The 128,875-nt window shown below is 45.0% G+C and overlaps 1 protein-coding gene across 1 annotated transcript; it reads left to right on the forward strand.

Moving 5' to 3' along the window:
• Positions 1-20,785: 20,785 nt before the first annotated feature.
• On the forward strand, positions 20,786-87,680 carry LOC144139267 (putative cytochrome P450 6a13). Its single transcript, XM_077671673.1, has 14 exons — positions 20,786-20,941; positions 52,947-53,046; positions 56,348-56,400; positions 72,377-72,473; positions 73,827-73,952; positions 75,195-75,432; positions 76,340-76,470; positions 78,339-78,435; positions 79,948-80,011; positions 80,862-80,970; positions 81,944-82,035; positions 82,526-82,675; positions 84,088-84,244; positions 87,207-87,680. The coding sequence occupies exons 1-14, from the start codon at positions 20,862-20,864 to the stop codon at positions 87,282-87,284; spliced, it is 1,572 nt and encodes a 523-aa protein (XP_077527799.1). The 5' UTR covers positions 20,786-20,861; the 3' UTR covers positions 87,285-87,680.
• The last annotated feature ends 41,195 nt before the right edge of the window (positions 87,681-128,875 follow it).

Consider the following 128,875-nt stretch of genomic DNA (forward strand, 5'->3'; position numbering starts at 1 on the left):
TTTGTGGTCCATTTACATATTTCCTGATTTGTCACTTATGTTATTTGCAAAGTTACAACCAATCTCATCTAGCCACTGCATTTGGATTTATTTGTAGCGTAGGAGTGACATGCAGACACAGGAATGATTCGGCAAAGTTATGTCAGACAAACTGATCTTCAGCTTCTGTCTTGTGGCTCCTGCTAGTGAATATTAGGGAAGACGGATGTTCGGAGGTATGGATGAAAGGGCATGCGGTCCGGTTGGCCAGTTGTCTCACTTATTCCTCCTACACCAGTTTAAATCACATCAGACCACCCACTCTCCAGAAATGACCATTGAAGGAGCCGCCCAGTCTGCATGTCGCGCCTAGTCCCATACTTCCGCAATGGCTGCAGGCGTTGTCGCAGCTGCCTCCCCAGGGACGTACAAATGCTATATCTTACAGCCGTCGTCGCATTCCAACAATCACCAAAGGGAAATGCACGGCAGTAAATCCAGCGGTCGCAAAATCGTGCATACTGGCGTTTTGAAAGACATCCTCATCGCCAAAATCCGTACATCACGGCAAGCTTACGCGCTCAACCTCGCAAACATGCGGCAAGACGTCCAGTCCTCCCGGAGCACGACCCCGCACACGTCATCTTCAACGAGGTGATCAGACGGTATTTACACAAGCGATGGCCTTTTACTGGTCGTAAGGAGGGAGCGCTAGATCACAGCAAGAATCTAATCTTCAAGGGAAATTTTGTGGTCGTAACCAACCAACAAGTAAGCATACCTTTAAAGCCCCTGCATCGTTTGTTTCGGGAAGGCAAATCTAACAGACTTCACGCTGACTCCGCATTTTGAGGTCAGTTCACCTAGTTATTGTGTACTTAGTGTCCCATAGTATGTGGACTACATCTCGGGTTCAGTAAGGCGTCATCCGTGGGTTGACCCTCCAGCAAAAAAGCAAACGCCTTGCAGTATTGCGTCACCCAGAACCCGCTAGTACAAGGCCGCATAATTGACAGCCTCCGTAGTAATGACTTTTGAAGGCCCGAACATGCTTTCCTGAAATAGTTCTCGCACGGGTGCCACACGTATTGACACTCGTAGGTACATGGATAAGAGAAGTGACTTTATCCGATTCAGGACATGACTTTATCGGCCCAATAAAATAAATGTCACTCCACAGGACTCCGTCTGCACCTAAAAGTGCAATCAAGAAGAAGTGCTTACGAAACGGCCTGCAATAACTGCCAATAGTGTGTTTTGAGCCACTACCTTGGAAATAACTGTGAAAGATTGGGTGATAGGTTCAACGTGGGAATGCCTCTCCGAAAGACTGGGCAGTAACGTTACGTTAGTCAATTAGCAACTGTGCACCATCGCCTTCAATTACAAATGCTTTGCACTTTCCGCTTAACATAATGAGAAATTTCGCAAAGTAATTGGAGAATCGCCGCGAGAAATATAAGGTATTCTGCACCTACTAAACAACTGCCTCTTTCTACATCTGTGTGATGTAGGAAGTAAGCCAACTGCATGATTCGAAAAAAAGAATATCGACAGAAAAATACCTATCAGCTTTCCTAACCTTGTTCCCCTCCGATATTCAAAGAATTTCTTCAAACTGCTCCTAATCGACATTCCACAACTGATCGACATTCCACACCATACCACCCACAGATGAACGGACTCACTGAACGCACAAACCGCACGCTAACTGACATGCTGTCTATTTCATCAATTCAGAACAAAACAATTGGGACACTGTTCTTCCATTCATAACCTACGCGTACAATACCGCCAAACACGAGGTCACAGGCTATTCTCCGTTCTTCCTTCTGTACGTCCGCCTTCCTCAAAGCTTCCTAGACACCATCCTTCCATTCTCCTCGCGTAAAGATATGTCGCTGGCTGAGACTTTGTGCCTCGCTGAAGAAGCCCGGCGACTGGCTTGACTGCGTACCTTCAGCTCCCAGGGGCGAACCAAAGCACGCTACGATCAGCGCCACCCACCAGTCTCCTACTTCCCGGGCGAACTCGTTTGGTTGTGGACTCCAGTTCGCCAACGAGGCCGCTACCAAACGTTTTACCTACGTACTCTGGCCCCTTTGTAGTGCTGTCTCAGCTGAGTGCCGTGAACTATGTTATCGCAAAAGTTACTGCTCGGGACCGTCGCTTCCGCAAGACCCAGGTCGTGCATGTAGCTCGGCTGAAGCGTTGTCATAGCCGCCCTCCTTAACTCGCTCGGTGCGCTTCGTCTCCACGGGGGGAAATTGTTACAGTGTTAGGTACAGGACAATCACTAGGTTGTCTGTTACGTTAGTCGGCAGTCAATCGCCTGTATAGGGTATGTCCCAGTGGAGCGGGATCCAGGGGGTATGCTGGCACGTAGAAGAGGAGGGCGAAGAAGAGTTTTTCCCCGGCTCGCTGCTGACCGGCATCTGTGGTACCACGTCTTGCCTGTGGCTCCGCATGACTTGTAAATAAAGCCTTCATGCATTTGTTACGTCCGTAGCAATATATATATATATATATATATATATATATATATATATATATATATATATATATATATATATATATATATATATATATATATATATATATATATATATATATATATATATATATATATATATATATATATATATATATAAATATATATATATATATAAATATATATATATATATATATATATAACACAGAAATAAGGGTTGGCCGTCGAGAAAACCTCGGAAAGCAAAGGGGAGGATGTGGTAGATCATTGAAACAGATTAAGAATTTGGAAAGAAAGAAAGAAAGTGAAGAAAAAATGCCCGCCAGGTGGGATCCGAACCCACGACCTATCGAACGCGCCTTTGCTTTTTGCCTGCTAGAGTACCCATGCTCGCACGTCCGTGGCTTCTTGGTACGAACCCTACGCAGAATATTATTTTCCAACGCCGCCTCGTTTTGTGTGCTGTTCTCGCCGAATGTGTGACTTTTTCGAGCGACAATGTTTTGGCGGACGCGATCGCACCAGACCGGTATTCTGGAGGTCGTGGGTTCGGATCCCACCTGGCGGGCATTTTTTCTTCACTTTCTTTCTTTCTTTCCAAATTCTTAATCTGTTTCAATGATCTACCACATCCTCCCCTTTGCTTTCCGAGGTTTTCTCGACTGCCAACCCTTATTTCTGTGTTATTTTCAACGAGCCCCTCATTTCTATTCTGATTCGCTATATATATATATATATATATATATATATATATATATATATATATATATATATCGCACCAGACCGGTATTCTGGAGGTCGTGGGTTCGGATCCCACCTGGCGGGCATTTTTTCTTCACTTTCTTTCTTTCTTTCCAAATTCTTAATCTGTTTCAATGATCTACCACATCCTCCCCTTTGCTTTCCGAGGTTTTCTCGACTGCCAACCCTTATTTCTATATATATATATATATATATATATATATATATCGCACCAGACCGGTATTCTGGAGGTCGTGGGTTCGGATCCCACCTGGCGGGCATTTTTTCTTCACTTTCTTTCTTTCTTTCCAAATTCTTAATCTGTTTCAATGATCTACCACATCCTCCCCTTTGCTTTCCGAGGTTTTCTCGACTGCCAACCCTTATTTCTGTGTTATTTTCAACGAGCCCCTCATTTCTATTCTGATTCGCTATATATATATATATATATATATATATATATATATATATATATATATATATATATATATATATATATATATATATATATCGCACCAGACCGGTATTCTGGAGGTCGTGGGTTCGGATCCCACCTGGCGGGCATTTTTTCTTCACTTTCTTTCTTTCTTTCCAAATTCTTAATCTGTTTCAATGATCTACCACATCCTCCCCTTTGCTTTCCGAGGTTTTCTCGACTGCCAACCCTTATTTCTATATATATATATATATATATATATATATCGCACCAGACCGGTATTCTGGAGGTCGTGGGTTCGGATCCCACCTGGCGGGCATTTTTTCTTCACTTTCTTTCTTTCTTTCCAAATTCTTAATCTGTTTCAATGATCTACCACATCCTCCCCTTTGCTTTCCGAGGTTTTCTCGACTGCCAACCCTTATTTCTATATATATATATATATATATATATATATATATATATGTGTGTGTGTGTGTGTGTGTGAGAGAGAGAGAGAGAGAGAGAGACCATCTAAGTCTTCGAGAGATGCGAAGGGCACAATAATGCTAAACTGGGTGAGGGATAGTTCATTGATCTATTGGGTGCATGCTGCGAGAACGATTTCATGAGCCATTCGACTGGCATCTCATGCAATTTTGGGGGTTGTAGGTTTTTCACTTTCCTTATGTGACGTCCTGTTCCCTCTGCTTGTCCCCGATGGCACACAGTTCTCACATGTGTTCATAAATTTTGCTGAATCTGACCGCCATCTCACACTCCGAGAAATAGATTGCAAGACTGACATGCGGCTTTATTACCGCAATACCACAAGCCAACCCAGATCCGTCACTGCACACTTAGGCAATAACACCAAGAAAAAATAAATGAGGCACTGTCATAACTGACACATCAATTTCAAGTGGTATCTCTATTTAATGATAGTACGGACGAACTATATAACCAAGGACGATGAGGAAAAGGTTATAAAGAACGAATGTACTTTTTTGCAATGTTACTGTATGTCTGCGTGGACAATGAGAGATTGGAATCGGTTTACCTGTCAAATCACATACACGCTTGTAATTTTTCGGAACCAGCGGGGAGTCTTAAACCCAAGAAGGGACGAACAAAAGCGCTCGTATTTTTCCACTGCTGTGGTCCTAGTCACCTGTTTCTTTTAAAGCAAAGCTTTCTAGCTCTCCCAGCCAACGGTTATTTCGTGGCGTGTGCGACACCCAACGCGGCGGAGGTGGCAGCGGCGGTAAAGGGGGGTGAAGCGGCGGACGGTTTCACCAAGGAGGTTAACTCACGGAGCACACTGTAGATGGTGTGGCGAATTTACCCAGCGTTCCCCGCGCGGCGGTGCCTGGTCACCGGCGGTCGCGTCGGTGGTACGGCTTTGTCGTCTGCTTTAGCGAAGGGCGTATGGGGCCTGTTTTGGCGCAGCTTCGGTTCCATTGCGCGCTGCCTTCGCACGGCTTAATTAACTTGTTCGACAGCACCACGAGGGTAGCCCGCAACCGACGAAATTAGTGGTCGTACGGAAAACATACGTTAAGGATTGGTTTGCAGAGCGGGAAAACAAAATGTACAAACCACAGACAGACATCTGGCCGTTAGAGAAACGCTACCTTTTGGGTACTGCTTGCCACGAATTGGACCCCGTTTTCTAAATTGGTGAATACCAATTCGATTTTGTTTTAAGAGGCATTGCAAAAGGTGAAAGTAGCAACTGGTTCTGATAAATCGCAATTATGAAAGTTCCCTCAACTTTCTCGCAATTTTCAAACTTACTAAACTAACTAGTTTAAATCGGTACAAATGGGAATCACTAAGCTCACAAGCCGAAATCTTTTGGTGTAATCGCTTGTGTCTCGCGGTGGTGTAGCCCCTAGATAGCACATCAGGATGGCTAGGTTCCTCTGTTTTACCGTGTGAGAGACGCTCCTCTCCATTTTCCTCCTGCCGACGCACGGCCGGGCTACAGGGGCGGCGTCCGCCGCTTGAGCCCGGCCTCGGCCGACGCTGCTGCTGAGTTCGGGACACCGCCCCCCGCGAATTTTAGGTAATGGCTGGCAGAGTCTCTGGTTTCACTCTTTGTACAGAGGGCAAAAGCCTTGTCTATAACATTCGAGCGGCGTGCCGCGGGCTGCATCGGCGACGCCTATCGGTGGCGATGATGTGATACCGGGTTCGAGAATAGGGTGCATGTGCGCGTGCGCGGCCACCCTGACATGATCAGCGTGCCTTTGTCGGTGGTTTTGGCCGCCGCTGTTACAGAGGATGCTTTGACCGCCGGGAGCGCTGTTGGCGGCACCGCAGGAACAATGACGCAGCAGCGACGCGCGCCGAGCGGCGCCCGCGCTGCGCGCGCCTGACGAGCGGTGCCGCCAACAGCGCTCCCGCCGGTCAAAGCATCCTCTGTAACAGCGGCGGCCAAAACCGCCGACAAAGGCACGCTGATCATGTCAGGGTGGCCGCGCACGCGCACATGCACCCTATCTCCAACCGGGTATCACCATAGAGTTTCTTAGTAAGTATACTAGAGAGGAAACTGCGCCTCGTAAGCCATGTCGTCGTGGGGGTTCATGGGAGAATATCCTTTTTTGGCATTTAGAAGAACTGCGAGTTGGGCTTGTTGGTATATGTTCATAATGGGAAACAGCGCAAAAACAAAACTTGGACGAGAAAGACAACGGCACGAAGCGCTACTAGCAACTGAAACGTTTAATCGTCAAAACACACAAATATATACTCACAATCTAAGCCACCGCCAACACAAAGGTACAGTACAATCTACAATCTTGTACAGTCTCGGGGAACAACCACCAAAAACACTGCATACAACCAAACCGCACGTGTGCATACTCCGAAAGATGCATGGTACACTTTATCAGCCCTTATCCAAGAAAGCAAACTCGGCATCTGATAGCAAAACAGAAGGTTGGCTGACACATGTTTTTTCCTCTTTTTTGATGTAAAATGCCTCCATTATCTCTCTTGTTGCCCGCTTACGGTGTTTGCCAAGAACGATGGTCAAGAACGGTGCAAAGGTTAGCAGACAAGAAAGAAAAAAGGACGGATGGTTGTGGGATAAGACATGGCATTAAATTTGTTGAGTGCGGTTAGGACGTTGTGTATAGTATCCCTTTCAAGTGTGGACAGAAGTACATCGGTCAGACTGGGCGCTGCCTGAACGTTCGCCTTCGTGAGCATAACAGCTCATTAAAAGGGGCTCCGTATTCGCATTTGGCCATGCATTGCAAGAAGTGCACGGGCCGTCCGGAGTTGCCACTCACGCTCACTGATGGAAACCAAAACCACGAGGAATGCGCGTGCCATCCGGAGCTACCGCACACCACCGTTCTTGACAAACACCCTAAGCGGGCAACAAGAGAGATAATGAAAGCATTTTACATTAAAAAAGAGGAAAAAACATGTGTCAGCCAACCTTCTGTTTTGCTATCAGATGCCGAGTTTGCTTTCTTGGATAAGGGCTGATAAAGTGTACCATGCATCTTTCGGAGTATGCACACGTGCGATTTGGTTGCATGCAACGTTTTTGGTGGTTGTTCCCCGTGACTGTACAAGATTGTAGATTGTACTGTACCTTTGTGTTGGCGGTGGCTTAGATTGTGTGTATATATTTGTGTGTTTTGACGATTAAGCGTTTCAGTTGCTAGTAGCGCTTCGTCCCGTTGTATTTCTCGTCTAAGTTTTGTTTTTGCGCTGTTTCCCATTACATGATCCTTTTTGGCTTGGGCTTGGCATGAGAACTGGATTCTTAAGCGGTTTTTGGGATTTGCTTTCTTCACTATGCCTTCACGCGTTTACGAGCTATTAACGGAAGAACGAACGAAGCGAGACCGAAGCCATGGCTGCCCTTAGCGGGGATGATAACTTTACTCGCACGGTAAATCCACGATGATAATCATGACTGGCGCATAGCCAGCGGTAGATTTAACACGAGCTACAAGGAAGCCGAAATCATCCCGTTTCTGTGGTAGCCGTGCTCAGTGAAACAGCAGGCAATGCGTGATCGTACCTGACGTTGCTCATGCCGCAGTCGAAGGACGTATGACTGAGCGGGTAATATGCCACCGCGAAATTTGTAGCCGACGAAAAGAAGAAACAAAACGTACTTCGCCGAAGTCAAGATACGGCAGATACGGGCGCTTGTATGCGTCCTATCTTGTCATCGTCCACGACTGTTTAACACCACTTTTTCATTTTTGTTGTTATACTAGGTGGCGGTAGCGGTGCACCGGTTCACCACGAAGGCAACGTTTTCATAGGCACGCTCAAAAAACTTTCCAAACTCTTCAAACAACTTATTATTTGAAATAATGGTAAAATTAATAAAATTACATTCTGTAATGATTTCCCCCCAAATAATAACATTGTTCGTAACTACAACCATGGCCTGCGGAATAGCAGGCACAACCGTTCCGGCAAAAATACGCTTTACTTCTTTTTTTTTTTGTTTTAAAACAACCTGTTTTTATTTTCCACTTCCATAATTGAACACTATTCTTCGCGTTTTTGTGGCACTTTGTTTAAATTTGCGGTCACTAAAACGTTTCAATCCAATCCAATGATGAAACTAAGGCGAGCGCGATGTATAATGGCGGCCTATGACGACACACACGACCTTGATGTGAGCCGCATAAACGCTAGCGCCAGATTCCTCTCTAGTGTGTACTGTAAGAAACTCTATGGGTATCACATCGTCGCCACCGATAGGCATCGCCGGTGCAGTCCGCGGCAGGCCGCGGCAGGCTGTTATAGACAAAGCTGTTGCGGTCTGTACAGTCACGTGTGTATATTAAAGTGACGTCGCATGGGCAATTGTCGTGGGTGTCGTTTAAAGCTTTCTTTCCAGGCACCTTCACAGCGAGAATCGTAGCCAATTTTTTTGAAGGAGCCACGTGTTTCCAACTAGCGCAATCTCAGACTCTAACCAGGAGAATCGCACCAACACGCGCACAAAAGCACTATGCGGTGTGTAAGACGCAGTGGAGTGGGCTTGTTCACAGAGGCGTGTTGGCTCCGTTTGATGCTTAGCGACATCGCAATAGTGGTAAGGCCCAAAAGTAACATACGCGCTTATACTCAAGTTTCATCCGGCTTTTCTTAGCTTTATCCAGGATACAGATCGGACACAAAATGTTTTCGAGGGAAATTCTAGTATACATGACACGCCGTTGACAAAAGCGAAACTTGATAACGAGGCGAAATTGCGCAAGTTACCTCGTGGCTGCCTAAAGCTTATCTTACATATTTTCAATGTATAGTCGATTGTCTGACGGAGTTCAGACCAATCTAATGCTTCTTTACAGCTGCTACTATGGACGTTTGATAAATGATTCGTCAGGAAGCGATTTTATGAACCTCCTCCAAGAAGTGTAAATTATGACACACTCCACTTTTGGGGCCACAGAGTACCCACACAATTGGCACGCGCGCAGTTTGCCGTCTCATTTCGCAGTGTAGGACAAGCACCGAGCCTGTTTTAGATGCGACGGCATCTCATTCACTCGCCTTGTCCCTACATAAGGCGTTGTCGTTGCCCGTCCACACCCCTCCGCCGCTCACCCCCTCTCCTCTCCGAAAGCGAACACTCTCTCGCGAGGGGCATTGGATTGGATTCGATTGGATTGGCTTGTCTTGGCTTGGATTTGGATTGGATTGGATTGGATTGGATTTGGATTGGATTGGATTGGATTGGATTTGGATTGGATTGGATTAAAGTGGATTGTGTTGCGTCATAGCCGCGCCATGTTGCGTCATAGCCACGGCAGGGGGTTCACGGCACGTTTTACGCGATGGGAGAATCAACCTAACGGAAACAACAACGGAACCCCCTATGTGTCGCATCTACACAGGGGTTCCCACGAGGGGAGGTGGGAGTAATTTTTTGATGATGGCGGTTTTGCTCGAGCCACCTAAACGCAAGTATTTTGGTCTGTCTGTCTGTCTGTCTGTCTGTCTGTCTGTCTGTCTGTCTGTCTGTCTGTCTGTCTGCAGTCCATCCGGCTTTCGTTCTAACCCTAGTTTCAACCAACCGACCGACATATAATTCAACCGAAGCTAGCGTAGGCAAGACCTATCCAAGCCCAGAAAACTACCGCCATACTGCCACCGCAGGCCATCTATGTCCGCAGAATTCAGCGTAAGGAAACGCCAGTATATTTGAGGCAGAGTGTTATTGTTTAAGAAGGAGCACCATCATTCCTTAAACGTGAAATATACGTTGTATTGCTTTTTACTACCTCAAATAAACACAAGGCACCGGCTTTAAATGGTGTCGACGAGAGGCGAAACAAAACTAAACTCTAAAACAACACATGTCAAGCATGTTGACACGACTTCGGTGAGGCTGAAATAAAAAAGGTCCCTACAGACGGCACGCGCAAAGTTCATATGCGGTAAGATTGAAATAAATTGAGCAAATGTCCATAGAAATAATCGTGCCAGGAAAGAGAACGGAGGGAAAGAATGCGAGTTTGGGAACTGGGAGAGAGGGTACGGTGTTACGTGGCAGGCGTAGTTGAAGACTATGCTGTTTCGACGGCGCTCTCCGTGAAGCAAGCCGAAACGCGGCGTACTTTGGGGTGCTGACACACAGCGGCCCTCAGCTGTTGATGTACACGTGCCATCAAAACTAATTGGATCATGGTCTCCAGACTTCACAGAAATTTGTTCCTCCAGAAACTGCCTGGCTGCATCAGTGTGCGCTTAAATTAGTCCTCCTTAATCAGAAAGCTTTCTGTAAACTGTCAATAGCTGTCATAAAGCCAGTAAGCCAAAATATTGTGATAGTCACAAGACATGGTTCCGTTTACTTGTTATGGAACATGTACACCGGCCTCATCAGTCATGGTTCATGCCCCACTAAAAATATTTATTTTCTCAGCAACAAATCGCGAGTTTTCAACCAACAGATGGGTCTCAGGAGCACTCTGTCCCCATCTCGGCGTTTGTTTATGGTGCACAACCGGTATAATCCCGGGCGATTCCTGATTGTGTAACTAGAACTATAAAACGTACTGAGTAATCCGTAATATTGTATAGATATGGCCGAATCTCCATTGGCCCTTTTAGGCTTTGTACTCTCATGCCCGGAAATTACTTTTGTGGCATTTGTAAGTATCACATAAATGAGTAAAAAGCAATGTGATTCATGAATGGACCAAGAAAAAAACAGGTGCTTTGGCATTTTTCTTCCAAACTGTAGAACTCCACCCGACATTGCTTAACCGTAACTACGCTCCGTACGTATGAAAGCAATCCCGGGATATCCCCGCTAAAGTGAAACCCGGGGAGGGCCTTGGCAGTCAGTGTTTAAGTGTATTCTTGGGGCATTGGAGTTTTTGCTCGCGGAGATGATACTGTTGGGGCGTGGAGGGATACAGCTATGGTGTAAAAGTATCGTGTCCTTGCAGCAGGAATCGTTCTAGAGAGAGGCGTTTGAAAACTAGTGTCGAGTTGTTTTTTTTTAGTACGGTTTTTGCCCACGGAGATGAAATGTTCCTGCGCAAGGCGTTTAAAAACGAGTGTCCCGGTGTTTTATAACAGTGACTACATAAAACGACGGAGACTACAGGAGACGCCGACATTCCGACCACCTATGGGGCTTTGCCCCTAAAAGTAGCCGAATAAAATCTGTGGCAAAGCAACTTTCGCGAATGCTCTGTACGGGCCAGCATAATGTAGGTGTTTCTATAGCGAATCTGCATATGTATAACCCGCCAGTTCTCGTTCCCGTGTAAAAACAAAAACATGGGGAAACGGTTCGCCATCTGGTGGGCCTTGCCATTTACTCTTGCTGGTTACCCACTCTGCTCGTCGGTACGTGGCGGCTTCGTCTCGTGCGCGCATCAACTTTCTCAGTTGCGCGTTTTCAGCGCATCGAATAAAAGGTCTTAGGACCTCCCTATTTTTGTGTAAGATGTGTGACATTGTCGCTGAAGACGTCTTCCTAGCAATGCATTTGTGTTTGGAGGTAAAAATGTCTGCGTATCTGCTCATTTTGTTGCAAATGTCGACGAAAGACGACAGTCGACTGGCAGCCCTGCCAAGAGAATGCCTCCCTTCTCCTTCTCGCTCACCTCTCATGCTGTTACCTTCCTTTCTCGTTCCTCCCAAGACAAGCACGCTAGAGGTTTGCTCAAGTCAATTTAAATTTACCACGTTCCACTGTTCCAAGTCTGGTGCCTAGATGCCAGCGCTGCCGTACGGCAGAGACGCGCGTGAATAGAGGCGCCCTACTACAACCTTTATAGTACCACGTTTCCCTACTCCACGAGCGTTCCAAGAAGGAGCGTGGAACTTATGTAGTGGAACCTACCGTTGCTGTTCCCGCATGATATCTTAAATGTCGCAAGGAACGCGGGCAACAGCAGGCGACTGTTTTCTGCAGGTCATGCAATATTTAATTTGCGGTCCCCTCTATGCAATACCCTCACGAGGGCCTTTAGGGGCATTATGAATACATAAATAAAATAAATCAATCAAAACCAAGCATCCATAAATTTTTTATTAAAGGAACACTGCAAATATAAATGAGGTATTGATTTTCTGCCTTATGTCTGCGTAGAGTCTTGTGTTTGTTCAACAATGTTGACAGGTATGAGCATTGACACCGGACTTAGACGTTTAGATTTGGTTACGGCTATGGAAGACTATTGCACAGCTCCTGTTTCACTTTGGCCGGGTGGCTGAATCAAGTCACATACATACATACATACATACATACATACATACATACATACATACATACATACATACATACATACATACATACATACATACATACATACATACATACATACATACAGACAGACAGACAGACAGACAGACAGACAAACATGAAGACAGTCCAAAATGTCTGCGTTTAAGTAGCCCCTAAAACACTTCAAACCCATCATTGTATGCTTGTTGTTTGTAGGTTGGCTTTCCCACATTATTGTTTACGCGCTGAAGCATTACCAGCTGCTAGGGGAGTATGGTTACAGCCGTCCTGGGTACTCATCTCCCTCAACAGCGGTTCTTTCCGAGTCGTGTGCACTGCTCTCTCTCTCTCTCTCTCTCTCTCTCTCTCTCTCTCTCTCTCTCTCTCCTCCCCTTACATTGCGCAATGGCGCGCGCTCCTGCGCGGCAACCTCTGCTGCGCACAAGAGCCTCTGCTGGAAATGGCGGAGCGGCGGTATAACAAAACATCATTGTCCCTGCTCAACAACCGTGTGTGTCCTGAGTCTGTGACGTAGGGAGCGGGCCGCTGACAATATAATTCAATATAGAAAATCTCCAGTATTGCTAATCTCCCAAAATTTCCGATCCAACCAGGCCGCCAGCTTCGAAGGACTTTCCCCTTCCCAAAATGTAATTGCCGTAATTTTCTTATAAAAAGCATAATGCACTTGGCCTTTAAAGTGACACGAACTTGGGTTTCAATAAAACCGTCGGAAAAAATTTAAAACCTCGTTCTACACCCGGTGTCAGAAATAACCTTCAGTAACAGTTTTATCACAAATACCATGAAACGGCCTTTCCTGATACACATCAGCAGCATCGCTTATTTGTAGTGGAACTGGTGTTTCGAGAACCTTTTAAGCGAAGGTAACAAACACAAGGACAATTGTTTTCATTTCCTCAGGACTGTAATAAAAATGAAGCCTAATTGAGCTCCTACGTCATAATAGGCATGTACTCCCAAAAATTTCACCATTTTCCCGTAGGGGAACCCTGAGTAGTATGCAAAGCAGCCATAGGGTCGACTCAAGTTCCTATTAGTTTTCAGTTTGTTCGCGGCGTTGCGGGAGGAGAATGAGGGGAGCGGAGCGCGCGCGCGCGCGTCATTTCTACCGCGGAGCTACAGTGGCGCCCCCAGCCGAGTATGCAGCGGCTACCGTCGCGTCTCTAACCCTAAGCAGCTTCGCATTATCGCGCGCGGAGTCGCAGGTGTTGCCATTCGTTGCGCAATTCCGGAGAGGAGAGGAGCTTCGGAGAGGAGAGGAGGAATGCCGGAGAGGAGAGGAGCGTCGGAGAGGAGAGGAGGAATGCCTCGCATACTACTCACGGTTCTCCAACGGGAAGATGACGACGGTGGTTGAACGCGAAGCTACCTCGTGATGGATTCTTTGGTTGCCAATCCCTAGGGGCATCCTGCCACAATCATCATCAGCGGTGCCTGGCCAGGCGTGCGCAGTGGGGGTGTGGACGCCGCACAACGGCGCCCACACAACGGCGGAGGGAACAGGCTCGACCATAAGCTGCTTCGCATCTAAAATCTGAAGCCTGTAACTGATATCAGTGCTCATATCAAGTGTTAGCCATTTCATTTCGTGAGGAGTGTAAGTACGAAAATCCCGCTCTTCATTTTAGAAGTTTTTTATGAGAATCATGAAAAAGTAGTGAAGCATTTTTGCTTGTATTATTTGTAAGCAAGGAGGGTCTTAAATATCAATCAGCTAAACACTTATAAAGAAATTCTTGAAAACCCGTAATTTACCCCAATCAAAGCTTTCCTTCTTAGAGGTTTGTTATGAAAAAAAAGAAAGGGCAGATCTAGCCCATATGCTTTGGGCCTGCCCGCAGGCGGCTACACCCGCTCGCCGAATCACTCAGGCGGACCAATGGGAGACCGTGTTGCTCAGCTCCGACCCAGCGGATCAAGACTGGGCAGTCCAGCTGGCCGAGGACGCTGCTAGAGCCCAAGGGCTCTTGTTCGATGGCTTGGATCACCAGCCACTTCCAAATAAGTTATTTCTATCTCTCTCTCTGAGGAGATATTAAACATTCATATGGGGTACCTCTTTTCACAAAAACAAGATCGGTATCTGAACAGGCCTAGAATACTGTAGTGAATGCCTTAAAACTATTTCGAGTATGTACCTCCCTCAAGGGGGCAATTGAAAACCCAGAATTGTTGATCTCCTACAACATGATTAAAGTATCGCCCAGGATTTTCCGCGCCTTCCAATTATTAGGTGTTTCTAAGCTGCTGAGAGTGTAACTTAAAAAAATTATATTTTTTCGCTGTTTGGTGGCTTCACAGGGCTAAATGCTAAAGTTAGTGTTTCTGCATTTACATGCCGACATTTTTCTACTAAACCCAATTCGATGCATCAAAGGGGTGTATATATACTGAGAAATGCGTTACAAAACACGCTGATTACTACCGAATCTTGATTAGACCCATGAGGGTGGGCTAGGTCGAAACCGGAAAACTACGTTTCAGGGGCTTGTACGGGTTACAGATGTAGTAACACTTCCGTTCAAAGGAAGCTTGATGAGGATATTATATCACCGAGTGCGTGTGAGAGATTTTCTCGTTAGCATACACCACAGACCCCAAATCCAGAACGGCCATCCTAGTCCAAGCCTCCCAAACGGCGCAGGCACATACCCTTCCCACCACAATAGACTACACATTCATCGAACTGCTGCCCCGCCGGAAGTCCCATACCCTTTACGTTCTAAATATATACAGCTCACCCACCTCATCCCTCTCTGGAATTGACCGACTACTAAAACACGTACGCCAACGCACCAAAGGACATAAACTCGTTGTCCTCGGAGACTTCAATGCTCCGCACACAGCTTGGGGTTATCTGAGAAATAACCGGAAAGGAACTCGGCTTCAAGAAGCCGCACAACAAAATAATCTCTGCCTCTGCAATACCTACGGCACCCCCACCCGCATCGGCAACAGTGTTTCAAGAGACACCTCCCCTGACCTCACGTTCACCTTTAACATCAACGATGCCATGTGGTCCTGCCTGGACGAAACCTTAGGCAGCGATCACTACATCATCCAACTTCAAATCCCACACCGCAAAAACAATCAGCAGCGAATCGGCACGGCCAGACTGACAGATTGGAAAAAATTTCGTGAAAACTCCCCCACCGATCCCATCGACGATATAGAAGAATGGACCGCACAGCTCCTCACAGAAGCCTCGAAACATACCAAAGAGTTAGCGCTAACTGAAGATAACCCAGCCATTGATGCCCACCTGTTGCACCTCTGGGAAGCCCGAAACGGACTCCTTAAACGATGGAGAAAACGCAAGACAAACCGTAAGCTCCGGATTCGCATCGCCAAACTCACGGTCGAAGCAGAAACTTACGCTCGTAATTTAAGCCAACAAAACTGGTCGGAGTTTTGCAATAAACTTCAAGGAACCCTGGGAACCCGTCGCACCTGGCATCTTCTCCGCTCCCTCATGGGAACAAAAGAATCCAAATCGACGACGGCGCATCAACTACGTAGACTGATACACAACCATCCGGGCACTGAGCAAGACCTCATACAAGAACTAGAGAAACCCCTCAAAGCAGCATCGGCAAACCAAACGCAAGTTATCCCACCATACACCGGTACCCCCAATCTAGACTTAGATGAACCTTTTTCAATAGCCGAAATGGAAGCCGCAGTGCGTAACCTCACAAGAAACACCCCCCCAGGAAAAGACAAAATTCCGAACAAACTACTTCGCAACCTCGACCCAATAGCCCTCGAAAGCCTACTACAGTACATCAACAACCAATGGACATCTGGCTCCCTACCACCACAATGGAAACACGCAGAAATAACCCTCATACCCAAGCCGGGAAAACCTCTGAATACAAAAAATTTGCGGCCCATCTCATTAACATCATGTGTTGGAAAACTCCTAGAACACATGGTCCACAACCGACTTTCACCCCACATAGAAGACAACGGTTACTTCCCGAATACGATGTATGGATTCCGCTCACACCTCTCACCCCAAGATGTTCTACTCCAACTGAAAGAAGATATCATTGACAAACTTACCAATCACCACAAATTATCGATCCTGGCTCTAGACATCAAAGGAGCATTTGACAACATCACTCATCAAGCAATCCTACAAGGTCTTGCCTCTACTAACTGCGGCCAACGTCTCTACGACTACGTTGCCTCATTCTTAACCAATCGCACTGCAACGGTGGGAATCGGGCACCTCCGTTCCGACGTTTTCCAAACTATGCCTAAAGGAACCCCCCAAGGCTCAGTGATATCTCCATTACTGTTCAACATCGGTATGAAAGATCTACCTCCTCTGTTGACAACTATCCCCAACCTGCGACACGCCCTATACGCCGACGATCTGACACTCTGGACTCCTACGGGCTCCATAGGTGACCAACAAGACGCCCTCCAAAGTGCCATCCAAGTAGTACAACAATACCTGCAAGCCCGGGGGTTGGAATGTGCCCCAGAAAAATCCGCCTTACTTACACTGTGTAAACGAACACCTAAACAGCGCGCCAACTCTATACCGGATCCTGAACTCAGCATCAATAATCAACCCGTCCTTAACGTCCCCCACCTCCGAATTTTGGGACTCACTATTCCTAAAGACGGGTCGGGTGCCCAAACAATTTTGCCACTCCAACGTACTCTCTCACAATTAATGCATCTTATCCATCGAGTTTCTCACCGAAGATTTGGCCTCCAAGAATCAGATACTCTGCGCATAATCCAAGCCATCCTTATCAGACGGATTGCATACAGTGCTCCTTACCTAGCCCTGAAACCCTCCGAACAAAACAAACTGAACACCGCGATACGGCAAGCCTACAAAACCGCACTAGGATTGCCCCCTAAAACGGCAACAAGCAAGTTACTACAACTGGGCGTCCACAATACGTGGGAAGAAATCCAAGAAGCGCACCGAATGTCTCAATTCACACGCCTCCAACTCACCACCACGGGAAGAGCGACCCTCCGCCGGCTAGGGTATTCGACCCCACAACAACCAGACGAGAAGACACGCATCCCCGGACCAATTCGACAACACATCAGAGTGGCTCCAATCCCACGTAATATGCATCCGACCTATAACAAGGCACGACGAGCAGCAAGAGCACGAGCAATCCATGTGCAGTATGACCACCTGCGCACGCTGCCAGTGTGACCGACGCCAACGGAAAAGAGTTAACCGCAGTCACGAGCATTACAAAATCTATAGAAACAGCCGAAGAAGTTGCTATCGCCCTAGCTGCCACCACTTGCGAAAACTACACAGTAATACTGACAGACTCCCAAGCTGCATGCCGCAATTTCTTGATCGGACGAATATCCTTACCAGCATTGGCTATACTAAAACAAATTAAGCAACTTCCTGAACTACAGATTGTCTGGACACCTGGCCACGAAGCCCTCAAAGGAAATGAGTCGGCACACGCCGCCGCCCGCGCGCATACACACCGGGCCGTTTCCCGAGAGGGTGACAAACTTCAAGATGGCGACATCCTCAAGCCCACGCCCCTGAGAAAATATGCCGATATACTCGCCCACTACCGGCGCGGGCGCCAACAATACCCAGCACCCCACCCAAACCTATCTAGAACCGAAGGTACCATACTCCGGCGACTACAAACAAACTCTTACCCCCACAATACCCTACTCCATGCAATGTACCCCACCCTCTACCCCGCATCTTGCAAATACTGCCCCCATCCTGGCACCCTATACCATCTGGTATGGGGGTGTCAACAAACCCCGTCCCTTACTCCCAATCTCCAACCTACTTACGAGCAGTGGGTGGCACAACTGACCAGCTCCGACCTCTCCTCCCAGCGTAGCCTGGTAGAGAGGGCCCGGGTGGCCAGTGCAGGCCAGGGTATCCCGGACTAGAGGAAACCCCCCACCAGGCGGGTGCCCAGACAGCAGCACCTAAGGCTCGCATAAATAAAGTTTATTCCTCCTCCTCCTCGGTCTAGCTGATCCCATGCTGATGTATACTCCGTTCACATATTAATGTAAATGTGTCAATGCAGTCGGCTATAATTTCTTAACCTCGAGACTTTCTTTGGTGGCTGGGGCTGGGTGTTTCTGACGCCACGGATCTTCGTAGTCGGCGGGCGACTTGTCTTTGACCAATTCCTGGCACGGGTGTAGAAGCAAATCCAGTTAACATTATGCTACCCACCATCTTCTCACATACTCGCGACACCATTACCTTCTGTGGTACGGACAACGCCAGCATCGACGATTGCACAATGTCAATGAGCGCGTAAGAAACTGCAACAGGTGGGACCTTACATTGATGCTGGCCAACGTGATTTTTTACTAACGCGAACGGCGCGGGCGTGATTCACAACCGATGAGGATGAGCTTTCGAGCATGTTCTTGTGCAAGCAAACGCTAAAACACTTGTTTGGGTAATCGTTCTCTTCTCGTCCAAGCTTATTGCACGCCTGTACACTGCGCGCGCAACTAACGCAACTAGTGCAAACCCAGTCTGCTGTTCTTTCTTTTACTCCTGAGAAAATCAGCAAAAGACCACTTCGACAGTTCCCCGAGCTAGCGCGAAAACAAAAATCAATGAAAACAATTTCTCCGTATTGCTTCCTTGAAGGGCAATGACACAAAAATTTTGCATCTTGTTTTTTGTTTAAGTAGCTAATGACCTATTTATATGTAGAAACCTGATTTGGTTCAGCACGAAACGGTTGTCTAATTAGTGACGTTTTTAATGCGGCCAGTTGCAGTTTCGGTTTCAGCAGCTGCCGCGAAAGGGTAGATTTAGTAAAAAAAAAACTGCCCATGTGGCTGCCGGACGGATATCACGGAGCAGAGCTGCCGTAGCACTGTCGATTCCGCATCGGGGACAGATCCTGCTAATGCCCCTACGTACTGATATCGCAAGCCGCTTAATTAAAAGCGATCGTGGACGTGATGCAGAAGCCACGAGTGCAAATTTCTGCCGCGGTTAAAGAACTAGGCGCGACGCTCGAGATGATGGGGAGGCTCGCGTTTGGAGCAGCCGACCGGTCTGCCAACAGGTCTTCCTAGAGATGTGTTAAGTTTGACACTGCGACGGGTTTTCGATTGCCGCTCTCGTAAGCGGTGCAGATGACGTTTTAAGGCAATTCGCCACCGCATCATTAACTCCTTTCTCGTATGTGCTGCCTTGTTTGGGACTTGAGTCCCATTTTGTGCAGCGGTAACAAGCTATCTCTCGAGCTACATGCGCCGGCCTGCGCCACTTCGCTGCCGTGGCCGGCGCCTGCGCAGCGACCGTGCTGCTCACTCAGTGCGCTTTTCGTGTCCCCGCCGTGTTTTCACGTCCAGTGTAACAAAAACCAATAAAAATAAAGTGCCTGAAATTGCTGTGGAACTTAGGTCGCGGCCAGCTGCCCGATGAGCCAACGAAATTCCGGCGCCTCCGCCGCAACGATGGGATCGATCGTTGCTCGAGAGCGGCGAGCCGCCGACAAACGCCGGCAGTGCGGAAGCGGCCAACACAAACTCGTGACGTGTTTGGATGTTGTTTACATACTCCACATCCAGGGAATATCGATGGGGCGAGGTCCTCCGCTGGCTGCTCGGTTGCGTTTCGCACACTTTAAAATTGATTTTAAATATGATCTATGCAGTATTTGCCGCTGATATTTTGCAGATGTTGTGTGGGTTCATACCAACCCCTCGCCGAAATTATATCGCCTTCAAAATTCTGTGTTAGTACTCCTTTAGGGGTTTAATTATCAGAAATACAGAAATAGTGACCCTTTACCCGTATTCGAAACGTACTGCCGAAATTTCATCTCTTCATGTCTTGGTCCTAGGTTCCTTAGTAGAGTGATAAAATTCCCACCTCCATTAATAAAATAAAAACGGGCTTACTGGTAACGCGTTGGAAGCTTGCACCTTTATGGCGTTTGTCCGGCCAATATACGCCGGCATGAACGTTTATTAATTACTTTAAGCAAGGAAGACTGCCCGCTTCGATTTTTAACGATTGATGAATTACCGGTACGCCCATGCGCACATTTCCTTCCCCTGTAAAGCGGCACACCACCTCAACGTCACGTTTACGTCTCTCCTTTCGCGGCCTTGTTTTTGCACATGTGCCGTCAGTCATTTTCGTTTCCGATGATAACTGAAAAAACAAAAACTGCAACGGCTCATCCCAATCAAAATGCCTTTCCACGAAAATGCGAACGACAAACTGTTCGAACAAACGTAGAGAAGAGAATATCGCAAAAAAATAAAAATACACAGAAGCTAAGCCAGCTGCCTTTCCTGTGCACAGCTATGACCTTTGACTCCGAAACACATGCACAAAATAAACGCGGATGCAACGTCGTGACAGTCACAGTTGTCGCCCAGCTCGCTTCACAGCTCAGTCGGCCACGGACGGAGTCTGGTCCGTTTTACTACGGCAGCTGGAGAGTCCCACGCAACACACGCAATGCTCAATCAATACTTCTGGGCGTGGGTTACCGCTCTCGTAACCTGTGGTTTTTACGGGCTATACCGTTGGGTTCTCAGGTGAGTCCTGTGGATGCATGTTTAGAATGCATGGTAAAGCTGCCCGTCTCGTTCGGAGGCCGTGACTCTAACCTCCGAGATTACGCCAAGAGCGAGGGGGCGACTATGCGGGAAACCCCCTTACGCTGACTGTGGCACTAAGGCTTCCAGAACTGAGGCCCTTGCTCTGCGTGTAGCTAATCGAAATCGGTAAAGAGTGGCTTGTTGAATTGAACATAGAACGAAAATGAGACAATTAGGAACGCCTGAGTGGGCAAATGGGACCGAATTCGTTAATTGTTGATGTGAAAACGGGAATCTTGAAATTTTTCGAACAACGTGATGACAAATGCGCCCCCGTATTGGCAACCGTGCACCCAACGGACGTAAAAAGAAAATATTAGATTCATTCGTTCTGTTTATTTAAGGTCGTATTTTGACTGTAGAGAACCAATGTAACGTTGTCACATCATGTTCACTAAAAATACCTTGGGCTCCCAACAGGGTTTTAGCTGATTAATAGACCTGCGCCGTCAGTACACAGGATTGCCTCCGTGGTGGTAAGACGAAAGAGCTACGCATTTGCGAACCAGAAGGAAGGGCTGAGCACAGAGCTTTTGTGACTGCAGCCTCCGTGTCTTTCAGTGTTGTCTTTTTCTCAAGTATGCTAGCCAATGTGTCGACAAAATTATTGCGAATAGCTACCAAATGATTGCCGAAGGTAGGAACACATTGTTTGTTCAAAAGAAAATAGTATGATAAACACAATCGAAGGCATGTTACTGTCAAATTTCACGGCATCCCGTTAATGAAAAATGGTGTGGCATCCCACATATCTATGCAATGGAAGTTCACCATGGAACGCCGTCTGGAACATTGAGTTATTGGGTACGCAGCTGTAATTCGACAAACGTTATCGTCTCCTCCGCTCGAGGCCCACTTTGAAGGCTTCCATCGGTTCCCTAGTCCGTTTTTGCCCGTCTTCTGTCGATTTGTGGCAATGGGTTAGCATACAAGCTGGACCTTTTCTATCCCGTATGCAGCCTGTTTTGTGTATGCTCGTTTGCAAAATAAAGCCATCGATGAGGAGACTCTGCTATACGTTTTCTTTTATTATATCTTCCCTGATGATTCGTACAAAGGTAACGACCTGGCACGAGTCTCTAGCATTGCAGGTTCGCACCAAAGAAAGTACACATGTGTTTGTGAGTAACCTGAGTTGCACCCTGGCTTCTAACTCACCCAACTTCATTGCCTTCGTTTGCGTATAACGCCACACCACGTTGTGGGCACCGAAATTTCACCCGGCTATTTCACGGGCAGCACGGTCGGTCGAAATGAGGCAAGGTTTGAATAGATAGTCTAAGTTGCGCTCCTGATGGCTGGGTCTTACGCTCAGTATCCGTAGACTACGCGTGCCGTGATCGCAAAGAGACAGTTTTGGGTCCACAAGAATAACGGCGTTCCCGCTCATTGGTACGTGTTTCTCCGTTTAGTTTGGTGGGCATTTTGTGCACTTCTTGGATCAATGTGACTACCAGGGAGCACACAGTCTTTTCTAAGTAGTATAGTTGCCAAGGGTGTAGTTGCCACAACGTGGCAACTATACGTGGCAACGTATAGTAGCATCGTTGCCACAATGTGGGTCTAGGAAAAGGAAAAGGCCATTAATCCGATGGAGGGATGATACAAAGAAATTCGGGGGTAAACTGTAGACTCGAGCAGTGCAGCATAGGAATGGTTGGAGATCACTGGGAGAGGCCTTCGCTCTGCAGTGGACCTGAGTAGTCTGAGGATGATGATAGTTTGAAGGGCGACTCTTCCCGATTGCGACGTTTCGCGGCCCTATAGTAGGTTCGCGATCAAATGTCATGTCGATTTAGTGTTTGTCCACCTCTCTTGCGTCAGTCCACGCACTGCCATCTGCTTCCTGCGTTTTTAAAGCGAAGCTTTTTGTATCTCATTGATGGAGCCAGGCGCCAGAACAAAAATCACTGCAGAAAAACCTACTTTCACAAAAACGGAAACCTAGCAAATAAATTCGGATACGCTCATTTTTGATCTAGGTTCGTGGGAGTAGGCGTTCAGTTGGCAGATGGATTTGGACTTTGGCTGTGGATCGTGGATGGTAGGCTTGGGTTAATTGCTTGGATTTTAAAATTTTGTTTCAAACTTTGAACAATCGCATTTTAAGCTTCGCGTTTTACACACCTTTGCCGTGAGGCGAAAGGGGAGTTGAAATTTTTTTTCGGGCATCCCGCGTCTAGTGGAGTTGACACCATTTTAGTGTAGCGCCGGATGCGTGCAATTACCTGGTTCATACCTTGCAGCTGTGCTTGTACTCGTGTTTTGTATTTTGGCTTCCTGCGTGAAACTTTTCAACTTTTGTAGATCAGGTGGTTGGCTAATCAGGTTGATCAGGTGATTGTAGATCAGGTGGTTGGGCATCTCCTAGAGGAAGGATTGGGGGGTATACGCCAGTGGACAAGATGTTAAGGTAGACTAATATATACTGTAGGTGGTGGACTTTTGCGGGATGATTGGAATTTTGCTAAAACCCTATTTTATCCCCGTAGGGTCGGCAGGTCTACTGGCAGCGCCTCGATTTCTGCTTTTTCTTTTTGTTTTTCGGTATCATCTGTTTCAGTATCAGTGTGTTGTGTGACGGTACAGGCTGTGCGACCTGTTTCAACTCCACGTGTGCTCGTTTTGCCCCACGATTTAGAAAAGCTCTTTCTAGACTAAAAGGTCGAATGATGTCGCTTTCCCTCCACATGTGTTACCCTTTTTTATGCGATCTAGTCGAGCAGCGGAACTTGCGGTATCTCATGCGTTACACGGGTGCTTCTTTCAATTTTGCTCTCACCTATTTGCGCTGCCCATCACAAATAATTGTTATCTGTGACTTCCGCGAACCAATATACACTGAAAATGTGTTGTATAATCACATGTCGCTGGCGTGAGCCTTTATCGCGAGAATTCTGTATTTTTATATTTGCGCTGACCGGAAATGGCTTTCAAACAAGCAGAAGGCGACACATTTTATTCAAACTAGATTAGAGCATGTAGGTACCTAGGTTTGAGTCGCACATGGCGCCCATTTGGGAAGGAAAAGACAACAAGGAGTAGCAAAAATTAGCAGCATCTGTGGAGGTCGAGGACCAGCGAAGCTGTATAACATATGCATCACACGCATGGTCAGGGGATATACATGCCTTTACTATTCTCCCCATTTAGCAATAGCAGTGCGTATGGTTTCGTGATCACTTCATAAAATCTGGGAAGGCTTTAGTTTCATCCCAAAAGACAAACAAGGGCCTGTCCGTTTCCTCCCGGTAGAAGCCCGCGTATTGGCCGTGGAGAGCAATATTGTATAGTTATTGTATTGTATATTGTATTGTATATAAGTAGAGTATGTAATGTACCTGGGAGCAGTCATAGAGTCATCGTAGAAGCCAAATGTCTTATAAATGCATTTTGGGAAAGTTCCCATAACACAACAGTTACAGAAGTTTTCTACTGAGCATTCCCGAAAAATTTGGCTTTGCCGCAAGGTGTTTCTGCCACACCATATTTTTTTTAAATTCCCGAAGAAGCTCCTAAACCCCTGCTAAAACCATTTGGCTGTGAGAGACAGCCTTCGTTAAAGCGCCCAGAGTTCCCTAGTAATGTAGTGACCTCAACTTACGTCATCGTGGCCAATTCCAAAGGGCCCGCCACATGAGGCGAGCTATTTGTTTCCCGTTCTCTTTACTGGACACATATCAATTCCTTTGAGGAATCGAACACCCATGAATTTACGATAGGCGGCCCAGTGAGCTTTCGGGCTTTGCGCATACTCTTGCGGGTGGCGCTCCACTACCTTTCGGCAGCTGCTTGCGTAGATTCTCGACTCTCAAAGACGGTAGTCCGTATTGGGCTATTTAAATCTGTCTGTCTGTCTGTCTGTCTGTCTGTCTGTCTGTCTGTCTGTCTGTCTGTCTGTCTGTCTGTCTGTCTGTCTGTCTGTCTGTCTGTCTGGCTTTCTGGCTGCCCCTCAATTCAGCCACCTGGCCAAAAAATGAAAGAATACTGAAACAAGAACTTTGCACACGCAAAACTTTCCGAAACCACTAAATCGGGTATTCTACTTCAAAATCGCCAACACTGTTGAGCAAAAAAAAAAAAGTTACGCATATGTGAGCCGAAACACAATCCATTAACGATGCTCGGCAGTGTTATTTTAATTGAAAATCGATATGCGCTTGATATCTGCGATATCAAATAAGAACACACGTTGAAAAAACACTTGGACCCAAAAATAGAAAAAAGCTCGTGCCCGAGCGTACACTTCGTGGCATCTTCCGATTCGATCAGCAATGAAAGGCTTCATTGGATTGCCCGGTAGCGGTGGAACGCGGGAAAACTGAATTGAATTGAGCAAACCTGCAGTGTGCTTTTCGTTGGAGGAACAAGGTGGCCGGCAAAGCGTGGAAGAAAGGCTGGAGAGAGAAGACAGGCATTTACGTGGCAGGGCCGGCAGAGGACTATCGTCTTTCGTCGAAATTTGCAGCGAGGTGAGCTTACACGCGGACAATGTTTTAAAGACCAATCTTGTGTCCAACAAGACAAAAGAGACCTAAGTGCCATTTGTATTGCGAACCCCCGGTACCCTGCGGTCGCATGAAGTTCAATCCTTGCGTTCTCTTGCCACTTCCTCGAACACGTGTTCACGCGGCGCCTTTCGACTTGGAGCCCTCACGTTTGGTGTTACGGTGATAGGCAGGCACTTGCAAAGACAAGGTACCCGCCACGGTGGCTCAGTGGCTATGGCGTTGCGCTGCTGAGCACGAGGTCGCGGGTTCGATTCCCGGCCGCGGCGGCCGCTTTTCTGATGGAGGCAAAAAGCAAAAACGGCCGTGTGTACGAGATTTCGGCGCACGTTAAAGATCACCTGGTGGTCAAAATTAATCCGGGGCCCTCCACTACGGCGCGCCTCATCGCCTGTGTTGTGTCGGAGCGTTAAACCCCACAATCAATCAATCAGCAAAGACAAGGTTCTTGTGGAAGTGTTTTTGTTTCACGTAATAATATTGATCCTGCACGAATTCAGTGGAAAACTTTTCTGAGCATTCTGCGCTCTGAATTAACGGTGAAGGTGTACTTGCTCGAGGCTTTCACGGGGCAAGGCATGGCAACGCGGGGGCAGCGACGTGGAGATGGCTTAGCCCAGCGATAGAGAGGAAGCGCCAAGCGCAAGTGGAGCGAGTTAAATGGATGCTAAAACGGGACGCTTGCACAGGCGAAGTATTGCTAAACTACAAATGGCGGCAGTGCCTATACTTGCCGGCATTGTTGAGGAAATAAAACAGACTTATTTGGGAATGACACCCAGACATAAGTGAAATTTGCATTGTTATTTTATTTTAGGATTCATGGATGCTTGGTCTTTAAGATAGCAAACACAAAATACGTATTTAAAACCATTTTGCCCTTAAAATACAAAAAGTGCTCACGCCTCCAACTCGTGGCAGGGTTCCAAGTCGAAAAGTAACAAATGGTTCCAGTGGATGGCGAGTGCCGTGGAGCACAGCGAAACTGAACTGTCACGAACGGGAATCGACATTATGGCTTTGAAAAGTTTCATGAGGCTAAGTGCTGCGATTAGGGAACATCATGCAGCTTCAATGTTAATATCAGCGTTCATGACCTTAAGCCAGTGAAGTTGGGCTATTTTTAAAGTTTCAGTAGCGACGTTTTGCACAAGATACCGTTTAAAACAGTTTACGAGCTATAGTAGTCACAAGTTAGAGATTAAGGGAGTGTGAAATCAGGGTTTACTGTCTTGTTTTTAGGACTACCGATATAACTGCAGCTATTGCTTTGGGGTAGCATCACCACAAAGGGCAGTACATGGCTCATCATTGCGAAGAAGACAATGTGCTGCACTCGTCTCTGCTTCTAGAAAGCTCGTGTGTTAGCTATTCAAAAACAAGATGTAACCTAAAGAGACACCTGGAACTACTTGCGTGTTTTACCGTCGAAAACCTTACACATTTTACCAAGCTTGTAACCTTTAACTTCCACCTTTGTTGTTTTAACTCTGCATCTTGTTCATGCTTGAACGTTAGGTTTCAGCCACGTGTGTCTTGAACTCTTCGTCCGTCGGTCATTGTGCTTGTCCTTAACCCACGCGGATTTCTACTGGCGTCATGCTTGTGGTGCTATTTCTGGATTCATGTGTGATGAGCTCCCGCCTGTTTGCTCGTCCCGCGGAAGTCTTCTGCTTCCTTACTTCTTCCGACGCACACTTCCGTGGGCGCCAACACTTCTCAGGGGCCCCAATGGTGGACGTTAGAGCGCACCATACGTAAATAGAATGTATGGCGGAAGAGGATGCGCTACTTTGAGGTTTCAGCCCAGGGCGTAGCCACGGGCGGTGTTTCGCTGTCACAACACCGAACGGAATTTTCTGAACACCGCATCCTACCTTACCCCTCCATTTCGCCCTTTTTTGGCTGAGGCTATTCGCCCACTGAATCGATATGCTATCACGTAATAATAAAAATCAGAAGGTTGTCGGTTTAATAGACTAAAAAATGACAAATTTTTGGTGGTGCAAGATCTCTTCCTTTTACTTTTCTTTACTGGCGGTATATAACATCCTCCGAAAAATATATCGGACTCCTTCACTGCCTCAGCCAAATGAAAATTCATGAGTACATCGTGATCTTGTGACGGGAGGTGTCATCTTCACTGCCGCATCCTCTTTACGTGGTACGGGAGAACTGTAAGCAATACGATGGGGCTCGCTTCCAGCGTAGGCCTTCTGCACATCGGATCTTGACAAAACAGGCAATAAAGGTTTCGCCGTTGAATGGGAAGCCACGTCTAAGTTTTATTCCTTACCCACCCCCCCCCCAAACTAGTTCGGGCTGTAGCAATGAGTGAATCGGAGGCTGCATTGTGGTTTTTAATTAAGAGGCGAAGGGTTTCGTCGCCTTTTTTATGCCTACCTTTCTTTGTCGAGCAACTCCAAAGCCGGGACCATATAACGCCCTGTATTCGCACAAAAATGGATTTCGTTTCATTTTTCCTTTTTTGTTTTTTGGCGCTCTTTGCCCTAGGGCCCACTAGCATCCAACCCTCATCATCATCATCGAAATAAAAATATGCTCCTCATACATCTCCAAAGAAAAAGCAAAGACTAAACGCAAAAAGCCGCAAACGAAAGCGAAATGAGAAAACCGTGTGACGCCCACGTCTGTGCAAAAATAAAAATGGCCAAGGAAAGGCAATTAATTTCTATAACGGTATAAATTTGCATCATTGGAGAAAAACACAAAACAGCACCTAGAAACAATAAAATAACCCAACGTATTTGGCTGTTATAGTAACGTCAGGCTGTAAAAAACTAACAATCTAGACCTGCAGCAGAAGATTTCTACCCATTAGGAGACGATTATGTGAATTTCGGCAGATATTTTTGTTGGTGAGGGAACCGATTGTTGCAGCCTTCGTTTTTGAGGGTCACGGTCTAACCTGCATGCACCCCAGCAATGCGAGATAGCTTTGTGTTTAGCGAGTTGGCGCATAATCGTAAAATATTTGGAAAAAATAAGCACAGTACACCGTGAAAAGTGTTCGGTCCTTAGATCCTGTAGAGATGGCAGTCCGGCGAAGGGGGAAAAAGTGTCACCAGGGTGTTAAAGTGTTTTTAAACTGTGTTCGTAGACTGTGGTAGGAAATTATGCGCCACTTTACGCGCTCTTTTACACCAAACATTGAAAAAACGGAGCCGTTTGGATCTTGTTTGTGTCAATGTTCATTAAATGCTGCCATTCCGGCTTCAAAACCGACGAATAATGGAATCTCGGCTCCAAGTTGACGCTGGCGCTGGCGTCACGGCGGCGCCGAGCGGACCCCCTGCGTGGTTAGCGGCGTCGTTCGCGTACGCAACCTTCCCATTTCCCTTGCTTCATCACACATGGCGCGAGTGTACTCACCGCAGGCTGCGTCACATCACACGTACACTGCGAAAGAACGGAACAGACCGTTTTATTTCTCTCACTCCTTCACTCCTGGCGCGTGCGAATTCTACGCCGACGCTGCAAGAGTGTACCTGCGTCACCCACAACTGTTAGGCAAGTTCAGACTACCGACGTAACAGTCATTACGTGAGCTATGAACGTAAACAAACGGTGCGTAACGCAGTTCGGTTGGCTGATACGTGAAATGACGTCATTCTTTAACGATATTACGACAGTTGTGGCCACAGTCTGAACCCGGCCTTACTCGGATGTGAAAGGCCCACACATTCCTTCTCCTACTACTCTTAAGGGAATCTTGCAACACTTTTCTCAACTTTTCTCTAAATGTTAGAAGCGCTCAGACTGTAGTCACCAAACACATCCACTACTTAGAATAGGGGGTCATGAAGTACCTCAGCCCATCAGATACAAAAAAAATTTCTCTTTTCCTGCATTGGCGTTCTTAGAGCGCTTGAATTACGTCATTAGAGGTATTTACCGGCTATTGCCCGGTTTTTTTAGTTTCAGGAATAAACGCAATCGGTACCCACTTCAAAAAAATCGCCGCAAAAGGAAAGCAAAAACGGGAGACGTATCGGATGCGACGAGCAAATCAAGCAGTGCCGCTTTGTGCTGGCGATCACTAAAGCTTTCACAGTGCTTCCAGACCCGAAGGAAAGGGTGAAACGGTCTATCGGATGTGTTGCAGAGTCTTGTAGGCTCGGCGTACCTTAAAGGGACACTGAAGTGATTTGTAAACATTGCGGGATTACTAGCGCAAATTGTAGTTCGGAGTCCGTAGGCATTGTTTCGACCACTCTGGCCGCGTTTACGCGAATTTATTTAGTAGAAAAATCAATTCGAAAATGCTCTCCTCCTCTCTTTACGCTCGCCCATTATCTGTGGCGTTTTCGTGTGACGTCAGCAGGAGATGAGCTGGCAAATGGCTGCGCTACTGCACAGTTCGCCGACCAGCCGACCTACCGATCGAGTCAGTCGGCCCAGCGTTTCGTCCGCCGGCCGCCGACGGGTCGTGGCTATTCGCTCGCTCAATTGAAACTAAGCCACAACACCTTTGTGAATGAAAGAATGTGCCTTTCCTTACTTTGTTAGTTTGTACACTGTGTCAAACTCAGAGTCCGGGTCGCTCCACACAAGCGCTGCACAAGTGCACATGCGACGCTTCGCTGACTTTACGCTAGTAGGAAAATCTAAGGCCAATTGAAGGCGGGAGAAAAGTCAGCGAAGTCAATATAGGTACTAAGAAAATAAAATCACCTGAAACGTTTACCGTACAGCGCAAAACTAGGGCGCAGGAAGCACTTTTTGCGCTGGGTAAACAAGCACAGCGGTCAGCAGCACGACCGCACATCTGCGAACGCTTTTCCGTCAAAGAAATGCAATTGCTAGGCGTGAGATATTGTGGAAGTTGGGGGGACACTTACTGCAGGAGTGATATACAACAAATAGTCACATAAAGTACTTAAAATGCTTAAAATAAATAAAAGTGTAAACTGGTCATACATTATAAACATTATATACCCAAACTCGGCCAGCGCCGGCTCGTGGCCTAGCGGTCTGAGGCGCTGGAATTTGTTTTGAAAGTCGCAAGTTCGAATCCACGAGGGTACATGTATTTTTGTTTTTGCAAGTTGATTTTTTCGTATGCGGCCGATGTTTTCTGAACTGAGTTCACCATTTTTGGGCACTGCTCCACGAGTGAGATCGCAGAACGCGCGCATACTGACAATGACGCGCTAGCGAGTTCTCGTTGGCGTGCTGTTGCCACAAGCACCGACTGATTTGATTGATTGTAGGGTGTAACGCGCCGACGCAACGCAGGCGATGAGGCGCGCCGTAGTGGAGGGCTACGGATTAATTTTGACCACCTGGGGATCTTTATCGTGCGCCGAAATCTCGTACACACGGGCGTTTTTGCTTTTCGCCTCCATCAGAAAGGCGGCCGCCGCGGCCGGGAATCGAACCCGCGACCTCGTGCTCAGCAGCGCAACGCCTTAGCCACTGAGCCACCGCGGCGGGTCCAAGCACCGACTGCTTGCGGGCAGTGGGCCCAGGCCTGAATCAGCACACCCTTGGACTGGTGCGAACTAGCTTTTTACGAACCGACATGAGTGAGGCAAGCTTCGAATATGCGGGAAAAGCGCATGACGTTTGAGAGTCTGCGGTGACGCGGAGGGCGTTCATCCACTGCGTAGGCCTCGTCTAGTGATTTCTAAGATTCCAAGCCGTCCTGGGAGGTTTATCTTAGACATTTGACAGCCGACAACATGACAGAAGCGCGGTACGGCGATAATTGAGAAATCGAGAATGCCCATCCAACAACGCCATCAGATGTCAAGCATGTTGTTTTACAGAACCGAAACCGAAACCGAAACTTTTGATTGCTAACCTTGGGCATCGTCCAATCACGGTGCCCCCCCCCCCCCTCCTGACGTCACAGCCTTTAGTTGGTGCGGCCGCCGCAAACCGCGCATAGTAGTTTTTCTTCTTTCGCGCTTTGTAAAATAATTACCGATTTGTCAACCGGATAAACGATGAATAGTGTGTTAATTTGAGTCAGTCTACACAGTGCAAGCAAAAACGGGAGCTTGACAAAGTCACTTCAGTGTCCCTTTAAGACCACACAATGTCCATCCGTGTCCGTGCGCATAGCGTTTACAATCGCAAAAAATCACACGGGCACCAGCAGGATTCTAGCCTGTGTATGGTATACCAGACAGAGTTAGTGTCAGTCCTCTTACCCATTGGGCTACGACCGTGAGTTAGTAGTACCCGAGAGTCAAACGGCTTAGTTCCTCGCCTGTAACGGTGACGAGTACCTTAGGACCTCCCAATGTCCATCCGCATCCATCCGTGCGCGCCCCACCATCAAGCAAAAATCAAGCGAAATTCGATTTCAGCCGAGAGTTGCAGTTCCAGTTAGGCAATAATCGAGGTGCAACTGACGGCTCAAATCGAATGACGGTAGGGGTTCAAATTAAATGTCACTCGGGGCGCAAATTGGGAGTCATTTTGAGTCCTCGTACTCACCATCATCGTACTCGCCACCCTCGCCATCATCCACGGAGTGGAGATGTTGCCATTTTGTAACTCCTGTGCAACTGGTTCTTTTGCTTTCTGCGCATACGCACTGGTTCCTTCGCAGGGCCTTTGTGGATACGGATAAAGAGAGAGAAACAATCTTTAAAGAAAGGAAAGACCCAGAGGTCTTCCTGAGAAACTCCTCTGGCCAGCTACTCTGCGTTGGGAGGGAAGGAGGGTAAGCACGGGCGGAGAGATGTGAGATGACTAAGGCGGAGAGCGGCATGAATGTCACGAGTTTCCACAGTTCCGCTCCATTTCCAAGCGCTCACGTCTGGCGAAGGTGAGACGATTTGCACGACGCAAAGCTCAGAGCACAACTGAAGTCGTATGGGTAGGTCGAGCGTTGCATTGCAACAGTGTAAATCGTCACCTATGATCCGCTATGGACCATTAGGTACGTTCAAACGTTGGAGAATTATTGCAAGAAGAGGCTCTACAGCGTCCAATACTTATGACACAATCTTCGCAGTATTTGTTTGCACACCAGGAAGCAATGAACCCATTGTAATAATAAAAAAATAGAATTTTCAGAGACACCACAGTTTCAAGATTTGCTTGGTCGACCAGTTGCAGATTCCTGTCTACAGAATCGTTTTTATGAGTCGCCCTTGGGGGATGTTTCGGCTAGGTATATACAGCGCCGCTGCCAAACACACAGGAATAACGCTCCTTATCTTTTATCTCTTATCTCTTATCCTTATACAGGTATCTCTCGTGTCTGTTTCTTCGCGCTGAATTTCCACAGCAGCATGCGATAGTCACGAGATGATCAAGGCCACGAAATGATAACACAAAAACAGTTTGCAAATTAACACTAAAGCAGACAGCTCACGAATGATGCTCCAAGAGATCAAATAGAAATAAACTGATACAAAAATACTTCGTGATGTTCAGTACAACAAGCACTTCTGGATTAGACTTGGCTCATCGGTACTCCATTCCTTTGTGGTAATAAAGCTTATTTCCCGGATGAACATCTGTTTATAGCACTGGTGCTAACATCCGCCCATTTGTTTGAACTACTCAGCAGATACTTTTGTATCTTTTATGCGTATAGTTTCCGATAGCTTGGCGATTTTTGTAAACTAAGTGGAAAATTACGCCTGGCTTCCTCAGACCTTACTTACATACTTCGCCGAGCTCTTGCGAGGGATTGTGGGGTTTAACGCGCCGAACATACACCTCGACTATGAGGCGCACTGTACTGGAGGGCTACGGAATAATTTTGACCACATAGAGATCTTTGACGGGCGAAGAATATCTCGACACATGGGCATTACCTCTTTTCGCCTCCATCTGAAAAGCAGTAACTACTTCCGGGTTTGAATCCGCGTCTTTAGGCTTAGATACACAACTCCTTAGCCACCGAGCCACCACTCCGGGTGCCAACTCCTTCCGTACAACAACATGAAGTACAGTAGAATCTCGATAAACAGAAATCGCTTAAACGGAATTGCCGCTTAAACGGAACAGTTGCCTGGAATTTGGTTGGTTTTGTATTCAGATAACGTAAAAAAACTCTCGGTAATCGGAACTAAAATTTCCGCATCACCGTGTAAACGGAAGCAGAAATGAAACTTCCTGTGAAATCCACTGGCATTAGAATCAGCTTTTTACGGTTCCGGCTGTTTCGTTCTTGCTTTTATTTTCTTCCTCCATGCATTTTTAGTCTTGCTTTCCTCGTAATCCTCGTCTCGTAAGTGGTTAGCCGTGTTAGCGCAACGAATGCACATCGCAGTTCTTGTTCCAGTCGTTCGGTCTCGATTCTAGACGCCGAGGCTACAGGGCTCACCTCCTGTCTCCTCGTTCGTGCCATCGCTGTGCTATTCGTCCTTCATTACCACGTTGCCGTCTTTTAAATTCTGTGGCTCGTAAGCACTCGCGAAGTTGAGGCCTCTAGCCTCCGTGAAGATGCAGTTGCAAGGACTCAAACAAAAAAAATTGACGCATTTTGTAGTGCACAGCGACTCATTGTTGCCAAATCAACTTTGTGAATGCTGTGCCTACGCTTCTTGTAGTTTTCTTGCTTTCTGAAACCTATCAGGTGCAGTCACATTCTGGTGGTTAGAGTTCCATTAAATGCCCTTAGAAGTGTGTACGCACATAAATTTGCACCTTAGAACATCTCTCTCAGTAAAGGGAACTCCTGTTAAACGGAACTAATTTTTCCGGCCCCTTGAAGTTCCGTTTATCGAGAGTCTACTGAATTCGCAAAAGCTTCCCAAAGACGAATAGCTATGGCATCAGTCCCCTCAGATTTAGCGGAGGTCGTCGTCACGCCAACTCCATCTAGCGCACCTGATTGAAAGACCCCGCACGCGCACAGGCGTCCGGCTTGGATTTTGTACGCGTGTTTTTAATGCTTTGGTAGACGCAGCTGTTGTTTACTAAGTCGCCTCAACGTCACGCACCCGTCGCACGCAGTGAGAATTTTGGAAACTCTGGAAAACATGCGCTCATTTGAGCTGGCTTCCAAAGTCTGAGGTGACCTTTAGAAGAGTAAAATTAGATACAATAAAAGACGGAGAAGACCTGATTATTTTGTGTCAACTTTTGTCAGGGACCCCAGTGCTCGGTGGCACCTGCTGATGGTGTTTGTCAGCTCTCTGCGGCGACCTTATTTTTTGCGCCGTGGCTCGTACTTATTACTTGATTTAGAGCCCACGCTTTCGCTTGAAATGGTGTGACGCGAGCCTAATTGCCGTTTTTGCGGCGGTAAGATTGGAAAAAAATCGACAGGCTCAACAAAAAAATTTCTCCCCATCCCACCCTGCAAAAGACGATGTCCAGCAAAGCTGTTGTAAACAACTACAAATGGTGAAGGGCGCGGGAATGAAATGTTTTTTGTCGTCTGGGCGGGCTTCTCACTTACGCTACCGGGGCGAGGCAAACGATAAGCTCGACAGAGACATCGATGTCTGGGATGTCACAGCGGCGGTGCACGAACTCAACTGTCGCTCGGCCGCCGGCCCCGAAAGGGTTACCAACAAAGTCCTGAAGAATCTCAGCGAGACGGCAATAGAGAGCCTGACGGCGCTGTTCAACAAATACTGCAAGTCGGGCTGCATACCCAAGAAATGGAGGACGGCGAAGACGATCCTTATACCCAAACCCGAAAAGCCACCGAGCATTGAGAACCTCCGGCCGATTTCCCTGAATTCGTGCGTCGGGAAGGCAATGGAGCACATTCTGATGAACCGCTGGCAGCGTTACTTGGAGAAAGAGGACCTGTTCCCGGAGTCGATGCTCGGCTTCAGGGATCCCGGCACGGCCGAGATCCCGGACCAGGTACGAAGGAGAATGAGAGTCTATCCCATTCCAAAGAACATTAGCCCCGAACACAACCGGGAACGGAGAGCGGCGAGAGCCAAGGCAATGATGAAATTGCACGCGGAGCTGCCAGGGACGAAGTACGCTACTCTCTCTCTCTCTCTCTCTCTTTTGCGCTCGGCTACTGTCACTAGATAAGGGTACAGAGTATCGGCACTATTTTCTCCAACCGTTTAGTTCCGCCGCCATGATCATTGCACAGTTCACATTACGTGACATTGCTTACACTGCGAGGGTTCATGGGCACCACCATTTTGTTGTTTACGCGTTTTAGTCGGTCAGTTCTGCTAGGCTTAGCTTGCCCTCCCTGCTCTGCGGCAGTGCGCGGCTGACGTCGTTCTGAATGTGCATCAAGGATAGCGCGTGTAACAGCATTGAGCAGCAAAAATTTGTCCAAAGATGCGATTTTGCTGCATCTTCGGGTGTGTTGTTAACAAACGACGCGAACTCAATGTCAACGGCGAGGCCGTAGACATTGAGTTGGCGATATTTTTAGAAATCTGGTACATATATGGACATCTCGTACTTTAATGCTGAGACGACCTTAAAGGCTTCATTTTTTGGCGTGGATTCTCATGTGCCACACCCCGCGCACGCGGAGAGTGGCGTCCTGATTTTGCTTTTGTTGGATCTAGTTCGTAATTCGGGGAGGAGCAGCATTGGAAATTTTATCACGCCGTCAATTTACCACACGGCTGTCAACAAAGTAACAAATTATAAGGTCTAAAATATGCCCAAGGAAATGAAGAGCGGAAAAGCCTCCGCTCAAGACGGAATTAAACGCGGATCCGCCTTAGTATGGTGATGTCTTACATGTAAAGCTAATAATATTATACTGAGAATTCCTGCGGGCACTGAACGCACTATTGACCTGACAAAATGCAAACATAATTATTTTTTACAAAAAGCTGATTCGGAGGCGATCACGAAAACAGACATTCCGATTTTCTGTTGTATACAAGTTATTGCAGAATATATTATATAACCACATCAGTAGCACCCCACATTTAGAAGAACCGAAGAAAACCAGGTTTGGGGAAAACGAATTCAACAATGAATCCCATTGGCGTTACCAATCTCGGGATGAGCAAATTTGCGGACAACACTAACCCTGCGTGCATAGCTTTCACAGATTTCGAAAAAGCGGTCACTGCTCTGTGGAAACCGCAGCTGTAATGGAAGAGTTACTGGGAGTATATAAGACGCATTTGTATCTCTGAGGAGCATATGAAAGGAATATACGGTCCTGATAATTTGTCAAAAAAAAGAGTGCAAAAAATAATTTAACAACTTATGGCTACGAGCTTGTTGGTACTCCATTATAACTCCGGTAAGCGTAGTAAAGAAATCACAAAACGAGTGAGACAAGAACCAGCGCTACTTTTTAACTGAAGTTTAATAACAACGGGACATTTAAATAGAAAAAAAAGAAGAACACGGTAAAATGACTACGACGCTGTTGTTATTGAAATTCAGTTGTAAGAAGCGCTTGTCCTTTCCTCACTCGTCCTGTGTTTACTGCGCTTAACGGAGTTATAAAACAGTGCGAGGTTCTGCATTAAAACGGACATGTAACTGAGGACACAATCGCACCGAAATTATTCACAGCGCGCTAGAGGGGTTATTATGAAAGTTTGATTGGCTGAGATTGGGATACGACTCGACGAAGAATATTTGAGCGACTTAAGTTTGCCGGAATAAAACAAATATGAATAAATCTAAAGTAAGGATGAATAAACACGCCAAAAGCACGCTCTTCAGCACATGTAACAAAACGCTGCAATAAATTGCAGAATATAACTACCTCGGAATGCAGTCAATGTTGGCCCCAAGCACGAGAGAGAAATTCTGAGCAGAATAGGAATGGGAATGGGCGTACTTGGCAAGCACCCCTAAATAATTAAAAGTAAGCTACTTATATCCCTCAAAAGAAAAATCTAACACTAGTGCATACTGCCGATGATGACATACGGAGCTGGAACTTGGCGCCTTACTCAATAACTGGAAAGAAAATCAAGGTCGGCTCAACCGGCCACGGAACGAATAAAATTAGGAGTAGCACTCAGGGACGGGAAACGAATTTCGTGCTTCACGGAATAAACTAGACTAGATAAAATGGCCGCGTTTCTGCTCCTTTCGTTGCAAAGGTCGCCGAAAGACGATTGTCGACTGGTGCCCCTGAAAATTGAAGGCCTCCCTTTTCTTTTCCGCTCACCTCTCATGCTGTTCGTTTCCCGTCCCGTTCCTCCCAAGCTAAGTCACTAGAGGCTTGCTCAATTCAATTTAAATTTACCTCGTTATACTGCTCCAAGACTGGTGTCTCTATGCCAGCGCTGCCGTTCGGCGGAGACGCGCGTCAATTGAGGCACCCTATTACAACAGTTATAGCACGACGCTGCACTACTGCACGAGCGTTCCAAGCGTAACGTGGATCACATCTAGTGGAACATTCAGTTGCTACTGCCGTTTGATTTCTTAAATGCCGCCAGGAGGTAGCGCTGTCAACAGCAGGCGACGGTTTTCTGCCGTTGATGCAGTATGTCATTTGATATCGCTAAAACCAATCATACATGAATTTTAAAATAAAGAAACACTGCAAAAAATATGTAATAATATTCTGCCTTATATTTGGCGCCTTGTTATTGCTCCCCAATGTTGGCAAGTATGAACACTGACACCGGATTTAGACGTATAGATTTCGCTGTCAGTATATAAGACTATTGCGCAGATTTTATTTCACTTTGGCCTGGTGGCTGAATCGAGTCAGACAGACAGACAGACGAAAATTTCTGAGTTTTAGTAGCCCAAAAACCGACTATCGTCTTTAATGTCAGAGTTGAAATGAAGAAAAAAATTCCCTCACACTTCCCCGAGGGGGAGAGTGTGTAAGTGCGAATGCACGGTTGTTGATTGCGCGATTACGGTGGATATCGTGATCTTAATGAGTAGTCGAGAGATCACACACACGCACACAACTACAAAGAAAGATATTTCACTCGTTATTGCTGGTACCGTTGCCCGGTCCGCCATCATCGTTATCGAGATGCAGGACCAGCGACCGCTCTCGACGACGGCGCGCGCTCGACTAATACCCTCCTTTAAGCGGGTGCATTAGCCCTTCTCACGCCCGATTCCTGGCCAATCCCCCACGTGGGTATGTGCCATGTCAGCGGCCAGGCAGCGCGCGCCCATCTCCCCCCGTTGCCAAGGAAGACGAGGAGCGCGCGCACCCGCAGCTGTTGCTATGCGGACGGCGCGGAATGCGGACGGCGGCGGACGCTTCAGGATCGCTTAAGAAGCGCATTCGCACTTAAAATTGGTTTGGGCTTCCCATGAATTCATGACAAATGACAACTGGTTGACCACCCGGGAACAGAGTGGGTAGCGAGAGACAGGTGTAGAAGAAGAAGGCCAATAACACGATGGAGGGATGGAATAAGGAAGTTAGGGGCACAGAATCGACTCGAGCGGCGCAGGACAGTAACGTTTCTATATCAATGGGAGGAGCCTTAGTCCCGCAATGGACCTGAGTAGGCGGTTGAGGATGATCATGATGATGGTGATGCGGTTTGCGGATGAGGTGGTCTGGTTGAGTGATATTTGAGACCTAAAATGCTTCCGTATTTGTATTGAGAAGGCCTTGCGGTAGGATTAAAGATAAGTATGAGTATGACAAAGGTATTCGGTTAGATTGACACGCGAAAGGCGCCCCTTTATGTTTCGGCAACCTAATAGGAGGCGGGTGAATATTATTATCTCGTGCAAGTTCGGAGTGCAAATCTAAAACTCAAAGGGGGGAGGTGAGGCATAGAATATCTTTGGGCTGGATAGGATTTGGTTGACAATCTACACTACTGAACGGTAGGCAACCTCTGTCGCTAGATGGAAATGTTACAACCAGTTGATACTCCAGGTATTAAGCTATATAATGCAGAAACTTATGAACACCAGATTAAGGATACGGGGCTTAATGCGCCGAAGCAACAAATGGGCTCACGGGAGGCCCACACTCGTCGCATGCTCTTTGGCTCCCAGGTGCATCACATCCCACCCATAATCCCTTTGAGCCACTCTCATCATCATCTTCATGTTTTAGTGGACGGGCCCTCTACACCCATATATACAGTATTTTAGGATATATCATACTCATTTCACACATATTTTAAGCACAAACATGACTATTGAAAGACCACGTAACATAGATTTGGCGCTCTTTGGTCTTGCGCCAATAAATCACAAGCATACATACATACAACACATGGGCTGAGAGGCTCGCTATAGTGGAAGGCTCCGGATCAATTTGAACCACCTGGCGATCTTTAACGTGCACGGAAGTGACTAAGCAAGGGCGTTTTCCCTTTTATTCTGCATCTGGAAAAATGGCGTTTTATCTGCTCACTCCGCGGCAATACTCGTCGACACACTACAATATTCTGCCGTCCCTGCCCCGTACATTACTCCCTTCTCTCCACGGGAACCTCTGACGTTCTTCCCCTCCCTCTGTATCCTCCCATGATAAATACGGAGCAGGTTTTTTTAAAGTCAACTCATTTTTCCCGCCTTCCACGTCATCAAATGGAACCTTTTGTTTCTGATACACGTGTTAAACTGCTACAAGGTACAGACTCCCGCAAGCTCTTTTTGTATTTTACGGTCAAAATGTCTTTCCTACGCGTATCTTTTATTTTACATTGCAAATATTACGCGCACATTTATCTTCAATTAAACCAACACTGTGAGTACCAGTGGTAGATTCATGTTTTGCGTCAAAGATGCCTAATGTTTTCATTTTGATCAACCCTATGGACAAGACAGAAGGATATTTCATGATTAAATAGCTCACAATGGTTTTGTCTATAGAAACTCCTGGTTTGAGGACACTTTTAATGTTCTCTGGATGGCTCAATTGACACAGACAGACAGACAGATAGACAGACAGACAGACAGACAGACAGACAGACAGACAGACAGACAGACAGACAGACAGAAATTTTCAGGCGTAAGTAGCCCAAGGCAGACTACCGTCTCTAAATGCAGCCGCGTGGTTGGGATAGAAAATGCGGTTTCGGGCTAGCAGCACAACGCCTTCGCCACTGAGCCACCATGACGGGTCTTAGGGATGTACGTAGAGCCTTGAAAGAAAATGTAGTTTAGCTCAGTGACTGATGGAGTTAGGATGGCAGAAACGCTTAAAGAGAGGAAACGATCATCTAGAATTATTACGGAAGCTCCTTTGGAAGATATCTCAAAGCAAAAGAAAAATTCGGCCGCGTATTGTCTCACTTGGTTGGAAATATCATCGAAAGACAATAGTTTTGGGCCACCACTGCCATGTAATTACCCCTTTTCCCTCCCTCGCCAGCCTGTAACACTGGTACCCTCTAGTCTACCTTCTAGCACGATAAACGTGGTGGAGGTTTGCTCAAGTCAACGCAATTATCCCGTGTTCCACTGGTCGCGCGCCGTTTACTGAAATCGTTTCTTACTGTGGGACTTGGAATGCCTCCAAAAAGGCGCGAGTGCTTTTTCCTTGTATCTGGGTCAAAAAATTGTCTTCAACACGTACGTTTTTTACTTTTCATTGGAAATGAGCCTCCCCCCCTATGTGTGTGTAAGAGGTGTATATATATATATATATATATATATATATATATATATATATATATATATATATATATAGACAGAATAAGGTTTGGCAGTCAGGAAAACCTCGGAAAGCAAATGGGGGAATGCGGTAGGTCATAAAAACAGATGAAGAATGTTTTGAGTCAGAAAGAAAGTGGTGAAAAAATTGCCCCCACCTCCCCGAAGGGAATCGTGAGGAAGTGCGAATGCATTTCTTGCGCCGAGAGTACACGGCGTAGTAATTCTGCCATCGCCTTGAGAGGCGCAGTACCGGCGAGGGGGAGCTGTCAGGCGAGGGGAGAGGCCCGCGCCGAGGGTGAGTGCAAACCTAACGGGGGGAGAGGCGCGCCAGCTGCAGAGCATGTGACGTCCGGCGCGAGGAGAGGGGGAGCAGACGCAAAGGCGCCAGTGCGCGGTCACGTGGGAGTGTGACGTCACGGAGCGAGGAGCGGTGCGGGAGCCGGCGCGGGCGCGCGCAGCCACGGCGCGGGAGGCGGAGCGCGCGCGGGTCACGTGGGGTGTGACGTCGCTGCGCCGTTGCTACAGACGCTCCTCTCCGCTCCTCGCGCCGTTGCTAGGGGAGAGGAGGAGGAGCAATGCGGACGGCGGATTCAGGGTCGCTTATAAAGTGCATCGCACTTAAAAATGCCCGCCGGGTGGTATCCGAACACTACGCTACCGGCGGGGCTGTTTCCCCAACACTTTCTCGGGTATTTATGTTAAGGTATTTTTTTTTGTCCTGCACTTGGGGGTGGTATATATATATATATATATATATATATATATATACAGTATAGCCCATTTATAGCGAACCCGGTTTTAACGAAATAGCGGCTATAACGAACAAATCTTCGTTTCCCGTCACCAAGTATACATAGATTTTGTGTCCAGATATAACGAAAAGCGGATATAACGAACTGATTTCGGTTTCCCGGTGTATTCGTTATAAGCGGGCTCGACTGTATATATATATATATATATATATATATATATATATATATATATATATATATATATATATATATATATATATATATATATATACATATATATAAATATATATATATATATATATATATATATATATATATATATATATATATATATATATATATATATATATATATATTCATGAAATGTTGTCCTTAGTTGCTGCAGGAATATGCACAAAGTAAAAGTACGCTATTTGGAGACTTTATTTCAACGTTGCGACCTGAGTCAGGGCTTCTTTGAAGAAGATCTGCATTCGGTCGAAACGTGGAAATAAAGTCGAATAGCATACTTTTACTTTGTGCGTCCTCCTGCAAAAACTGAAGACTTCACTGTACGACTATATATATATATATATATATATATATATATATATATATATATATATATATATATATATATATATATATATATATATATATGACTGTTTAAAGCACACTGCAAATACCACTCCCGTGGTGTTATTGCTTTGCCTCAAGTATGGCAAGGCTTGCTTTTCTCAGTACAATGTTGATAAGTGCGAAGTGTTTTCCCAGTATTACAGGCTTATAAATGTTTTCCTATAGATCATGTCGTTCAAAAAATTTTAACATTTGTCCAGAAGGCTGATTCGAGGGGTAGGCAGATGAACATTAGCGGATTTATGTAGCCGAATAAAGACTAAGGTTTTTAAAAATGGAGCTGGGCGGCGCATAAAAAGCGAAGAACGGGAAAGAGGTGCACAACCACAGAAATTCAGCGGCTATCCGGAGACCGCACTTGAAGTAGGTACTTGGTGGCGACGAACAGGTTCAGATAGCGCCGTATAAAGACAACTGGAATTGTACGGAGAGATCTTCACCTCGTACTGTGCATAAAAATAGGCTGATGACGACGATATTAGAGCATCTGACTGTCCGTACCAGCATACATGCCTAGTTCGCTCGATAGAAACGCGGACAGCAAAAATGCGTTCGTTTAGAAGCCACGTTGGAAGCTCGATAACGCAGACGGGATCAAATGCTGATGTGCACGGGCATTACTCCCCCGATGAAATAAACGTGTAGTTAGATGACACCGAACGCTGAACTCATGACGTGCTTGGAAACTTTTGTCGGTCATTGTTGTGTCATCTACCCCGAATACATTCTCACGTAAATGGACACCGGAGACATACAAGATGCGTGGGGCGCCAACGGAGGGAGTTGGAACATATGCCGGTGCATTAACAACTGGCGGTTTGACGCACTGCCGTGCATTTTGTCGCTGTTATGTATTTCCTGTGCGGCGACAAAATGACGCGTTTACGTCACTGTAAGTGATTCATGGCCGGTACAGCTAATAAATGTCAATACTATGTATGTATGTATGTATGTATGTATGTATGTATGTATGTATGTATGTATGTATGTATGTATGTATGTATGTATGTATGTATGTATGTATGTATGTATGTATGTATGTATGTATGTATGTATGTATGTATGTATGTATGTATGTATGTATGTATGTATGTATGTATGTATGTAAGTGCGACGGTAAAAACAAACATTGCACAAAGTAGCGGCCTCAGGCCAGTGTGAACTTTTGGACAAGGATACGTTTTTTCTATGGAGACACGTTGACGTGAAAAATACAAGCCTACTTCTCGAAACATTTGGACTGGTTTGAGGCCGGTACTTTCTCCAAAATTTTGTTTCTATCTGCACGCCATATATTCAAATGTTCGTCGTTCTCTGTATGTGTGTAATAGCGGTAGAACTCGGCGATACCCGCGTGGACCAGTATACTAACGACACTAATAGGTATAACACGTCTTGAGTTTTTTCTTGTCATAATTGAATAGTTCACCATGCAGTTGTAGACAATTCCAAACTCCCGCCCGCTGTGAACATCGCGGCTTCTACTGGAGGCGGAAGGTTACCGGAAACGTCCCCGGTACAAGCCCAAACTCTTGGATGAACTCCGTTTATCCCAAAGATGTTGCAGCGTAGCGGGACCACCTATATAAAAAACGGTTATATGGAAAGCAGATACATGCGACCGCACACATGCGTGGTTATTTTACTTTCCCTTGCTTTCAATTTCACCTTTGTTAGTGGGCCGAATGTTTTAAACGCTTATTTTTAAGAAGTCATCAATTGTTTGGAGGCGTGCTTTGTTTTTCTTAGCTTTTAATTTTGTCGACATAAATATTTCGTACACAGCTTCTGCCGCAGTTATTTTTTGCTATTTTCTGCAAAATTGTTTTTTTTTTAATTCCTCTTTCCCGTGCTGGTTCTGTGCACTTTTGTTGATGCACGTGCTCCGCACATGAATGCCTTGTCTCTTGTTAAAAAAACTTTTATTCATGCTCAAAAGTATCGCCTTCTTTCCTCTCCTCAGTTTCCTTTAATTTAGAGATGGACTACTTAAGAGGGACCGATAGTTGAGGTATTGTACATCGACAAAGAGCTGCTAGTATTGCCACCCAAAATGTTGTAGGTTTGTCATCAGCTACTGCACCAAAAATTCGGTCTTGCATAACGTGCAAAATTGGGTTATTTTTTTAAATAAAAACAAAGGAAATGTTTATCTCAATGCCCAATTACCTGTTTTGTGAAGCCCCTGGTGTTTTGTGTGTTAAGATATCTCGACGGACTTAGCTGAAGAAAAAAAAACCTGCCAGCGCAGTTTCTGTCTTTCTCTCTGTTTGTCTTAACGTTAGCACTATTTTTTATGAAGCATCATGCAGAAAGTAGCCCGATTTAGTCCACTTGACCAGTACGTAACCCTTAAGTCTGGGACACATCTTGCTTGATCATGTATATAACTTTGTAATTCCGTACTGAAACTGACTGGTGCTTTTCCAAAAGGTTAGAGGAAAGATTAGACGTGGCTAGGCATAGTTTTTAAGTCACAAACAAACATCAATGCAATACGTCGGCCTTTTGCACTCGGCGTGCTTTGGCGTCACACTATACAGAATGTTGTAATCTTTCTCAGCTTGAAATTGACAGTTTTGTCATCCCGGTCAGCACGTTTCACTCTACATATCGTTTTTTGTAATTGTCGGAGAGAGCTTACGGCACCTGTTACAACAATAGGCTATGGCTGATTGACGTTGCTACATGCATGAAAGCAGCTTATTTTAATGAGAAGTGTTTGGGTGCTTTGCCAGAAATATGATAGCTTTTTCGTTGTGTTTAGCCATATAAAGATAGCAAAGTTGCAGCCACTCTCCTCTGCCGCCTGGGCTAGTTGGAATCAGAAAACTACAAGGTGTGCACTTATGTGTAGAAAAACGATTAGAAACATGTGAACAACGGTTGATGAAGCATATGTATGAAAAGGCGAATGGCAGTCAGTCGTAAAAGCAGTAATGATACGTCGCAAAGTGTACTAAATAACGTATTTCTAAGCTTTGGTTCGCGGAGAGTGAAACTACCACGTTCGTAGTGTAAAGAGGTCGGGAGTAAAATTTCTATTTTTTCCCAGGTACTATTTTTACCCACTTAACGTAGTATGGGAAAGAAAAAGTTGCACCTTAAGAATATTGATTGATTGATTGATTGATTGATTGATTGATTGATTGATTGATTGATTGATTGATTGTGCATAGCTACATCTGGGCTATGCAGAGCTCCATAGTGGAGCGCTCCAGATTAATTTCGACCCCGTGGGTATATTTAACAAGCGCCAAAATCTGCACGGAAGGACGTTTTTGCTTTTTACCTACACTACGATAAAAGCCACTTCAATTAAGAATAGAACCCGCGTCTTTGGGCTCAGCAGCACAACGCTTTAGCCTTGGAGTCACCGCCTCGGAACGTGGCACCTTAGGAGGGATATACCTGAATTAACATAAAGTTGTCCATATCTCATCCAATACCATGCTGCAAATTGTTTGCAAGACTGGGGGTTAAGTAAGAAATCTTGAGCCGGAAGCTCTAAAAGAGTTCCGTGTGCGTTTGTGAGAAAAGAAACAAAGAATACACGACCACTTTATATACCTTTCAACTTTCTTTTTGAGAACTGCCATGAGCCAATATTCTAGCCTTGCTCTGCAGAATGTCCTAATTATAATAAAAGAGAGATGATTGATAATAGACGTAATAAACACATAACGTTTCTTAGACAAGCTCTCAAGACTGTCTTTGCTTTTTGTCCTAATTTCAGTCCTCGGTTTGCTTTTTTCTCCTCGTTTACTCATTCAAGCAAGTCCTACCAAACTACAGTAGACTTCGGTTAAGACAAACTTGCTTAAGACGAAATATATGGCTAAGACGAACGACACTTTTGCTTTCTGGTAACATGCACAATGCTAAAACCTCTTCTTAATGTGGACTCACCTGCTCACATTCGTTTGGGACGTACAATTCATGACCCGCGGGCTTAAAAAAACATCGTGTACAAATATAAATTTTGTTCCGATACATAAAAATGTCCCTAACGGCCGGAATTGCTTCTTTTTTAAATGTATAATTTCTTTACTGCAATAAAGGGGAAGAACAAACACAGTTGATTTGTCCCTTTTTCACTAGAGGGCGGCAGCTGTCTGGCCAGCGAGAGTTTTATTTTTATTGCAGTACGAGAGTAACATATTTCCAAATTAAGCAAACTACGCCGCATGCAGCATTTTCATGGCTTTGCAAAACTCTTCACATTGACGCACGATGGTTTTAGATGCGACGGCATCTCATTCACTCGCCTTGTCCCTCCATACGGCGTTGTCGTTGTCCGTCCACACCCCTCCCCCATTCTCCTCGCCGCGCGAGCTGCGCTCTCCGCCACTCACCCCCTCTCCTCTCCGATAGCGAACACTGTTTCGCGAGGGGTATTGGGTTGGATTCGATTGGCTTGCCTTGGCTTGGCTTGGCTTGGCTTGGCTTGGATTCGATTTGGACTGGATTGGATTAAAGTGGATTGCGTTGGATTGTGTTGCGCCATAGCCGCGCCACGTTGCGTCATAGCCGCGGCAGGGGGTTCACGGCACGTTTCAAGCGATGGGAGAATCAACATAACGGAAACAACAACGGAACCCCCTATGCGTCGCATCTACACAGGGGTTCCCGCGAGGGCAAGTGGGAGTAATTTTTAAGCTCGTCGGTCATGAAATACCACGTCCCATAGAAATTTTAACACATGAGTCTTCGTTCGGACGTATTTATGATAATGCGAACAGGTTTTCATGGTCCCTTCGTGTTCGTCTTAACGGTTGTCTACTGTATTCATACTGCGTATTTGTTTGTCCAGCGCAAAGAAACCAAGCATCTTGTTTTTAATTTATCACTGCATACAGGCATACGCAAAATTATGTTTACCTCTCAGGCACCAAACTAGCAAAATAGTTTCAGCGCGGCAGCGGTTCCCTAAAGTTTACAGCTAAATAAAACTTGCCGTGGTTGAACGTGGCTAAACTAAGTTTGCAGAGCGATTTATCGAATCTTTTGCCATGGACGCCAAAGAAGGAGAACACAGTTGCACCGTAACAACAAACACCGACGCTGCCCATCGGAGAAACCGGTCTGTGCACAAACGCGCAATGAACTTTGATGCGGCCAACACCTCCCTATATCATTTTTGATGGCTGGCACCCTTACTTTTAAAAAGGATAATATTTCTTGGGCCACCTAAACAAGAAAATATTGGATTGTCTGTATATGTCTGTCTGTCTGTCTCTCCATGACTCGATTCATCCACCGGCCAAAGTGAAACAGAACCTGCGCAAGTCTAATATACCCACAGCCAAATCTAAACGTCTAAGACCGATTGCAATGCTCATACTTGTCCGCGTCTGTTGAACAAGAACAAGACATTATGCAAATATAAGGCAGAAAAGCAATACATAAGTGATATTGGCAGTGTTCCTTTATTAAAAAAGTTATGGATAGTTGGTTTTTGCAACAGCAAATGAAATACTACATCAACTGCTGCAAACCGTCGCCCTCTGTTGCCAGCGCTCCTATAGCTCATGGCGGTATTTAAGAAATCAAACGGAAACAGCAACGAAACGTTCCACAAGATCGGTTCCCCGCTCCACTTGAAACGCTCGTAGAGTAAGGCAACGTGGAAACAGGAATAAACGTTGTAGTAGGGCGCCTCGATTCACGTGTGCCTCCGCCGTACGGCAGCGGTGGCATCGAAACACCCGTCTTGGAGCAGTGGAACGCGGTAACTTTAAATTGACTTGAGCAAACCTCTAGCGTGTTATCTTGGGAAAAAGGAGACGGGAGGGAAACAGCATGATAGGTGAGCGGAAAGAAAAGGGATGGCTTTTCTTGGCATGGGCGCCAGTCGACTATCGCCTTTTGTCGACATTTGCAACGAAAGGAGCAGATACGGGGCCATTTTGTTTCCACCTGTCCCCCTCTCCGCACACGTCCACTTGGAACGAACGAGTCGTCAGACACTTTTACTAGCACGAGTTTCCGAAGAGCCTACTGCGTTACGGTCGCGATACAGCAGAATTTTGCAACCTGTGGAACTAGAGTTAGCATAGTGCGTTCGTAGGTCGCATCATATCGCACGACAGGAGAACGTGAGGCACATGAGCGGAAGAGATGCACGCCAGCCACGGGGAGCTCTGTTTCTGGGGAAATTTTTGCGTGAAGTGTTGCTGCAGTCTGCCTGTAAAAGTTATTCTCACCAAAAGAAGAAACAATAGCGAAGAAAAAAATGGCCGCATAGCTACTCCTTCCGTTGCAAATGTCGACGAAAGACGATAGTCGACTGGCGCCCCTGGCAAGCAAATGCCTCCATTCTCTTTCCCGCTCACCTCTCATGCTGTTCTTCTCCCGTCTCGTTCCTCCCAAGATAACACGCTTAAGGCTTGCTTAAGTCAATTCACAATTACCGCGTTTCACTGCTCCAAGTCGGGTGCCTCGATGCCAGCGCTGCCGTACGACGGAGACGCGCGTGAATCGAGGCACCCTACAACAACGTTTATAGAACCACGTTGCCCTACTCCACGAGCGAACCAATCTAGTGGACCCTTTCGTTGCTGTCGACGTTTGATTTTTTTAAATGCCGCCAGTTAGCCCTAGCAACAGCCGGCGACGGTTTTCTGCAGTTGATATAGTATTTTATTTGCTATCGCAAAAACCAAGCATACATAAATGGTTTAATAAACAAACACTGAAATATCATTCATGTATTGATTTACTGCCTTATATTTGCGTAATATCTTGTTCTTGTTCAGCAATGTTCACAAGTACAAATATTAACCCCGGACTTAGATGTTTAGATTTGGCAGTGAGTGTATTTCGCAGTTTCTGTTTCACTTTGACCGCGTGGCTGAATCGAGTCACAGACATACAGACAGACAGACAGACAGACAGACAGACAGACAGACAGACAGACAGACAGACAGACAGACTGACAGACAGACAGACAGACAGACAGACAGATAGACCAAAATTTCTGCGTTTAGGTAGCCCAAGAAAAAAAATCGTCTTTCATAACGCAAACACGATATGGAAGTACGAAATCTTTGGTACGTTTCGCTTGGGGAAGCCGTGATACTTTCGTCTCCCCCGAATTTAAGCTGGCTTGAGTGCCCAATGAATTTCTCAAGGTGCCCACTTAACGAGGGCTCTGTTTAGTGTATCCTTGTGCAAATTAGCGTCAAAAGGTTTCCGCCCAGTCGTTTACTTTTTACAGGCTGCACATCCCCAGGTAACAGCCATGGGTTTCAATATAAGGTTTCCCTTCCCCCCTAATTGTGAAGCCACATTCTCCACCAACGTCCGACGTATGCAGGTCAGGTTTATTTATGAAACGAGCTACTTACGCCAAGCATTTCTTTATTCCACACTACTGGATTCCATTTAACGCGAAGCTTATATGGCTAGGGTGGAAAACATTCACGTGTCTTTGAAGCCAAGGCATTCGTAGGGCAAGGCTTTGAAAAGCGAATAAGCACAAGGTCACCATCAAAGTTGAACGCCTTTTAACACATTAATCTGAATATAAAGCCAATGCATGGGTTCCTTGCAAATGCCTTTTAAGCAGATTTGTTAAAGCAGGTATGAAGACAAAAGAAAAGTTTGTTACATTAGAAAGACTGGTTTGAACCGATAACTCCGATACCAGTTTTATAGCAAGCTTCAGAAATACCGTGGTGATATTAAAAAAACGTGAAACAAGGCCTAGCCGTTTTCCGGCGACTTTCCTAGGACCTCACCGAATCTCGTTTCTGCGATTGGCGGCTGCCCGCCTAACCCATCGCTAAGACACATGATTGGTCGATTGTAGTATGGCCAAAATACATTTGATCGAACCTTTTGAACGATAACGTACAGTTACACACCGATAATGATGCTTTACTACTGGCCCATATGACGTCACTCCGGGCCATAACACTTTAGTGCGATATTTGGAAGCCTTTCAATACATCTGGCCTTTTTAGGTTAAAAAATGTCGTCAGTGGCTGCCGTATACAGCTGATTGGAATACTGAATCCTAGTTCTCTCAAATTACACAGTTGTATTTTGTATTTGAGTCCCCTTTGATAATAGGCATAATTTTCAACATTAAAAATTTATTTTTACTTCAAGCTTGTACATCTCATCAGTGAAATAAGCATGTTTAGTGACTTCGTTATTAATAGAGACAATTTTGAAGAACAGTGGAATCTATGTAGGTAACCGAGGTTGTTAAAGGTTCGCCGGTGTGTCACCAGTATTTATTGTGTCTACGTTCGCACCGCCTCTTCGTCGGCGTTTGAAGGGCTTTCGAGTCTTGCTTGCCCTGATTCTTGGGGCTGCGGTATCGTCGTCAAGACAAGCTACCATTCTCCCTTTTGTATTTCGCGCCTCTTCTCTGGCCGTAATTGGGAGGCCGCTTGTAGTCTGGTCCCATTATTGGCTGGTCCTCCGCCTACACACAGTGGAATGGTTCATGACTGTTTATTCATACAATAGTGTGCTATAATTAATTATATTGGGCCTATACATCACTAGCAAGTTTCTGGAAATAACCATTTTAGCGCTCTCTTTATTAGGGACAGGGAAAGAAGACAAAGAGTACTTGATTTAAGCTGAAGAACAAAATGACTGTAGCCCTCTAGTATCATGTCATGCAATTCTGGGCATATTGGTTTCACTTGCATCCTATTGCGTTCCAGATCCTCTTGTTCGTGATAGCAGATTGAGTTCACAGGTGTCTCAATTAAATTCTCGCGGACGGGCCGCCATGGTACAGAGCGTGATAGATAACGCCGGGAATGAAGCCAGACTATCGTGCAGGTCAGCAACGAGCTTGCATTACGAGGTTACGATTTCCCGTCGGAAATAGATGAAACGCAGATCATAATTTAAAAAAAAATCAATCCCAAGTCGGGTTTCGAGTAATCCATAATAAAAACTGACAGCGTGACAGCTTGCGTCGAAGAAACTAACATGGAAAAAAAGTTCCGGCACAACGTCACGTAACTCTATCCCTTCCCACCCGCTCTCTCTCAAGCCCTTCTCATCCACGCTTGCTTCTTCAATGAAGATACATTGGAAGTATTTGCGTTAAGGTGGGAGTCCTTCTCGCGCAGTTGGATGAACACTGACCACGTATTTGCCCTGAAAGTTTAAATGGCATTTTAAAAGGGATAACGGCCGCCTTTAACACCGCGGTTACTGTGTTTTGGTGAAAGTGGTTGCTAGGATTAGAGGAGTGATGATTGTTTTGGCGTAGATTATCTGGCTTAGAAGTTAGGGCAACAAATGTGTTCAACCTAGCTTAGACGAGCGGATTTTTGTTGTACGATTTTCCCCGAAAAATCCCTAGTGTTAATGTTTACGAGACCAACTCCATTCAAACTGTCCATATATAGGGAATCCTCGGAATGCCTAATTCAAACGGAGTATTCAACTTTGGTGTTAATGCAGATAACTTTTAGCAAAGCAAAAGAATAGAGCGATTTGTCAGAATTGAAACGTTTGACACAGTTTTTGTGTGGCTGCCTAATAAAAAAAAGGCCAAATACGGCATCATATGTTTTCCCTAGGTTTTCCGCATACTCTGTGTGGAAGAACCCGGCTTCGGCGTCTATGGGCGCCCAAGAAAAGAGGCGCAAAACTTGGCATCTATTTCAGCAAGCGTCGTGCTCTTTTCAGTAGACAGAGCAAAAGGGCGCAGCACGTGCTCCGTGCTGCACGTCCATTTCTTCCTCATCGTCCTCCTCGTTGCGAAGTTCAACTACAATTTACAGCACTCCGCATATCAAAAATACACACGGACCATGATGCGGCGTTTGCGGCAGTCGTGTAGTGGTAGAACTGGTGTAAAATTATTTTATAGCAATAACATACCCTATTAACATGTGTTAAGAACACATACCTCTGTTTTTATTCCGGAGCTTTTTCAGCGAAAGTCCCCATGTTGCATTTCCATAATACCGTGCATACGAAACGTTTCACGATGGAATCTTCATGGAAATGGTTTTGTTTCTTTAACACATGCACCCTGCTTAAGACGGTACGAATGTATACGTATGGGGTTGTCAAAGGGAGGAAACACAATTTTTACATTAAGGTAAAGCTAAATGACTGATGTAAAAATGAGTATAAATGCCTTGACATGGTCGGAAGGGATAAATTGGTGCTATTTTTCCTGAAATTGCGATATAGTTTTTCGAAGTGTTAGCGCTACAACGATGTGGCAAAGCGAGGAAGTGAAGGCGTATTTCGGGTCAGGATCTAACGCCGCCCCACCTCCCTCGATGGACGGCGGACGTCAAGTGGTTGAATTGAGTGGCAGACAGATGGGCTATTAGGTCAGTAGACCACTTCCTTGTGTAATTTGCACCAAAGCCACGACGAGGTAAGCACACAGTGGCCAGAACAACACGAACAAAAAGAAGCACGGAGTAGCATAAGCGCCGAAACTGTGTACTAGTAGAAAACAACATAGCTCCGCCAACTATGAATGTCGTCACTCGTAACTGGCGTCAGGACAATGGTCTTTAAAACTGTCCTTGATCTATGCCATTTGTTATTTATTTTTTTACAATGCAGAGAGCGCCGGAAGTGGTTCGACGCCTTCAAGGACACTGGGATACCGGGACCACCAATTGACAGTCTTATCAATGGAAATTCCGACGCCTTTTTTAAGCCGGTACGTTCAAAGGAAATCTTCTCACCTCTCACCCGGTTTGTATGTCTACCCAGCCCGGTGGCTTAGTGGCTAAGTCGTGGTACTGAGCCAAAATAAGCGGGTTTGATCCAGTCCGGGGTGTGTTGAGATTTCGGCGCATGTTAAAGATACCCAGGGGGTCAAAGCTTATCCCAACTCCTCGAATACAGCCCTCCTCATAGACCAGATGTACCGTCGGAGTGTTAAACACCGATTATGGTGTTTAACGCTCCTACGCTACACCGACGCTATCTACTGTCAGTTTGTATGCGTGAGTATTCTTATCCAGTACCCTACCAAAAAACGGTGTGACGTTTAGCCGAACACTTTATATTTACGAACTAAATGACTAATTGTTCGAGCTAGCACGTGTAACAGTTACAATAGTGCAGATGTAAATGACTGGTGCCTTAGAATTGATTTAGAAACTGACCTGATAGAGAAGTGAAAGGATTCCGTGCCTAGCGCTCCATTGGTGTACATAAGGCACTCAGTCAAAATTTTCGTGTTTTATGCACCGAAGGTACACCTGGGGTATGAGGCACGCAGTAGTACGGGTCTCCGGATTAATTACAACCACCTGGGCGTATTTGACGTGGGGCGAGATCCCGAAACAGGTGTGTTTGTGTTTCGTCTCAACCACAACAACAAAAAAAAAGGGAACCGCGGCCAGTTACGTTCAGGCGTCTTCGGAAAGCCTTAGACAATAAGCCATGGCGCGGGTCGTGTGACCTTCGAAGTTCTTTAAAACCCTGCTTACATCGCCATGTTAAAACGTCGTTCCAGTAAGTGCGTTTGTGTGTAGCTGTGAAGCCCACTTAAATGTGGCTCAGCGTAGAGCGCAGCGGCTCCATAAGATGCTTGACATTTGGAGACAATCCTCACAGGTCCCTTACCATTCCTTTACTTGGTGTTTGCGAGAAAAGATTTATAAAATAATTGTGTGTTAGCTGAAGAGTGGGCAACATGCAAAAGCAGGCGAAGCGAAAAATGCAACTCTCGGCGCTAGCAAAATACCGGATCGACCATAACAGCGATAGGTTCAGTGGAAGACCGTTTATGATAAAGTAGGTGTAGCACCCGGTGATGTCAGGGTTTTCGAAATTGATAATGGGTGTAACAGTGACTGAGTTGTTTCTTATTGGTCACGATTTGTTTCTCGTTGAAATTGTTCCCAATTAAGAATTCCGATTCTCTGCGAATACATGGGCACTTGGGGGTGGGCGCATGTTTACAGAAAACCGGTGTTTTATTGAAACTATCTTGAAACAAATTGAGGGAGGCTGGTCTCTTGAAACGCCTGCATACTCACGAAAAGTTTGTCATCAGCCGGTATCAATGATAAATATCACTCAGAATTGCATAACATATACATAACCTAACATAACAAATCATAAAATAGCATAACATAACATAACATACCATAACATAATATAATATAATATAACATAACATAACATAACATAACATAACATAACATAACATAACATGAAGCAGAGGTGCTTGATGGTAAATGTCTGAGAAAAGTTTCCATTCGGAACAGTTTATCCTGCAGTTTTTGAGCTTAGAGTAAAGCTATACATAATTACCACCCCTTTCTAAAGAAAGCTGAGAGAAGCGCCAAAGCTCTGTGACATCAAAACTGCGTCAAAAAATTTCGCTTACAGATCAAACCAGCGGGAAAAGTGCATCCAATCAATCGCGAAACCTTCAAAGACCCCAATCGCACACTAAGAGCGAACCCATGAGGCGATTTTTCGCCCACAAAATAAACGCATCTGCGACCGATATGAATGTATGCCTTTACGTGGTTTACGAAATAACGTTATATAGTATCGTACTCCTTCATAATCGATGTGTAATATGTCTTACCTAGAACCGTTTTTTTTTGAGATTTTCAAGTAACCGTTTTGACACAATTTTCATGTAACTGTTTTGACATTTCTCAGCTTCACACACGCGCCATGTATCCGGAGATTTTATCAATGCTTTTCCATCTACCTATGTGTCTATCGGAAGTGCTTTAGTATTCTTACAGGATTCCATGGGTTACACTAAGAAAGCCTTCGCTTTAAAAAATTACCTCGATCTCTCCGTCAGTGTGCAATGTTTCTGAAAGCCATTTGCTCTCGTTATGCGTTACTGAAAATGCCGTTTCTCCACACTCATCATGTACATCGCGCTGTCATGTAAGCCGTGACCCAAATACGTCCTTCTCTCGACGTCAGTGCTGGCGATAACGTGTTTCACAGCCTCGAAAAACTACATCACAAATGAAACAATCCATTTTAGATTTGGCACGTAGAGCCAGATATTTCCAGGAGTTCGCCTTTTCTCGCTTGTTTTATTTTTAATTAGTTTTTGGAATATAACATTCGCTTCCCTAGGTTTATTTTTCTTTTGTGTGGCACAGTGCAGTGATGTATGTATGCCTCAATAAAACTAGCGGCTTCGTGGGATGATATTTTTTAAAGACGATGGTCTTTCTTGGGATACTTAAACCCAGAAATTTGGGTCTGTCTGTCTGTCTGTCTGTGTGTCTGGGACTCGATTCAGCCACCCGGCCAAAGTATATTAGATATTGCGCAATAGTCTTATATACTCACAGCGAAATGTAAACGTGTACGCCCGGTTTATATGTTCATACTTGTCAACTTTGTTGAACAAGACCAAGATATTACGCAAGTATAAGACAGAAAATTAGTACACAAGAGATATTTACAGTGTTCTCTTATTAAAAATTTCATGGATGCTTGTTTTTCGGTAGCAAATGATATTCTACATCTACTGCAGAAAACCGCCGCCTGCTGTTGCCCGCGCCACCTCCTGGCGGCATATGAAAAATCATGCGGCAACAGCAACGAAAGCTTCCACTAGCTAGGTTCCACGTTCTGCTTGAACGCACGTGGAGCACGGTCACGCGGTTCTATAAACCCTGAAGTCGGCCGCCTCGGTTCACGCGCGTCTCCGCCGTACTGCAGCGCTGGCATCCAGGATCCCGGCCTGTAGCAGTGGAACGCGGTAAATTCAAATCGCCTTGAGCAAACCTTTAGTGTGTTCACCTTGGGATGAGCGCGACTGTACAGGAACAGCATGAGAGGTGAGCGGGAAAGCAAAGGGGCGCATTTCCTTGGTAAACGTCTACAAAGACTATCGTCTTTTGACGACATTCACAACGAAATGAGCAGATACGCGGCCAATTTTTTTCTTGCTAGTTCTGTCGTTCAGCCCCGCTCAAGCTTTTGCAGCTGCGTTGGCTAATTGAAATTCTTTCGCATTTCAGACGCAGATTGAAAGCATAAACAGGTGGCTCAAACAGTACGGGGATGTTTTCGGGTGAGTTCAAATATTGCTAAGATCTATTTCCACATATTATGGGCTGAACTTGGCGGGGGAGAGGGGTTTGGAAGGAACGACGGCTAGAGGGTCGAGACGTCCCTACTTCCGAGGAAGGAAAAAAAAACCCGCCATGGTGGCTCAGTGGCTAAGACACTGCGCTGCTGAGCACGAGGTCGCGGGTTCGATTCCCGGTCGCGGCTGCTGCTTTTCTGATGGAGGCGAAAAGCAAATACGCCCGTGTGTTAGACATTTAGGGGCACATTAAAGTTCCCCAGGTGGTCAAAATTAATCCGGAGCCCTCCACTACGGCGCGCCTCATCGCCTGCGTTGCGTCGGCGCGCTAAACCCTGCAATCAATCCATCAATCAATCAGGAAGGCAAAGAATGCGCGAAGTGTTTTTGCTTCCTCGCGTCGTGAACAACTGGAGGCGTTCAATTTTTCCGGCGGCAATAACTGAAATAAGTGCCTGAACGTGGCTCCGATTAACACTCCTATTTGCACGCTTCTTGAGCACATTTATTTTCCGTACGCAAGGCATTGAGTTTACTTTGTTAACTTTCTATGAATACATTATCAATGGTCGTCAATAAATTATCAAATATCAATAAATTATCAATGGCGGTGGTCGTAGTCCTTGCCTTTCTGGGGCTTTGCAGAATAGCTCAGCGCTACCACTGTACACGACCTTGAAATCACATTAGGTTTACGGGCGCCAATAGGGCCAAAGCGCATTGATTTCAGTTACTCAGAAGTTAGGCTAAGACGTTGGAGAATTCATACATGTGCTTTTTCAACAATTGCCACCATGATTCTGAGACGGCACCCCCAACTTCTATATAGACTCATGGAACACGATAATTTTGCGGGCTGCATACCCGCCCGCCAGGTGGCGGTCACCGAGCAGCCAGTTCTCTAAATAAGTGTTGTCGGTGCCATCTCACGACCGCTGGCTTTCAGAACGAGGTGGTTTAACTACAAAAAGACAAACGAACTATTTGCACCAACCTCTAAGTTTTGTGTAACAAGAGCAGGCATTTCTGATTCATACAGCGTCGTCTATCGCGCCATGTCGCAATAGCCCTACTACATCTGTGCGTGGACTACAATGCTGTACAGTGGCACTCAGTACTAATGAAACTGGCACGGCATTGCTATAGTATCACCCCCTTAGTGCATAAGTTCTATGTATCTGAGCGACTAATTGATTTCTTGTGCCATCCATCACCGTTCTCAACGGGTGGCAGTTTCTGTGGCAGCGAGATGCGACCGCATGCTATCTTGCTTCTAATGCGTTGTTTGAAGCGCCACCGCGGTTACGTGCTCTTATCTGGGTACTTACACACCTTTGCTGCAGTAACAAGAACAGTAGGGTATCCGACAAAGGACAGGCCAAACGTTGCGCTCTAAAGACTTACGACATACACCGGCTCTCGCATCCGCGCGGCAATAGATACAATGAGCACTTTTTCCAATGGGTACCGATTGATGATTTAGGGACCAAAACCTGGCGTTAGGACTAGAATCTTTTTTTGAAGCTTAACCTGAGGGGACCGAGCTCCGACTTAAGGCTTGACAAACATTGTCATACTCAACATTCTTGAGCTTCGATTTCCGTTTGACGAAGTCAGAACTCTAAACTTGACGTCATTCGTAACGTTGGACTGTCCCATGCCGACGTTCTCCCCTCCTTTTCACGCGTCCGGAATCCGCGTCCGAAAACACCACCTGCCCCGTGTGCTTTTAATACACCGATTACCGGGGACAACATAGTGTCTGATTCGCCAGACCACAAAGTGTCCGGCGACCAAGAAATGTCCATTGTTACGTTTAGCAGAAGCCAGACGCTCGCGCGACGACCAACGCGAGAGAACTTCGCCGTGCCGTGCTCTCCGACCTCGCCTGCGAGGGAGACAGAGAGAACAGACATTGTGTCATCCCTTTTAAGACGAATGCACCGTGTAGAACAGTTCGGTATCTTCGTCCCATCAGACGGCGGTCAGGAACCCGTGGTTCCTGGCGGCCTCCTCTGCCAGTTGGATGACAGGAGCTTGTATCTAGGGAAAATTGCTGAGCAATGCGGCCTCCCACTGCTCACTACTTCTTATATGTATTGCTTGCCTGCGAGGCGCTCCATGACATGACGCGTCCTCTTTCTTCACCGCTGCTTTTTTTTTATCTCCACAACTCCGAGCTGAAGATCTCACACTATTGGCAATACATTGTATTGCAATATATATATTGCAATATATATTTACCCCATGTACTGTATTATAAGTATTAGAAATCGGCCGCAAAGAGTGACACAGTGTTTAGGATTTGAGCCTGTAATACTTACGCAGAATTAATTACTTATTTACTTATTTCAAAATACCTTATAGCCACTAGAGAATTGAGTAAGAGGGGGGGGGGGTAAATACAAAACTATTGACGAAAGCATCAGAGCAATATCAGTTACATGACAATGTTGTAACCAAAGGCAAGAGTGCATGGGCATTATTACAGACGATGCGAGCACTTCAACATGCGATAACCATGCGAGCACTTCAACATGCGATAACACACACGAAAACAAAACGAAGATTTTTGATATTTTAATGCAAAAATGGCACACATAACAGATAGTGTATTTTCTTCGGTGCAAGTGAGAAACAAACACAATCAAAAACAATACAAGACCCACAATGTGACAGGCTTGCAGACATTTTCGGCGTCAATATTATAAAAAAATATGAGCACATGTTCCCTAAATATTTTACTGCTACCTATGAAAGCAATGGTACCCGGAGGATCACTCCATCTTGAAATGGCCTGAGGCAGTGCTGAGAAATTAGAGGGACCCTGCAACACTTTCTTCAACTTTTTTTGAAATCTTAAGTGCTTGCAGAACGTAGTCACCCGACACATCCAGTACTTAAATTAGGCGATCGCAAAGTGCCTCAGCCAAGAATTACTGCTCTATGCCAATCAGATAACTTGCAAACTAGCTCAAAAAATTTTTCTTTTTCCCCCGATCTCCACGTTCTTCGACGGCTCGAATTATGTCACTAAGGCCATGTAGTGACTGTTGGCCGGTTTTCCTTCAATTGCAGCAATGAACGCTCTTCGATAGCAACCTAAGAAAAACCCCAAAAAACAAAGCAGAAATGAAAGGCTTATCTGGTGCGACGAGCAAATCATATAGTGCCGCTCCGTGCCGGCGATAACTCCAGCTTTCGTAGGGGTTCGAGGCGCGGAGGGAAGAGTGAAAGCGCTTATCAAAAGCGTTGCAGGGTCCCTTTAAATGCATGTGTGTTGCCATAAATGCGGGCAACAATTAAATGATTACTAAGACGTCTTGATATGCGCACTGGTCTTGCTATTGGTAACTGTTACACCCAACTATTATGAACACATTTATGAGAAAAGCAAAGGTTAGCAACGAACCGGCGTTTTTGTGAGAGGCAAAATTGAATTATCTACTTTTATTTTTGTAACGCTTGAATAACGCTCAAAAGTGCCTGAAATAAAATGAGCGGCTCTAGTTTGTACAGGCTGTAATATCGTGGTTAGGTGTTTGTCGAAATAACACAATTGGTGAGTCAAACACAAGCTGTGTGCGCACAAAAAGAAAGTAGGCTAATTTTCGGGTGTGAGAGAGAGGCTTTTGCAAATGTTATGCAATATCATGATATTTTAGATGATTTCGCCCTGGTGGCTGTGATATTGAAGACCAGGATAGATTGGGTGTGGAATGTGAGCCAAGATATTTTTACGATGATTGTCGCGAAATCTGCTGATTGTATAGGGCATAGGTAAAGTTAGATATTGTTTTCTTAGGAGTAAAAGGCGTTATTTCGCACTTATATCTTTTAAGGGACATTTCCCACCTTTCACACAAATTCTAAACGAGGTTAAGAATAGGTTGTCAGGCGAGGTGATTATTAGCGCTGTTAATGGTGTGGTAAAGGATGCAGTCATCGACATATAGACCGGTGGAAGATAATATTGCCGCATGACTGGGATATTCTCCCTGTTTGAGTATGTGCCTTTTCGGTACGTTGGGCGTGAGAAGAAGAAGAGGCTAAGGAACTACCACGGCAGCTCTGGTTGTGCGTCAGCTTCGCTGCCGTCTGTAGGTCTCATAAACCCAGTAAATACTGCTTTTCTACCTTCATTCGTGACATTTGTGGTGGAGGTGCTGGGTAATATCATGCACTTCGAACAAGGCGAGCTTACCGACCCACGCGAGTGTCATCTGGAGGCAACACCAGTGCACAAGTCAAGCCGCCGCATTCGAGGTCTACAACCAAAATTTGGCCCGCTGATGACGCCTTCACGTGTCATAACAACCACTACGGCTTGCCAAACAAATCAGAGCAGCGGAGCGTTCTCGCCGCTGGTGGTGCATTTGCCGTACTCACCAGGGCCGTTCCACGGCGACACCTTCGAAGATGTCGAGGACTAGCTCGAACATCTTGATCGGGTCGCTGCGTTCAACGAGTGGGACGACGCACGTAAGCTGAGAAGCGTCTACTGATCACTCAGAGAGTCAGCAAAGACGTGGTACGAAAACCACGAGCCTAAATTTACAAGCTGGTTGGAGTTTCGGCGGCAATTGCTCGAAGACTTCAAAAATAGCGAGCCGAAGCAAAAGGCCGAAATCGCTCTACAGTCCAGGGCGCAAAAATCAAACGAGAGCGTCTGTATGTCCGTCGAGGACATGACGCGCTTGTTTCGGCGAGCTGACCCTGGTATGAGTGAAGCAAAGAAGGTGCGGCACCTGATGCGCGGTGTAAAGGAGCAGCTATTCGCTGGCCTTGTACGCAGCCCGCCAACCATGATTGCTGACTTCGTTCGGGAAGCGACCTCAATGAAACGGGCCGTGCAGTAGCGCACCATGCAGTACGGGCGTCAAGCCACTGTGGCCGCCTGCGGATTCTTCAGCGGGTTGGCTGGCGACCAACATTCGCTGCCTTTACCGACGTCGTCCGAGACGAAGTTCGGCGAGTAATGGCAGCCGAGGCACCTGCAGCCGATGTTGCAAGCCCGGTTCGAACGCACACGGATGTGTATCCTGTGCCGGCTCCAACAGTGGAACTTCGCCACTTACACGGATGTGCTGCGCACGCCGACCTCGGCACCGCCCCATGTTTTGCCAACTGTGACGCAGCCGTTCCGATGCATGTTGAAACCGGCCGCACGATATCAACCAAGACGTTTGAACGGAAAGCGACCGTGTGGCGCACATCGGACAATCGGCCCGTGTGCTACCATTGTGGTGAAGAAGGCCACGTGTTCCGTCACTACCCTTACCGCCGCCTGGTACTTCGCGGGTTCTCGCCGAACGCACCTTGACCATGCTACGGAGCACAACCCCGAGAAATCGAAGAGTGCCTTTCCGCCCACGAGATGACGTCAACTTCGCCCACTACTCATCAGCCCAGAAAGCCTGCCCCTCGCAGGCACTCATCACGGAGCCGTCCCGACTCTCCTCTATCTGGCGGGAACAAGCTCCGAGCCCACACCGGGGAAACTAAACCCAGCGACCTCCGGGGGTGAGACCACTGCGCAAAAAGCTCAAGAACCTTCACCGACGCAACGACATCGGCATGACGACAACCGAAATCGAACGTTTTTTGAAGCGAACGAACTTCTTTCTGCCGACATCGCGGTCCTCGTTGACAACCACCCGGTAACTGCACCCGTCGATACCGGCGCTTACTATTCTGTTATTAGCTGGTCACTCGCGTTCAAGTTGCGGAAAGTAACGACGCCATGGTGTGGACCGCCAATCCGCACAGCTGGTGACCGCCTTGTTGTGCGAACTGGTGTGTGCACCGGCCAAATTCAAATTCAACTTTCCCCGGCTGTTTTGCCGTGCTGCGGGATTGCTCGAAACAACTAATACTTGGTTTGGACTTTCTCCGCGAATACAGGGGCATGATCGACTTGCGGGATCTTTTGGTTACATTTTCGAACCCTCTGTCAGTCGACGACGAGAGGGACCTCTTCAGGCCTGCGCTGCGCATTTGCGACGAGATTGTTACTTTCCCTCCTCGAAGCAGTATGTTCGTTACTGTTGAGCACGAGCAATCACCTGTCAGTTGATGTATCTCCGAACAAAACGTTTCCCTGCTGCTCGACCGACAGGTCTGCGCAGCCCGTGGCCTCGTCGACATCAGCAACCGACGACCAGAAATATTGCTTACGAACTTCAGCCCGGAACACCAGCATTTATCTCACAGAACAGCAGTTGCGTATCTGGACGCAGTAAGCGACGAAGAAAGGCGTCTTGTTCTGGGAGTCTTGTCCACGCAGACGTAATTGGAGAAGGTTGCCAAAATTTACGTAAACCCTGAACTGCCGATGTTGCAACAGCAACAGCTTCGCGATGTTCTCGACGCGTTTGGCGACCGTTTTGCTGTAACGTCTAAAGTACGACAAACAACCATCGCGAAGCATCGGATCATCACCGACAAAGACGAGCGACCCATTCACCAACACCCTTACCTAGTTTCAAAGAAAGAACGCGAGGCTATTCTTCGCCAAGTGAAAGAAATTCTCCGAGACGACGTCATCCAGCCGTCGACGAGTCCTTCTCATCTATTGATTTGCGCAGCGGTGTTTGACAAATTGAAGTAGATGAACGAGACCACGAACAAAACAGCTTTCGTTACTCCGTACAGCCTGTACGAATTTAGGGTCCTGCCGTTTGGTTTGTGCTCCACCCCCACCACTTTCCAGGGGATGATGGAGACTGCTCTATCTGGACTAAAGTGGCAGACGTGCCTTGTATATTTGGATGACGTGGTAGTGTTTTCTAGAATGTTCGAAAGCACCTAATGCGTCTGAGGGCAGTTCTTAAGGCCATACGATCCGCTCGACTGTCGTTGAAACCAGAGAAGTACCACTTTCGGTGCGAAAACATGAAGTTTTTGGGCCACCTGGTCAGCTTCCAAGGCATCCGCCCTGACCCCGACAAGATGACTGCTGTCGCCGCTTTCCCAACAACAAACGTCAAAAACGCCTTAAGCCGTTTTCTTTGCCTCTGCGCGTACTATCACCGCTTTGTGGAGAACTTTTCCGACATAGCGGAGCCGTTTACTCGCCTAACAAAAAATGACGTGCAGTTCAGTTGGGGCCCAAAAGGGTGTGCCGCGTTCGACGAACTAAAAGTCGGCTGCAAAGTCCACCTGTGCTCGGCCACTTTGACGAGGACGCTGACACTGAACTGCATACTGATGCAAGCAACATCGGGTTAGGCGCAGAACTTGTACAGTGGCAAGATGGTGTAGAGCGGGTTATCGCTTATGCGAGCCATACTCTGTCGTGCGCCGAAGCCAACTACTCTACAACCGAGAAGGAATGCTTGGCTGTTGTGTGGGATGTCACCAAATATCGGCCATATCTATATGGACGACATTTCAAGGTGGCTACTGACCATCACTCTCTGTTCTGGTTCGCCAACCAGAAAGACCCTTCTGGACGCCTCGCTCGCTGGAGTCTCAGGCTACAGGAGTTCGACGTCAGTGTCGTCTACAAGTCCGACCGTAAACACAGCGACGCAGACTGCCTCTCCAGCGCCCCAATCGATAAAATCTCTACCGAGGAAGACGATGATGGTGGCTTTCTTGGAGCCGTCAGTCCTTCTGACCTTGCTCAAGACCAACAATATGACCCGGAGCTTCGCCCTGTGATCGATTACCTCGAAGGATATGCCTCCCAGCTACCCAGGTCTTTCACACGCGGCCGTACATCATTTTGCCTGCGTAACAACATCCTGTCGTCGTCATCATCATCATTATCACCACCAGCCTATCTACGCCCCCTGCAGTGCAAAGGCCTCTCCCATTCATCTCCAATTACCCCTGTCCTGTGCTAACTGCGACCAATTTATCCCCGCAAACTTCTTGATCTCATCCGCCCATCTAACTTTCTGCCGACCCCTGCAGAACATCCTGTATAAAAGAAACTTCGATGCCACGGAAACAACATACTTTCTATATGGTAGTGGGCAAACCATTAATGTAAACAAGAAACAATATGGGACCAAAAACACTACCCTGCGGGACACGAAAGTTACGTAGCAGCAGAAAGGTGAATCATTATTGACGACTGCAAACTGTTTGCGGAGCGTTAGAAAGTTATGCAGTCACGATAATGTTAGTGAATCCGCGTGTAGTAATATTTCAGAAAATTTCCAGATTAAACGGCTATGGGCTATACGGTCAAATGCTTTCAAAAATCAACGAAACTTCAGTCAATTTGATATTATTCATGCTGGATTGCAGACTAGCTGTAAATTCAAACAGCTGTTTGTCCCATAATACATCTGTGAAGCTATGTTGATTAGCGATGAAGTGATTTAACTCCAGGTGGTGGAAAACATGCGACACAGTAGTGCGTTCAAGAAGTTTGCCGCATATGCATGTCAGTAATATCGGTCGGTAGTTGTCTAAGGAATTTCCCTTAGCGGTCTTAAATATGGAAACTATCTTTCCCATCTTCCAATCATTGGCAAGGTGACCTTGCGACAATCATTGAGGAAATATGTTTAAAAAGGCTTGATACACGTGCAGTGTTCTTAAGCATTTTGGAAACAATGTTGTCAACTTCGGCTGCTGTAGATGTCGTTAGGTTTACCATCAGATGGGAAATGCATTCGACAGTGATATCAATGGGTGCCATGTAGGTGCAACCGAAGTCAGGTACCAATGCAACTGCTGAATGATCTCCCAACATGAATACAGATGACAAAAATTTGGTAAATTCTAATGAACATTCATGCTCAGAGAGAGGTACCATATTTGCGTTGTTCAGGGAAATATTGAAAGAGTTTCGTTAGTTACGTCAGCCTGAAGGATGATTGGTTCGCATTGCATTCACCACTGCTTTTGAAGTGACTTGTCAAACCATCAATTTGTCGTGTCGTTAGATGGGGTAATCAAACGAACGGATTTGTCAAGCAGCCCTAGCATCTCATCTGTGAAGAGGAGCCAGATTTCGTTTACCCATCCGGATAAGAACGAAGAGATGAATGGTAGATTTAAAAAATCTTCAAAATCAACGTTCATAACATCTTAATTTCTGTTATTATAATATCGCATTTTTTAGATTTAGAGGCAGCGCTTGCTACAGGAATGTCAATGAGTAATGGCAGTATGTTATGATTATTGCATTTAATGTATAAAATGCTATTGACAGCGCTAGGAGTGGAGGCAAGAATTAAATCTAGTACATTTGCACTACGCGTGGGTTGATTTACAACCTAAAATAAATAAAAGTCTAATAAAAAATGAGGTGTTCGTCTGACTCTCAATATGGAGATGATAGATGTGCCCAATCGATATGTCGCTAATTAAAATAAACGAAAATGTAAATGCCGTCGCAAGGGTAATTGTGCGTGGCGTTAGATAAACGTCTGCGGAGTTTATCAACAAATGATTTATGGTTGTCTGGTGGGCGGTAGCACACTTCGATTAAAGCCTTAGTTGACAGCACGTCACAAGCAACCCATACTATTTCAAGCAGACTGTTGGTATCAATAGCAAATGATGAAAGTGCTTGTTTGATTCCAAGAAGTACACCGCCATCCCTTCTTTCCATCCTTTCCTTCTGAAAGATGTAAGTATTGTTGCCAAAAAGTAGTTCGTTATCTGTAATGACAGCGGTAAGTCAAGTTTTAGTTACTGCCATGATACTCGGAGCTAATGTCATTTAGAAACGAAGCAACCTCCTCGGGCTTGACATCTAGCTGCGAATATTTGTGAAAGAGACATGCGATGCTTATGGTTGACGGGCTTGTTTGGTATTGTTAGAGCATGGGTTATAGACAATGTGCTGCTGAGTTTTGTGATATAGCTATGTGGGTGCTTTCGCCCCACTGTGAGTTGCTCCGTCATACGCCTAAGTAATCTCATCAATACGCAACCTGTCAACGTTAAGTTTATACACAACATTCTTCTCCTCTACAAATCACGTAGCTTATTTCTTTCGGTACGTGTTTGCTTTAAAAAATCTTCTCGACCGCCAAATCAGTATCTCTGAACAGTTTGCCCGTTTAAATTTTCCGCTGCTTTTCTTGAAAATTGCAAAAGTAACAATAACGGGCGTGCATTTGTCAGCGTGATATTTGCTTAGGCGGTGCAATCTGGGACGGTGCATCCGACAATTTGAGATGTTTTGGACACAGATCTATAACCTTTATTCCTGAGTCTGCCTTTGAATGTAATCCAATGTCAGGAACACCAAAGGGAAGCAGGTTGGAACGCCGCATTCTGTTTTCAGTATCTTGAAACCGCAAATCAGTTTTTCTTTAGGTGAAGACTGATACTTCCCGGGGCCGATAAGGATGTTTTTTTATTTATTTATTTTACAACACCTTACAATTTTCTATAATTTAAAAGGGGGTGTAATTATGGGCCGTGCTGTTTAACTCTTCGAAAGAGTTAAAAAAGTACCCCGCATACACACATCCGTGAGTTCTGCCGGCCCCAATTTCGGGCCATTAATATTCAACAGGCCTCGTCTTCTACACACCAGAATACTGTACTTGCACGATTCTAACGCACACCGTATTGCTAAAAGTAGCATTCAAATTTGTGTGCACTTTAGAATTGGGGTCAAAACCAAATCGGCTTGAAAGCGGCCAGCAGCAATGTCACAGACACGAAGTATTTCCGAAATCCAACTCAATGTAATCCAAAACAATGCTCCAGAAACCTGTAAGCAAGTTTTGGGTTAACCCATTCCTTAATGAGCATTGTGGCCAGGTGTTTCACATTATTCTTCTGCTGCATTTAGCACATCGTATTAGTCGTTATGGCATAGAAGAGGTACCACTATGAAGCGTCCATTAAGCCCGAAGTAATTCTACTTGGCGACAGTGAGGGGATCCGGGCAGAATCAGGCACACTGGGTGCCCCAGAGACACGTGTGCTTGACTGACGTAAACAAAGCAGAGGCATATCGTCAAGCATGGCTTCACCGGCAATCAGCGCGGGCGTTTTTAAAACTTCTAAGCATCCAGTTCCAGTCAGAAAATAGTAGCCAATGAACCAATAGCCCGTAACGTCCAAAACTACAAAGGTCAAGACACTTGAAATTGAAAGCACTTTTTCGGTTTTAGTGGCAGCAGGACCTGGATATGATGGTGTATGAAACCCAAAAGATTTTGATGCCACAGTTCCATGCGCCAAATAAACTGTCTTCGGTCTGCTACAATGCTTCATGTCCTCTACATCTCCGTGGTAGAATCGGCGTCAAATAATTTTTGGCACTTTTCTGGAGTAAAGTTGCCTGCGCGTTACAGTCGGGGACGCGTTACAATTGAGAGAGAGAGAGAGAGAGAGAGAGAGAGAGAGAGAGAGAGAGAGAGAGAGAGAGAGAAAAAGAGAGTGCTCCTGGATAGTTGTGCTGCTCATGCGTCAGGATTGCATTAGATTTTGATTGGATTGATTGAAATGGATTGGATTAGATTGTATAAAACTGAGTTCTATTTGATTGTATTGGATTGGATTTGAAATCGTTTTAGCGGCAGTAAGCACTCTTACAGATGATTTACGGTCAGAACGATCCCCGGCGCTACCCCACTCGTCATGATTCACTTAGTGGAGATGGCTGAATTTTTTGTGAGGAAATCACAACAGTAGTACGCATCAGAGTAAAGCGGAAATTAGATGCAAACTGTGATGGTAGGCCTGAACTCATCCAAGCAGCCCAGTCAGAGGCACCTTTTCTTTTGTAAAGGCTTTGAATCAGCCGCCATATACGGGATTTTTTTATGGGTCGCTTTTATTTATCCTTTTCGATATCTCAGAGGAGCTGAAGTGCAGGCCCGTGTTTTTGGCGGTATTAATCCTACTGCAAGATCAGCTTCAAAATGCCCATCATCATGCTAAGAACCATTGTGGGCAGGCTACTTAAACAGACCACCTCCTGGTTTAATGCTTCAAGCCCGCCCCCGGAACACGATAATTGGTGAGATGAGGTGAGGTGAAAAAAAAGCCGCGGGAACACTTTTCGGGACGACCTTTGGCGGTTGGGCTTTGAAAACAGCGCAGTGGTTTGATATCCGCGCGAAACGGCTGAGTAGCAGGATACATGTATATCGCTCAAAATTAGGAGGAGAAAAACACAAAAATTAAAACGTGCAGGACCGATGATATGCGCTTTGATTTACGAGGAACAAACAAACAAAAATAAAACCTTCAGGCGGGAAACAAAGCGGGAAGCCCGCATCACCCGTACTGTTTGTTTTTGTTTTGTTGCGCGTCTGTTCATCCTAAATTTGAGCGTTGTGCGCTTTGGAAAGTCCCCATAACAACTAGAGCAGCGTTATGCTCTGCTACGGTCCTAGAGTCCTGCTACGGTCCTATGTCCTACGGTCTCAATGGAATGAAGGCCAAAATTTACGATTTTCATTACGTAGGTACCGGTTGCTAGGTAAACCATGTATTGAGTTCGAAAGAAAAGTGTGAGAAATCTCTCCTTTTATCTTAAAATTTTGCGTGTTTTGTCTTCTGCGTTCACCCTCTATGACCACCTCACGCTTTTCCTTTTACTTACGCTCTTCCCATGCCGAGTGCTGTGAAAGTTTGCTCAAATCAATATTTTTATACTTCCGGGTTTGCAGTGCTCGGGGAGACCTATTTAGAAAGTATTCGGCATTTTCGGGGGTTCTACAATTGATCAACACAAACCAATATATTTTAATTAGGTATTCTCGCTGTTGTTTCCCGTCAGCGTTTTTAAACAGATGGTTTTCTGGCTACCTCAACGTAAAAACAAATTAGTATGTCTGTCAGTCTCCTCCTCAATCTATCCGCACTGCCATGTAAGTTCCTGAACGAGAAGGTTTTTCAGGCAAAACTTTTTCAATCTACTAAATATTGAAACGTGCTTCGTCAACATTATTAAGCCCAAAGAAAACATTACGCACATTTGAGGCAACACTTCAAGACATAAGTGTAGTTCCAATGTTCTTTCAAATAAAAATATATGGTTGCTTTATTCTCTCAATAGCAAACAAACAAATACGCGTTGAAAAGAATGTTTTGGCGAAACAAATGCAAAAAGCGCTCGCACCGGACTATAGACCCTCAGGCGATATTATAAGTAGTCCAACCGTAAAAAAAAGTTTATATAGATGGCGCGCCAGCACTAGAACGCGGTAAAACTGAATTGAGTAGAGCAAAGCTCCACCGTGTTTATCCTGGGAGGCGCGATACGGGAGTGGAAGAGAGTTAGAGGTGGACGCGAAAGAGAAGGGAGGTATTTGTCGAAAGTTGAGAGACTACATGAAATGTCTCGGGACTACAAAAAATTCAAAGCAAAAGGATAACATTTTTTGTGACCAAAGACTCTCGTGAGAGTGACAAATAAAGGTGATTTCTACACCTTTGTGGCGTAAAATGTTTGAGCCATGGTCGAGAGCTTCTCTTGTTCTTTGAAGTTTTGGCGTCCTGTGCGCTTTCGGCATGACCTAGGAAATATTGACAAAGACATTATGTGGAGGGGGGCAGCAGAGTACCGCCGTCTTGCGACACGACATTTACAGCGATGTTAGCAGGTGCGTGTAACATTTTTAAGGGTGCTTTTTTCTTACATGAAAAACCAATCGACCGTGTATTTTAATAGAGAATTCCTGGTTGTGCCGGTCATGCACTTACTTTGTGCCTAACATATACCTCAGCTTTCCATTGCGTGGAGTAGCGTGGATTGTAACAGCCCCGCGAGCAGTTATAGTAAAGTACAACCCCCATTATACGACTATTTCGGACCGTGCAAAAGTGTCGTAAAATGCGGGCATCGTAAAACGCGAACACCACCTATAAATATCGTTTTGCGGGACGGATTTTTGAGAAGCTTCAATGAGAGCTGCCAAATAAAGTTTTTCAGGGATCGGAAACCCAAAACACTGACAGAGGTAAATAGAAAAAGAATAATGTAGTGGAGGTACCAATCAAACTGTATTGAAACAAACAATGTGCCTCAGTGCACTCCACGATTCCCGCCAACCAGTTAGAATCATGGTGCATACGTGTGAAAGCCTAAGCCTGCCAGCGTAACCTCGTTGGCAAGTACCTGCTGAGCGGGTGAAATGAGCACGTGCACACTCCCACGCGCCAACTGCGCGACAAAACGAGACGCCGGGGACGGGAAGGGAACGTGATTGCGCAAGAAGAGCGGGCGGCTGCTTGAGAGAAAGAGACCAAAGACGAGACGTAGAAGAAAGCTATACCTTAGGGAAGCAACTGAGCGGGCTCAAAATCCGCGGAACAGGCGCGCAACCTTTTCATTTTCGGTGGGGTGTTCGCGTGAGTCGACGGATAACGGGTTTCAGGCATAAAATTATGTCATTCGAGGTTTAAAATCCATTATTTCTACGGGTACATCGCCGGGAATCCAGTAGTCCGTTGTAAAACAAGGGTTGTCATGAAGCCCGGGGACGCATAACCGGAGTGCCAATGTAGTTTGGAGCGGCCGTGACCATATACACTTCGTGTTTAAGCATTCTTCCACTTCGGCCCGTAGGCTTAGCAAAGTGAAAGACTGATCCACGAACACACACACAGACCAACAGACCAATATTTTCGCGCTTATAAGTGGGTTACCTATAGGTAACCCGCTTGGGTTACCTATAGGTAACCAAAGAGAACCTGCCGTATTAAAACATTTTATGGTGGGAGTTCTCTTCCGTTACGAGGAGCATGTGACGCCGCTACTGGTCCGCCGGCCGAATCAGGCTGCGCTGCTTTTGCAGATGCGAACCGGTCCACGCGCATTCCCAGTGTTCGAGGTTAGGAAAGGAGAGGAACGCAATGTTGGCTGCTCTACCAAGACGAAGTGGAAACCAGTAGCAGGTGCTTGACTGCATTACAAACAGTGGCCCGGGCACCCCACGGAGGATATATAAAACGATGGTAGAGGTTTAGCATACGAAAAGAAGGCGGACAAATAGAGGAGAGGCAGGAGGCCGTCGTATTGAGATGATGCTACCTTTTCTTTTTCTACCACATCTTCTTTTTCAACCATATGCGTCTGGTTATATTTGGTGTGACATTCAATATTCGTCCTCAAGGAGGTTCGGGCAAGACGGGACGTACTCTTGGCGGGCGTGGCGGACAGCGGGATCAAATGAAGGTGGAGGAGGGTGGCGGAGGATAGAGAACGCCTGGCATAGATGATGTTTATATTGCACTATACTTTTTTAAGAGCTTTTTCATGACTGCTTGAGCAGAAAGCATGAATGAAATTATACAAGAGAAAAAAATTGATCCTTCGAGTAATAAAGAGGCATAAAATTTGCTCAGTAGTTTTCATTAAACTTGAACTCAAGCGAAACATTCAAATGCATGAAGTAGGTATCCGGAAATAGAATCCCTACGTTCAGGGAATGTATTTCATCTGTTCACCCTTACACGTATAAACATGAGCACAAGTTACTGGAAGCAGAAACAATCACAAAGAGATACGATGCGCCGCGGTGATTACAACAGAAGGACAAAAATGTTCGCGATGATTCCTATTAAGGAAACCAATAACGAATCAGTTCAACCAAACCTGCCTAAAACACTTTAAAGACGCATCTGCTAGGTAAAAAGAAAAGACCAAAGTTTAAAAATGTGGTGTCTTCAAAACGTAACTGTTATGAAGTTACAATTGTGTTTAATAGTTCCTAAAAAGGTCGATGAAGTTTTATGACACTCAGTGGAAGCGCAATAAAAGATCTAATTGACTATGGGGGTGATCTAGGCCCTGATGCGCACTCTGTCCATTCAAACACGACACGTTGAAGGTCCACTCATGTTTTTTATCTATCTGCAGTAAGGGACCGAAAGAGACCGTGTAGATACAGCCGTTTAGATTGTGGGGCGTTTCAGTGCTAAATAATTTTTTCACATGTGCGTTTAGCCAATTGGCAGCTTCGTCCCTTAGCGAAAACAAAACAGTGAATCACTTATTTTAATTTTTCTCTTGTGGTTTCTCTAGATTCTTTCTAGGTGCCGTTCCTATCGTTGTAATCAAGAACCTGGACATGATTAAGGACATTATGAACAAGGACTTCAGCAACTTCGTCGCGCGAGGGGTGCGTGTGCTTTACAATATCTGAATCCCTCGCTGACTTCCATCATTTATATATTTTTACGTACATATCGCTCATTGAACATCCCAGGATAACGAATTTAGTTAGTCCGCATTGGCTAGATTCTCGTGAGAGCTGAAATATAGGTTAATAACCAGCAAGAAGGGCCCCGAAATAGCTCCACAAACTTAAGAGACCTCATGTAACATGCGCGATGTAGCAGTGCGAATGAACTACCGGCTTAAACAGCTGCTTGAAAGCATCTGACGTTGCCTAGCAAAACACCTGCTAAGCGATCTGTGTGAAGTGATTGAGTTTTACACAAGGTGATAAGGATACCTAACCAAATAAGGGAAAAGTTGCATTACGGTGAATAGAGAAACTTGTGCTAATATAGTTTAGGGGCCAAGAATTTTACCTCTCCTGCCTTGAGCTACTGGGTAATACGATCTAAAGTAGAAAAGTAGAAAACAGTACTAAATATCCTCATTTGGAGAAATTGCTCACCAATGTACAGAGTACCCCGCATGCATGTTTCAACTTGCAATCATGCGATGATTCAGGGGTAACATAAAAAAACAAAACACGTGGACAATGTTAGTGGTAAAGATTGCCTTTTTCATATTCGCCAGCTGATGCTTCGCTGTGCTAGATTTTTTGGAGTGAAGGATATGTGGCCAAATGTCAAGAAAGGAAGATTTTATGAACTGATTTATGTTTACAGTGCTTATAGTCGCATTTTGAACACAGTGGTTTAACTGATGCTTTGCGCCGATTTTCTCCTAGTGAAGTCGTGCGGAGAAGTAACGCCCGGAATACTACCGAATAACGGCTTTTACGACACAAACTGGCCTATTTCTGAAAAGGGATCCCTTTTCAGAACTAAGCCAGTTAACTATTTGCAACGAAACTACTCCTCAGGGAATTGAATAAAAATATGCTACGCAACATTTTGAGGCAGTACAGCCACCCGCCGCGGTGGCTCAGTGGCTAAGGCGTTGCGCTGCTGAGCACGAGGCCGCGGGTTCGATTCGCGGCCGCGGCGGCCGCTTTTCTTATGGAAGCGAAAAGCAAAAACGCGCGTGTGTACGAGATTTCAGCGCACGTTAAAGATCACCAGGTGGTCTAAATTAATCCGGAGCCCTCCACTGCGGCGTGCATCATCGCCTGCGCTGCGTCGGCGCGTTAAAACCCCACAATCTATCAACCAGGCAGTACAGCCGATACAAAAATCGTGACCAGCAATCACGCTCCTATGCAGATGGATAAGCCGCGACTGTAAATGCAGAAGCGCTGAATTTCACAGGTTTGCAATGACTAATATTACGTTTCGCCTTTTCTCTGTGGTTGGCCCAGCACATGAAACACCTTTGCGAGCTGCAGCCCCTCATGGAGGACAGCATCGGATTCGGCCGTGGACGTGCGTGGAGAGAAGCCAGGGCGTGTATGCAGCAGTTCTTTACCCAATCGAAAATGAAGGCGGTACGCTATCCCAAACTTTCCCTCGTTTATGTCAGCCGTATTCCCATAAAATTCTGGCTGTCCTCAAGATAGTGATATCAGCAATCAATAGATAAATGTGCAAACCAGTACACAAGGAATTCTTTGAGCCCATTTTAATGCACAAATGGTTCCTTGGCATCGCAGAGTAGCGACACACTCAACTGCCCATCATGACCGCCGATTCGCCGCTGACGTCACAATATCCCAGAGTGCACGAGCGGTCGCTTCGATCTTTCCGATGCACAGATCCGGTCAGTTTGAACCTGTTGTGCTCGCTCCTAATACGTTGCTGTCGCTACTGAACAAGGACAACTGTACCGGGCAGTTGTGCTTTGTCAGGAGGCTAGGCCCAATATTGCAAACGCGTATTCCTTTTCCAGGTAATGGATGTACACGTTTGCCGTGCTATGCTTCTTTCTCAGTTCCACATAACAGCCATTTCTAAACCCACAAACGGGTCATTGTTCAAGTACTTTTTGTTCCCGTAATAGGCACTGCGCCATTTTGAGCCTGCAGGGCACTTGTAATCCCTTTATTGTTGCAGGCTTCGGCATTTTCAATTGCTCAAGGAATCTGTCCCGTTAGGACGGTTCAACAATATTATCTGGCTTCAACTGTTCTACATACAACTGTATTGTATTTTTTATTTGTTTTGGCTTAGAGAATTTGCTTATTATAGTTTTGCTTCAACCGCAATTTTCTAGTTCGATTAGTAGGTTGTCTTACGATTTTTATTCTACGCTCTCATCACAAAGGATTCTTTGTCGCAACTTTTCTTTTATAGACACTTATGATTGCGCTGCATTTACATGTTCCTCTGAATTTAGATTTCTTAAATTGTTACCTAGGCCGAAATTACGATGTGTGCCGTGTTGCACATTTGAAGGGTTAGAAATTTTTTTGTTTGCCTTTATTGGCTCCTGTTCTGGTACAAATATATATATTTTTTCCAGTATACATGCAGGATATATGCAGGAGAAAAATATGAAACACGCCCAGGGAACCGCTGGTGTAAGCGTGTCCGTGAGCGTGTGTCATGTTTTTCTCCTGCTACATACACTTTGTAGAGGTTGCCAAGACCAACACAAAATTTCGACTCTGCTACCGAAAGGGGTGAACCGTACGGATCTCAGCCTAGATCGCAAGTAACTGAAGCAGTATTTTTATTTGTGACCTTATAAACTTGCATATGAATCGTAACCAAATGAATCTTTTCAACAGGTCATGCCATCTTTACTTCACGGTCAGCGCCAGTTCATAAAAGTCCTTGGCGCGACTGCCGACAGGGGTGCTGAAGTAGACATCACCAAGCTGTGCGAGCGGTTCACTTTTGACGTCATTTCAAAGACAGCGTTCGGCATCGACACGGAAGTACAAAAAAACCAGGACAATCCGCTCTTCCAAGCAGCCATAGTTGTCTTTCCGAACTCCATGAACGGATTCGCCTACCACATGTGTCGTAAGTCTTAACTCGATCTCCAAGACCTAGCTCGATGACCTGCAGTAGCGGTGCTTACTGAAGGGAAAATTCGTCTACCATTGTGAAGAAAGCATTAGATGCTTGCTGTTACTGACACGTTTCTAGCAATACATCGACCTATCCTGTTTTTTGTACATATTTTAAGGCTGGAAACGGAAATAGCCTTGATTATAGCGGGCCTTCTCAGCTGTGCACGTACTTACATAGGCAACAAGTCAACATTCGTCAATGTTTTGGCAGACATAACACGAAACGAACGATAGATTTGTGGCGGCAATACCCTTTGGAACTCACAATAGGAACATTGCTGACTGTGGATGGAAGTTTGTGGATACCTTTAGCTTTACCGGATATCTCGCACTAACTAGCGTGGGTTATTTTATTTTTCTGCTATGGCTGTACGAGAAAAACAGCCTCTCTGAATGAATAATAAATGGGGGACTTGCTGTTTGCAATATAATCTGTTATCTACTGAGCCTACGCAGTGTTTCACTTCGCAAAAATTTTATATTGCTGATTTCTTTTACAAAAACAGCTACCGAAAATAAGTTAATAAATATTTGTTTTATTGCCAACTACCATGGCAGAAATTTTCTTACGCCGTAACTGCAAATTGGCTGCCTATCTGCTTGCTCTGCTGCAAAGGCCGTCGAAAGACGACCGTATACTCTGCCACCCCTGCAACGTAACATGCTTTCCTCTTTGCTCCTCCAATCCCTCATGCTCTTTCCCTCGCCTTTTGCTCCTGCCATGGTGACGGAATGGTGATTTTCAAGGTCCGGTATGGTAGCCTTTGACTAACAGCTTTTGGTTCGCCAAAAACATGCCTGACGAGGGGGCTTCTTCTGAAATGGAAGGATTACAACAGATTGCCGGGTCATTTCAGAGAACCTGTTCGACTGGCCGAGGTTACTTCGGCTTCTCGTGAAGGTACTCAGCATGATCTTCTCGGATCCTGCTGCTGAAATGAGGAGCCAAGCCAAAGCCGTCATCGAGTTCCGGCGCCAGAATCCACAGGTAATCTACTGCAAAGAACGAATTGCGCAGTAGCTCAAAACTTTATTTTCATTTATTCATGAAGAGAGACAGGCCGTATAAAGGATTTTTTCAAAAGATAATCATTGTTTGCACATGTATGCTCAGGCGCAACGGTGTGTCAGGTTGTTGCGTATAAGACACCTGGGTATGACCACATGGCTTACATAGCAGTGAGATGGTCAGCTGCTCACGCACTCCTCCAAAATTATCCGACGGTGGTTCTCTAAGGACGATAATTCCAACGGTATGTCCCAAGTCCATCGATTTAGGTCAGATCACCTTGGGGAAGTTTGTGACCATCATTGAGAAATAAGGCGAACCGGAATATAGCTGCCTGCATTTGAACTAGGTTTAATTTCTGCGATTCTGAGAACAGTCGTATGAGCGACAGCTGTTCAAAACCCGTATCTGCTACGTAGTTTTGACAAAAAACACGAAGGCCTTCATGAAGACCAGATGAAGGCTGGTATTTCTACTGAGGATTCAAAGCCGACGTCCTTCGCAAATTTTGCTTCAGGATTCCGGTCGCAAAGGTCTGCTACCTGTAAGCCGTAATTTCGCAGACGTGAGCGCAGGTCGAGTGATCGAGGCACATGAACCAATTCACGTGTCCTAGAAACGGTTACGTTAATGTTTTCCACGCGCGCAGCAGCTAAACAAGCGATCATTCCAGGATAAGCTCAGTGCTGCTAAAAGGGGACGCAAGTGACAGGGCCACTATAACCCTGCCGGAGGGAAATGCGGTGCTCGGTTGTAATGAGCACACGTAGAAATCATACACCATGGCCGTGAAGCTCTTACGCACCCATCCTCCTTAGTTATGACCTCATTAAACACAAAACCATTTCGAATTCTTAATGGCTGTATAATTATTATTCCATAATGTATAAATATTATAGATAATTTTTCCCTCCTTCTCTTCCATGTAGCTATCACCGCCATCATCATGATTATTCGTCTCCATCGCCTTGCATTAGGGCTAACTGCTGGAGAGATGACCTCCTCAATGTATTTCGTAGGTTAACATAATGTGGCAGCCAGATGAAGTTTCCCTATATTTTTCTATTTGGCATCTTGAGGTGCAATGCGCGCTACCTTGTTTTTTGCCTTTCTTAGGCCGCAGTTGCGTCACCCGTGTCTGTAGCATGTGTTCTGTTTTTGAAATTCGCCATCCTACCATAACGTAGAACATCCAAGTTGGCTTTTATCCACGAACACGCAATAGGAACGTATTTCAATGATTTTAACTTGCCTCGTAATTGGTTTCTCCTTTTTTGCTGTTTCGTGAGGTCCCACGATTATACCAGAATTTCGAAAGTGTGCATATATTCCGTAAAATATATTGTAACAAAAGAAATATCTAACGTTTGTTCCTGTTATGAGGACGTTATTAATACACCTTTAGGCAAGATCTTCGCCTGTTTCCTTCTTTGTTGGTAGATGGTCAATTGCGCAATCGTTGACGGTCATTAGGCTCGTTCAGCACTTTTGGCACGTTGCCTTCTTTCTTCGCCTATCTCTTTCTGATCACGCATGATTTCTTTGAAGTAAAGTTAGATCTTTTTTAAAGTTCTGCTGCAAGATCCATGTCGCTTTTTAAGTCGTTTGCTGATTCGCCTAATGATATGATGTCGACGCGACACCTTAAGCTGCATAGATGCATTTGAATGACCTTCACTCCAAGCTTTAGGGTAGGTGCGCCGCATATTTATTTCAAGCTTAGTCACAAAATCATCTGCTACATTTATTTTTATTTTAAGCTGGGCAATAATTAAGACATTACTCGTGTTCTGAATATTTTTGCTTTAGCAACTCCAATACTGTACGGTGCACTTTTATCTTGTCAGGTAAACCTGCCCGATATGGCCCAAATTCTGATAGACGACGCCCTCTGCAAAAGAAACGCCGGCAGAAAGATGGCTCACTTAACGACAGAAAGCCGAGGTACTGTGCCAAATTTTCATATACTTTGTCGGGGCATGTTTTACGACACGGACAAGTTATGAGACAGAGTGGTGGCTGACGTAAACACTGGTTTTCTGAATTCTTGTTAACTCAGTTATGTCGTAGTAGCCATAACCTTTTCATTTCTAAAGAAAAAGAGGGCAATGAGCTTCCCTAGCTGTAGTAAAAATGATAGAATTATATTTAGTTAACATCGTGCCCACATTTCTCACATTCCTCATGTTTGATACGCGCAACCTTGAGTCAGTGCACTGTTCTGAGTTTTTTCCACCTCCCAGTATTCTGCGGCCCACAAAGAGGGGTTTCCAAATATCCAAGAAAGCAAAGTCAGGAAATAACCACCAATGATAAAGAGACGAAAAAAGACTGCAGTTTCTTGCTTTCTTATTGTAAAACACGACATAAGGGATGCGCATAAGACTATCTTAAGGTTATACCTAGCCATTGAGAGTGAGTGGACCTGATGCATTATGTATATTTAGCCGAACAACTCTATTGGGAGCTCATTGTTCCTGCTAAAGTCACTGGCGTGTTGAACACTTTCTAATGCACAGTATGCAAGAGACAATGGTCCCCCGTAAATATGACAAATGTTAGCGTGCAGGGTTTGTTTGCTTGCTTCACTCTATCCGAAACTTTTTTGAGCGGTGGGAAGCTAGCAACCCGCAGTTCCAAAACCATTAACACTTCTTTACAATGCATGTTTTTGTTCATCGTAACATGATATTTACGTCATCGTGTTTGCAACAAGCAAAGAAGAATGGTTACCAACATTGCAGGATGAAATTTAAGGCCCTCAAGCCGTTGGCAACTACCTAACGCTGCAGGAATAGCCACACTTGACGGCTGTGGTAGCAGTCTACTTGCACTCCTGGGCACCTCGTACGTTCATTATTGTGTCCGATCGCTTTCTCAAAACAGTGTATGTGGCCTGATTACATAGCCATACATGCCACCACATATTCCAGCCTATTATTGGCATATATTCAAAGCACCCAGCTAAATGGAAGCGAGTGTGTCCCTACATGATAGTTGTGTTTGAGCGATTGCTAATATTTACACAAGTAACGCTTCATTAAACGTGGTGATGGCCCTGCAGTGCTCCTTCATGAACATGCGGTTCCGAAGACAATTTATATACGCCGAACACATATACAAAGAAAATGCATTTTAGAACTGAAGCCTCTGGCACGGTCTGCAGGCAGTACCAGCAAACAACTCATATAAGTGGCTTCACACCATCATTTTGAAAAAAAATACATCGACGGGTTCTGAATATTTTTCTGTGAGTAAATTTATTTCCATCGAACATAGAGCCAGCCGTGAAGTCTCAAGAATAGCCACTTTGTTCACGTTCACTGTGTTTCACTAAATAAGAAGCAAAGAAAACGTAACTTTGCTAAAATGTCAACTGTAAAAGTTTTCTCGCTGCACTTGTTGATAAGATTGCAAGTTGTACAAATGGCTGACTTTGTTTCTTTTCTGTTGTAGCACCTTTATCACCAACAGAACTGGACAAGCTGGCCGGAAATGGCATGTGCATTTTTATGGCAGGGTAGGTTTGTTAGTACTTTTAACGCAGGATGCGAAGCACGCGGAAAAAAATTACGGCGATTTCACTCACCTTCTAGAAGAGTGCCCGGGAAGGCGTTCGTGTTAATTATGATGCGATAATGTATATGAATTTCCGTCTGAAGCGCTGAAAAATGGTCGGCCCTCAAGCCCACTGCCACTGAGGAAGCGGGATGTTGGGTAGTAGGGGCATGCCCAAACCAGATAATGAGCCGTTATTTAAGTACGGCAGGTTGTGAGGTTGTAAGGGTGTGTAGTGGTAGATTTGCAATGAACCATAGGGGTGCTAGCTTTGGTATGTAGTCTGCACTATCACCCTACCTCGCAGGTGATGATGGCTGGGTGAAAGGGGAGGGGGTGTTACGGCGGCAAAATTACAGGTGGCTCAACAAAGTCGCTTGACCAATCGTTTGAGCTTTTTACATCCGTTAAATATGCCGAGGTGGGCTTATAGCTCTTTCACAGCAAAATGCCTTTTTCTAACCTGTGACATGCTCATGAATGGTAGCAGATATGCTGGCAGGGCTTGTATGAACAGCAAACCGATAATATTAGCACACCGAAAAGTTGTAGATTTCCAAAAATTGTTTCACCTAAGTTTTTGTAGTATTTTTTACAAATGTCATATGAAACAGTGTTTATAGTGAAACTAAAACACGCCTCATTCTGACCGTCACTATCAGAGTATTCGTTGTTCATTCCTCTTAGAATGACATCATAAAGCGACGTAACAAACCTGTTAGTATCTGTAAGACCAGCAGCTGCAGAAACTAATATATTACATGTTCTGAGGCAGAACATTTTATAAGTGCGCATAATTTTTTTTTGTGCAGGTATGACACCACAAGGTTAACCCTGACTTACTGGTTCTATCTTATGGCCAAACACCCCGATATTCAAGAGAAAATGCGAAAGGAAGCCTTGGAAGCTTATAAAGCACAGGTGGGATACAAAACAAGTTCTTAATACACCCGTGAATGGAAAATATTTTAGCGCTGATATTCGCATTCCATATTAGCATACTAGCGACAACTAATGGGAGCGTTAGGCCAATGGTAAATTTTCCTTGGAATGCCCGGTTCCGCCCTACCAAAATTTAAGATTACTGTTTATTTTGGATGGTGATGGAAAGCTTATAAATTTAATGGTGGAATGTAAATTTGTACTAATGACTCTGCTAGACCAATTAGCAACGATTTATTGTTTTAATATTATTGTACAGTTCAGGATGTCTATAAAAAACAAAAAAGTGTGTTGGATGATCTGATGTAAAAAGTTGTGCACAAGCTCATTTCACTTCATTGTTTTCAAATCCCACACGAATTCAAATGTTTTTTTTCCTGCGTACAGGGAGCCGTTTTAGTACTATTTGTGTTTGCGGGCGACAACGATGGTTGCTGCTCGTGTTTGATGAGACATCTAAGGTTATCATCTTGAAAATATTTTATCGCTTACCGGTGAACGAAACCTTGCCCTGAGCATTGCTAATTCATCCCGGAATAAAGCGCCAAAAAGAATGAGCTCGCCAGCACGTAACCATTCTTGCAATGCACTGTTCAATGATATCGTGATAATGCCTGCTTTGTTCGGAGCTACGGATGGCCCAGTGGAGCCTTCTGGCCCGTCCAAGTCAATTGCTCCTCCTAAGATTGCTTCCGTGAACCTTAATTTCTATAACTGCTTGAATACGGTTCTGGTATAGGTAAGTGTACGTGGGGAATTATCGAGCAGAATCTCACCGAACCCGTCAATCCCAAGGATTTCTTTGCTAGATTTAACTGCTCATTCCGAACTACAATTTCTTCTTAGTTGAAATTTTATCGGCACAGGTTTGCGCTTGATTTCACAGTGTGGTATGATTTTCTTCTGGCCGTTTAAGGTTAACCTTTTCTTGAATATTACCTTTTGGTTTCAGGGAGACCACCTACCTGTGGAGACGCTCACCAATCTTTCTTATACACATCAAGTGATTTCGGAAACACTCAGAATGTATCCGCCTGTCGTTACGTAAGTAATTTATTTCATGTGTTTTTGTCTTTGCATAATATTATGATGTAGTAATAAACTGCGTAGAAATATAATTAGTAAAATACAAGTTCGAGTTCTCTAGGGGGAACTGAATGACTACACTAAGGTAACATGAAGAGAACTGTTATTGCCTAGGATTTATTTTCAAGACTCAGCTTAGTGCTCTTCACATACTCTCATAAGATGACTGCTGGACAAATCACGTTGATTGAAACTTACACTTTGCGCTGAGTAGCACGCAAAAGGTTTATAATCTGGCACTTGTTCACTCACCCCACCCCTCATTTTTATTAGAAATGATAGTGCACCTACGTCATTGCTCAATGAAAGATTTAATATCAGTCATTTCACTGCTTGTTAAAATATCTAGTTTCAAGTGAAGCTGTATACGGTTACAAAATTTTCATTCGGTAAATTATAAGTTTACTTGCTTCAACAAAAACTAAGCATCTTATTTTTATGTTCGCAGGTTTACGACGCGATGTGCTGAAGAAGACTACCGGTGCCGTAGCTACCTTATTAAGAAAGGCACATCAGTATTGATTCCAGTGTACCAGCTTCACCACGATCCGCTTTTGTGGACGGATCCGGAAAAGTTTGACCCCGACAGGCAAGTGGAGTTGGTGCTTACTTATATAATAGCAGTGGCCAGGCCTCATTTCATATCCCGATAGCTCAGTGCCGCAGGCATTGTGGCGCTGAGCACAAAGTGAATGGTTGGGACTCTTTCCACCGAGAGTGCTTTCTACAGATCTCTTTAAAGCGTGTGTTTCGCCAACTTCCTTCCGGCATGTGTAAACTTTATGACCCAGAATTTGATGGCAAAAGTTTGATTCTAAGCGAAACCTTATCTGTCTAATCATCTGCATATGAGTATTGCGCGATCAGTAGCAGCAATTCTAAAGATAAATTTACTTTCATAAATAAACAAACGATTCTCAAATGTTTTACCGCTGTGCGACACTCGTCTGCTATGTCTACGTTGGCACCGCACTCCCTTAATCGGCCTTCTAGGAGTTTGCGTCTCTGGTTTCCTCCATCTCCTGTCTCAAGTTACCACGTAAAAAATGTAGTAAGCTTGGATTAATGAGGACCAAACTCTTCCACATTGGATGAAAAGAACGAGGTTGTAAATGGTGCGAGCAGACCACCACTAGATATGACTATTGGTGGATGAATGTATACCATGACAGGTGAAGCGGTGGGGAAGACGATGATGAGCTGATCCCAAAGTAACACGTCAAACAGGAAATTCTAACTAGTCTGAAATATGTCATAACGCGTTACGTGTTACTGGGTGAATACACTATGGCCGTATGGGGCGGAGCTTGGGTATTTCCAAGATATTGTTCAGATGAAGTTTAGGAGCGATCTAGCCCGCTGCCATATATTCAATTGTGTGAGTATTGGGGTGCGTCAGGGAACGAAACAACGTGTGAAATTTCAGTTGTCGAGAAAACGGGAAACCACCGTTTCTGAAACTGAGTAAGCATGATAGCACAAGTCCAGTCTTCTCATAATGCCCTCTTGAAAAATTATGATAGAACATAGAACAACGCGATTTCATTCGGACTGTACGCTCTTGCACGTACCTGCTATGCTGAGTGGGAGATGATCATGGTGTCAAGGGTGCAGCTGGCAGGTTGCATGATGGTAAATGACAATTCGTTGGTGTGTGGACGCTTGATAGACGGCGTGATGGAAACCAGAGGCGGATATCTACCATTCATAAATACAAGATCAATTTTCGTACACTAAATACTTGTCGCAAAGCTTAAGTGTTCGATGGTTTCGCAGTACACTACTAAAACGCACAATAGCTGATCCAAAAAAACAATTCGTAAGCAACAGTCATATCCATGTAATTAAACCGTCAACAAAACAAAAGCAGCTTCTCTATTGTGCCCCCGTTTACAGAACAAAGCTTTGCATTGTCTTGATGATAGCTCAAAACAATGAATTTAAATGCTTCGTGATGCATATTGCAAAGCACTAAGTTCAGTTCAATTTTTGTGGCATGTGCAGGTTCAGTCCAGAGAACAAGCACCTCGTAAATCCCATCGCTTACCAGCCTTTCGGCCTCGGTCCTCGCATGTGCATTGGCTCCCGCCTCGGCCTCTTGGAGCTTGCGTCAGTCACCACGCAAGTGCTACGACATTTCCGGATCAGCCTAGGCCCTAGCCAAAAGGTGTCACCTATGTTGCACGAATTATGTGTTACAAATACACCATAGACAAGACTTTATCTGCTTTTTGTTGCCATAGACTACGGTGCTGTCAATACCAAAATGAATGAATTTTCATTTTATCAACCGTCTAGTATGTTACCAGACGCGTTGAATGAAAAATTATTCCGCCATTCTTACCGATGACCAATAGAAACCCAAAATGCTGGCAGTAACCTTTGTGCAGCTGCAACCCCTCAAATCTAATTATACCGCCAGTAGAGGATTCGAGGCACAAAAAAGTACTCAGCCGATTTCCAATTATAAAAAAATAATCAGCCATGCGTGTCGAAAATTATTCAGCGTAATTTCCGAAATATTAGAGTAATAAATCCGTACCCAATTGCACATAAAGAAAGTACCAAAGGATCACCTGAAGGTTCATTCCCCTCAGATTTCTCCTTGGAGAAGCGATAGAAGCCATGAACAGCTAAGAATAAATGCCTAAATAATGCAGAAGAAATCTCTTTAAAGTGTCCGTCATAGTGCTAAAAAAAGAGTTCCTCATAGCGGGAACACTTACATATGGTCTCAAAACAAGCAGCGAGGTAATGAATAAAGATATCACTGAATTAGAAGATTGGGCGAACGTTCGTGGCTGGTCCTGTCTTGCCAATATAGTCATTGTGTTGGCATGTTGAAGTTACATATACACGAAAACGCTGATGTGAAATTTTTGGTATATGGTGAACTAAAGCTACCAGTTTACCTTACACATACAATAAACAAATTTCATTGCGGGTACTGTTGCCACTATCACAGTGAAATTCTCGTCATTTTCTGCACTGCACTCAGGTAGCACAACTAGAAAAGCTCTGAGTACACTCCGAAGGTTTGGCAAGCACATCAGTTAAGTACGGGAGGTTATTTCTGCCACCGAGGTGAAGTAATATGTCCACTCTCCTTGACGGTATTCAGAACATACTGAGGAGAATTGGAACAAAACGTTCAAACGTTTTGCTCCTTTATGCATATCCCAAATATTATCCCTATATTGAAAAATGTACTGAGCGAGAAGCATCACTCATCTTTCTTTCCAGTGCGTGAAAAAGGCTTTCCAGCAGCCATTTAAAGCACACGATGCATTTATGTTACTGTTTTTAAACTCCACAGGCTGTTAGACAAAATTTAAAACTTTTACTAGTCCATGGTGCTCATTTTTCTTCATGGCTACTGCGAACAAATATCGCACTTCCCATCATACGAGCTTCTCTTAACACTTCTAGCCATGCGTGTATTTTTTGCGCCATTATGTGGTCGTATTCAAATATACCTTCAGGGTCACAGGTTCTGCATTTCGAACGTCGTAGATTTCGTTTCAGGGCCACATGACTTGCTACTTAGCTACACCCCAACAGAAAAGTGAAATACCGTTTGGAAGCCATTTTAACTCCATGCGTTCCGGTTGTCATTACCTGTGGTTCCTGAGTAGGAGCTAAAAGTGCCCAGCACGAAATAAAGGACTGCTATTTTTGCATCGTAATAAGCGAAAGACACAATCCGCAATTTTCACGTGGTGACAGCTGCGGGCTAGCTTCGTGTAAATAAAGATCAAGTCATCAAAAAATGTGCGTGCAGACAAAGAAGACGAAAGCGCAGCTAGTTCCCAAATCTAGTCGGTGAAGGTATACGCCATGGACATATATGTGATGCCGGAGTGGCACGTTGAGGTGGCCACTTAACAGGTGCCCAGGTTGCAAACATTAGACAACTCCGCACAAAAGGATAAAATGATTTGTAACACGCGTCGTACACATTGTCAAAAGCTTATCCTAAATAAAAACAAATCAAACATCGGATATTTTAAACAATGTAAACCACATGTACAAGGAATCTACGTAGGGGTACATAGGGGGGACAATAATCATAGTAAAAGGCACGACGTCGTCGTCATGCGTAAAAGTGAAAGCCTATGGTTCAGGAAAGTTCATGGCAAAATATTCGCGTCTAGGCTTGTGATGCAATGAACCCAAGATATCCTGAACTAAGGACCACCGAAACAATTACGTATCGATAAAAAGAGTAACAATACGAGCAACTATAAGTTCTAGAGAAGGGACACAAAGTGAACTAATTTTAATGTGCGAAACGAAATGTCGATGGAGCAGAACAGCTTTCCCTGCGATCTCGGAAGCAGCAGTTGCGTTGGAATGACATTTATGATGTGATGAAGAATGTTTGATATAGATCGAGGCACTGAAATTATTTCGTTCGGTGTAGTATGCCCCGCATTTACTTTTATGTTCGCCGGATGCGTCAGTCACATCGATAAACACTTAAATGTGGCTAAAAAAGCTTTCGAACTGTGCGCTTTTGTGCAGTTCACTTTATGACTGCTTATTTTACTGCTGAGATGTTTAGGCAATAAGAGGCCAATTAAAAATTGGCCATCTTCACATTGTCTGTTCACGACGCTGTTTTGTAGAGTAAAGACATTTCTAAGGAGAAAATTAGCAGCTTGAAGGTAAATTAAACAAAAATTTAACCAGGTCAATGGATTCTGCCTACATGCAGGTCACAGACAATTGCCGCTATCCGTGCTGCCAATAGTTGGCGTACGCTATATGAAGATGCCGCTTTGTTAATTAGCTGATTCATGTTTTTTAGATTTGTGTGATTTGAGATGTCATATCTTTCTAAACATAGTGCAACGATAATAAATAAAGCGCTGTACGACCTGTTCTGCGTATTTACCCAGTAAGACTACGACAAAACACGGCTAAAACTTGCTACCAGAAGGGTTTCGGCGTGCGGCGAATAAGGCTACGAGTGCTTTTCATATTTTGTAGCTGTGCGTCCCCTTAAATATGTCGCTCATCAGTAAACCCTGAAGTCGATATAAAGTATTTTCCCCGTGTGCTGTTACCCTGTAGGTTTGAAGGTTTGAAGGTTTAGCTCATTTTCGATGTACTTCGTTTTCTTACAGCCGGATCTGGAGCTTGAAACATACGCACTCTTCGCGGGACCGAAAGACGGCGTTTGGATCAAACTTCAGAAGCTTTAAAAATATATTTAAGTGCTGGAACGGCGCCGTCACAAAACATCAGGTCAAAAGCCGCACGCGGGAAAACAGCACTTGCAAAAAAGCCTGGCGTCAAAAAACGCACTGTTCAATCAACATGCTTAGAAAGAATTGATCGATAATTAAGGACACTGCGACCGAGCAGCAGAGGGACCAAGTATTAAGACGTCAAAGAAGGCCCTGGATAGCAGAGCAATGACGCAAAGTAGCGCGGCCACAAAGAAGCACGTCGGCGTCAGAAGACCAGAAATATCGCAAAGTGCAACGGTGATTTTATCTACATTTCGCACGATATTAATACCACACGTTACATAACTGGACATGACTCCATTTTCTACATGTAGCACCATTACGTTTCATTTGTATCACGGTAGAATAGTCCGAACAAAATAAAATGTTTTGCCCCCTCCTCACTTATTCATGTTTTTTTTCTCGCTTGGCACGTAAAACCAACCTTTTACAATTTGTATGCAACACGAACTTCTCTGAATTAACCTTAACTAGAGACATAACCCGAGAAACAAATTTATATACAACATTACAACTGGGGGTTTCCGAAAGGAGTTGCGGGGAGGCATTTCCACGTTTTCGAATAGTTTGTTCATTGTCTGATTCGCCCCTTTAAGGAAGCCTGAAAAATCTCTCTAGCACCTTTACCCCTACGTCGGCAAAACTGGGCGCCACTGACTTGCACTCACTCAGAAATACTTATTTTTCCTGGTGCACTAACTCACACTCACGCTCACCAGTCACCCTCACCCCGCTCACTGACTCATACTCATGCTCACTACGCGCTCTCCACCCCTCGCGCTCAAACTCACCACTCGCCCTCAGTTGCATTCACGCTCAACGCTCCCCGTCACCACTCGCACTAACTCGCGCTCGCGCTCACCGCTCGTCGTCTCACTTCGCGCGCGAATGTGCGCATCAGACTGTCCATGAGTCATGAAACCGAAGAAGTGCATTACGGCGTCGGAAGGCCATCGAAATCACATTCCTCAATCAACACGCCACCAGAGAATTAATTCCAGCGTGCCCCATGACAGCAGCTCAGTGTCGACATCTTTCCGAAGATAAAACCAATACCTCCAATAACAACCATCGCAACGAGTGGCTCCTGCAACGAATAGCAAACAGCCACTACAAGTGCAGTGGTGGCGCTCTAGGTGGTAAGCCCCGTAAATGACACGAGTAGCGCTAGTGCACTCGCGAGTGGTGAGCGGGGCTCAGTGCACGAGGGGCTCGCACTCCCTCGCACTCACACACGCCAGTCCAAAACGATGGTGAGGCTCACTCACCACTCACTCATGAGTGGTGAGGGGGTGGGGGGCATGTGAGTGCTCTCGTGAGTGAGCCAGCCGGCCTATGCCTGCACCCCATGTACCCACTCACTGCCACTGAGAGGGTACTTAGGACCAAATGTACGATGCTTTCGTTTCGCATTTGGGTCCCCTGTGCTTTCGACGGTTAGCTGCACAGACTGAAGAGCCCTAAGAATGCCGCGAAGCTGTCTTCGTCCAGCAAGAACAGGAAAGCTTCGTCGGTTTACGGGCAGTCCTCATTAGAACCGGTCATTGCAGAGGGTATTCTGGAAAGAAACGCCTTTAGGTCATTCGGTGTAAAAGAAATCAGTGCACGAGGCGATCAGAATAGGCGAGAAGTAACAACCCTGCTTCAGTTTTCGCTCACAACAAACGGCGCGCTGACTCTGCGTTCTCATGCGCTTCGACGCCAGTATACACGAGCTGATGCCTGGCCACAAGATCCGCCGGGTATTCGTAGTATCAAAGTGCACAAAGCATGTACTGCTGTACTTGAAAACACTTTTACCTGACGGTGAGACAGACATCACCCGTGTGGCATACGCTAACAAAATTGAGAGCCATTTCCACCTGTGAAGGGGGATGACGGAAGAAGCTATATATAATTCACTGCACACAGATAGCCAGAGCACGTACACTTTTTTTCTTCTAATAGTTTGGTAATAGCAATGAATGTGGCTATGTTATTAAGTGATGAAACATGAAGTTACTAGATACTTGTTTTAGGAGACAAACAGGTACATGTCAATTTCCCTCCCATAGAAACCCATGTATAGACAGCAGGCGATCGAATTTCAAAACTTTGAAACTTCAAGGTAAAATACCTAATTACGACGAGTAAAATAGCCTTGGCGTTGCAATATGGTCGCCCTATTATTTATTTTGAAAAATATTGGGGTAAGATAGCTTCGGTGAATCAACGGTTGCAGCACATTTCTGTAACCAAACTCCTTATATACTCATCTATTCACAAAACACATGAATTCTGTAACTTTAAAAGTGCACTGTGAAACATTTATGACATTTAGGTTCGAAGACTGTAGCGGTTACAACTTCACCGCAAACTAGTAATGATTACAACTAAATAAAATTTAGAGTAATGCGGGAGTTGTGGGAGCGGGTAATAATCGTATCAATCTATTTTGGGAAACAAATATAAAACAAGAGTTTGAGGGCTTTTGTGCTAGACCAGCGGGACAATGTTGGCCTTCACGCAATTCGTTTTTGGTCACGCACAGGTAAAAAGCACTGCAGCATACTCGTGTTCATCCCTGATCTAATAGATCCGTGTCAGTGCTAGCGAGGATACAAAGTAAGTCCATTTTTTCCGGGGTATATGCTGTCAACTTCACATGAAAAGGCATCACTTAAAGCCCCTTGAACCGAAATGTTTTCCTGATGAGGCCCTTGAACTTTTGAAGGCGGAATTTCTAAATCTACCATCCTCAATTATTTTGTCAAAAGTAATTTTGGCCATTATATGAGTGGGCCAGGCAGTAGAATACTTTGAACTGTGCGGAAGATAAAACGAGTTATATAAAACTTGTCCTCAGCAAAACATTAGGTAAAATGGTGCTGTCCAATTTCTTAATGTAGGTTTGGAAACATCCATGGCGGAGCTTTTTTATATGTACTGTACTGTCACGTTTACATGGTACGCCGCGCCACCTGTCAGACTTCAGAAAGTGTTTGCCAAATTGAAGTTGTTTCCGACAATTTAGTTCGAAATTCCTCGTGGTTACCCCAATATGTAAAACACTGCATTTCGTGGCCGTTAGATGATATTCACTACACAAAAATTGGTTGTCTGTCGCTTTAGGAGAATTAGTGTATTGTCTTCGCTCTGTTTACTCCTGGTCTTCATTTGCCTGTTGGCGATTCGCGGGTTGCTGATATAAATAAACACATCATAAGAAATTTTGGAGAAGAAACACCGAAATCTGATCTCTGAAAAGGGATTCACATTGGTTGTCCGGGTGAACAGGCGTCCGAAAACGGCGGCATAGCTATCTTGAGCAAGGAAATCCCGGGAGTCACGGGACGTGATATGCTCAGTCCTTGCTGTGTAGTATTTTATTTTGGAATACAGACCCGCATTGTAGAAAAAAATAGGCTGAGGCTGAATGTTCAAGCAAAAGTTAGGTGCATGCTTTTATAAAAGTGACTTGTGAAGGACAGGCAGGAGGCAGGAGCCATCGGGTGATTTTGTGCTTTCTACGAAACAAAAGGGGCTCAACTAAAGCCCCAAACGAGATCGTACCGAGAAAGGCACTGCCGTCGCTAATTAGTAATATTAAGTGCCCGGCTTAGAGGAGAAATTTGTGTTTCCGGTCCGCACTGGTATTGACATAAGCAATGCGAACTAAAATCCTGGCGCTCCTTTAAAACTGACTGGAACTGAGTTTGTGTTTTGGACTTCTTTTATGAGGCGCCACCACCGGAATTGCGCTTTTTGTGCCGCCTTCTACGGGTACCCTCGTAGTTTGCAAACACACGCGCACAGGGTAACTATAAGTATTCAGATGCGACACTAAAGACTGCTTGCGTGCAGGAACGCGAAAGACGACCAGCAGTGCCAAACCACCACTGGGATCCTCCACTAAGCGGAAGTCCCGTGAGTTTTGGAACCGTACGTGTTGCCGCCAACAGACAGTTACAGTTCTTTTTCATGGCCGCTTTTCGTGTTTTATGAAGGCATTCGCCTAATAGAGTTCTCAGTGAGTTAGATCAGTATTAAGATACTATATCTCTGATAACTATAAGTGGGACTTCTTGGTTATTCAGCCTGATCCAGGCATCTTGTCTACAGACTGCCCAAAATTACTTGTACTAAGCATTCACCTTAGAAACACTTGAGTTTAGGAACGAAGCTGTGATATTACTGCAATTGCATCAGCCTGGTCCCAAAATGCAAGTGGACAGTTCAAATTTGCATGAATTATAATAATGAATTTAATGCAGACATAATGAAGTATTCCTTTTTGAAAGACTTTCCCAGAAGCAACGTCGCACTGGCAAGTCGGTTTTGTAACATATTGAAAAAAATGTCCGCGTATCTGCCCCTTTCGTTGCAAATATCGACGAAAGACGATAGAAGACTGGCGCCCCTGCCAAGTAAATGTCTCCCTTCTGATTCCCGCTCACCTCTCATGCTGTTCCTATCCCGTCTTGTTCCTCCAGAGATTACAGGCTAGAGATTTGCTCAAGTCAACCGCGTTGCACTGCTCCACGTCGGGTGCCCCTCTGCCAGCGCTGCCGTGTTGGGGAGACGTGCCTGAATCGAGTCACCCTACTGCAACGCTTATAGATCCACGTTGCCCTACTCCACGAGCGTTCCCAAAGGAACATGGAACCTATTTTGTGGAACCTTTCGTTACTGTTGCCGTTTGATTTCTTGACTGCCTCCAGAAGCTATAGTAGTGCGGGCAACGGCAGGTAACGGTTTTCTGCATTTGATGGGGTATTTCATTTGGTGTCGTAAAAACCAAGCATCAATGAATTTGTCTAATAAACGAACATTGCAATTATCACTTGTCTATTAATTTCATGCTTTATATTGCGTAATGTCTTGTTCTTGTTCAACAATGCTGACAAGCATAAACACCGCCACCGGACTTACGTGTTTAGATTTGGCGATGGGTATATAAGACAATTTCGCAGCTCCTGTCCACTTTGGCTGGGTGGCCTAATCGAGTCACAAACAGGCAAACAGACATATGGACAGACCAAAATTTCTGCGTTAAGTAGCCCAGAAAAGGCTATCGTCTTCAAAAAGGGTGTAAGTACAGAGTACAAAGAAACCTCCACAGAACGAGCTAATATTTGTGCCTTCCAAACCTTTTCGTTTTTCTTTTTGTTGTGTTTTTGTAGGGGGGAGTTGCCAGAAGTGTGGGAAATATTCTTTTTCAGGTGCGATCGTTACAACAAAATTCTTTTGATAGTAAGTTTTTGCCCCGTGAAGTTTCTTCCCCTTTCCCTTGTAATTTATCGCTTTTTTTCTCAACACTTCATTGGCTTTGTTCTCCTGATTTACGCAGGCATGAACCCTTAATTATCAGTTGATGTGGGAAAAATTCTGAGCGTGTAGTTTTCTCTCTCGAGTCCAGATACGCAGGATGCCTGAATACACTATTTTTTATAAATCGGTCGACAGCCCTAAGAGAATAAGAGTAGTGTGTGCTGATGCCTATCCACGGCCCCTTTACGCAGACGTGTTGCCCCCCATTTCAGAATCCTAACAAAAAAGAAAAAAAGGACACCCTCGCTCCGATCATATTAATTTGCATAAAAATACCATAAAGAAACAAGAGCCATGAAGTAGGCGTATTGAAGTGAAAAGAATAATAACCCGAAAAAAATACAGCTTTTCTACTCACCGCGAAAGCTGAAGCAAGTGAAGACCAGTGATTCGCCATAATGGGTTGTGGCGCCCTTATGCGCCCACTGCCACCACCCTCTACGCTCTTCACCTCCCTGTCTCATTCCTCTCTTGAATTGAACGGAGTTTTGTCCAATGCAATTCAAATTTCTCGCCTTCGCAGTGCTTGCGCGCTGACTGCCTGGAACAGCGCCAGCGGGAGTTGTATTCTTTTTTTCCCTTATTTGGTGTCGCACGTGCAGGCGCCATACTGCGCAGTTTGAAACGCGTAGTTTCTGTCGGTGACTGTTTTAGCTTACTATCGTGAAGCCCAAGCCAACGGGCATCCTAACAGATTAGACGTGGGTGCTGCCGATTGTATACAAAGATTTTGCCTCAAATATACCTGCAGTTTTCATTGCGCTAAGCAACGTGGAGATGTATGGCAAGCGCCAGCGGTTGAGCAGCTTCGAACGGTTATGACTATATAAACCGCTAGTTTTTCGAATCCTCTGTCACGGCCTCTATTGGGACCGTTATCTCGCTGCGCCGCCCGAGTCCGGCAGTCCCTTGGCATTGTGACCACGAACGAGCTACGACGACAACGCGAGCACCAAAAGTGCAGTTCGCTTAAGAGCCCCAGAGAAAAACCAGCTGCTTTTGCTATACGGGATCAAGGCCGTTCACGCTGACCCTCGTTTACGACGCCCTGCTGTGCTGATACGGCTCTCGCAATTATTGGCCGGCTTCACCGTCCACCGGAGACGGCGACGTAGAAAAGCTGGTTCTTCCTACCAAGGCAAATGGGCAATACCACGCAGCGCCGGCAATGCTAGATGCCTATAACTGGGCCTGGGTAACCTCCCTGGTGGCCTGCGGGGTCTGCGGGCTCTACGGTTGGCTTCTCACGTGAGACCCGTAAACGTGTGTTTAGGGCGAAGGGTGTCAAGTTGTCGGTGTCGTTTAAGATCATACGCAAAATATTCTACTGAGCGAACCGAATTCAACAGCGCTTTATGTGGAAAATCTAACTTCGAGAATTCCTCCACAGGTTTCGTCTGTGTAGCTGTAGCGCTACCAGCTCGGCACTACGCATACTCCCGTAACGATTTTAAAAAGTCAGTTGGTTCTCTTAAATAGTGCATGTGTCTTGGGGAACAAAAGAAGTCGTCTGCAAATTATGGAAGTAGAGAATTATGGTAAACGAGGTTTAGGAATCGGTATTACATCTGCAAAAAAAAACTCTGGGGGCCAAAAACATTACCGTTGAAGCACAGACGTTACACGAAAACATGCAATCAGATCTCTGCAATTTAACCTTAGCGTGCGGCTCACGCCTTGGTTGTTTAGCTATTGTGAAGGGAACAAAACAGCGTGAATACCAACTTTTTTTCATTTATATAATTGGTCATTTGGTACCTTGTTTTTTGTTTTTCTGTAATCCAAAAATATAGCTTCAATTTGCCTATTATATCCGACCCACGCCGCAAATGAGTGAATTCTTGTCACCAATGACGTCACCGTTCAGTACCCTTTTGACATTAAAATTTTCTAAAAATTGAATTCTAAAAATCTTCGAATTTGGTCGAGAATATAAAGTTACGAAAACTTTCAACTCTTTATAGCGTTAGGTATACTGGTGGGTATTTTTTTTTTAATTAAAGTTGTCCCCTTCTATAAAAATGCCTAAAACGAGCGCCCTCCTTTGTCAACTAGTAGGTCACCATTCGAGAACTGCAAGATATTCTAACCAGATATTTAGCAAGTATAGTTTGGCATATCTGCAAAAAACTGCATTTGAAATGAAGCCAAAGCCAGATAGGTTTGTTTTCTACATCCGAAGCATTGATGCCAAGCTTGAGTAAACTAGACTAGCAGATGTAGAAGGTGAGTGTGCTATGTTTAGTAAATATGTCTAAGAAGAAAGAAACATAAAAATCTTAATTAACTGTCCAGCTGTTCTGGCGGACTGAGAAATCGCTTTACAAATGATTTACGCTTCTCTAACAGGTTGTTTTTATCCCCTCAGCTTCCCAAGACCTTTGTACATAAAGTTACGCGGGCGCATATTCATTTAATTAAAATTCAAGCAGGCCACTGCACATTCCAACATGTTATTTCAGTTCTTTGATGACGTCAGACCGCTTATTCTCTTTTTATTATTTTGGCACGAGCTTGACATGAATGATTGCACATATTATCTACGACGTTTGGTTGCTTTACGTTCCTTTCTTCGTTGTGAAGGGGTCAAAGTAGAAAATACGCGTTTTCTTAAAACAATTACGCCCTCCGCGAACGTCTCATTCATGAAAACTACTAATGTAAATTTATAGACGTTCAAGCCCAAATTTGTCATTCAATCTTGTGTGTTCATTGAAAAGCCGTGTGATAAGCTCATCTTGATGATGTGATCAGGAAGCTTAGAGTAACAGCTATGCAGTACTGATAGAAAATTCTTTGGTCTGACACAGAAGATGATCAGTCATAATCTGAGGGAGTGAAGTGACTATCAGAATGAAAATCACAAGGTCCTTCTACGCGAGCTGATTGATTCCCAATTAGTGCTACGTTGCGGGAAACCAATATGCCAGAATTCATATTTCAAGTTCGGAGCAATTTAGGGCCCCGGCTTGTCCTCGTAGCTCGTTCATGGTCACGGTATCTGGCCACGCTAGTAACTCGTAACGCATAGCGCGGGGAAACTTATCCAAACAGACGCATCGAAAAGTTCACCGCTTCCATTCGTCGGGATCAAACCTGGGTTGCTCGCGTTATGAAGCCTATGTATTCACCATTCAGCCACAAAGGCACACGTTCTCAAATAACAAAGTGTTGGAGGTAATCTTTGCCCTGCGCTATTGCCACGGAGGCTGACGTTGCTATGCCGCTATTAAGTACATAATAATATCAGGAAAAATCACAAATTGACGCACTTATTACCCGAAATTAACGATAACGCAATTTAAATAGGCTTTTTTAGGGGCTAAGGCACCATCTCGTGACTAATTGCGGCATCGGCGCAAGGACAGTACTGAGACTGCTCAAGAGAGAGCATCAAGAATGTGCATGTGGGTGTGGCAATGCCATCTAACAAAACAGCATGTACGCTAGCCTCTTGAAGAATGGCTACGGCTCATCGCCTAGAAGGGAAGTGCTTTTGGGTTGCCCCATAAAAAAACTTGAAATAGGCAGCATCATTTATCTCGCTTTGAAGCGAAGTTTCCGAGGCTAAGGTGCTGTACGCATTACATATAATTAAACTGATTTCAGCGGCGTCTGTTTTATTTTTAGGCTACAAGGATTTACGTTTACCAGGCGCAGCTGCTTTACACTGATTGTGGGTCAACGACTCCGCGAGGTGCATCCAAATTACCGGAAACGGGATACTCGTTTTAATGAGCTGTCGAGATTCGGGAATTTCTGACCCGTGTTATGCTCCGTGACATCTTGAAGGTAGCGCACTAAAACACGGACACTAGGGAAAGAAACGACAAACCACAGCGCTTTCCCTAGTGTCCGTGTTTAAGTGCGCTACATTCAAGATGTCCCATATGCATTACCAACTAGCCCAGTTGTCACTTCTTATACTCCGTTACACCCGCAAAGAGCGGCGCGGCGGTTCTGATAACTCCAATAGAGGGTGCTTTTTAATCCTCCTAAGTTTACTTCAAAACTTTTGATGTCATTTCATATAAAGTCCAATGAATGGTTTCGTAAAATTTTGCTTTGGAAGAAATGTGTATACACATTAATAATCTATAAACGCAACAAGGTGGACCGAGACCAACCCCCTGGGTGCTGCGCGTAATATTAGTGAAGATCTCCATGAATATATTTAGCAGAAGCCACGGGTAATTGTTATGCCTACACCAAATATGGTGTCAATTTCACTTAAAAAGTGGGCTGCTTTCACAAAAACTTCTTTTGTAATAAAATTTTGGTACCAGCTTCCGCGTGGACGTTGCTATACGTACCAACGTTCTGTCCGTTTTTTGGCACCACCTCCTAAGCTTCATCGTTGTCTCTCTTTTTGTCTCTCTTTTTAAGCAATGCTTTCCCTGTCACTACTCTGACACCACCAACGTTGGTAATAATTTCAGGATTCTTGTCTACTTTTCTTCACTGTTGGCCTGTTACTGAAGCAAGGACACCGAACGTTCCGCGATTTTCCCACCTGGGGCGCTATTCAAGAAGGATCGAGTTTTGCCTTCTTTCGAGTATCCAGCTGCTTGGGTTATAAAAGCAGTGATAGTGGAGCATGCGATACACCTCGAGCGAAACTGGCGTAATGGCACACAGCACACCTGGCATTATTCAGCTCGCCGCATTGGGGCCGTTTACGGTGATAAAGTACGGCTTGTGATATGGCCCGCACGCATCGCCATCAGAAATCTCTCTGCAATACTCATTCCCTAGCATTAAACTAGATAACCCCACTACTACTTTGTAATCCCCAGCCTGGGTGTTGGCAACGCCCGGGACAGAGAAATCCGTTTCTTTCGGTGTTCTGTTCTTCCACTGAAATATGTTTGATACGTCGCTTGAGGGTAGACCCAGTGCACGTCTCCGGAAGCACAAACCAAGTAAGCAAATAGGTTCTCTGAAGTGAACGGAACGCGCCGTGCTCGTGACCATTAAATACAACTTTTGTTTGCGACTTGGTTGAGTGTGCATGGCGGAAGCCTATCACACATCGTCCCAATTGAGCCTGTCAAGATCATCCTTCAGCATTAGCGAGTGTGTTTTAGGCGTTGAAGTCGTGTTATTTGTCAGAGCCTCAGTTTTCACCCTGTATGAAGAAGGCTCCGTGGGAAACTGGTGTCGTCTTGGTCGTTCCTATCAGCTCGGAAGCTTATGGTCGCGCCTGTTCTCTCCGCCATTGTGCGTCCGCCTTTGTGCGTCCCGTTGTGCGGCGTCCACACCCCCACTGCGCATGCGCATCCTCCTCCGTCTCCTCTCCTCTCCTTGTCTCATCTCCTCTTCTCTCCGGCATTCCTCCTCTCCTCTCCGACGCTCCTCTCCACTCCGGCTTTCCTCCTCCCCTCTCAGAAGTTCATCTCCTCTCCGGGATTGCGCAACAAATGGCAACACCTCCGGCTCCACGCGCGATAATGCGAAGCAGCTTAGAGTTAGAGGCGCGACGGTAGCCGCTGCATACTCCGCTGGGGGCGCCACTGTAGCTCCGCAGTGTAAATGACGTGTGCGACGCTCAACTCCCCTCATTGTCCTCCCGCAACGCCGCGATCTAACTCTAAACTAACAGGGAACTTGAGTCGACCCCATGGCTGCTTCGCATGCTACTCAGGGTTCCCCTACGGGAAGATGGTGAAATTTTTTTAAAAAGTACTGCGCATTGGCTGTGCTGTCGCCCGGCGACCGACCCCCATTTGCGACGACTTGGAGGCGGCTTTTTCTCGATGACCGTCGAGGAGCAAGTGTTGTGTGCGCTGCTGTTTTAAGTGACGGGCAGCATTGACGGAAGCGTTGGCAGCGACGTACCGCACCATCTACCGCCACCAGTCGACAGTCAGCGGGTGTGTGCGGATTTTGATCACTGGAGGCATTTTTCCCAGAAATAGCCTCTCTTTTCGGTGGTTCACCGGACATAGATTCTGCAGGGCGTTACCGCGCGTCTATCCGTCTGCAGCCGGAGTATGCACTTTAGTTATCGTCTGCCCACAAAGCAATTTCAGATCAGGCGTTGCATGATCGTGCGTATCATTTATCATCAACGCGGTAGAGGCGTTGCGCGACGCACATTTTTGTGAAAACGTAACTGGCAGGCTAACTTATATGTACATACATATACAATCAACGGCGCCTATCTACTATCAGAGGCGATCTCTAGAAATTTCAACGAAATTTCTTCAGCCTCACCGTCGTATGGCAGTAAGCAGAACATGTAAAGCGAGTAAAGGGGAGAGTTGAGAATTAAAGCAACCACGTGACGCCAGAGGGGGGTAAGCGGGAGTAGGAAGGCAGCAAAAGGAGAGAGTGGAGTGCGGGGATTGGACTCAACGAAAAGAAATCCTCGGCAGAGGGCTTCGTCGGAGAAGAGGGGTGCAGAGCAAAAGGAAAGAAATAGATAAATTTGAAAAGTTGTTGCTATTCCTTACAAATATAGCTCGTGCCCAATTGGGGGACTGGCCCGTAATTGGGAGCTTTAAGGAGCTAATGTGCCCAGATCGCAAATTTCATCACACTGTGAATTTGAAAAGTAAAGGTTGCAGAAAAGTGCGTGCCGCGTGGCACCTGAACGTGATGGCACGGGAGTAGAGTAGGACTGGTGTACACCAGCCTCGCAGACCCCCGATTCTAGGTAGGCTGTGGAGTGTGACAGTGTGCTTGCTGACCTAGTTAATTAAGAAATAAAAGAGAAGAAACTGACACAAACCCGCTATACCAAAATAGAAGCCAGTTGAAGTTATTCGTGCCAAAATACAAAGAAATAAAAGCGAGAAACAATAAGCAAATACAATGTATCGGTATAGAAGTTGTTAATAAGTATAGCCAAGCTTCCGTCTTTAAAGCACGCAAGAAGACTCAAGCGCCCCAAGGAAATTTTGTATCGAAAACCAGAAGAACCGTCTCGATAACGTAACACAAAGCAGCAATTATTTTTAATGTAGCGCGCTTCCATCAACCGCTTTCTTTTTTTTTTGCCAGTCGACTTTAGAGACGTAACAATATTGTCTGCCACCGAATGCAGAAAATGGGCAAGAACTGCTTCTTAGGAAGAAAAAATTTAAACACAAAGCTTATATGAACTCCTTAGAGAAAGAAATAAATGAAAGATAAATAAAATGAAATAAATAAAAGAAATAAATGAGTATAATAAGGTAAAGGCGCGATAAAGTGAAGTAGTTGGATCTTCTTCCCCAGTAGCCACCAGTGCAAAAGAGGAAGGAGAGAACGAACTGAGAAACCCTCAACTCTTTTGCCGCACCTCTTCGGAGCGCGCTGACCTGGTCAGGTTGCGTAATTTCAACAATCAGCAAATAGTATGAATCGCATTTTTATAGTGCTTGAACTTGGCCTCGAAATATAATCACAATCTTACGTAGGAGTCGCTGGAACTCGTTTATCCCGAGTTCCGCTCAATCTCTGGCCTTCTTGAATAGCACACATGTCCAGCAGTACTCAAAGACCCAATTACTTGGTATAATAAAAGACACTGCAGGTATTACAAATTATAAATAGCGCTTTCAAGAATTGTGATTCTAACTAATATGCAGTGAAATTGTGAATGTTACATTTATACAATTTTGTTAGGCAATACTTGAGGCGAGACCAAAAACACGAGATGAATTCGGACTGTCGTGATAATATACTCTTTATTTCTTTTCAATTAGGAACTGCACAATCATCAAATTTTATTACTTCCTCTCAATGGATCCGGATTTCCCTCGCTGCATCTGGAGTAGTGAACTTTGGAATAAAACACTGCGCTCCACCGGCGCCTCTTTATTGATTTTTTTTTTACGCAGCAGGGAGCGGCAGAAGTGCTTCGAAGTTTTCAAGGACACCGGAATACCAGGACCACCGATTGACAGCCTTATAAATGAAAATACCGATGCCTTCTGGAGGCCCGTAGGGTGAAGGAGGAGCCTCTCGGCATGTAATAAAGGTATCTACATAATGTATATATCATTTTCTTTCAAATTTTGTGCTCTTTTAACTGTACTAGAATTTTGAACATCCTTAAAAATTTCAGTTTTTTATAATTTTTTGTCTGTTAGTACCTAAATTTTGGCATTATCTTAGCATTAAAAATTGTGTAACAAAAAAACTGTTTTTTGCATACTTTCAATTCTAGTACAGCAGGTGTGAAACGTTATGTAGATGACAGGGGGAAAAAATCAGCTCGTTATCGTGAACGATATAGGAAATAATGGTACCTATGTAAGAAAAAACATTGTTTTGAGATAATTGAGTTTAAAGTAAAAAAAGAGGTTAAAAACAATACTTTTTTGCCAAAGACACCACTGGAGCCATTTATTTAAAGAGCACCAGCTTCATAATCACTGCCAAAGTCATTTTTTTGCTTTTCACCAAATCGTCTGTCCTTCCTTGACTATTTTGTGCACCATCGTACAGATCTGCTCACAAAGTATTTTGCTTGTGGTCAACCTCTTTAAGCCACTTAATGGTTGTGTTGCTTCCAGGTTTTGGTCTGAATGATTTCAAAATGCTGGCTCATGCGTTGCTTCATCATTTAATAAAAGAACAGCATCCAATGTTACAATCCTTAGAGTGTGCAGCCCAAAAAAGATGTTTTTTAGTTCGCAGCTTCGAAGGGCAAATGTGGAAAAAACGCGCAACAGGGTCTTGGGATTGCCCTCACTGAAAAATCAGCTCTGCAATGGTTGCTATGCAATTTCTTAATACAGCTGGTTCCAGAAAAGCATTTTGATCTGAAACTGGGAGTTTTTTTATGAAAAAAATGACAATAAACCCTGAGAACATTCTTAAGAGGATGTGGGCGCTTACTACTTGCTTACGGGAAAACTGCTTTTTAGCGAGAAATAAGACTTTTTAAGGCAAGTGTGAATATGGAAAATGTGCACAAGGAATTGAACTTCCCTAATTGCGAAGAAAAACAAAAAGTCATTTTTTCAAAATTTCGCCTTACCCTGTGCCCTTGCTTAACATAATGTCAGTCTTGCGTCACTTAATTAAAAGGTTTATTTGAAGATATACACACCTTTGTTTAATTTGGAAGAATAATACATGGGTGTCATTGTCAAATAACATTCCAGTCACCATATTTGGCCGAAAAATAACTTTATTGAAGAATATTTTTACGTTAAGAACAGGTGCTTCCTTTATTTAAATATCAAAGAATGTTGCTCATACTAATGACGGTTGTCACCTATTCTAGGCCCGCTATGCAGCTATTTAACGTCGAATCTATATTCAGAATCTTTCCGGTGTTAGTTCTGACGATAGCAAGCGTCGCAGCCTCGACAAGCCGTACAAATTGTGAAATAATGAGCTCATTTGATTCCAGCTGTCAAACTTGTGCTTACTGACCGCAGTGGAACGTTTTGCGCTTGTTTTAATCAGTAAATTTGTGTTAGTCTAAACTAGTATAACAAGGCTTACGTACCGTCCTACCAACTATAAAGAACGAAATTAGAAAAATTGATTCGCCATGGAAAATTTTAATGGGGCTTATAATCTGTCTAATGAAACTATATTGTTATATTACTGGCTATTGCGCTGTCGCGGCTCTTCCGCAGTAATAACGCCGCGTCACATCAAGGAGCATCTTTGCGCCGATCCTCTCTTTCATAAGGAATCACGCTAACGACAACTAAAATTTGTGGTCGGATTTCTCGGAGCACAGACGTGCTAGAAGAATTGTCCTTGTGGGAATCTAAGCCCAAAGGGACAAAGACCTACGTGAAAACAAGAGCGACCTTGTAGATCGCAATGGCTTTAATGAAGATTATGAGAAAGATGAAGCATCTCAAGAGAGCCAGCCGCGTGATGAGCGTCAACAATGATAATGATGTCATCAGTGCAGCAGCGATGATGATACGAAAGTTTCTAAACACCCAACTGATCTTGTGTAGAAACACGACGGCCCCTAACTTTTCAATACAGACATACCGTACCCTTACTGCAGTCCAGAAAAAGTTTTTTATTCAATTTTAGTTAATTCGACTCCTGACGGTGATGATTATCATCTCACTTTGTGCTCCCTGGCCACATAACGTATTTGCACACGTGGTCTTTGTGTGCCTCACAGTGCATAATTTTAAGAAAACCATAAAACATAATTTCGAACACCGGGTGCATACTACTTAGGCATGTACTTTTATATGAACATCAGGTGTAACAAATCCTCAGTGCGCGTGTTATAGTGAGGTTTGATTGTACACCGTCTCTGCATGTGTTTTTTATGCAAAAATAAGCGATATCTCGATAAGACAAGTGGATGCTCTCCCGAGTGGGCTTTTCTATTATCCACTAATGCGTGCAGTCTCTGTCTAGCAACTTGGTTTTTCTGTTGTTCCGATCAGTAATTGGGCTTTCTTCGCATTTCAGACGCACCTCGAGCGCGTAGGTCGATGGCTCAAACAGTACGGCGATGTTTTTGGGTGAGTTAAATAGATGGTTTATTAAAACGTTTCTTTCGACAGCGCTCACGGCTTATGACGAACGGTAGACAGGGTTATATTTATAGAAGGCAGGAGGATCGTGCTCCTTTCGTATAGAAGGAAAGCATGCGAGCAGTAACTACTTTTACTTGTGTCGGGTGAGTGCAGTGGGGTTAATTCTTTTAAGACGAATAAGCGAAAATTGCGCCACGAACCGCCACTAATATAATCATTCTTCTTAAACACAGTGGTTTCGACTGTGTACGGGAGCACGGTTTTTTACCACCTTTTCATAAAAAACAATAAATGTTATTAAATGCTTTGAACCGCTTGTCATACCTCCTGCATTTATGTGTTTAAATGGATTTATTGGTGCCTATGCTTGTACTGGAAGTATAATAGCCCTACAATAAAAGGTAGGGCTTTCGTGCCTCACATTGCTTTGCAGGTTAGGAAAAAAAGGAGTGAACCTATAAATTAAACTAACATGCTGCAATCCCTCCAAAGCATATATGACATTAACGAAGAGAAACAATTCAATAATAGCCCTACAATAAAAGGTAGGGCTTTCGTGCCTCACATTGCTTTGCAGGTTTGGAAAAAAAGGAGTGAACCTATAAATTAAACTAACATGCTGCAATCCCTCCACATTTGCACTTAACGAAGATAAACAATTCAATTTCTAGCCGCTCTCAAAATTCAATTTCTACTTCTGTCAAAAAGTACCTCAGCGTTTGGAAGGCACTCCTTGTTATAAAGGATATGAAAAAGGTCAACGGACTTTAACCATGGCTACTAAGTGCCTGTCTGGATGATTTCGTGTGACGAAAGACGCTTTGGTGCCTAGATACTACTATCGGGAATAAATGAGAATCCCGTGTTTATTCAGACAAGTTTTTGTTCCATCGACAACAAACTGGATAACTGAATACATACGCAGGCTTATTTCGCTCTGTGGCGCTTTAGCGCCACAATTTTCCAAATCCATGGCTCATCTAGGCTCATCTAGGTGCGAAACACATCTATAAATTTCCACGCCGATCTCTTTTCTTCTTGTGTGAGTTCCCTAGATTCTTTCTTGGCACCGTACCTATCGTTGTCATCAAAGACCTGGACATGATCAAGGACATTTTGAACAAAAACTTCAGTAACTTCATTGCCCGAGGAATGAGTGGGCTTTGCAACCTGTGGAATCATTCTCTGAATTCATTCCCTACTTTTCCCGTGATTTCTTACCCACAACCACTCGTTACCGTATGACGCGCTCACTGACCCTACAAAGCCAACGGCTTTATTTCACTGTCGAACTGAATAGACTTTCCTAACAGCATCGGTACAAACCATGAGCCATCGAGATAAGTGAAGGGGTATCTGTAAAACTAAAAACCTCGGACACCATCGATGAATTGATGGCATTACAATGCTTAAAATGGCGCTTTCTTTAAAGCTCGGTTGTCTAGCGTTGATTGCCGAAATTTCTTCTAAGCGCGGTCTTTCAGAATGCAAACCCGTGTAGCCGGGATGAGGATATCTGCAAAACGAATAAAAATCTGTACAGCCATAACAACAAAACTTTGTTCGTGCAATTATTTTTAGCCACAAATAATTATTTCTTTTACAGCTTTGCAGTACTGGCGGGTTCATTGCTAAGCAAAAAACTATGAAAGGTACAGGAGGCCATCACTACTATAAATATATTTACTAGAGATTGCGGTCTCTGGCATGATTGTTTTTAAGTTTAAATGCAGAGTAACAATATCTTGATAAAAATAGTAAACTTCGGAAGTTTCGGATTCTGAAACATATGTTACAGTTGCTGCTATGTTTGATATTATGTACCGAAAGCACAAGCAAGGCAGCTTTTACTTTGCCTACAACTTCAAAATGCTTGCTGTCGCAGTGTGAACAGGATGATTTATTTCATGGTGAACTCCAAAGTTCCCCGGAGAACTCCGTATAAAAACGGATCCTCAGTATGGTCACTGAATAAACATTTGCTCTCCAAACTTGCTCTTTGAAAGCAGATAAATTATTATCCGGAACAAAAGTACGAATGAAGATCTCACCATTTAAATAATTTAAAAATTCGTCAGAGTACTCTTCCAAGAAGTGGGTCGACATGCATGCTTAGAATCTATTTAGCAACCCCCTTGCTGATACGTATACCCATCAACGTCTACAATCCCTTTTACAAGCGAACTTGCAAGCTATCGCTGTAAATTTAGCGATAATAAAGTTTAAACGGTGGCTGTAAATTTAACGATGATGAATGTTTTTAGGTTCACAATAAACAGCGATGTTTTCTACTTGGTCTTCTTGTTTCAATGGTTGTGCCAGCACATGCAGCACCTATACGAGCTCATTCCTCTTTGGAGCAACAACATCGCGTTCGCCAGTGGACGTACCTTGAAAGAGGCCAAAGCTTGCATGCAGCAGTTCTTCAGCCCATCACAAATGAAGGTTGTATGTGACCCGGCACTATGAAGCTTTAATGCACACCCTGTGCGTCTCAAAATATGGTTCGGTGGTAGATGCAGCTGTCAACGAAAAACAGGTAAATGTGCCAGTTACCATACAATGGTTTTCGCCAGCAAAATGTATAACGGGTATTGGTTTACCCATGGCAGTGAGGGGAGAAGCACTTGGCTGGAGCAGAAATACACGTTAGACCAGCACATGCAGTGCATCGTAATGTATAAAAATAACAACCATCACACGAACGTACTACGGCGTTAAGTATCAGCCAAATGCTCTGCGACGCAGTGTTTCGGTAATGGTTCTTCTGTTTGAAGCCGTAACAGTAGCCATCTTTAAATGTTGTGTTACCTTCCCATGATCATACACAGGGATGCCCCAACTCGAAGTTTGCGCAATCGAAACTCAGATCGCAATATTGCGCTCTATGACAAGCAGCCTTTCACTATCACATGTCCTTCTCGTCAAAGTTCTCAATTTGCACACCGTCGGCAGGACGGACGAATATAATCCTGCACTGCACTATAAACGTATGATCGCCCTCTGTAAAACCTTCCCCGTTCCCCCTTCCCCACACTGATAGAGGACTGACAAGCTGGCCTATTCACCGGTAAACTATGCAGAAGCGTGGCGAGTATTCTGTCAGTTTTAGCCTACAATCGGTGCAATGCACGTCGTTAAAGCAGTAGTTTGCGGAGCGCGCTTTGTCGCTCCTATGGGAGTGGTGTTAGTAGGGAGAGCAAATTTACTGAAAGCCTCTTTTAGCAGCTGCAATCCTAAAAATATACGCCGCACTACCATCTTAATCGGAGTCGATAAGCAAGCGCACAATCAGTTTTCTGAATATTTCTTTGTGGGCCAGAAGCTTTATATGCACTGATAGATCCGGAGGTGCATAGGGCGGTTACAATAGTAGTTTGGTCGATCGAAAAGCCAGTCACTCAGTCAGCCGGTTCGCCTTTCGGTGGGTTTTTTGGCCCGGTGCTTCCACGCTGGTTTCGAAGGAACTTTCCGTGTTCATACGGCAGACAACTTGCCTAACTTCTATTATGCTGGCGTCGAAATTTCCAACGTCTCACTCGATCTATTCTCTTCATGCATTTGCATAGTACAATCTCGATCCAGTTCCCCTTGCTAAACCTGTGTGATGCCAGATGCGTAGTGCAGGCAGGTTGTTTCCGCGCGCATTAGCTGGCGCAACTTCGGCATTAACCTTTTTGATTCCAAGATTGACCCGCATTCCTCTATCACGCACTGATGCAGCAAGGTCGCTGCGTCCATTGCCCGGGAAGTCACTCTCGCCAAGTGGAATACACCCGAGTTCTCCAACGCTCGTCTTTACTCGCTCGACCCAGATATGCAGCGCCACCTACCTAATAATGTGCCACGCTCGGACGTCACCTTACTTTGTCGCCTGTGGCTAGGTGTTGCCTTCACCGGTGCTTACTCCTACACCATTGGAATGGCCAACAGCCCTGCTTGTGATGCGTGCGCCACCGACGAGACGATTGAAGACCTTCTGTGCCATTGTGACCGCTTTACAACGCCGAAGCAACAGCTCTCCACCACACTTCGCCGACTCGACGACCTCCCCTTTACAGCGCAGACAATTTTGTGCCATAGGCGTTGTCCGACACAGGCCGAAAAGGCTATAAAAGCCCTACTGCTCTTTTTGAAGGACACGGGCCTGTCTCAACGATTGTAAGGACATTACTATAGTGCAGTGCCCTTAGTTCACCCATTTTATCAGTGGACCGTATTAGTTTTGTGCATTTTCTGGTTGTGTGCGTTGTTTGCACCGCCTTTATAGTTGCCTGGTCACGCCTTGTGTTTTTTCTACTTTTCTTTCTCTCATTTGCTCCTTTAATATGTACCGCTGTCCTTTCTTTCCCTTTCATTTCCCATATTCCCTCCCCCCTGAGTAAGGTAGCCAACCGGACAGTATTCTGGTTAACCTCCGTGCCTTTCCTATACTATTCCTTCCATCTTTGCCTTGGTTTTGTGATCCTCTTATCTTTGAAGACTCATTGCTAAACCAAGAAAGAAAACCCTTTTTTGGAGCCCAGGAGGTCTTTAAGCCAGTTGATTGGAGCCAGAGTTACTCAATATAGACAGTTGCGAAACTCCGCTTCAGAATCCGGGCGGCGCTAGCCCCCCCACTCCGTGGAAGCTGAGGGGCAAGTCGACGCGTGCGGCACCTAGGAGATAAAAACGGAACTTTGCTAAACTATTAATAATCAAAATTCTTCTGTAAAATAAAGATTGCTTTCTAAATTAAAACACAATAATTACGTAAAATTTACTTGTGTTTTTGCGGCTTTTTCTTTTATGACTTACGGCAGCAGCCGCAAGCACTTCAGTACTGCTTCAACGTCCTGCCGACAGACGACAGGCTAGTCAACTTGCCCCGTGCTTGCCCCGCCGCAGGGGGGCAACCGAAGACCGGCTTTCGATACATGGGGCCTATGGGGAGTTTCGCAACTGTCTATATCCAGCAACTCTGGATTGGAGCGGGGTAATGAATTGGGAAAGCAGAAGTGGCCTTAATAGTATGCGGGGTCTGCGTCATGTTGTAGGTCTTATGCGAGAAGCGGAACTCTTCTAGGTGTTGTTTTCGGAAGAGAGGAGCCCACCCGACTCAAATAGTTGTTACGAGTGTGTGCACAGATTAATTTATTTTAATCACCGGCAAAGTTTTGGGCCGGAGAATAAAGTTTTGTGCACATCCCGTTAGTGTAATGGAGATTACAGCCGTAAGATACTCTTTACTATATCGCCAGCAGGGGTCAGTGATAGTGAGTAAGAGCCAGGTAAAACACAGATATTGAGTCTAGTTTTACTTGCTTCCTCCAACAAACATGGAGCCCGGTACATGCAAAACCAATCTTTCCTGCAGGTCATTGCGTCCCTACTGGACAGCCAGCGCCAGTTCATAGAGGTCCTAGGTGCCAGTGCTGACAACTGTGATGAAGTCAATATCTTGAAGCCAAAATACAAATTTTATTAGCACTCAAAGTCTACACGCTCTATCGTTCAGCTCTGTGAACATCAGAATTTGCACTTATTTCTTTCTTCACGCAATAAATAATGACATCAAATAGAGACACAAGCAGTCAATTGACTTTTTCAAAAGAAAGAACTGTAAAAAAACTCCCACCTCCCCTCGCGGGAACCCCTGTGTAGATGCGACGCATAGGGGGCTCACGTTGCAGCGTTGGACAGCGGAGGAACGGCGCTGGAACGATGGAGCGGAGCGGCGCAGGCACCGCGTTTTATAGCGCGCATAACGGTGAGGGGACGCGCCGGCACCAGCGCGTCTGCCGCGGCTATGACGCAACACAATCTAACACAATCCACTTTAATACAATCCAATCCAATCCAAATAAACTCCAATCCAATCCAAGCCAAGCCAAGCCAAGCCAAGCCAATCCAATCGAATCCAATCCAATGCCCCTCGCGAGAGAGTGTTCGCTATCGGAGAGGAGAGGGGGTGAGCGGTAGAGAGCGCAGCTGGCACGGCGAGGAGAATGGGGGAGGGGTGGACGCCGACAACGCCGGATGGATGCAGGGACAAGGCGAGTGAATGAGATGCGTTCGCATCTAAAACTGATTTCTCACTTTCATTCTGTGCTGAAGTGCAATGCGTAATAACCCCGAATGCTGCACCCCAAATATTTTCCGAAATACAGGTATGACACCACGAGGTTGGCCATAACGTACTAGTTCTACATTATGGACAAACACCCCGACGTTCAAGAAAAATTGAGGAAAGAAGCCTTGGAAGCTTTTAAATTGGAAGTGAGTTATCAAACATGTACCCACCGTTCACTTCAGGACAAGTGTAATTTTTGTGCGGTTTTCAAGGACTCTTGGTACATTAAACTAGGCACAAAGTAGAGAACTCTTTCGAAAACGGAAAACCTTTCTCCTGAACATCCCTTCGGGCCCCGGCCAACGCCGCCATAACACTTTGTTCTATAATGGCAGTTAGAAGGTCAGAACATATTCGAAAGAGAGTCTAAGCTTGTTCTATTGCTCTCTGAGTGTAATTAATGGACGTAATTGTAAACGTGCGATGGCCCAACTGGTTGTCTTCCGCAAAAATATAAAATTAATTTACGCTCTAACACGTATCCGTTGTGCTAATGCAGGCTACATTTGGTTGATTTCAGTTACTACCTAGGGCCCAAAAAATGCATGTTACTGGTCTGCTTTGACAGTGTGTGCATCATGCTGAATTTTCTGTTCAAAAGTGGCAATTTCTTCCTATCGCTCCTGTGCCTCTTTGTGGTGTCGCTCCGCTGCTGATCGCCGCTTCCCCGCACATGCCTAAATACAAACCCATAGGCCCCGAGCAACGCTCAAGGCATCGGCAGTACTCACCAATTTCAAAGACGTGCCCTGACATAACATGTCCTCTTTTTTTTCACTGTTTAATTGTACCTTGCACTCCCCTTGGCGCTCACAACCTACAGCCGTTCGCTTTCTCCTGTTCGGTGATACTTGCTTGAAAATGCACTCAGAGGTTCCCGGGGCTTCGAATAAAGGCACTGATATCTTGTGGTCTACTCAGCTAGGTATGGCGCACTACGTTCACTGCCTTTACATTGCAATTAGGAACCTTAAGCCTGCATTATAGTTTGGCCTTAGCTCAAAAACTAACTTGTATGCTTACCTTAGCCGCCATTGTTAGCCTCACCAGTCGCAATTTTATACTTTGTATCTCTCGCTAACTACACTAAACGGGTGGAACCAGAATATAGTAACATTGATGTTACTGTTTTCAATCTAGCGAAGCACCCACTGCAGAAAGATACCTCACTATGGTTTCAAACGAGCGAAGACACCGGGCAGGGTTGACTCTTGCCGTGCATAGGCCAAGCCCTCCAAGTGGGAGCGAACACAGCGGTTGATTGCGTAAACTACGATGCAAAAACAACGCTGCAATGTAGCCACCCCCGCTGCCAAAAAACTGTCAACTTCTACCATTCCCGAATTAGGGTGGCGGTTACCGCCCGCCTGCATAGGCCAGCGCGACTCGAGATTTGGTGAGAGGGCGCTTACAGCGACAGCTACGAAGCAAATCAATTGGCTTAAACGGGGCGGCATCGGCACTCGTCGGCTCGTCTTTTCCTGCGCCACTCGTGAAAGCGTGGTCGCGGGTCAAACCGACAATGCCGAACGAGCCCAGGTCTGACCGAACCTTTAAGACAACGAACCACCTGCACAAGCAGGGAGTATCGCAACCGTAACATTAAAAAATCATGAAGGTGCTTGCCGTGCCTCCATGAATGCGGGTGTCAATTTTGGGGGGTAAGTTACGGGAAATAACTTACGGGGGATAATTTTCAGAGCGGTTCACTCCACTCTTTACGCAAGAGAAGTAAACTGGCCCCATACACCGTAAAAATGAGCTCGGTACCACCACACCAACTCCTCACTAACACGCGTGCAATGGCGCCACGGTGGCTCGTGGACGACGTACCATAGTTTCCGAGAAACACTTTTCGCGATATTGGTATAAATTGTGGGGGTTTTCTTATACACGTATGGACGGTGTGAAAGAAGCCGGTAGCATGTTCTCCCAGAAGTGCGTAAGATATGTGCGGTCCGTTCTCAACCACTAGGGACGAACCAGCAATATTTATTTCCGCATACGTTTTGTCACCAGCCATTCCAACTGTGGTGGTTTATCTAAGTGCGTTATCATTATTGGGTCGTGCACTTGTTCCCAAACAGCGGTAATAAAACGTGAGCCAGGAGGTGGCAAGCCAAGTGCAATTTATTGCTAAGTTTGCACAACCCACTTGCATGGTGGGCTGTTTCTGGAAGCCAGCATCCTAGACGGTGTTCTTTAGCGTGGTTTGCTCCACGCACTGCACAGCCCTCCTTCGTCAGTAGACACTAGAAATATTTTTACGTAGCAGTATTACCTGCGGCTTCTGGTTTTCATAAGCCACTGCAGAAGATGAAGCTGCGGTATTTAACTGAGGTTCACTGAGACTTTCTACGTACAAAAGCTTGAGTTGTGCATTCCGCAAAAGCTATAACAAAGTGCTCTCAATGTTTGGTCTCAATTGCAAGTTCAGTCCAAAGAACAAGCCCCTCATCAACCCAATCGCCTACTAGCCTTTCGGCCGCGGACGTCAGACCGCGTATGTGTGGGGTATTTAACTGAGGTTCACTGAGACCTTGTACGTACAAAAGCTTGTGTTGTGCATTACGCAAAAGCTATAACAAAGTGCACTTCAATGTTTTGTATCAATAGCAGGTTCAGTCCAAAGAACAAGTACCTCATCAACCCAGTTGCCTACCAGTCTTTCGGCCTCGGACGTCGGACCTCGTATCTGCATTGTCTATCGCTTAGGCCTGCTAGAACTCGCTTCAGTGATGACGCAAGTGCTACGACATTTCAGAATCACGCTGGGCAATAGTCAAAAGGTACCACTTATTTTGCACTAAATATGCGTATATACAAACGGAAATCGGTATAGTTAGGAATATTTTGTTGTTTTTTATGTTCTAGTACCATTCAATTTGATTGTCAGTATTTTTGGTTTCATCGAATACAGTCGAGCATGAGAAGATTTTTGAACACCTAAGTTGGAGGTAGGAACCATGCTGTCATTCACTACTCACGTGGTAGCTTAAATTTAAAGGACAATTGCCACGAAATTTTCTTGTACCATCTTTTTCGCTCCTATGGGTGCCTACCAGACCACTAATCATAGAATGGCACATTAGACAGTCGATATCGCAGCGTAAACAATCATTTACGGCGTCGTTTATTCGTGTCAGCTTCAGTTTCTACAAATCGAACGCCGAACGGCCACCATTACAGGAGGGCGCCTGTGACGTCACCATTCATTTCGCATCACTGCTGGTCTGGACCCGAGCGCAAGCGAGCGAAAGGCGTTGGACTGGGTCAGTTGGAATTTGTTTGAATAGATTAAAAACCAGCGGTGAACACAGAACACAGTAGAAGAAAACGACGGGACAAGCTGGCCAGCTTGCCTCTTCGTTCTCTCCTACTGTGTCCTGTGTTTACAGCTGCTTCTTAATCCATTCAAAGCGAGTGTCCGCGCGCGCCCAGACCGGCCGAGATCTTCATCATCCCAACGCGCCCGGGCAGCATGACGTAAGTCGGATAACCATGACGTGATACACACGGCGTAGCAGCGCGCCAACCACAGCCGTAGCATCGGCTACGTCACGGGATCCCCTGACGTCGGCAGTTTGGGCAAGGAGCAGATTATGTCATGCTGGCCCGCCCTAGGATTTCTCGTGCGGGCTGGGAATAAAATGAATTTAGGATATGTTACTCTGAACGGTTACTGTTGAAACTTGCTGGGAGATATCTCCTGACACAAAGGAAGCATTTTACACAGTTATCTAAGCTTTTGAAAGTTCTTGTTACTACTCCTTTAAAGCAGCGCAAATTACAAGGACGAAAGAAAAGGAAAGGGCACCGCTGCGCTGGTTTCACAGAAACGTTTATTGTGTGTAGCTCCGTATGCAACATCTAAAAAGGGAGATAAATAAAGGGAACAATAACAATACAAACGGAAACACTGTGTGCTCCCTTGTGAAGATTTGCGGAGTCTTCGACGTCCTATAGCCCGCTTGACCTTTAGCCAAGAAAATCCTATTGGTAGCAGTAACGCTGACGAAGCAGCCTCTCGCCAACCGTAAATATAACTGCAATACTACCCTGAATGCCATACCAGCGAATCAGCAAGTGTGCATCTAATCAATGATAATCAGCGACGCCAATGAAAAATCAACTCATCTTAAGGTGTGAGACCAAGTCAAAATCACCAATTCTTTTCAAAATGCCAATTTTTCGTTTTTGGCTTTGCTAGATGTGGAATTTATTGGACGTCATTTTGCTGAAAAATAGTTTTTTTCCTACACGGTTTTTTTTAAAAGGTACATGAAAAATGTAAACCCACCCGGCGTCTACGAAAGACAAATTAAACTCCCAGTTTGGCTTGAAACATAAAAATGCCCTGGTGTGGAGTTGTTAGCATGTAATTTACAATTGTATCCCGTACAAAAATTTAATAATGCCCTATTAGCGTTTTCAACACTTGATTTATCAATTAAAATCATAAGCTTCTCACCAGACGGACGTGCGATATTTTGCACGTGTTGTTTATGTTCTGGAGCGTTCGCACGTGCGCCAAAGGAGCAGCGGATTGCTTGGTGAATGTATTTACTCTTTGTCGCTCATTTTTTCTTACTAGAAACCACAGTATAAGAAAGTTTGCTGTGCAAAAACGCACAAAACAAAAAACAAATTATCAGCAGTGCGTCGCAAAGGAGTCCTGTCAGAGCCCTGATACTGCATACCAAGCTAGAAAAAAAGGCGAGGTGCCACAGGAGGAAAATGAGACACGAGCAAGACCCAAGAAAGAGTTAGCTACAAATGTGGGGTATTTTAGCTCTTCTGATCATCTTATGTAAGCGTTGCATTTGTTTGAAATTTTTTCGTTGAATTTCTCAGAACCTCTTTTTTTTTGCTAATTCATCGCACGGAAACTTTCATATCTTTTTTCCTGATAAAGATTTTCTAGTGAAACGTGGCACAATTCTTTGTCACAATATTGAGTGTGCAATGAACCCCAGGAAATAAAATCGTGCAAATTGTTTTGCTATGGCTGCCATTTACAGCAAGGCACATCTATTAGAAACGCACAATTTTTCGTTATTTCATCATTAAGCTTCGAGGATCCACTTGATTTCATTAATTTTGGTTCATTGGATAGGCCAAAGCTCCCCCTATACCACTGTCAGATGTGTTTTTTCATCGAGTTACATTCGAGTAATGAGCGTTGGCCTGAAGCGCACATTTAATAAAATTTTTAAACGAGAAATATAAACAAAACTAAGACATCATTTATAAGGCTCCTTGGGGCTAAAAAAGTGTGCTTTATGACGTAAACAAAGATCTGCATTGTTTAACAATTTTTAATTTTTTTTGCAGCACTTGGCCTCATACCCTAGTGTCTGCCATAAATTATGACATCGATTATGTAAGAACCCGTTGTGACGAAGCATGGAGTTTGCGTGCACGTTTTGGAGGAAAAATGATAAAAACATGCGTATTGAATAAACTCGAGGAATTATTATTCGCTACGCAATTTATATTTATAGTAATAACTAGCTAAATCCTGCGGAATATGCCCAGTTTTTCACAGCAGAATTGTTTGAGATTGTCCCGAAAAGATAGCGTGGTGATAGAGTACTCCGGCTTTCTCCTGGGTTCTTATTTGGTTAATTTTTGCGGCGCCGTATTCCCGGTGTTCGCACAATTACACGATAAATTCCTTATTTGCACGCAGAACCCCTTATCTGCCAAAGAAGCATTTCATTACGGCTACTAATAGCAATACGACGGAGCAATACTCGTCAGTTCCTCGACTGTCGTAAGGTAGCGCAGCCCACACTTCGTTACCAAAACTGGCATGACCACTCAAGCGCGGTTATAAGAAGGAAGTATGCCCGTCAAATGGCTGAAGTTTTCTTTTGGCTAGAAGTGGCTGAGCTTGTTGAGAACATAAGCGAGAATATCTGTAACACGTACCGAAACAACTGCGAAACCCTCAGGGGAAAAATCAGATGTTTTGCTTTGCGTTTTGTTCCTACTCTTGAGTTTTTCTTCTTTGTGTACATCTCATTCATTCGCCCAATGGTAAAAAAATATGTGAACCTATTGAGTCGTATACTTCCCCTCTTCTTTTGGATATGGAGAGATTTCTAAGCAGGCAGGTAAAGCCCATGAGCCAAACAAGACGATTCTTTTAGGCTTCACTGATAGTTCGGGAAATTCCGATCGTTTTACTCACGGATCATATTTATTCTTAAACTCTTTTTCATGAACGTAAAAGTATACGGCATCGCTTGCATTCGTCCCATTTCTTGTCGCCCTTCGTAGAAGTTCTGGTTTATGGCATGGTAAAATGATAAATTTTATCAGCGATTCTGTAGACCGGCAGCTTGCTTATTTGTCCAAAGTGACCTGACTTGGTGTCATTTATCAATTCTGAACAGGACAGTCAGCAAGGTATCAGCTTGGGCTTGTTGGGACTTCCCTGAAACAGCGCAAAAGATCGCGGACGAGATGAAAACTGAACACAGCGCAGTGTCCCGAATTCGTCTTGCCCGCGTCTGTTTTGCGCTGTTCCAAGGATGCCCTTCAGATTCCGCCAAAGCCGTCTGGATGGCCTTGATATTTCTGGGAACTACAATTGTTCCTTAAGTTGGGCCGATACTGAAGAGATTTGGGGCAGTTTCACGCGGTGGATGTAAAGCACGCGTGGTGTGACAGAGGGTCCCATTTTCCGCCAGCAGTTATTCTATTGGAATCACCGCAAGAAGCGGTAGTGGCCTTTTGAGGCCTTTACGGTGGCACGTGTGATAGTTACGCGATCTGAAATACACATAGTGCACAATAAATTCCAATGCGAGCAGGGAAGCAGCTGTTAGGGCTAGTTTTGAAGCCGGTTGTAATGCAATGGATAACAGCCTGTTTAACATAAAATGAGGCACTCAACTATGTAGCCTAAATAGCGATACATTAATTGTTACATAAGCCAGATGCCCCATTGACATCGGCAATATCAATAACCCTCAAAAGTGTCTTCATTACAGTGACTGGGATGCCAGTCTGACTGTTTTATGTGTATTTGAGTGCTTGACTGATTGATAGGTAACACAGAGCCACGAGTTCAACGCGCTCGGTACTTCCGTTGAATCAGAGAAAAGAAACTAACTTTCGAGATATGACAAACAACTCCTAAATAAAATGGGAAGCCGTGATAGTTGAAATGTTGGGCTTTCCATTGTCTGGCCCGAAGAGTTAAGCACAAAAAGTACAAAAAATGTTGCTGTGCTTAATAGAATCAGTTCATTCTTTTGATATATGGAAATATGTCTTCTCTGACATTATCATAGAGTGAGAACATAATGTACAGAGCTCTCTAGTTTACGCTGCTTTATGTTTCCGTCTTTGCCAAGTGCGTGGCCCTGGGGTCGCCGCCGAAGTTTAAATTTGAGAAAAAAATTCCCCGCATTTCCCCGAGGGGAAGAATGTGAAAGTGCGAATGCAGGAGTTGAATTTGCGCGGTTCGGTAATGTTCGCGAAAGAGAGATCACACACACACACACACACAACTACAAAGAAAGAAATATGCATTTATTCACAGACACCTATTTGTGTTGTCGTTGTACTTGATTGCTAGAGCGGATCTCAGCTTTGAAATTTCGTGTCAGTACTCCTTTAAGCGGGTGCATTAGCCCTTCTCATGCCCGATTCTTGGCCAATCGCCCTAAGTGGGTATGTGCTAAAGAAATTAGGAACTCTTCTTGGCCAATCGCCCTAAGTGGGTATGTGGTGCGGACGGACGGACGGCGGTGGACGGGTGATTCAGATTACTTGGCCAATCGCCCTAAGTGGGTATGTGCTAAAGAAATTAGGAACTCTTCTTGGCCAATCGCCCTAAGTGGGTATGTGGTGCGGACGGACGGACGGCGGTGGACGCGTGATTCAGGGTCGCTTAAGAAGTGCATTCGCACTTAAAACTACTATGTCCTCGCATTGCTAACAGCGGATGCAGGAACAGCTAAACTTGTGTGCTTATGTCCAATCAAATCTTCTTTCTTCTTCTTACAGCCTGACCTGGAGCTTCGTACGTACGCTCTTGTGGCAGTTCCAAAAGCAGACGTTCTCATCCCACTTCAAAAGCTTAGCAAAAAAAAAATCTATTTTTTCCCAGAATTGCTTCATGACTTGATAGATCCACATCAAACCATGATAGAAACGTGTAACGAGTGCTGTGGCACCAGGGAAAAAGAGCGGCCTCACCACGTCAGTAGTGTACGCAGCGTTACATTCATGGTGACCGCTACAGCCAGTTCTCGCGTGATTGACTAATGTGTGCGCTCAACCTGCTAAAGAACCATGGGGTTTTCGCAATAAAGCCTACATACGTCTGAAAATGCTTTCTAACATTTCACTACGCTCGTGAAGGTGCAGTTATCAGGGTATTGTACACTGGGACTTGCGGATCCCTCTCGCGAGAACGGGCTGCTGATGATGATTTCAGCTTTAATGGTGAAAGGCCGGCAAAGGCAAGGAGCACCACGACAATCGTGAATGAGATGAGAAAGATTTATAATAAAGGCAGTAGATTAACAATATCCTAAGAGAGTTGGTTTATAATGCTATATTAAACATAATGAGTATACTAAGAGAAAGGGTGCCTATATAGGGTCATATTAAAACATAGTTACCGCAGGCACCTAAGGTGTAAGGCCTCTGGTTCCGCCATTGTTTTGCAACACGTCATGAGCACAGGGTCAGGTTACGGACAGTAATATATGTGTTTTAAAAAATCTACGTCTGCAAGGTCGCTAAAAACTTTTTTGTGAGAGAACATGGGATGGTCTGCAAGAAATATTGAAGGATGCAAGGAAATAATATATTTGTAAACTTCATTAGAGTGACGTTTCCTTTCAATGTTGCACATCTTGCATTCAATAAGCACATGAAGGGCAGATAGCTGCCACCACATCGATGACACCGTGGCTTGTTTTGTCAGTCAACAGGTATGAGTGCGTGATGTGTGTGTGGCCGATTCTAAGTCTGCATAAGGCCACTTCTATTGATCTAGCATGTTCCTCAGAAGGATGTTTTTGTATTTTCGGCTTATTGACATGTAATTTATTGCTTATTTCTTTATCCCACTGTTGTTGCCAGTGCTCTCGCAGCTTCCTCCTCTCATAAGGTTTGAGGTCTTGATATAGAACCAGCTTAACATCCATGGTGTCACGAAGGGCAGCAGCTGCAGCACTTTGGTCAGCGGCTTCATTTCCAGCAATGCCACAGTGTCCCGGAACCCAGCACACAGTGACAGCAAGCTTAAGACTATAAGCCCAGTACAGAGCTCTTGGAACAGCATTAAAAGTTGGGTTTTTACTAGCCTTCTGAGATGAAAATTTTGTAACAACACTCAGCGAGTCTGGGTATATATCTAAGCTCTTAATTTTGGTTTGAAGAATGTGGTTCAAAGCTAGCAGGATACCATATGCCTCTGCAGTAAATATACTAGTGTTCCTGTTGATTGTTTTGGACAAAGTGAATAGCGGGCCATTTGCAGCAGAAGACACCGCTGCAGAAGTCTTCCAGGCATCTGTGTAGAATTCAGCAGCCATGTATTTTTCCCTAAGTGACAGTTTGGCGCCAACAAAATTTGGCACATATTTCTTTTGTATTTCTCTGAAATGCATGTCACGCTGAATTGGGCAAATGTCCCATGGAGCAACCAAATCATGAATGGAGGTGCAGTAAACTTCAGCAAGAGGAACTTGTAGGTCCTTTGAGAGGCGTGACACTGCCAAAAGGAAGGGTGGTGGTATGGATGGTCGATTTTCAAAAAATTTATTATTAGTGTTATTTGTCATAATTGCGTTATTCGTAGACGTAATCTTTGCAGCATACATCAGAGCTGTGTAAGTGCGCTGGCTCTCCAAGGACCACTGATTGGATTCAACGTGAAGGGATGGAATGGGGCTTGTTCGATTTGCACCTGTGGCCAAGCCAAGCCCCAGGTTTTATACTGGGTCCAACATTTTGAGTGCTGTTGTGGTTGCAGACTGGTATACAATACATCCATAGTGAATCCTTGACCTTACTAGGCTATTAGAAGTGCAAGCATACAATTTGTCCATTCCCCATGACTGATGCGATTTTACCTTTAAAATGTTCATCATTTTCAGGCATTTTGTTTTTAGTAATTTAATATGCCGTATAAGTGTTAGTTTGTAGTCAAGTAAAATACCCAGAAACTTGTGTTCGCTTTTCACTGGTATGGGCTGACCTTGTAATGTAATACAAGGTAGGGGATGGCCACCACGCCGCCTGGAAAATACTACAACAGCACTTTTATCAGCATTAAACCTGAAACCGTTCTAGTCAGCCCATGTAACCAGTATGTTAACACTTAATTGGATTTGGCTTTCACATATAGACAAATAACAGGACTTGAATCTAACTTGAATGTCATCAACATAAGTGGAGTATGAGACAATTCGTGGGAGAACATTTTTGAGTGAACTCATTTTAACAAGAAAAAGTGCGCAGCTCAGCACTCCCCCCCGGGGTACGCCATTTTCTTGAACAAAGGTTCTAGACAGCACGTTACCCAGACGAAAATGAAATGTGCGATCAGAGAGATAGTCCTTAATAACGTTGAGCATATTGCCAGTAAGTCCAAATGACTGCAAATCTAGCAATATACCGTGTCGCATGTTCTACCATACGCCTTCTCCATTTCAAGGAAGACAGAGAAGCAGTGTTGCTTATATATGAAGGCGTCTTTCACATACTGTTACGTGTGCAATCAGCGACAGAGCGCAGACGGCCTCAACCGCGGTTTCTGAGATTGAAAGAGTGTCAGGACCAGAGTTTGTGCTAGAGGCCGTAGCCACTGCCCTGGGAGCGGCTGGAACAGCAGTATCCACAGCAGTAGCTTCAGCAGCAGCGTTCAGCTGTTGCACAGGTGCCTGACACGAAGCCAGGTCAACATGGCTGACCTGGACTGAAGTCGTGCTGGCGGCCTTTGTCCCAGCACTAGGTTGAGGTGCAGCAGCAGAAGCCATGGTAGCGACTTTCTGCTGCTGAGAGGGGGGCGGCGACGGTGCCAGGTCAACCTCGCTGTAATGGGGGCCCTCATGTACCAGACGACGCCACACCCCCCGGCGAGCTGCGTCTGCGTAACTTTTACCCGATAGCAAGGCATGCTTCATGCGTGCTTTGAGAACGTTAGGTTCTCAGTGACTTTCAGTTGGTTGATTTCTTTTTCTTTTTTGATTTATGAACATGCACGTGGGAAGGCAGAGTGTGGTCTACTGCAGTTTGGGCATTTCACTTGTTGCTTGTTACAATCGTCACTGGTGTGGTCAGTGCTTGCGCAGTGTGCACAGATGGATGGGCCACGTTACGACAGAGGTCCATGGCCATACTTCTGGCACTTGAAACACCTTTGCGGTTTAGGAATATACGGACGCACTGGAAAGAAAATAAATACAGCATGGACCGATTTGGGAAGTGTTGGACGGTTGAAGGTCAAAACAATGTGCTTAGTTCGTATTCCGTCGCCTGCGCGACGCATAGTTATTTTCCGCACAGCTTTTAAGCCTTGGTCTTTCAGCCCTTCGAGGAGATCGTCTTCATTCTCATGAAGTAGTTCTTTTTGAGAGATGACGCCTTGGGTTGTGTTTAGGCTACGATGTGTCGTGACCGTCACTTTTAGTTCAGCCAGCGTGTCCTGTTTCAGGAGGTTTCACTTTGGTTTTTTCTTTGTAGTTCTACCAGCACGTAGCCTCAGGCAAGTTTTTTTGCATGGTAGTTTTTCCCAACAATGTTCTCGAGGCATTTTGCAATGAGGAACACCGATTTTTTTGCTTGAGGTGCATTTTCTTTTTCGGAGTGTACCAAAAGTTATTTGTAAAGGTTTCGACAGGTATAGGTGCTCTGATGCTAATTACTTCGGTGCGGCACCTTTTCAAGGACCGATTAGGTTTTCTTGAGGTGGAAAAAAGCCATAAATGCATGGTGTAAATTCTGTAGCAAGGCCAGCCGCCCACCACCGAGCCCAACAAAGGAACGTAACTTCACACGCTAGTCGTACCTTGCCACTATAATACTATGCTCTAGATCGAGAGTGACGTCTTTGCACAGGATTAACCCTCGCCGCCTGGAAAATCCTAGAAATAAGGAAGAAATGAGATGACAGGACAGGGTTAGGAAAAAAAATGGGAAAGAGAAAGAGTTGAGAGGATGACAGGAAAAGGCGACTGGCTGATTTTCCCCTGGGCGGGCGAGACCGGGGGCACCGTCTGCGATAAACGGGGGCCAAAGTGTCATGTTGCCGCTGCCAGGGGGCCGTGAAGGTCCAAAACAACTCTGGGTTTGGCTCAGCCAACTAGCTGCTGAAAACATTGTGAACCGCTACATGGGGCCATTCCACGCTGCTGGTTTTCTGTTGAGAACAACAAACTTTTTCACTTCGATTTTTTAGAAATATCGCTTGGCTCGGCTGTTGCAATTTGGCAGCGCGCGGAAGCGAAGTATCTTAGGTGATTTCCCGAGTGAAGCCATTTCAGCCACGGCGGCACAATGAGATACATGTGACTATTGTGGAAGGGTTTGCTCCGCAATAAAATGCGACAAGGTGTTTCTTCGACATCTCTGTCCTTGCTGGGTTCGAACCGGCCAACTATTATACGGCCAACCCCACCAAAGAGAGTACTCACTAAAATGCCGCAAATGCAGAATCTTGCAAATCAGTTCAACGAGGATTTCTGCTCCGTCGTTTCAAATCTCCATTCTGGCCTAACCACGCCAAAAGAACTTCTCTACCTCCTTGGCCCTTTACTTGGTTACATCGACATGACTGAAACAGAGCTCATAGCAACCGCTAAATATTTGAATTCAGGGATGGCTGAAGGCATTGATGGTATACCCATTACGGTCCTCACAAAAGATTAAAAACTCCTAGGACGACCTTCGGTATTACTTTTCAATAAAGCGTTCCATACGGGTATATACCCGGAAAGTCTAAAAATTGATAAGGTAACTCCAATTTTAAAAAGTGGAAACCAAAGTAAACTCAACAATTACAGACCTATACCCTTTTTAAGTTGCATTAACACGTTGTTTGAAAAGTCGTTAGCCATGCGAGTAAAGTATTTCCCACATAAAAACTGTATTCTATCGCCCAATCAACTCTATGTGCAGTACTTTCCCTGGCAGATGCAATTGAGGAGGCACTAAACAACAACCGCTTTCCGACGGGTGTATTTTTAGATATTAGAAAGGCGTTCGATGCAGTTCATCTTGATATTTTACGTCTAAAGCTTGAGCGATACCGATTGTGAGGCCAGTAACTGCCGTTTTTTTAAAGTTATCTGAATGGGCGACACCAAACGGTAGTTATTGGCAACCATGATACTAGTTTAAGACCAGTCTGTACGGGAGTACCACAGGGCTTCGTTCTAGGACATACATTCTTTTTACGTTAATTATAATGATTTAACCAATTGCCTTTCTAAAGTAAGTGCCGTAATGTACGCAGATGACAGAGCGCTAGTTTTCACCACCCAGTCCCTTCATACTGCAGGAAATATTTTAAACGACGAGCTTTTAAAGATCAGTGAGTGGTTCATGGCAAATAGGCTTACTTTAAACACTGACAAAACCAAATATGTTGGTTTTAGGTCGCCCTACACTTAAGGCAAGCTGAAGGTCAGTGATAAAGAAATACAAAAGGTCGGTACGATTTCATATTTAGGTGTAATGCTGGAGAAGCGTTAAACTGGAAACCCTATTTATAGAGGCTGGGGAAGAAACTTTCCTCTGTCTGTTTTACCCTGATCAATGCCCGAGAGCATTTTGAAACTGGTATCTCGCGCACCCTCGACTTCCCTCTGTTCCAATCCCAGATAACATATTGCCTCGAGTGTTCGGGATTTATTTATCACGCATCCATCAAGCACATAATATGCCTACAAAAGAGAGCCTTGAGATTAGTAAGCCATGTTGCCCCTGGTACACCCTCTCTGCCTCTGTTTTCCAAAACCGCAATAATGCCTGTGCTTACGCTACGAGATTATCCTTATAGCTCTCTTTTAAAATATCAAATCATTTGCAACACTTTCCTTTTCGGCGCACTCTTTTCCAAACACCCGGTACAAGTAGCCGCTCTGCCTCCGGTGGCAAATTTTTAATTCCTCTCTCTTATAACACATACGGTCTACGCTGTCTGAAGTACGTCGGAGTTGAAGTTTCAAATGTTCTTCCGTCATCGGTTTTACTATAAACCAGGGAGACCATGCTTTGAAAAAGTATTTTTCGCATCAAACAATATCCAGCACATCGATGAACAAAGAGTAAGAAACAGTGAAAATAGTATCGACTTGCAATGCCTTGCACACGATTTTGACTTCTACTGTCTTGGGGACAACATTCATATCTGTAGCTTTTTACCACTGATGATGTGCTTCATTCCTAACGTGTAGTGTGTTGTGTGTGCTATTGCGATCTGAACTAGACACAGCTGTCTTATTCCTAGTGTCATTTGTCCGTATAGAAACGAGCGTTTGCTTTGAGCACTATAATTAATCTTGAATGCGTCTTTTATATTCCTACACATGTTTTTTTTATTTTCAATGTATATACTACATTTACTTCAAGCCTGTGGTTGAACGTAGCATAACCCCTGATTTCTTTGCAATGTGTTTTTATAGGAATAATTACTAGCCAATAGACAGAGGATCCAGACATTCATGCAAGTGCCAGGTGAAAGGGAAAAAGAGACAATAATAAAAATAATTTCACCTGAGCAACACCCTGCAGTGGGCATGCACAGTGTGTGAAGCAAGCAGCCTTCTGGACTCGCGTAACAATATAGGAACTAGATGTTTGGGCCTGCCAATCTCTGAAAATGAGTACTACCTTAAAATTCTATCTACTCTAATTGCAGTGTACCTAAATGATGGCTTACGTGATCGCTACACCGGTTTGGTAAACTGAGTTCGCATAGAATGGCCAGCAGCACTCGCTTACACAAGCATTGACGTAGGTGAGAACCGAGTGAACGAGAACACCCGTTCAAATAGAACACGGTAAACATTGATTGATTTGTAGGGTTTAACGCGCCGACGCAACGCAGGCGATGAGGCGCGCCGTAGTGGAGGGCTCCGGATTAATTTTGACCTCCTGGGGATCTTTATCGTGCGCCGAAATCTCGTACACACGGGCGTTTTTGCTTTTCGCCTCCATCAGAAAAGCGGCCGCCGCGGCTGGGAATCGAATCCGCGACCTCGTGCTCAGCAGCGCAACGCCTTAGCCACTGAGCCACCGCGGCGGGTTACAACACACGGTAAACAGTTGGACTCCTAGAACTAGGTAACTAAGATGGCCATACGGCCTGACTTTGTAGTTGGCGGAAGGTGCGTAAACCTTACAACCCGTACCAACTCCTTTCGATTTAGAGTGGCCGAAAGCACCCGACGTCGTTATTAGCAATGCTTACGACCGGGGCGCGATACAAGCCCTTTTCGTGAGCAAATAATTCGTTAATACTGGCCATAACAAAGCGCACACAAAATCTGACAATGTGCCATTTGAGTGACAGATAGGCTATACACAGGCTTTGGACAAGCTGGGGCCTTTGTCATTATAAACAAGAACTTTGTCAGCGCCTGACCTCTCCCCTCTACTAACGCAGAGGTCGACCCATTTCAGTCTAGCCTGCAACATACCGGTGCCGGAAACGCGATACCTATAACAGTTTCCATAGAGCCAGTAGAAAGTATATGTAATTGTAAAACACTTGCAAACTGCTGAAACTGGCTGCCTGGTTGTAAGATTTCATTAGCACGAGAGTGAATTAAACGCTCTAGACTATTCGCGCTAAACGAAGGTATAAAAAATCAAACCGTTTTACTCATTGTGAAAACCGTCAAAAAGCGCAGCAATGATTCTCCAGAGGGGCTGTGGTGTCCTCTCGTGACTAGCTTCAGCATAAACGTGGCATTTATACCGAAAGTAGGGAAGAGAGGTCGCCGCCACACCTCAAAAGGCCTACGAAGAGGCACTGGATTGAGTTTTTGCTAAATTTGGTAATTATGCGCTAATTCGTGATTCTGTCGTAATTTATATTATTGTGTACTCAATAGCGGCCTACCAATCGGCTGCCTCCATTGCAATGGCTTAGCGCAAAGGTCGCCTACAACATGTGGCATATCAGCAACGTGTGCCACTGTGGCGCAATGGGTAAGACATCGGCTTCATAACGCGAAGGGCTTCATAACGCCATTTTTCAGCATAAGCGAGAGAGTCGCGGCTGTTGTCAACAAGCGAAACAAGGGATTCAGGTGTAAGATAGTACAGGACTATGCGCAAAACAACCAGTTGTGAGGACGAAGCCGTAGACAGATTCTTAGAGGACGTCAAATCAGCAATGAGGAAGGCAACAATGCAGTTCACGAGTGTGATGGGAGATTTCAACGCAAAGGTCGTAAGAAGCAAATGGGAGAGAGGTCAGTGGGAAACTTCGGAATTGATGATCGTAACGATCGGAGAGAGAGAGAGAATGCATTTAATGGTAAAAGCGTTAAATGCATTCTTCTCTCTCTCTCTCTCTCTCTCTCTCTCTCTCTCTCTCTCTCTCTCTCTCTCTCTCTCCGATCGTTACGATCGTCTATTCCGAAGTTTCCCACTGACCTCTACTGGTAGGATTTGCAGAAAGAAATGACCTGACGTTGATGAACACATTTTCCTACACCCGAAAGAATAAGATATGGACGTAGAAAAGTCCCGATGATACAACAAAAAGTGACATTTATTTACTTTTAAGTGGCAACCCAAGTATCGCGCAAGACGTAGAGGTGCTAAGTTATATTACTGCCGGCGATTATAGGATGGTGAGATGCTTGGTTAAGGCTGAATCTCAAAAGAGAAAGAAACTCGTGAAAACTAAGAAACCCCTCATGAAGTCAGTCAGAGCCAGATCGCAAGAGTTTAAAATAAATATTCAAACACATTTCCCTACACCCGAAAGAATTAAAAATGCATGTGGAAACGTCCTGATGGAAAAACAAAAAACGACATTGAATTCATTTTAAGTGGAAACCTAAGTTTCGTGCAAGACGTAGAGGTGCTAAGTAATATTAGGAACGGCGAATATAGTATGGGGAGATGCAGGCTAAGGCTGATGCTCAAAAGAGTGAATCTCAAAACTCAAAAACTCAAAATCTCATGACCAGATCGCGAGAGTTTAAAATAACTCTCCAAAACAAATTCTCCCTTCTGAACGACCAGAACCAGGACAGTGTAGACAGGCTAAGTGACAGCCTAACACCCGCACTCAGTAAATCATCACCAGCTGTTTGAGAAACAACATGTATTCAACAAGCTGAAAATTTAACTACGATAACGAAGGAACTAACTGCCATACGCAGGAACCTGAGAGTGTCAAATACGGCTGGTCGGGATGAATTTGCCGAGCTTTATAAACTGATAAACAGAAGTGAAACAAACGATATTCGTGAATATATCATGGCAGTGATCGAGGAAACACTGCAAATAGGGGGACGCTTGCAAGCAACAGAGAGAAAGCTAGCCATCAGCAAAGACACGACGTATGCACTCGGAGAATAACAGGGTAACATTACGCACATCTAGGACGAGATAATAAAGGTAGCAGAACGATTCTCCACCAGGCTATATGCCAGCGACGTTAGACCAGGGGAAACTACTTCGAGTACAAGCTTAATTTGCGATGTCCCACTAGTAACAAAAGAGGAAGTAGGAGAGGCTCTCAAAGGCATAAAAATAGGATAAGCTGCAGGTGACGACGGCATAACCGCAGATCTTCTGAAGCAGGACGGAAATATTGTACTAGGAAAGCGTGCTGTACTATTCAAGGAATACGTGAAGACTCGAAAATCCCATGACATTAAAAAACGGCAATATTTTTTTTGTTCACAAGAAAGAAGACCCCAAGGACTTCAAGTATTACGGACTTATCAGCATCCTGTCAGTTGTTTATAAGCTGTTTCCGAAAGTTATACTTAGCCGCTTAGGTGACAACCTGGATTACCAACAACCCAGAGAGCAGGCTGGGTTTAGGCAAGGGTATTCACTTATGAATCACATCCGTGTCGTTAATCAAGTGATACATAAATCCGGAAAGTACACTAAACTCCTTTACATGGCATTGGCACATTACAAGAAAGCGTTTGATTCCGTACTCACCGCAGTTGTCCTGGAACCACGTGAATTAAGTTAGTAAATATTTGTTTTATTGCAACTACTTAGGTAGTATTTCTCTTACGTCGAAACAGCAATATTGGCTGCCTGTCTGCTTCCTCCGCCTCAAAGGCCGTCGAAATACGGTAGTATACTCGGCCACCACTGCAACGTAACGTGCTATCCTCCCTTCTCCTCCAATCTCTTATGCTCTTTCTCTCCCCTTTTGCTCCTGCCATGGTGACGCAATGGTGATTTTCCAGCTTCCCCTGTAGCCGAAAGGGTAGCCTTTGACTAACAGTTTCTGGTTCGCCAAAACCATACCTGGGGAAGGGGGCTCCTTCTGAAATGGGGGCTACAAAAGATTGCCGGGTCATTTCAGAGAACCTGTACGACTGGCCAATGTTACTTCCGCTTCTTGCGAAGGTACTCGGCATGATATTTTCGAATCCTGCTGCTGAAATGAGGAGCAAAGCGAAAGCCGTCGTCCAGTTCCGACTCCAGAATCCACCGGTAATCTGCTGCAGACGATGGATCGTGGCGTATTTATTCTTGAATAGAAGCAGGCTACGGATTATCCCTTCTTACACGTTTATGTTAGGGCGTAACGGTGTTTATGGCTGGGGCGAATAAAACACCCGGTTATGATCACATGGGTGACACAGCGCTGAGAATGTGAGCTGCTCACGCACTCCCATTAAAATTATCCGACGATGGCTAAGCACAATAATGCCCAGGGTATGTCTCGTGTCCGTCACTTTAATTCTGATTCCCTCACGGGAAGTTTGTGAACATTACTGAAATATTAGGCGAACCGGATTACAGCTGCCGGCACTTCAACTAGGTTTTATTTTCTGCGATTGTGCGAACAGTCGTACGACCGACCGCTGTACGAAACCCGTGTCTGCTTTTTCGACAGAAAACACGAAGCCCTTAAAGAAGACCGAATGTAGGCCTGCATTGGTACTAAGGATTCGAGCGCACACGTCCATCGCCAAAATCAGCTTAAGGGTTCGGGCCGCAAACCTCCGCAACCGTGTAAGCCCTACGTTCGCGCACGTCAGGGAAGGTCGAGCGATCGAGGCGCGTGATTCAATTCAGGTGGCCCACGAACTGTTTCGTTAACAGTTCCACGCGCGCAGTGGCTGCACTGATTTTATCTAGATAAACTCAGTGGTGCAAAAAAGAGACGCAAACGACAGGGCCACTGTAATCGGACGGAAAGAAAGCGCGGTTCTCGGATGTGATGAACACATGCAGGTATTGTGCTCCATGGAGGCAAAACTTTCGCACCAGTCCTGCTTTAGTCATGATCTAGTTAAATACAAAACTACTTCGAATTCGTAACAAAAGTATAATGATTATTCCCTATGGTATGAAATGTTATGATCATCCTTCCTCCTATTCCGGGTAGACATCATCGCTATCATCACAATCATCTCACCTTCTCCATCACTGAATATTAGGGCTAACTGCCGGAGAGATAACCACCTTAA

This window comes from Haemaphysalis longicornis, unplaced genomic scaffold, assembly GCF_048455015.1.
Source record: "Haemaphysalis longicornis isolate Haplotype H1 unplaced genomic scaffold, Haemaphysalis longicornis Haplotype H1 scaffold_5, whole genome shotgun sequence".
NCBI classification, from domain to species: domain Eukaryota; kingdom Metazoa; phylum Arthropoda; class Arachnida; order Ixodida; family Ixodidae; genus Haemaphysalis; species Haemaphysalis longicornis.

Excerpts from the sequence above, each read along its gene's own strand:
- LOC144139267 (XM_077671673.1), top strand. The coding sequence starts at position 20,862 with ATGCTCAATCAATACTTCTGGGCGTGGGTTACCGCTCTCGTAACCTGT. Across the intron at positions 75,433-76,339 it reads ATTCGCCTACCACATGTGTC|AGAACCTGTTCGACTGGCCG; the intron begins GTAAGTCTTAAC and ends GGGTCATTTCAG. Across the intron at positions 84,245-87,206 it reads GCCTAGGCCCTAGCCAAAAG|CCGGATCTGGAGCTTGAAAC; the intron begins GTGTCACCTATG and ends GTTTTCTTACAG.